At 52.0% G+C, this 131956-nt stretch overlaps 12 protein-coding genes across 20 annotated transcripts; 8 read left to right on the top strand and 4 right to left on the bottom strand.

Moving 5' to 3' along the window:
* The first annotated feature begins 2670 nt into the window (after positions 1-2670).
* TXLNA (taxilin alpha) lies at positions 2671-17514 on the top strand. Its single transcript, XM_036081829.2, has 11 exons — positions 2671-2807; positions 3370-3579; positions 4438-4776; positions 6241-6332; positions 8942-9112; positions 10433-10627; positions 11256-11375; positions 11605-11679; positions 12396-12488; positions 12887-12982; positions 14150-17514. The coding sequence occupies exons 2-11, from the start codon at positions 3402-3404 to the stop codon at positions 14474-14476; spliced, it is 1686 nt and encodes a 561-aa protein (XP_035937722.1). The 5' UTR covers positions 2671-2807; positions 3370-3401; the 3' UTR covers positions 14477-17514.
* A 2901-nt stretch (positions 17515-20415) lies between these two features.
* Positions 20416-25230, top strand: CCDC28B (coiled-coil domain containing 28B). Of its 5 annotated transcripts, XM_036081816.2 has the most exons (7): positions 20416-20681; positions 21540-21609; positions 21851-22041; positions 23219-23385; positions 23508-23698; positions 23900-23950; positions 24955-25230. In XM_036081816.2, exons 3-7 carry the CDS (start codon positions 21878-21880, stop codon positions 25138-25140), a joined length of 759 nt encoding a protein of 252 aa, XP_035937709.1. In that variant the 5' UTR covers positions 20416-20681; positions 21540-21609; positions 21851-21877; the 3' UTR covers positions 25141-25230. The 5 variants fall into 5 exon arrangements, with proteins under 5 accessions (XP_035937709.1, XP_035937707.1, XP_077929604.1 ...); XM_036081814.2 differs by lacking the exon at positions 21540-21609 and having other exon boundaries at positions 20419-20681; XM_078073479.1 differs by lacking the exon at positions 21540-21609 and having other exon boundaries at positions 20433-20681; positions 23900-23922; positions 25037-25230.
* Positions 25231-25473: 243 nt separating this feature from the next.
* IQCC (IQ motif containing C) lies at positions 25474-28235 on the top strand. 2 transcript variants are annotated; one of them, XM_036081800.2, is made up of 5 exons: positions 25474-25572; positions 25992-26135; positions 26359-26599; positions 26856-26974; positions 27099-28235. In XM_036081800.2, the coding sequence occupies exons 1-5, from the start codon at positions 25531-25533 to the stop codon at positions 27933-27935; spliced, it is 1383 nt and encodes a 460-aa protein (XP_035937693.1). In that variant the 5' UTR covers positions 25474-25530; the 3' UTR covers positions 27936-28235. The 2 variants fall into 2 exon arrangements, with proteins under 2 accessions (XP_035937693.1, XP_035937692.1); XM_036081799.2 differs by having other exon boundaries at positions 26359-26623.
* A 436-nt stretch (positions 28236-28671) lies between these two features.
* Positions 28672-33283, top strand: DCDC2B (doublecortin domain containing 2B). The gene is made up of 9 exons (XM_036081807.2): positions 28672-28985; positions 29903-29954; positions 30392-30468; positions 30695-30826; positions 31100-31246; positions 31352-31391; positions 32005-32140; positions 32513-32616; positions 32872-33283. Exons 1-9 carry the CDS (start codon positions 28717-28719, stop codon positions 32965-32967), a joined length of 1053 nt encoding a protein of 350 aa, XP_035937700.1. The 5' UTR covers positions 28672-28716; the 3' UTR covers positions 32968-33283.
* TMEM234 (transmembrane protein 234) lies at positions 30527-37907 on the bottom strand. 4 transcript variants are annotated; one of them, XM_036081821.2, is made up of 6 exons: positions 37833-37907; positions 37392-37543; positions 36494-36560; positions 34275-34367; positions 32743-32904; positions 30527-31941 (listed from the first exon to the last, which is right to left on the bottom strand). In XM_036081821.2, the coding sequence occupies exons 1-5, from the start codon at positions 37846-37848 to the stop codon at positions 32747-32749; spliced, it is 486 nt and encodes a 161-aa protein (XP_035937714.1). In that variant the 5' UTR covers positions 37849-37907; the 3' UTR covers positions 30527-31941; positions 32743-32746. The 4 variants fall into 4 exon arrangements, with proteins under 4 accessions (XP_035937714.1, XP_035937716.1, XP_035937711.1 ...); XM_036081823.2 differs by lacking the exon at positions 32743-32904; XM_036081818.2 differs by lacking the exons at positions 30527-31941; positions 32743-32904 and adding an exon at positions 33289-33670.
* Positions 37849-45069, top strand: EIF3I (eukaryotic translation initiation factor 3 subunit I). Its single transcript, XM_036081817.2, has 11 exons — positions 37849-37969; positions 38062-38154; positions 39271-39358; positions 39670-39735; positions 40659-40808; positions 40899-41026; positions 43222-43332; positions 43443-43532; positions 43895-43968; positions 44667-44759; positions 44895-45069. Exons 1-11 carry the CDS (start codon positions 37967-37969, stop codon positions 44974-44976), a joined length of 978 nt encoding a protein of 325 aa, XP_035937710.1. The 5' UTR covers positions 37849-37966; the 3' UTR covers positions 44977-45069.
* A 73-nt stretch (positions 45070-45142) lies between these two features.
* On the bottom strand, positions 45143-51291 carry LOC118529101 (myotubularin-related protein 9-like). Its single transcript, XM_036081825.2, is given in 11 exon segments — positions 45143-45452; positions 45534-45685; positions 47193-47413; positions 47496-47637; positions 47812-47973; positions 49453-49679; positions 49835-49987; positions 49990-50169; positions 50409-50517; positions 50695-50759; positions 50761-51291. Coding segments are annotated over 11 exon segments (1662 nt in total). The 5' UTR covers positions 50881-51291; the 3' UTR covers positions 45143-45321.
* Positions 51292-52986: 1695 nt separating this feature from the next.
* Positions 52987-54559, top strand: FAM167B (family with sequence similarity 167 member B). The gene is made up of 2 exons (XM_036081824.2): positions 52987-53455; positions 54092-54559. Exons 1-2 carry the CDS (start codon positions 53195-53197, stop codon positions 54326-54328), a joined length of 498 nt encoding a protein of 165 aa, XP_035937717.1. The 5' UTR covers positions 52987-53194; the 3' UTR covers positions 54329-54559.
* Positions 54560-71185: 16626 nt separating this feature from the next.
* Positions 71186-79843, top strand: LCK (LCK proto-oncogene, Src family tyrosine kinase). The gene is made up of 12 exons (XM_036065179.2): positions 71186-71295; positions 71576-71657; positions 71848-71938; positions 72171-72269; positions 72401-72504; positions 72653-72802; positions 73094-73246; positions 73375-73554; positions 75921-75997; positions 76090-76243; positions 76327-76458; positions 79195-79843. The coding sequence occupies exons 1-12, from the start codon at positions 71191-71193 to the stop codon at positions 79395-79397; spliced, it is 1530 nt and encodes a 509-aa protein (XP_035921072.1). The 5' UTR covers positions 71186-71190; the 3' UTR covers positions 79398-79843.
* A 3935-nt stretch (positions 79844-83778) lies between these two features.
* Positions 83779-115157, top strand: HDAC1 (histone deacetylase 1). The gene is made up of 14 exons (XM_036065180.2): positions 83779-83936; positions 90157-90269; positions 102134-102251; positions 107628-107702; positions 109079-109217; positions 109677-109818; positions 110846-110938; positions 112115-112223; positions 112306-112446; positions 112952-113060; positions 113155-113285; positions 113562-113714; positions 114212-114260; positions 114536-115157. The coding sequence occupies exons 1-14, from the start codon at positions 83888-83890 to the stop codon at positions 114561-114563; spliced, it is 1449 nt and encodes a 482-aa protein (XP_035921073.1). The 5' UTR covers positions 83779-83887; the 3' UTR covers positions 114564-115157.
* Positions 115158-115314: 157 nt separating this feature from the next.
* Positions 115315-117713, bottom strand: MARCKSL1 (MARCKS like 1). The gene is made up of 2 exons (XM_036065181.2): positions 117427-117713; positions 115315-116590 (listed from the first exon to the last, which is right to left on the bottom strand). Exons 1-2 carry the CDS (start codon positions 117511-117513, stop codon positions 116078-116080), a joined length of 600 nt encoding a protein of 199 aa, XP_035921074.1. The 5' UTR covers positions 117514-117713; the 3' UTR covers positions 115315-116077.
* Positions 117714-127145: 9432 nt separating this feature from the next.
* Positions 127146-130592, bottom strand: LOC144381949 (uncharacterized). Its single transcript, XM_078073476.1, has 5 exons — positions 130553-130592; positions 130071-130159; positions 129612-129866; positions 129251-129335; positions 127146-127349 (listed from the first exon to the last, which is right to left on the bottom strand). Exons 2-4 carry the CDS (start codon positions 130118-130120, stop codon positions 129257-129259), a joined length of 384 nt encoding a protein of 127 aa, XP_077929602.1. The 5' UTR covers positions 130121-130159; positions 130553-130592; the 3' UTR covers positions 127146-127349; positions 129251-129256.
* Between the last annotated feature and the right edge of the window lie 1364 nt (positions 130593-131956).

Below are 131956 nucleotides of genomic sequence, written 5' to 3'. Positions count from 1 at the left end.
TCAAAACCCTAAGATCAAGACCTGAGCTGAGATCAGGACACTTAGCTGACTGAGCCACTCAGGTACCCCAAGAATTTTTTTTACTCAGCTTTATTGAAATATAATTGAGATACAGTAACTGGCACATATTTAAAATGTACAATTTGATAAGTTTTGACATACGCACCCATGAAACCATCACCACAATCAAGATAGTGAACATATCCATCACTTCTAGAAGTTTCCACATGCCCCTGTGGAGTCCCCCCTTCCCGCCCAACCCCTAGCAACCACTGATCTGTGTTCTGTCACAATAGTTTAGTTTGCATTTTCTAGAGTTTCTCTACAGGATTTTGACATTTCATCAGTTCCAGTTAACAGCCCTTTGAGCCACTGGGGTCATACAAACTACTCCCATTTAGGTCAATTCCTAGGACAGAGATTACAAACAACCAGCCAAAAAGCTGAGTTAATCTAAAAGGAAGGTTTTGGTTGGCTGATAGAGTATGTTTAATTCATTGGCATCATTTTTTTTTTTTTTTTTTTAAAGATTTTATTTATTTTATTGAGAGAGAGAGAGCACAAGAGGGGGGAAGCGGGAGAGGGAGAAGCAGACTCCCTGCCGAGCAGGGAGCCCGATGCGGGACTCGATCCCGGGACTCCAGGATCATGACCTGAGCCGAAGGCAGTTGCTTAACCAACTGAGCCACCCAGGCGCCCATCATTGGCATCATTTTTTAAAAGATCTATCTTGAAAAATTTCTGGCACTACTGGATCTAAGTTTCTGCTTGAAAACAATCTGCAAGAGCTCTATTTTACCACAATCCCCACCATTCCCAGTGGTCTCCCCGACAATCTGGAAAATGTTAATAATTGTTGCTATTTTCTTTTACAGCAAAGGAGAACCTTTAACCCATGTTTCTCAATTTTTCTTATTCCTCGCCTACCTACTCATTACCCAGCTGGCCCGTGTAGGCCACTGTTGATCTTTCTAGCTACACCATTCCACCCCCTTACCCCACACATGCCTTGTTCTTATCTTCTTTATCTCTGCCTAGAACACCCTCTTCCCATGGGAAGCCATCAAGGCCTGATTTATATGTTACCTCAAGAGATTTCCAACATGTTTTTCTGGAAATAATCAGGGCCTTAGTTGGGAGACACCTGGATCCCCAACATTTCTGGCTTGAGTTCCACCTTTATACTATTATACCATATTCTCAAAGTTACCTGGTAAACAGACTAAGGGATGAGGAAGAGCACTGCCCTTAAGTCTAACTGGGGAAGATACTGAACATCCTTAAGAGCCCCAAAACAATGCTCGATTTGCACAATTTCATTCTCTGCCTTCGCTGCCCTGGACTGATGCTGGGCTTTAGGAATACAATTTAGCCAACAGTTCTTATAATGTTCATTGAATTGTAAGCAAATAATTTCAACATCTCATTACTAATGCTGTTACAGAGCTCTATCCAGACCTAGGGAGCAGGGACAGACTGCAGAGCACTGGGAAGGCTCTAAAGTGACCTCTGTGTTGGACCTCAAAATGCTGTTTTTGTCAGAAGGGCATTTTGGAAGCTGGAATAGCACCTGCAAAAAACTGGGAAATCCTGGAAATAGTAAAAGTATAGCGGGAGCAAAAAAGAGGGCATGGGCAGGATTGGCTGGAAAGAAGCCAAACCATTTACACATTAAATTCCAGGCACATGGGTTGTTGGCTTTTTATTCCATTATCTATAGGCAGCTGAATAAAGAACTGTGATCTCACATTTGGAAGAAGGTTTCGGTTTTCCCCCTTTAGCCCCAGGGCAACTCGGATTTTGTCTGTAGAGGGTGGGCCAGTCATAGAAAAAGTTCAGGAATCTGCTGAGGCCAAACTTCTTGCAGAGCCCCCTCAGCTCCTTCCAAAGAGGGACTCAGGCTGGTAATGGGAGAGTTGGGGGCGGGGGGTAAATAATTTCACCAAATTACCTTCACTCATCCTCAGGGAAAGGGTGCCATGGTTATTTCTTCTGGGTAGGAGTCAGAGTAGTCCAGGAGTTAAAATGGGTACTGTCCCAGACTGGTTTTGAATCCCTGCTCACACCACTCAACAGCGATGGAACAAGTAACTTTTGACTTACTGTCCTCAAATGCAAATAGAAATAACTAATAGTACTAATCTTAATAAGTAGTTACGAGGATTAAGCTAGTAGATGGAAAAATGCACACTCTAAACGCTCAAAGAATTACTATTGTTATGGAAAGTTTTCATTTGAATACGGAAAATGAGGCCCTGGGAGAGAAAAGAATGCCCGGTCACACAGATTAGCGATGAGGTTAGGACTGGAATATAGGTCTAATTACCAGCCCAATATTCTATCCCTTGTCCTCAGAGTTCCTAGTCATAGATGTTCACAGCAGACGGTAAGGACCGGTGGGGGTGTGCAGGAAAGAACAGCCAGTCGCAGGGCTTTGGGCCTGAATTATAACTTCACGATAGGAACGAGATGGACTCGAGTATTTGTGCAGAATGACTAGCTCCTTTCAGACCTCCTGGGCATCCGGCTCCCAGAACTAAAGTCCTTTCTATTGCACCTTGGAAGTTGCGGGGCGGGGGGAGGGGTCAGCCCCGGTGCATGGCGGGAGGTGTAGTCCTTTCCCTCCCCCGCTTTCCCAACTCACCCGCCTCAGAGGCCGCCTTCGCTTCATCTTTCCCAGCAAGCCCCGCGAGAGCTCCGGCTATTGATTGGCTGCGGCAGGAGCAGGCGGCTCGGCCGGCAGCGGTTACCCAGGGTTTCCGGTGCGAGGCCAGAGCGGGCGAAGCTGTCGGGAGGTCGGCAGTGAGGTGCGTGTCGCGGAGGCTGGGCGGGCTAGGCGACCAGAAGGTCTGTGGGCCTGAACGCTCTCGGCCAGTGGGGGGAATCATGCAGATTCCGCGCAAGGGCGCGGGCCGGGGGGGACCGGGCTGGGGCCTGTGCGCATGCGCGGGCGGGCGGGGCGCGCGGCTGGAGGGCGCGCGGGGCGTGGGTGGCTGCGCGCGCGGCGGGGGGGGGGCCCACGTGGGTCCTGGGCGCCGGGGGAGGGATGGGAATCGAGCGTCCCGCCACGTCAGTCTCCGGCCCTGAGCCTATCCCGCGCTCCGCCTGTGGTGAGGGGGCCGTGTAGTGCCGGGAAGCGGCTTCGAGAAAAAGGAGGCCTCGCCTGCCCTACTTCTGGAGCGGCGCCCCGAAAACCTGCCTGGGCGCGCCGTGCTTCCCTGACCGGCCTGAGACGGAACCGTTGGCTCCCTCCGGTGAAAGCCGGCCAGTGTGTTCTAAGAAGCTTTGTGCACCCGGTATTGGGATTTCGCCTCCGAGCTGTGAAGAATTTTGAAGTCCGGAAAATAGCGAGTGTGCTTGTTTCTATAGGATCTGTTCCCAGCCTAGCATTGCAAACCACAATGAAGAACCAAGACAAAAAGAATGGGGCTGCTAAGCAGTCGGGCAACACTTCCAACCCAAAAACCAACCCGGGGCAAGCGGAAGCAGGACCAGAGGGAACCCAGGGGCGGCCCAGCCAGCCGGCGCCTGCGACAGAAGCCGAAGGTTCCTCCAGCCAGGCTCCGGGGAAGACTGAGGGTGTGTGCCAGCTCTGCTTTCCAGCGGGCAGGGGGAGGAGTTTGTGGTGCGCCAGGGTAGCTTCTGGAGTTGGAGGCCTGTGCCGCTGGGTACCCAGGAAGGAGGAAATGTAGAATGAGAGGGCGACCGCGCTGAGTCTGTGCCACCCCCAGATCCCCGTTTCCCGGGGGGGGGGGGGGGGGGGGGGACGTTGATAGAGCCTCCCACTCTAAGCACGGGAACAGAAGTCTTGAGAGAAGGCTTTGACAGGGTTAAATCAGGTGGCAATCAAATGAGACACTCAGCCAGCCCAGGTTATAAATACTATAAATATATATATATATATATATATTCACCAGTGGGTAACTGCTCTTCTCATTGGAGGCCTTTCTGGAACTTTTTTTTTTATTAAGATTTTATTTGTTTGACAGAGAGATAGCACAAGTTGGCAGAGAGGCAGGCAGAGGGAGAGGGAGAAGCAGGCTCCCCGCTGAGCAGGACTCGATCCCAGGACCCTGGGATCATGACCTGAGCCAAAGGCAGCCGCTTAACCAACTGAGCCACCCAGGTGCCCCTGGAACTTTAATAGCCAGAAATGATTTTTGCAGGGAGGAGAAGGGGGATGGACCAGATGTTGAGCTCCAGGTACATGCCATCCCTATGTGCTGGATGCTTTATTTCCTTGATTTCTTTCACACTCAAAACAGACATGGTGGGCAGTAGTGGGAAATAATTATATCATTTTATAGGTGAATAAACTGAGGCTTAAAGAAGGTAGGCAACGTTTAACCCAAACCAGTAAGTTTGGGCCTGAAAAATCCCAGCCAGTGGAATAACCATCTTGTTTCTCATTCTGTCCCTCATCCTGCCCTGCTGTAGGAGCACAAGCCAAAACTGCTCAGTCTGGGGCCCTCCGTGATGTCTCTGAGGAGCTGAGCCGCCAGTTGGAAGACATCCTGAGTACATACTGTGTGGACAACAATCAGGGGGGCCCAGGTGAGGATGGGGCACAGGGTGAGCCTGCTGAACCCGAAGATGCAGACAAGTCCCGGACCTATGCTTCGCGGAATGGGGAGCCTGAGCCAGAGACCCCGGTAGTCAATGGTGAGAAGGAGACCTCCAAGGGGGAGCCGGGCACAGATGAGATCCGGGCAAGTGACGAGGTCGGAGACCGAGATCACCGAAGGCCGCAGGAGAAGAAGAAAGCCAAGGGTCTGGGTGAGCAGAGGGCAGCTGCTGGCGAGGCTGGTGAGGCGGGGGAGTTTGGACCTGACATTCCTTGGGCTAACCTGCTCTGCCAGGATTCAGAGGAAACTACTTTCCAGAGCAGCAAGTCACATTAGTTTGATCCAAGCCAGGGTTGTGGGCCGTAGAACAGAGGCATGTAGGTTGTTCACTGCACAGGGGCTTCTGGCCTTGGGAGTAGATAGGAACCAAAATCTACCCTGCTCCATCTTTGAGAAAATGGAGAGCAGGAGGCCTGGGCGGGCTCTTGTGTCAGCCAGCACTGTTTCTAACCTGCTCTGTGAACTTGGGCAAGACCTTTTCCTTTCTGGTCCTTAGTTTTCGCCTGTCTGCAGTAAGATTTGGACTAGACCAGGGTTGAAAACTCAAATAAGCCAAGTTAGACAGGGGATCCTATGAGGACAAGATGTTGCCTACTTCATCCAAAGGGGTGATTGCCCTCTGGTCCCAGCATGCTGATAGCATGTAACACTACAGGCTAAGTGTGGCCAGCCTTTTTTTTTTTTTTTTTGCCCCTTTTATGCAGAGTTACATGAAATCTCTCTGGATTTTTAACAATTGGCAACTAATATGCTAGGAGCCAAACAAAACCCACGTGTGGGTTGGATGTGGCCTGTGTGCCAATGCTTGCAGCCTCCACACTGATCTTTTGGGCCTCTTGGGGTTGACACTTAAGGAGCTGGGTGCTGTGCTCTGTACAGCAGCCCTCCCGGGAGACAGAAGGAAGAGCCCTTGACTCAGGCACAGACAGTGAGAGGAAGTTATGGGGGGGGAGGTAGTGTGAGTGTTAAAGAATCAAAGTTAAGTGATATATCCGTGTCTTAGTCCTTACTTCCGCATCTCTGCCTGTCATCCTAATTGAAAGAGGGTTTTTTGTTTGTTTTTGTTGTTTCTTAATCTTGGGATCAAATATTGGAAGATGTATTTGATTTAAAGTTCAGTGTTTGGGAGGGAACAAATAAAGTTCACTGTGTGGCTGCCTTTGTTGACAAGAGTTTAGTCGTTCCCAAGGAGACCTATTCCTTTTTTGCATCCATCCTCTTTCAGAAGGGCCTTCCTTGCGTCAACAAGTAGCACTTGGCCAGTGGGATGTCTTTTTTTCTCCTGCTGGTAGAGCAGGCAAGTTTTTTTCTCCCACTCGCAGTGTTCACCACGGAGTCTCCACATAGCCTCAGTCATTTGTCAAGCAGTTGTTGAGCACGTCCTCTGAGATGGGCACTAGGGACAGTACCGGGCAGCACTGGGGTCACAGGAATAGGCAGAAGTGACTTGGCGGCCACCCTCATGAAGCACACGGTCTGACAGGACAGCAGCCTGTTCAACAAACAATATAAAGTATAATGGTGGAGGGCTGCCTCGAGGCCTAAGAGTGTAAGCGGGGGCCTGGGGAGAGCCCCAGAGAAAGGGGTCCATGCTTTCGCTCCCTGTGCTTTGTAGGGAAGGAGATCACGTTGCTGATGCAGACACTGAACACGCTGAGCACCCCGGAGGAGAAGCTTGCAGCTCTGTGCAAGAAGTATGCCGAACTGGTCAGTTCTCCCCCTTCTCCTTGCACCCGCCCTGCCTCGGAAAGTCAGCAGGCCACCTGGCATGGGGTTGAGGGTGCAGTGGCAGGTGGATGGCTTAATTCCTGTTCAGCCTCTCTCTCAGCCTTTTCCGCATCTGTTATGTGGGGAGTCAAGTCCCAGCTGGCCTCTTCCAGGCCGACTGTAAGAGGAGACCCTTCACATTCCAGTGGTAGAACCCTGGCTTCTGGCCCCAGTCCCAGATACCACGTCATCTCACACCTGTGTGCTTCAGTGTGCATCTCCCCAAAATGTGGAAATGCACAGCGCCATCCTCACACAATTAGCGCTGGTCACGTGATATTCTCTAATCCGAATCTTTCCCCGGTTGTTTAAAATGTCTGTTTGATCAAATCAGGGTCTAGGGAGGTCCATTTAATGCATTGGGTCCTTACAACTGTTTTTCCTTTTACTCCAAAACAGTCTTCATCTTACTGCCGACCTTTTTCTCATGACATTGACATATTACAGATCAGTTGTCCTGTAGGGTGCCTCACTTTCTCGCTTTGTGGTGGCAATTAATTTGTTCCTTAGTTCCTGTAGATAAAGTGGAAATTAGCTCTAGAAGCTTGATCCAATCCAAGTTCAACACTTTTGATAAGAGCTCTTCATAAGTGGTACTCTGTAGAGAAACAGTGTGCTCCTCCCGCTTTTAGTGATGGAAGATTGTCCACTGGGTTCAGGTGGGGCCACCCAGGTTTCTCCCTTGTCAGGTTGCCATCAGAATTTGAATGAATGGGTTCATCCAGGGTCATTTCCTGACTACTTATTTTTAACTTCTTTCACTCCATTCACATTTATTAGCTGGAATTCTCCTATAGGGAATTTTTCTCATTTGTAAAATTGTGAAAATCACACCTGCCTGGTGGGGTTATTATAATGATTAAATAAAGGACAGGATATGAAAAAGATACCACCCCTTTAGAATGAGCCAGCCGGGGAAAGATTGATGAAGAGAGGAGTAGCTGAGTCGCTAGAGTGATGTTCTCAAGTAGACGAGGAGGTAAGGGCCAGAGCGGGAGGGCAGGCTGTGGTAGGAAGCATGGCTGGGTCCTGGTGACTAAAGGAGAAGGCAGCTGGAGGTGGGTGGGCAGAGGTGGAGCTTCTGCCCCTGTGCCTTTGGTTGCTTCCATTCTCAGCAAAATGAGAAAGATAGTTGTTGCTGGGGCGGAGGAGAATTGAAAAGGAGGACGATGAAATACTTCTGTGGAAGAGGAGTGTGAATAACATAAGGAATATAGTTGGGCTGCGTGGCAGACAAGGGTCTGCCCCAAAGGGGTGGCCACGAACTTAAAGTGAGATTCTTCAGGCAAGGCTGCCTCAGTGTGGTATAGAGGAATCAGAAGGCTGGTATATCAGGGTTGGAGTTTTGCTAGGAAAAAGGGGCAAGAGAGTTGAGGGTATAAGAAATCTAAGACAGGTAAGAAGGTCAATGATTATTTATTTATTTATTTATTTATTTTAAAGATTTTATTTATTTATTTGAGAGAATGAGAGAGAGAGAGCACAAGAGGGGGGAGTGGGAGAGGGAGAAGCAGACTCCCCGCTGAGCAGGGAGCCCGACGCGGGACTCGATCCCGGAACTCCAGGATCATGACCTGAGCCGAAGGCAGTCGCTTAACCAACTGAGCCACCCAGGCACCCGGTCAATGATTATTTAAAGGAGAGTTCAAGGAAAGTGGAAGGATGATTAGGTCATTAGGTTGGAGGTCCACTGTGGTAGACTTTCTGGGACCACATATATTGGAGGGAAGGAACTAGAATGATAGGTGATAGTGGTCCTGCCCTGGGATGAGATAATGGAGATGTGTGTGCTTCTGGGTAATGACAAAACCTGGATCTCACTGTCCAGGACAGTAACCATTAGCCAATTGAAATGTGGCTAGTCTGGATTTGGATGTGCTCTGAGCGTAAGATACACATTGGATTTCAAACACCTAAGGAAAGGGGAAGAATAAAATACGCAAATTTTTTACATTGGTTTCAGGTTGAGTATTATAATAATAGATATTAGATTAAGTAAATATTTTACTAGTGTTAATTTCATCTACTTACCTTTTTAACATGGCCACTGGAAGAGTTGTCATTACATAATTGAGTCACACTGTATCCGCGTTGAATGGGCTCACAGGAGGGTAGCTGATCTGGGGGGGGAGGACGGGGTCTGAGGAGGAGGTTAAGATCTGTCCATAATGAAAAGGCCAAAATGGTAACAGCAATCACACTGAGGAGAGAAATGGTGCAGAGTCTCGGAGCCGCGAGAGGGAGTGACGGGGTTCTGTTGAGTACAAGAAGGTGTGGTGGGGGTCTCATCTGAGGGCATGAGTGTCCCAAGAGGTGAGAGTCTTGAGAACTTTGTCTCTGGTCAGAGCAGGGAGAAGCTGGGGTCTGCAGCCCTGCTTGTCCCGAGGGCCCGTTTCTGTATCCCTGCCACGGGGCCCTCGGGGTTTTCAGAGAGGTATGAGTCACCCGCACGGTGTCCAGCTGGAGCCCTTAACAACCGGCGTCGGGAGAGGGCCGGGGTCCCTGGGGAAGGGCCCCACACGGCACTTCCTTGCCTTGCCTGTCCTCAGCTGGAGGAGCACCGGAACTCCCAGAAGCAGATGAAGCTGCTGCAGAAGAAGCAGAGCCAGCTGGTGCAGGAGAAGGACCACCTGCGCGGGGAGCACAGCAAGGCCGTGCTGGCCCGCAGCAAGCTGGAGAGCCTGTGCCGTGAGCTCCAGCGCCACAACCGCTCGCTCAAGGTGGGCCGGCCCGCGACTGCTTCCCTTGCCTTCCACTCTTCGGTGGGCTTTGCCCTTAAAAAGTAGCACGGGCTTTCAGCAGAGACATCAGTGTCCCCGGTAACGCCCCTACCTTAGCGGCAGCTTCTTAGAACCCCTTGACCCATACTCGTGTCCGGTAACGTGAGGGCTGAGGTGCTGAGGGAGCCCGGGAGGCAGGGCTTCCGTATTGTTCAGTTTGCTGGCAGGCAGCTCCTCTCCCAGCCTTGGTCGGTCTGGAATGCTGGGGCTTTTCTCTTCGTTCTGCTTCTCCGGGGGCGGGGTCAGTCTGGTTAAAGCCCAGTCACTTCTGTGACCTCTGGATCTTTTATCTATTTCTTACAAATTTGGATCAGCAAATATATGGTATTTTGCAATGTGTTTTGCTCATTTTTAGTTTGACAGCATTTCAACTTTAATATAAACTTGGTATGAGAGATTCAAAGGTGACAAAAGTATAGCAGCTTAAAAGTGACAGTTGCCCACCCTCCTCAACCCCAGTGTCCATCAGAAACCACTGGGAAGTACACGTACTTACGCCACGTTTAAGTACAGCCCGCAGACTAGCTGCATCTGTACGCGCTCCCACATAGGGTTCTGTATAGACCGAGCCGTCACCGGGTATCGTTTCACATCCCGTTCCCAGAATGCGTAGCTGCCTTTCCCTCTCAGTTTATTGAGGGCTGTCTCATTCTGTTTGACAGCATTATTGTGTGCATATACGGTATTCTATCAGTGCCCCAGGTAAGGAATTGCTGCGTTGTTTCTAAGTTTACACTACTATATACATAGAGCTACAGTGGAAGTTCTAGTTATATATATCCCCCCGGCTCGTTGTATACAATTTATCCATAGGATAAACCTCAGAAGTGCAACGTCTGGGTCAAAGAATGTGCACATTGTAAATTTTAATAGCTTTTGCCAGATTGCCTTCCCACCAACAGTGTCTGCATGCCTAATTCTGCACAATCTTGCCAACCCTGGGTACTACCGAACTAGGGGTCAGGGGTGGGCAGTGGGGGTGAGAGGTGAGAAATGAAAGTGCAGAAACAAGACCACTTAACCTGAGGTCTGGAAGAATGGGCTTCGGGAGATCCAGGTTCCTCTAGAATGCCTGCATCGTTCTAGGGCAAGAATCTCTCCCTTGCTGTCACCTGATAGAGGGGTCCATTGGGAGCCCCATCGCAGGACATCTTGCAACCTGGCCGCTCCTTACTCTGAGAGCAGAGAGGGTTGTCAGTACAGACCATGGCTGGCTGGGGAGCTGCGGCTGATGGAGCTGGGGCTGACTTCTCTGCCCAGGAAGAAGGCGTGCAGCGGGCCCGGGAGGAAGAGGAGAAGCGCAAGGAGGTGACCTCACACTTCCAGGTGACGCTGAACGACATTCAGCTGCAGATGGAACAGCACAATGAGCGTAACTCCAAGCTGCGCCAGGAGAACATGGAGCTGGCAGAGAGGCTCAAGAAGCTGATCGAGCAGTACGAGCTCCGGGAGGAGGTAAGGAATCCTGCGCAGCCAACACCCACCTCCAGGCCATCTTTCCTTTCCTATTAGGAATGTAGGTGACGTCCCCACGTGCCTTTTCTCAGCTGCTTTGATCTTTGAAGCCACACTGAGTCCACCGCCTCTTGCTGTCTCACCCACTCCTGGCCCCCAGGGCCCCTCCGGCAGTTAGGACTGCCTTGAAATTTGCACATCTAGTCTTGGTCTATAGATGGGGCAGATCTTTGCCAAGGGAGCTAAGCTGTTGTGTTGGTGGAGGTGTCGTTTTTGTCCTTTCTTCCCATTTACAAGGGAGTCGGACTACAAAAGTGAGGGTTGTTAGCCCAGCCGAGTGATCTGGGGCCGGAGGTTTGAGTGTATTTATTACTTGGCTTCTTGGGAGCGAGTTTCATCCCTGTGCCCACCCAGGACTGACTGGAGAGAAACAAGGTGAGATTCGGAAGTAGACCTTCCAGGGACAAGGGGCCCAAGTGCTGTGGAACATGAGTCCAGCATGTCAGAGTGAGATGGGAGGCTGGGCAGGGGACCCTGGTCTCTGCAGATGGGACGTCTCTGTAGCCACCAGGCCTCCCTGAGAAAGGGAGCTGCTGACAGGTAGCCCTCCCACCATGCTTTCCTGCAGCATATCGACAAAGTCTTCAAACACAAGGACCTGCAGCAGCAGCTGGTGGATGCCAAGCTCCAGCAGGCCCAAGAGATGCTGAAGGAGGCAGAGGAGAGGCACCAGCGGGAGAAGGATTTTGTGAGGCTCGGGCCCTGAGGGTGGGGAGTCTGGGAGGAGGCAGGTTGGGTTCTGGCTCAGCTCATAAGTCAGGTGTCAGGGAGAGGTTGCCGCCTGGCCAGACCAGGACGTTGCTTCCTCAGATAGCAGAGAGCAGGAAGCTTCAGTGGGTCCTGGGGCATATGGCTAAAAAAGACCAAACAGCCCCTAGGGGCTTCTGATAGGATCTGGGGTCCTGTCTTGGAAATAGCTCCTCAAAGAGGCAGTGGAGTCCCAGAGGATGTGCGAGCTGATGAAGCAGCAGGAGACCCACCTGAAGCAGCAGGTGAGACAGAGTGGGTCCTGATCCTGTGCCTCTTGAGGTCCCCTCACTGGGCCCCATCCTGGGGGAGGGAAATGAGACCCTCGTTCTAGGACCACCTTGACTGCTGTGTGACCTTGCTGAGCCTTTGTTCTCTCTGGACCCGCCCAGCACCTATGGTGGTGACCAGGTGGCTAGGTGAGCTTGAAGGACTTCGTTCCTAGTTGGAAGTGTTGTGCTGCTTTTGAGGAGGCAGGGATGGAACGGTTGTTTTTAATTACATTAATTGTACTTAATTTTAGAAGAAAAGTTTGAAAACATACATAGAAGCAAAATATAAGTCACCCCAAATCCTGCTTTCTAGGCTTAACATTTTGGATTCCGTCCTTCCAAATACATAGTTTTTGTTTTGTTTTAAAGAAAAATGGTATCTCAAGTGCCTGAGTGGCTCAGTCGGTTAAGCATCTGCCTTCAGCTCAGGTTGTGATCCCAGGGTGCTGGAATCGAGCCCAAGTCTGACTCCCTGCTCAGTGGGGAGCGTGCTTCTCCCTCTCCCTCTACCGCTCCCCCTGCCTATGCTCTCTTGCTCCGTCAAATAAATAAAATCGTTTAAAAAAAGAAAAGAAAAATGGTATCTCAATAGAATTGTTGGGTCCGAGGTCCAAGGTTGGGTCTGACTGTGTTAACCAGAAGTGTCCTCCAGAGAAGCCTGATCTTATCTCGGCTTCTTTCTCACCCAGCTGGCCCTATACACAGAGAAGTTTGAGGAATTCCAGAACACTCTTTCCAAAAGCAGTGAGGTGTTCACCACATTCAAACAGGAGATGGAGAAGGTAACAGTGTCCAGGCTGGGTGTGGCTGCAGCGGCACACTGGGCCTGTCTTCCAGAAGCCCCAGCCCCTGGGGTGCCTCCTGGGGAGCTGTTTACAGTAACAGTGTGATTGATACCAAGGGTGGGCTGTAAGGAGGGATCCGAGCCTTTCCCCACCTCTCAAGGAAGCATCACTGATAAGTGCGTCCTCCAGGTTGTCCTGGACAAGGGGCAGCCTTGTCAGTCCTTGGTGGTGGTGGTGGCATTGACCTTGAGATGTCCCAAGGTGGCACCAAAGGCACTGACTGCGCCCGTAATACCTTGCCCTGTTGGGACTGTTCCCCCCCCCCTCCCTGGAGACACAGATGCACAGATGGTCTGGCCCCCTGACCATTTCCTTCTTTCTATCCCATAATCCAGATGACTAAGAAGATCAAGAAGCTGGAGAAAGAAACCACCATGTACCGGTCCCGGTGGGAAAGCAGCAACAAGGCCCTGCTGGAGATGGCTGAGGAGGTGGGTTGCGTGTGCTCTGCAGCTGGGGCGGGGGGGGGCGGGGGGCAGCGGGGAGGCAGTTTTTGAGTGTTGGGCCCTTTCCTCTGCATCCTACCAGTAAGTCATGCAGCTGGCGTGAGATGGCGCTGGGACTTACGTGTCCATCTGTCCAAAGGCACTGCCCACTGTTGCCCCATGGGAGATGGTGAGCCCAGTGGTAGGTCTGCAGTAGAAGCAAAGAGAACAGATGAAAGAAATACAGGAACCGAAAAACCAGGGAGTACCAATGGTGCACACGGTTTATATGCAGAGTAGCTCAGCTAATTTGATTTCATGGTTTGAGATGCAGAAGAAAGGAACTAATTGCTAGAGTAGCTACTATATACTAGATCCTCCTGAATGTTTTAGGTAATGGCAGTTCATTGAATCTTCTCAAGATCTGTGAGGTTGATGTTAGCCTTTTTTTTTTTTTAAGATTTATTTATCTAGGGGCACCTGGGTGGCTCAGTTGGTAAAGCATCTGACATCTGACTTCGGCTTAAGTCGTGATCTCAGGGTCCTGGGATCGCCCCAAGTTGAGCTCCCCATTCATTGGGGAGTCGGCTTGTCTGTCTGCCCCTCAGCCCCTCCCCGCCCTTGTGCACATGTGCATGCACTCTCAAATAAATAAAACCTTAAAAAAAAAGATGTATTTATTTGAGAGAAAGCATGTGTGCAGGTGCATGTGTGAGCAGAGGGGAGGGGTACAGGGTTGGGGAGAGGAGAGGATCTCAGGCAGGCTCCTTGCTGAGCACAGAACCTGACGTGGGACTCTATCTTGTGACTCTGAGATCATGACCTGAGCCGAAATCAAGAGTCGGATGCTGAACCGTTGGAGCCATCCAGGCACCCCAGTAGGCCATTTTAACAGATAAGGAAATAGGCTTTAAAAGCCAGGTCTTAACTTTGTGTCATCTGGCGGATAAATGGAGAAATAAGTTGTCTTCAAGCCATGCTCCTTCTCGGCGCCACACTGCCCCCTACCAGCAGCCACGTCTTGGCACACACCAGGGCTGTTTCACTAGGAAGGGACCAGCTTTTGGCTCTGGTCTGCTCCGAGTATCATTCAAGTGTGAATGTTTTCTACCACGTGACTCTGTGGCGTGGGGGGTTGATGGTGTGGCACTGAGGCCCCATTTCCCTCCCTAGAAAACACTCCGGGACAAAGAGCTGGAGGGCCTACAGGTGAAAATCCAGCGGCTGGAGAAGCTGTGCCGGGCGCTGCAGACAGAGCGCAATGACCTGAACAAAAGGGTACAGGACCTGAGTGCTGGTGGCCAGGGCTCCCTCCCTGACGGCGGCCCTGAGCGAAGACCGGAGGCTGCAACCGCCTCCAGGGATCAGGGTTGTGAGGGTCCTGGAGCCCAATCACCGAGCTCCCCGAGGGTCACAGAAGCTCCTTGCTGCCCTGGAGCAGCGAGCACAGAAACGCCTGGCCAAGCGGGGCCCCAGGAGTCCACCTCCACCACCGCCTAGGGAACCTGGCATGGGGGGCGTGCTGGGAAGGGAGCAAGCAGCCCAGCCAGGCCTGGCCCAGGCAAGGCTCCCACCGCTAAGCAGTCCAGTGCTGAGGCCCAGGGTGCTCCGACCTGGCTGGCATCTGACACTTGGCAGTTTTGGATTTTGTGGGTCAGTTTTACATACATACGGCATATGTGCAAGGCCTCCTACCTTTCTGTCTCTAAGTGGAACATGGGCTTGCACTGGAGGTGGGCGTGTGTACGGGTGAAGTCACTGGCTCTTCTGGGAGCTGAAGAGTCTGAAAGGAGCTGCCATCTGTAGCTGCTGTCACAGTGAGCTGGCAGGACAAGTGACTTGCGCATTCCCCTGCCTGACTTGAGGCTCAGATCCCCCCTTTTCTGCCCTTCAGGGCTTGTGACAAGTGATACACTCAGGCCTTGACTGCGTTTCCCTCGTTAACAGGGCTTGGGCAGCTCTGGCTCACCTAGCTCCCCTGGAAGCTCCTTTGCTTCTCTTAACCTGGAGAAAGGGGTCCCCGGGCAGGGCCCGCAGAGCTGGGGATCCAACTGCTGTCCTGCTTTGGACAGGGGACCTGGAGAAAGTTGCTGTGGGCTGGTACACGGTTAGGGAGCCCTCAGGTGGTGCCAGGACCAGGCCAGCGATGCTTCTCAGTAGCCTTATCATTCACAGGTGCCTCTCTAGCCTGCACAAATGATTGACAAGAGATCACCCAAAGGATGCTTTCTGAAGGTTTCTGTTTTTTGTTTTTGTTTTGCATATGACAGTGTGTGTATTGATCTGAGGAAGGAGGAGGGGCACTGGCGCAGCTGGCCTCCAGTGCCCCCCAACCCTCAACACCCCACCTGGTATCTTTGCCACGTTGGTGCTGAGCTTTCCTGTTCGGTGAAATCAGATTGCGGTTAGGAGGAAGAGAAGGGCATCTGATGGTTTTGCCACAAGCTTGCCTATGTGTTTCGGTCCTGGGAGGCCACTGCTGATGCCCATCACCACTGTCTCCATGTGGCAGTTGCTGGGCCCCGTGCCCAGCTGTCCCCTTGGCTTTTAGGAGTCTGTTTCTGCTTCTAACCCCACCGTTAATGTGCAATCCTTGAGATTTGCCCTGGTCCCATTGCCTAAAGAATAAGCTGAAGTATGTCCTTGATGTCTCAGTTCCTGTGTGGAAGCCCCCAGCTCTTATCTGGCAGCTGAGGGACAGAATGAGACTTGACAGTTGATGAGCCTCAGAAACCCGCAGGACGGCTGCAGATCCTCGGGTCTGGTGCCCCCACACCCCCCAGTACTTGCTGCTCTGGACTGAAAATTTTGCCGGTTGCATATTCGTCAGTCTGTACAGAGCAATTTCCTGGAACAACAGGATGAGGCACGGGTGGGGAGCTGGGCTCTGGTGGGCGGGAGGTCCTACACCCCGCCTCTAGCCGGGCCTCGGCTTCAGTGTAGCTGAGGGAGCCGTGGACCAAGAGGCACAGGATGGTGGAGCTTTTGTTTCTTGCTGGATTTCCTTGAAGCTAGTTCATTATCCTGCAGGTCCCTTCATCTTCAACAGCCAGCCCGCTCTCCATGCCTTTTACTTCAGTCCCTCACATAAACAGGTTCATGAAGAGTGCTGAGTGCACGTGAAACACGTTAACGACGTAGACCAGAGATGGCACGGGACTGGCACACCGTTTTTCCTCTGCCCCCGCGGCAGGAGCCCCTGCTGGGTGGCGGAGTGTTTCCCGCTGACCCCTGCTGCAGCCAGCTCTCGGGACCCCCTGGCGGCCGGGACAAGTGTGGACACCTACTTGCCCTCCCTGGCTGAGCTCCTCTCCTGTGGACAAGTGTTTCCTAAGATCTTGCCCTCTGAAATGGCTATATCTGGAGTGGTCCCTGGATCTGCCGTGTCCTTCCCCAGTAAGGCCTTCTTTCCCCCTCTCCTCCCCCCCCGGCCCTGTGTCAGGCTGGGACACACAAACTGCCAACCGCGTACAGGGTGTGCTGGGCTCTGGAAGCACAGGGAGGAGGCAGGCTGCTGCCTGGCCGGTTTCAAGAGCAGGAGGCGTGCGGTAGCCCACACGATCGCCTTGCTTGCTTCGGCCACCTCGTGGAGCCCACGGGGTGGAGGGGGACGGCTGTGGGGGACCACGGCTGTGCGGCACAGCCGCCCCCAGAGAGCCAGTCTAGCTGCTGTGGGGCTGCGGCGAGCAGGGCGGCCCCAGCTGTGCCTAGGTGTCCAGGCCAGGCTGCAGATGAGGCCCCCGCTGTCCCTCTCCCTCTCCTCCCCGTCGGCCAGACCACGCTGAGCACTACAGCGGCTCTGCTTGTTCTGCTTTCCGGCCCCGAGCCCGGGCCGGATGCGGGGAAGGTGGCCTGTCCGGATGAAGGCCGGTGCCGTCCTCCCCAGGGCAGGGCCCGAGCACATGACCTCAGTTTTAGGACCAAGAGCTGTGTTGGATTCTTAGGTTGCTAGCGTTTCAGGGGACCACTGCCGGTGAGGCTCTCCGCCCCGAGCCCTTGGCCTTGCTGACGTAACGTGTGCTCCAGACCTTGCCGGCCTGAGAGCCTCGCGTGCGCCAGGTTCCCGGGACGTATCGGCAGCACTCGTTTTCTTTTGTTTTCCATGAGGTTTTTGGACCATGGGCTGAGCTCAGGCACTTTCTGTGAGAGGATGTTCTGTCTGTAAAGATGGTTATCTCCGCTCCCATCACAGTGGCCCTGCTGAGGGCCGACCGAGAGGCCAGTGGAACTGCCCTGGTGGCGGGGGGGGGGGGGGGGGCCAAGCCTACTGAGCTGATTCTCCAGCTGATGCCCGGGCCTCCCACCTGAACAGCACAGAGGTGGCCGCCCCAGGGACAGCCAGGCACCTGCCTGGGGGAGGGGTGCTGCCTTCTGTCCCTGTAACTGCTTCCCATATGGCCCGACCTGGCCACCCAGATTTGTTTTAAAGCTGTGCTGACAGCCTTTTTTTTTTTTTGTCTCCTTTTGGTATTCACAACAGCCAGGGACTTGATTTTGATGTATTTTAAACCACGTTAAATAAAGAGTCTGTTGCCTTACTTGTTTCTCTCCTGACTTTGTGGTCAGTTGGTGCTTCTGGATCCACCTGGCCGTCACTGACTTGTCTGGATCTGCTGCAGAGCCCTTGGCTGGGCCATATCGTGCATCTTCCGGAGTGCGCCCTGCCTGCCAAGTCACCACAGGCAAATTCATTTGAGCTGCCTGAGCAGAGCCCGTGGCAAAGTTGGCATGATGCTCAGATACATAGAAGCATCAGCTTTCTTTCATTCAATGACAAGTTGCCCCTGCCCCATGAAGGGTCAGGCTAGTGATGAAGAAAAGATACTTTTTTTTTTTTTTAAGTACTCTCTATGGGGCGCCTGGGTGGCTCAGTCGGTTACGCTTTGTCTCTTTCTCTCAGAAATATTTTTTTTTAAAGATTTTATTTATTTATTTGACAGAGAGAGACAGCGAGAGAGGGAACACAAGCAGGGGGAGTGGGAGGGAGAAGCAGGCTTCCCGCGGAGCAGGGAGCCTGATGCGGGGCTCGATCCCAGGACCCTGGGATCATGACCTGAGCCGAAGGCAGACGCTTAACGACTAAGCCACCCAGGTGCCCCTTTCAAAAATCTTAAAAAAATAAAATAATCTCTACACCCAGTGTGGGGCTGGAACTCACACCTAGATCATGCACTCACATGCTCTACTGATTGAGTCAGCAGGCGCCCTGGAGAAAGGTACTTTTATTTTTTATTTTATTTTTCTAAGATTTTATTTATTTGTCAGAGAGTGCGCACAAGCAGGGGGAGCGGCAGGCAGAGGGAGAAGCAGACTCTCTCCTGAGCAGGGAGCCCAATGCAGGACTCGATCCCAGGACCCTGGGACCATGACCTGAGCCAAAGGCAGATGCTTAACCGAATGAGCCACCCAGGCGTCCCGAAAGATACTTTTATTTTTTTTTTAAGATTTTATTTATTTATTTGAGAGACCACGAGCAGGGGGGGAGAGGGAGAAGCAGACTCCCCGCTGAGCTGGGAGGCCAACATGGGACTCGATCCCAGGACTGGGAGATCACGACCTGAGCCATACATAGGCAGACGCTTAACCATCTGAGCCCCCTCAGGCGCCCCCCGAAAGATACTTTTAGATGAAGAAACGATGGTGGTGCTGTGGAACCATAAAGGAAGCCCCTGTCCGCTTCAGCAAAGAGCTAGGGGTGGACACCTGGAAGGGCCTTATGACCCAAAGGACAGGTAGAAGTTTGACAACTTGATTTAGTAGTGAAGTAGTTCACCTAGAAATGCAGGTGCACAGGAGGGTCATGGGAGGAGGTCACCAGGAGTCTGTGTGACAGGTTAAGGAATCGGCTAGATCCAGAGGACAGGAACCACTGAAGGTGTTTAAATAGGACATTGGGAAGATCCATGAGGAAGGCATAAGGTAAGGAGACCAGAGACGTAGGCACAGGCCCAAAATCAGATGGCTGGTCACTATGAGCACTGCTGTTCAGGGCTGTCTGCCACGGGCAGCATCCTTTGGCATTGGCCTACCTGTGAATTCCTTTGATTTTGAACCTTCCTTGAGAAGACCACATTCTGCCTGCAGTTCTGAAGAATGGGCTGGTTTTTTACACATTCCTGCTCACCCTGCCAAGCCTGGGTGCAAAAGCTGGGGCTCCTGTACCAGCACCCTATTCTCTCTGGAGCCTGGCTTGGCCTGGCACAAAGGATGGTATGTGAATGCCCAACAAACGGCAGAGACAAGCAAAGGGCCCTTCCCTCCAGGCCTCCACAAGCAGATGTGTTCACGCTGGCTGTGACTGTCCCCTCGGAGCCTCTGCCCCTTCTGATCAGAGTCCAAACAGGTTGATACTTTTCTGGGCTGGCCACAGCCAAAGATCTTTAGAAGGAGTCCAGGGAGGCCGCCCCAACTCTTGAAGCTCCCAAGCCATGCATCTCTGAGGATAGCTTCACCCTAGGCGGTGCTCCTGCACCTGCCCCCACTTTCCTGGAGGAGCCCTGGTGCCCCTCTAGCAGCTGGAGGAGAGCAGCTTACCCGTTGTCCTCTCCACCTTTGCAGAACCCTCCCTCCAGCCTCTGGTTATTGAAAAAGTCCTGAATTAATGTCTCCCCTTCTGAAACAGTCTAGATGTTGGAAGCACCTGGGAAAGGTCCCTGCATGGGTGCCTGTGGAAACAGAACCCATCCCTCCCTTACTTACCCGGAGGCCCAGGGGCCAGGAAGCTGCTCCTGCCCATGGGAGGGGAAGGGGGACCGGGGTGCTGTTCACGTTGCCCTGGGGCAGTTAATTTGGGACCGCAGGGCAACCGGGCCAAGGATAAGCCTGTCTCCTGTTGCATCAGATGGTTCTCTGGGGACCTGAGCTGGGAGCCTCTGCCAGGTCTTTAAATAGCTGCCCCATTGATCTGGCCTCCCAGGCAGCATGGGCAGCGCTGGGTCAGCCTCCTGGGGGTTGGGGTCAAGTGCCAGGTAATCGCACCGATTTCCCTCTGACCTGATGCTCCCCACACGTGTCTCTTAGACCTGGGGGTGGGGAGGGAGGAGGCTTGGTCCCATCACTTCATCAGGCGCTGAATATAGCCCCCACTGCTTACCAGCGAGAAGTGTCTGGGTATCGTGGGGTGAGTGGTATTACCCTCAAAAGACTATAGTTTACTTTCGGCAAATGGGATGATGACAGTATCCTCCTGCGGGATTGTTATGAGGATTAAATGTACATAAAGTACTTAACAGGGGACCCAGACTCAATAGGTGGTTGTCTTCTCTTGCAGTTTCTTCCTGCTGTTGCTTCTTACAGGCTTATGTATATGTATCTTGTATGCTTATATATTACATGCTTATGTACATTTTCTGCCCCCCCATCCCTATCGCCCCACCCCCTTCTGACAAAGCCCCCACCATTTTGTAAGGGACTATAGCTTCTCCCCGAACTGATGGGAAAGTGAGTTTTTTAGATGGCCAGCACACAACCAACGTTAGTCACCTTAGCTCAGCTGGGGAGGTAAAGTCAAGTGAGAGCGACAGCCTAGTAACTGTTGTAGTCTCCTCCCATCTTAGGCATCCCAACCGCTAAAGAAGGTCACTTTCTCTTTAAATGCAAATTACCTCCTGCCAGCTCTACTTCCACCCGCTCGGCTCCCTAGGAGGAGAGCGCCGATCGCGGAGGGAACGGCCCCGAAGCCTCACTCCCGACGCCACACCTCCAGGTCAGTTGCCCCCTTCCAGGGTGTGGGGGGGCGTGCGGAACGTCTCGGGTCTGACGCTCCATTTTGGATCCTGGCTCCCCAGCCGAGCGATCCTTTTGGCACATGGCTTTAAAGACTGAGCATGGGAAATAGATCCCAGGTGGCCCCCAGCCATTCCCGGGGAGCAGGGGCTCCTGCTCCAATTCTTCTATCAAGTCCTTAATTGGGCCAAGCTGCTGCAACGCCAGACGGAGGACGTGCTCCGGTCTCCCCTCCACCACACCCCCTGGTGCCGGCCAGCCAGGTGCCAATTTCAATGCTGATGCCCCCAGTGGCGCCACCATCCCAGAATCGGCAGCCTGGAGCGAGCAGCTTGGGAGAGCCCCTGGAAAGAGCCCCCGGGACCTCCTCCGGGAGGACCTCAGCTGACCCGAGGCTTAGGGGGTGGAGCTGGACCGGAGGCTGAGCAGTGCCAGCCATAGGCCAGCCATTGTTGGAGGCCGAGACGGCCAGCTGCCCGACCACCCACCCCACTCTGGCCGCAGCGGCAGGGAGCCCGTCCCAGAGAACATCTGGGAGTTGCCTGATGTTTCGGGTTGGGGGTGGGCGGAAGAGGAGGGATGCCAGTGTCCGAGTGGGTGGGGGATCCCACAGTGAGCGCCGTCACCCGTCTTCTGGGGGTGACTGCCTGACACTGAGGTCTTCCCAGGCGCCCCCACCCACACCTTGGTCACCTCCCTTGCCGACAAAGTTTGTCAGCATCTGCCCGGACAGCTGATTAAATAAATACAAGAGGACCTGGTTAAGACAGCCCTAACCCTCCGCGGGCCTCCTGCCGGCTCACAGCCTCGCTGCCTCCCCCTCCTTTTCCTCTGCCAGCTTCCTGACGGGAAAGCCCAGCAGCAGCGGGACAACAGTGTCTGGTCCAGCCCTTCCAGGCAGCGGCCAGGTTTTCAGGCCAGGGGCTGGAGGGCAGGGGGGGGCCTGGGGTAGGCCCTGGAAGGTCCTTCAAACACACATCCAAGACCCCAGCGGGAGGGCGCCGGCATCTGGGCCTGCCCGTCCTGGACAGAGGAGGGGACCGAGGCCCTGGCAGTCATGAGGGGGCAGTGGGAAGGTCCCGGGGCCCTTCCTGTGCAGCTCTCAGGGGTGGCTGGGTGAAGTGATGCCTTTGCCTCTCACTATCTCAGTGGGACCTGAGGCCCAGCCGGCATCCAATGGAGGACAAGAAGAAGAAAAGGAGTCCCAAGCCCTGCCTGACCCAGCCAGCCCAGGCCCCGGGAACACTACGAAGGGTCCCTGTGCCCACCAGCCACAGCGGCTCCTTGGCCCTGGGACTCCCTCATCTGCCATCCCCCAAGCAGCGGGCCAAGTTCAAGAGGTGGGTACAGAAGGAAAGCAGGGCAAGGAGGGAGGGACCCCACCCCCACTCTGGGCTGAGCCCTGTGGGAAGGAAGGTAAAGACAGCCTTAGCCTAAGCCTTAGCCTTAGCAACTGTTGATGCCTTCCCTGGGGCTGAGAGAGCTCAGAGATGCCTCAGCCCCAGTCTGTGCCCTCAGGTGTAGGGGAAAGGCTAGAGGGGTGACTGGGATCTCACACCGTGCTGATGCACCTCAGAGCAGGGAGTGAGCGATGCTGCCAGAAGGAGAGGCTGTAGGGCACACTGGAGAGAGAGAGAGAGAGAGAGAGAGAGAGAGAGAGAGAATGTCTAAGCTGAGGGACTTGCCTGACATAAGTATGGAAGAAAAATATTGCCTAGGAGGTTCCCGGAACCTGGGTGGTTCCACAGCAACCACAGGTGGTTGGTGGCCCTCAAGTGTCATGGAGCAGGAGATGGTACGGGGAGACTCAGATGTACAATATGAATTTTTGCTTACTTTTTCTTAATAAGTGGGGATTTGTATCCTACCATACAATGTCTCCATGTTTGTTTCCCACGAAACACAAGGTGTGCTTTCTCCCGTGACTGTGTCCCCTGTGGCTTTGCACACTACCTGCCTGAGAGATCTGTCTGGGGACCGCCACAGTGGGGTGTCGCTGAAGCTCAGGGCTGGAGACAGAACAGTAGGAAATGCAACAGGAAAGAAGGGGGGGCAGGCTGAGAAGGGTCCTTCAGTGTTATCCTGGGGACAATGGAAAATTCAAAACAGTTTTGAAATAGAAGAGGAGCAGAAAGACATTTTTGGGAGAGGTAAGATGGCTGTCGTGACAATAAGGAGTAACTGTCCCCAGTGAGGACAAGCGATTCCCCCAGGGCCATGGGAGGAATGAGTGCAGGGCCCAGACAGGAACCCAAAAGCCCCCCCCTCCAGGCCCGGTTCTGGCTGGGAGTGTCATCTGAAGAAAAAGCCTTCCTTTGACCTCTTCTCCCTACCCCTCCTCACCCACTCCCTTCCCTTCCCAGTCCCGGTGCCCCGGGCAGGGCTGCAAGAGCAAACATCCGTTTCTGTTCAGGAGTAGAGAGGAAGATGAATTAGTGCATAGGCAGAGGGCAGAAAAAACCTTCGGGTACCTGGCCGCCCCCACCCTGTGACCATGGCCATGCCCACCCCACCCAGGGTAGGCAAGGAGAAATGCCGTCCGGTGCTGGCCGGAAGCGGGGGCGGCTCGGCAGGCACTCCCCTGCAGCACTCCTTTCTGACCGAGGTGACAGACGTCTATGAGATGGAGGGGGGACTGCTGAACCTGCTCAATGATTTTCACTCGGGCCGGCTGCAGGCCTTTGGTGAGTTCCCACCAGGGGCTGCCTGAGGGGGTATGTGGGTGGGGCTGGAGGGCCTGGTCTCTGGGCCGTGGCTGGGGCCAGGGTCCCACGGTGCTCCCAGGGCTCAGACAGGTCCTGTCCAGGGAAGGAATGCTCCTTTGAGCAGTTGGAGCACGTGCGGGAGATGCAGGAGAAGCTGGCCCGGCTGCACTTCAGCCTGGACGTGTGTGGGGAGGAGGAGGACGAGGAGGAAGAGGACGGGGTCACTGAGGGGCTGCCTGAGGAGCAGAAGAAGACGATGGCTGACCGAAACCTGGACCAGCTGCTTAGCAATGTGGGTCAGGGCTGGGTGCTTCTGTTCCTGGGGACACTGGGGGGTGGGGGAGGTACATGATCCTAAAACTATTCCTGGCCCCTGGGTGAAAAGCTGGGGGTGCATGGAGACCCAACCCCTACCAGAAGATCGCTTGCAGGGCATCTGGGGTTTGGCCTGGTGCCTCTCCTGACAGAAACCTCCTTTTCTCTCTGTTGACAGCTGGAAGATCTTAGTAATTCTATGTATCCTTTCCAGGGGACCCTGCTGTGTGTATGTATGTCCACACCTCCCACAGACAAAATCAGTTTCCTTCTCCCCACCACCCTCTAGGAGTATTTACACTATAACCAACGTCTCCCCTTTCTGTCCTACTGAAGCAGAATTAGTCACAAACTGCCCCCCAGGCAGAATTGTCCCAAATATCAGGAGAAAGATAGTTACAGGGAATGTGATTTATCTACTTAATGAAGATCCTTGCAAGTGAGGCCCCTGGCTGGCTCAGTTGGTAGAGCTTGGGACTCTTGATCTCTAGGGTTGTGAATTCGATTCCCATGTTGGGTATAGAGATTAATTAAAAATAAAACCTTTTTGGGTGCCTGGGTGGCTCAGTCATTAAGCATCTGCCTTCCGCTCAGGCCATGGTCCCAGGGTCCTGGGATCGAGCCCCGCATCGGGCTCCCTGCTCTGCGGGAAGCCTGCTTCTCCTTCTCCCACTCCCCCTGCTTGTGTTCCCTCTCTCACTGTGACTCTGTCTGTCAAATAAATAAATAAAATCTTTAAGAAAATAAAAATAAAATAAAACCTCTTAAGTTACACTAATGAAAAAAATAAAATCCTTTTTTTTTTTCTTTTAAGAGAGCGAGAGGGGGTGGGCAGAGGGAGAGGGAGAGAATCCCCCTGCAGGGCTCGATCTCACAACGCCGAGATCATGACCTGAGCCAAAATCAAGAGTCGCACACTTCACCGACTGAGCCACCCAGGCGACCCCCAAATAAAATCTTTAAAAGAAAGAAAATCTTTGCAAGTACTTTAGCTGACACCAATCCATGGCAAAGCTTGTCTGATGTCTTCCTACTCTTTCAACATTGAATAATTATTTTCACTGATTTAGATTATCTCCCCATCTAGTCTCAGCCAGAAATAGTGCGGGTGCGCGTACCTGCAAGATCTAGACCAAAAGAGAAAGGAGTAAGCTACCTAGCAAGAAGGGCGGGTGTGGACTGCAACTCGGACCACGGATCACCCGAGTCCTCCGACCCCGCCTCTTTGTGCAGTTGGGGAAACTAAGCCTGTGCAGGATGGACAGACAGGGCTGGAAAGACGGGTCCAAAGCATCGCAATCCTTGACTGGCACAGACAGAAGTTGCACCTGGCCGAGAACGCCGAGCCTGAGGAGCAGTCAGCCGTGTAGATGTCGGACTCGGGCCCAGACTGCCCCTCTCATGCCCTTCAAACTGTGACCTTTTATGGACTCGATCGGGTATTCCGCGGCTCCCCAGGTGCTATGGGGGAGGGGGGCACTGGATGGAATTAAACCAGAAAAAAAGAAAGACACCGGCTCCGCCTGCTTCCTTCCCTCCTTGCGCCTTCACTCGGGAAGGCCCCCAGCACCCGGCCTCCGCAGAGACACCCCTCCGCGACACACTGTGCTTTGGGCGGTCCCGCTCGGTGGGGCGGAGGCGGGGGGGCGGGTCTGGAAGCGGGTATTGGGAACCGGCCGCCCGAGGCTGGCCGCGGCCGCGGGAGGAGTGGGGTTGCCTTGGAGACGGCAGGGCGGGGCCTTGCGCGCGGCGCAGACTAGTGACGCAACTGGCAGGCGCCCGGCCAGCCGCGGGTCTGTTGGCGCCCGGATGGAGCGGGAGCGGTTGGGTCGGACGGTGTCGGTGCTGCAGGTGCGGAGCGGGCCGGGGGCGCACGATTCCCACCACGGCATCTCGGGTTGGGACCTTCGAACGAGATGAGGCTACCACGTTCAGTCACCTACCCTCGTGCCCGCCTCTGGAATTACCGTCCCACCCCCACCGCCCTGAAGAATGCTGGGGACCCGCGGACCCTCACCGGCCTTCCACTCCCACCGTACGCTCCCGCGGGATCCGGGAAGTGGTGGGAAGGGCCTTGAATTCAAGAGAGGGATCCAGTCCGGCATCCTCCCTTGAACCCCCGGAGACCGTCCTGACGTACAGCGTCACCTGTCCTTTCCCGCGGCCAGAGCCCCTCTTAGTCCCTGGGACGACCTCTCCAGGAAAACCCCCCAAATGCCCCCACTTGTGCAGTGATAAGCATTTTCTTTCCCCCTTATTCTCCACGCCAGGCCTGCGTCCGGGGCTTCTTGGTCCGACGCCACTTCCAGAGTCTGCGAGATGAGTATGAAGCTATTGTACGAGAACTCGAGGGTGACCTGGGCACGCTTCAGTGGACAGAGGGCTGGATTCCCAGGCCCCGGTTTCTCCCGGCGGTAGTATACACCCCAGGGGAAGGAGGGAGGGTTAGGAGGGACCTGGAGAGGGGATTCAAGGAAATGGTAGAATCCACCCTTCCCGTTGACAGGCTTTTCTCAGTGGAAGAGACTGCACTCCTCACATGCCAATCCTTAATCCTTACCACCTTGTATGCTAAATCTTGGCACCCAGATATTTGGAGAGTTTAGCTGTGAGGTTCTCATACTTCTGATTTCTCAGAAGGCAAAATCCCATCGGACCCGGAAACCCCAAGGGAGGGCACCAAATCCAGAGCAGGAACTGCGGAGCAGCTTCTCATGTAAAGAACCTGAGAGGGAAGCTGTCTTGGGGGAGGTGATGCTGAAGAAGTCAGGAGAGAGCTCCGCAAACTCAGGAAGTCTTCTCTGCAGAGGTGACAGCCCCTGGCTTCAGGATGAACACAGCAGGAAAGCCAGGAATCCCAGCCAAGGGGAGACCAGAGGTACGTCAAGGATGGAAAACCCAGGTACCTCTGTGCCTCAATTCAGGGCAAGCCCCTGACGCGCTCTGGGCCTCAGCTTTCCCATCTGAAAAGTAGAAAGGCTTGTGCTCCATAAGCTGCATCCCTCTCTTTTTTCCCAGTGCCTCGTTAAGGGCAACTCGGGGGTGGGCAGGGGGAGGGTGCCAGGGCTTAAGGGTAGCCAGCAGCCAGTGTGTACCCCTAAAGCCTTCTCCCTTTTTTCTTCCCTCCTTCGCAGAAGCTGCGAGTCTGGGACTGCCCCGCAGCCAGACTGAGCTCCAGGAGCTCCAGTACCACCACAACCACTTGGCCATGGAACTGCTGTGGCTACAACAGGCCATCAATAGCCGTAAGGAGGTAGGCGCACTCCCTTGGAGCCCTGCCTGCACATTTAGGGCCAAGGGCGGGGGTTAGGGAAAAGCCTCCTGCTCTGTGCTCAAGCAGTCCTGCCTGGTACAGTGTCTGTTCTCTTTCCCAACAGTACCTAATTCTCAAACAAACACTGACATCCCCAGAGGCCAACCAGCCTAGAGACAAGCCCAGCGTGTGCCCAGACCGCAGGGCACAGACCTATGAGAGGGCTGGGTCACAAACAAGCCCACCACTGAAAAACCAGTCCTACCAAGACAGGACTGCTAGGGAGCCAGACCATGTGGATGACTGCTGGAGGCTCAAATCACCACCCCGCAAGTCCCCAGAAAGACTGGCCACTACAGACCAAACCACGGCTGGGGTCAAGTACAGGGACCAACGCTACAGGACGGCTAGGCCACAGCTGCCCACACCATCAGATGACCAGGCCTTAGAGAACAGGCTCACCGAAGAGCCAGACCATGGGGAACAGACATTTGGACAGACCTGCCCGCAGCTAATGACTGTCCTGCACGACCACACCCCCAAAGGCCTCAAACCTAGGGGCTACCGTTCTGAAAAGGCCAGGACCCGGGTGCCCACACTCTGTGAAGACCCAGATATTGAGGACAAGTCTCCCAGGAGGCCAGAACACAGAGACCCTGATTGCCAAAGAGCTAGTCCACGGAAGTTAGACCTCTCAGAGGACTGTGGCCTCTGGGATGAGACCTCGGCAGAGCATGGTGGCCAGGGTCTCTGGAAGACTAAACCACCTAAGGGCCAGCTCCCTAGTGAGAAAAGCTCCAGGGATAGAACCTCCAATGAACCTAGCCATGAGGAAGGGAAAAACCAGAGGACCGTACCATGGCGATCAAGGCCGCCTGAGAAACTGTCTTTGACAGGGTCAGCCCACATGGGGGAGGACCACTGGAGGGACAGGCCATGGAAAACAGGACCACCAGGCTAGGCCCTGGGGAGCCAGGGGAAGACCAGGCTCCAAAGCGGGGTGCTATGAAAGGGTGATGAGGGAGGCAGGCCTCATCCTTGCTCCCTGGTACCAGCTCTTCCTTCTGCCCTTGGCTGTTGGTGGCTAATGGGGCCAAGAGAAGCTGAAGCAAAGAGCTGGCACCAGTATGGGGAGGGGAGGGAGAAGGACATACTTTCATCCTCTGCCTGTGGTTTAATCCAAATTTTGGGATAGGGCGTTTCCTGGGATAAGTATAGTGGGGAGCCTAATGGAGAATAAAAATTTTTCATGGATTCTGCACCTGGTTGCATTCATCTTCTGCCTCTGTCCAGGATAGACACTGGGCCCTCCTGTTGCTTTCCTGCTGGCATGGGGCACCTTCCCCAGGGCTGGCTGGGAGCCACAGTCCAGGAGCAGATGGGCCATCCTTGGGAGCAGTCCCCAAAGCTGATCGTCTTTTGAGCTCAGCCCTTGGGCTGCAGAGTGGCAGGGAGCCTCTGCAGATTCTTCCCTCTATCCAGTATTAGAACATCTGTGCTTCGGTGTGTTCCCCACCACTGCCTCTCTCACTGAGGCCCAGGGTCTTCCTTCCAGTATAGTGATCAGACCCGCCCAACTCTCACGAGGCCCCACCAAGGGTCGGCTGGATGAGACCCTGAAGGCCCTGCAGTCTCTCCCACCTTCCTTGGTGAGGGGGCAGGACTCCACTTCTGACTGGCCCTGCTCCCAGCCCGCCTTAGTTGCCTGGCAACGGCTCTGCGTCTCTCGCTGAGGACACACGATGGCCAGTGGTGGCAATCCAGCAGCCAAGAGGGTGGTGGTATACCGGAACGGGGACCCCTTCTCCCCAGGCCGCCAGCTGGTGGTGAGCCGACGCCGCTTCCCCACCCTGGAGACCTTCCTCCGTGAGGTGACCTCAACTGTGCAGGCCCCAGTGGCTGTGCGGGCCCTCTATACGCCTCGTGGTGGCCACCGTGTCACGGACCTGGCCGACCTGCAGAATGGAGGGCAGTATGTGGCTGCTGGCTTCGAAAGATTCCGCAAGCTGCAGTGAGTGGGCCGGGGCTGGTTAGAGGCGCGGGGGGGAGGGAGCTGCAAGAGCGATAGTATTCGTGTTCAGTGCTTGCTGTGCGTGTGAGTTCTCTTCTGGGGTACAGCAGCCCGACGCAGGGGCGGTCTTCTCCCCGCTCTTCAGATGCCTCAGAGTACACAGGTTACAAACAGCGAAGCCACAGCCCTAGGCCAAGTATGACACCGATGTTCATGCCCATCACAGTCAGGACCAGGCTTCGAGGAGAACGTTCTCCTGCAGCTGGAGCCCCTTTTTCCAAAGGCTCTTCTTGATTGGATCCGCTACCACCACCATCACCAAATGCTAAATCCATCCATCGCTTCCTCCCTGCTGTGATTAGGCATCCTGTGCTCTCCACGGGCTGGGGTCATCCCCATTTGCAGGGTGGGGCCATGCCTTCCAAGATGGGAGAAGAATTTTGAGTATCTGAGCTCCCAACTCAGATCTGACTTCTAGGTGCTACTCAGCTGTCCCCTGGGGTTGCTTATGGTAGCGTAAGGAGCAAGGGGTGGGAAGCCAGACAGACTTAGAATCTGGGCTGTCACTTACTTCCGTGTTACTGTAGGTCACGTAACTTTCTCTTTCACAGAAAATGAGATGAAAGCTCGTGAATGAGAAAATTTCTGAGATAGACTATGATGCTTAATGAACTAGTTTCTCTTGACCTTTAACCTTAACGGTTTGTGTCTGAGCCCCCAGTCCAGATGGTCAGCCTGACGCTGGGCCCTAGGGCAGGTTCAAGGGCCAGCATCTGTTTCTGGACAGATGTCTTGAGACTATCCCAGTGGGGATGGATCCCTGGTAAGCTGTAGCTCTAGACCCTCACTCTGGCAGCTACCAGGGTGTTGAGGTCTCAGGCTTCGCAAGATGACTTGTGACCCATCTGTCCTTTCAGCTATTTATCCCCCAGACGGAAGGATCCAGGTGGGAAGGGCAGCAGACTACCAGTGAGTCCTGGGGGAGGCTGGCCTCCAGCCCTGTCTTCTCACCCCTATTGGGATTGCCCCTAGTTTCATCTGGGAAATCAGGGGCTCTGGAAATAACAGGATCTGTCAGGTCCCTGGGGGCTACTCTCCACATGCACTCTGGAGCCAGCTGCTACCCTTCCTGGGGTACAGGGTTTCAAGACTATCCCTTGCTCCTCGCCCAGCCTTTATCACCAGGTTGTGGTCCCCAATGGGAGGAGGAAGCTGTAAAACATACGGGGGCAAGGTAGTGGTTGGAATGTGACTACGGGGAGGTAGAATGTTCCTTTGGTGAAAGGTGTGACCCATCCCGTCCCTCCTTGCCCCCTCCTTCACTCACCCTACCCGCCTTGGACTGACCCACCCCTAGCCAAAGGCCTCAACTCTCTCCTGATCTGAGGGCCTGCCTTGGGTTTCAGGGTCCTCCTGTGACTCACCACCCAGGTGACAGGACCCTTGGACCACGACCACCTGCAGGTTCCCCCTGCTACATCCAGTGAGTGCCGGTGTCGGGGAGCAGGAGCATAGATTTTGTTTCAGTGAGACCAAGAAAATGTGGGTGGGTTTGTTTCCAGAGCCCCTGGTCCCAACATGCCTGATGGGTGAAAACGGACACATGCCCCGGGTTGTAGACCATCTTCCGGCCCCGTGCTGCCCTTCTTCCTCTCACGTGTGGGGCATTCTGGGGACCCCTCTCCTTACCAGACTGCTCTTTGTCCCAGTGTGTTCAGGAATGGGGACCTGGTAAGTCCCCCATTTAGCCTGAAGCTGTCCCAGGCTGCTGGCGAGGACTGGGAAACCGTGTTGAAGCTCCTGACTGAGAAGGCCAAACTGCAGGCCGGGGCTGTGCGCAAGTGAGTGTGGGCCCCGGGGAGGGAGCCTCCCTGCTGGTCCCGGCTGTCCTAGCGGACAACAAGGTGAAAGGAAAGCACATCTCCCCAAATGGGACTTCCTTCTACGCCACAGGGAGAGGCCCCCGCAGCTGAGCCCCTGGAGCCAGGGCAGAGCCGAGGTGACTGGCCCGGGTGCTCGGAGGGTCAGCGGCCAGCACGTACCCCGTCATAGTCTGCGGAGTACGAAGAGGCATCTTGTCCACTGGCCTTTACCCACCTACCTCTCTCTCCCAGACTCTGCAGCCTGGAGGGGCTCCCACTGTCAGCAAGAGAGGCTCTGGTGAACGGCCATTATTATGTGGCGGTTGGAGAGGAGGAGTTCCAGGCCCTCCCTTATGTGGAGCTGCTGGTGCCCAGCCCCTCACGGCCCAGGGGCTGCTGGTACGGACGGGTCAGGCGGCGGGGCGGCAGGGTAGAGCAGAGGAAACCACCCTGATCCCATACCTGCTCTGCCTACTTGCTATAAACCCTTTGTTTTCATTGCAGGCACCCCCCAGGCCCAAAGTCTAAGCCCCACAAGCCGCGGGTAGGTGACGGGGGAGGCCATGGGAGGCAGGCAAGGAAGGGGGTGACTGGCTGGCCTCTTTTCCAGCTCAGGCTCTCTCCACATCGCACTGCATCCTCTTGTGGAACACAGGTTACCATTTCCCATTTCCCAGAGGAGGCACTCAGGTTCCCCGGAGTGAAGTCAGCTGCTCAGGGGGACACAGGTCTTGAGTGGCAAGGGCCAGACCAGAAGCTGGAGACAGCTCAGCCTGGCTCAACGAACACCTGCGGACTCTGCTGGCTGGGCAGGCCGCTGGGGGAGAGAACTGGCCTCTCTGGCGTAGCGGGGTCCAGCTCCCCAGCTGATCCCAGGCCTGACCCTTCCCAAGAGATGAGCCAGTGAGCACTGGGTGGGGGTCGGAGGACACGGCCTGGCTTCACTGGGCCTCTTGAGTGCCGGGCACCAGCGGCTCTGTCCCTGGATAAGGCAGCCTGATGGGAAGAGGGAGCCGGGAGGGAGGATGCAGGCTATGAAGACGGATGGCATCTCTCCCCAGCTCCCACAGGCACCAGGGGCATTCAAGCTTGGCCTGGCAGGAGAGAAGGCAAGAACAACCATCACCCCCAGTCCAAGCCCAGTACGTCCTCTACAGGCCCAGGGCCCCAGGGCACAGGCACCCCAGCCCTCTCCAAAGGAACCAAGCCCCACTGAGCCATCTGCTTTCTATGCCAGACCCCAGCAGGCCATTCAGCCAAGCAACAGGCTCCCCATGCTCTCATTTCCCTCAGGTGAGGGGACCCTGGGCCCTTCTCACCCACCCTCTGACAGTGACACAGAATGGTCCCTTTTGTGGGAGAGGTCCATGGGGGCAGAATGACCGGGGACAGAGCTGGCCCTGACCTCAACACAGATCTTTCCCGCTGCCCCACATGCACACGCAGTCCCTGGCTTCTTTGTGGGGAGCTGGCAATATGAAACGCACAGGGAAACTTCAGGGGTGGGATCTGGAAGGGTTGGGGGCCAATGGCCTGCCTCAGAGCTACCCTGCCAGCCTCCAAGGTAGTGGGGACTGTGGAGGGGAAGGGGCTGGGAGAGAAGGGCAAGGAAAAGGCTCAGGGCTCCTCAGCCCGGGCATCCGCCGACACTGCCTCCTTCATCAGGAGTCAAGGGAGTGTATGAGGCTCTCCACCCGAGGAAGGAGACAGCAGGGGCCCAGGAAGTGGCAGATGATGAAGACACCTGCACGGAGGAACCTTTGGATCAGGTGGGTGGGGGCTGGGTGCAGTATGTTGGTTCAGGAGCTCTGAGCTGGAATGGCAGCCTGGGGTCCCAGGAGAGCCCCCACCTTGGGACTGTGAGCAGATCTAACTCTCCAAGCCCGACCTCCTACCTTGTTAAATGAGAGGGCAGAGCCAAATTTGTAAAGTCTCTTCCTTTCCTGTGGTCAGAAACTTCAGCTGAGGGCTGGAGGCGACAAGGGACACTAATGCTGTTCTGTACGGCCTTCCGCCTCCTCCAGAGGGCAGCGCAGATGGTGGACGAGGCCCTGTGCCTGGAAAAGCAGCCTGGGGCTGGGGCAGTGGTCTCAGCCTCAACCCCGTCTCTGCCACCTTGAGAGCCGCTGTCCAGCCAGGACCTGGGGCGGCCACTCTGCAGCCACCTTTTATCCCCGTCTCCAGCAGCCTGTTCCAGGGGACCCAGCGCTGCCCCTGGGCTCACAGGATACCCTGTAGCCCCCTCAGCCCCGCCCCACTCTTCTGCTCCTAAACCCACAGCCCAGTCTTCCTTTTCTTCTGAGCCGGGCAGCCCTAGCCATGGAGACCATGTTCCTATGGGGTTCTCTGGTCAGAGACAGGAGGAGCCAACCGAGCTTAGGGGGAGGCTACAAACTTGGGAGCAGGTCTGCTGCAATAAAAGAATACTTAACTGTCCTCCGTCTGTTCGGTGCAGATTTATTTGAGGCTACCCTTCGCCGGGCACCACACCACGTGGCAGAAGTGACGCGGTGCCGGGGCCCCAGGCTGTCTAAGAAGGGCAGGTGGTTGAAGATTTCCACCCACCTTCTAGGTGGGCCAGGCAAGGCTCCTAGGCTGCTCATCTCCTCTACACCTGCCATTCCGACGTCCCTTCTTCCCCGCAGGTCCCTGCCTCAGCCAGCCAAGGCCTCTGGCAGCCCTGAGGCCTCCTGTTGGCATCTCGGGCACAGACCGCGGCTGGCCGTCTCCAGGCGGTCTGTGGACCCAGCTGCTGTGACAATCTGGATCGGGCCATAGTGACGGTGGCTGGGCTAGGGGCCTGACATGACGGCACGAGGAGCGCTGCGGGGCAGAAAGGTTGCTGGGGAGGTATGAAGTCTCTCGTGCTAAATCCAAGCAGCTGAACAGATGGCTCCCTGCGGTTCTCCCGTGAGAGCCACCACGAGGTAGCTATTCGCCCCCTAAGAGGTGAGGGCGCTGAGGCTCAGGGGGAAGTGCTAGGTCTGTCTGCTCACTGGCTGTGCCTCACGGCTCAGGGGCTTCCTGGACACAGAAGGGCTGGAGGGTGGTGTCGGCCCACTCAAAGGGCAGACAGCTGCCCCTGGGTCTTGCTCACGGAGCTCGTGACGCAGAGTGCAATCCCCACCACGGTGAGCACCATGCCTGTGAATGCTCCTGGGAGAATGGGCAGAAATTGAGGGGCTGAGCCCAGCCAAGCTAGGAGCTGGTGCAGGGCTGAGGGACCAGTGCAGATGGGGTCTGTCCCCAGAATGCCCAGGGGAAGGAAACTCTGATGGCCATAAGGAAGCAGGAGAGCTGCTGAGGAAAGGGGAGGGATGGGGAAAGATCCTCTCCTCCCCACCCGTGGAGCCAGCTCTGGGAAAGGACTAACCGGGGTGGCAAGGCCCAAGGAGTGGCTTCCCACACCTGCAGTGGCCTGACTTACCTTTTCCACCAATATCTTCTCCGAGGACCTTCCCGACAATCAGTGTGAAGACAATGGCCAGAGAGTTACTGATGGGCACAGCTAGGGTCAGATCTGAGTGATCAGAATGAAAAAAAAATCTCTGAGATGCCAAAAAATGCCTTTCTAGGCACAAAACACATTTTATCAAGACAGCCTGTTAAAAAAAGGGGGGTGCACCTGGGTGGCTCAGTCGGTTAGGTTTCTGTCTTCGGCCCAGGTCATGATCCCAGCATCCTGGGATCGAGTCCCACATCGGGCTCCGTGCTCAGCAGGGAGCCTGCTTCTCCCTCTCCTTCCACCTGCCTGCCTGCCTGCCTATCTGCCTACTTGTGCTCTCTCTCTATCAAATAAATAAATAAAATCTTTAAAAAAAAAAAAAGTATCTCATTTTCCCGATGAAATCACAGCAAAGCTAAGGATTCAAACCAGGTTTCCTGACTCTAAATTCAGTGCTCCCTCCACTCCAGCACGAAGACCCGAACTATAAGGTGGTCTGGGACCACCCTGGTTTGCGGATAAGGATGAGGTCTTTGCACTCGAAGAGCTCCTGCGATCGCAAGGATATCAGGACAGATAAGCCCCAAAGCCGAAAGGAGGCAGTAGGATGAATGTAACAGCACAGCCACCATTTATTAAGTGCCAACTGTGTACTCATCTCCTTTGATCTTCACAACAGCACTGAGAGAAGAGCATCATCACTTTGTGTAAAGGAAACAAAAGCTCAAAGAAGACACATACATTGAGGCAAACCGACGACTTAAACCAAGGCCTGCCGGACTCCAAATCCTGTGCCCCGATTGAACTAAACGAAGATGGATAAACAAAAGAGCCAGTGAAGCCCATCTGATTCTGTTTCAGCTCAGGCTTGGGCCTTATGGAGGTAAGAGAAGAAAATGTCAAATGTCAGAAGCAGGGGCGCCTGGGTGGCTCAGTTGGATAAGCGACTGCCTTCCGCTCAGGTTCTGATCCCAGGGTACTGGGATCGAGCCCCACATTGGGCTCCTTGCCCAATGCCTGCTGCCCCCCTGCTTATGCGTGCACACACTCTCTCCCTGACAAATAAATAAATAAAATCTTCAAAAAAAACTAAGACAGTTTTTTAAAAGATTTTTATTTATTTATTTGACAGAGAGCCAAAGAGCACAAGTTGGGGGGGGCGGGAATGGCAGAGGGAGAGGGAGAAGCAGGCTCCCCGCTGAGCCCGATGTGGGACTCGATCCCAGGCCCCTCGGATCATGACCTGAGCTGAAGGCAGATGCTTAACTGACTGAGCCACCCAGGCGCCCCTCAATTTTATTTTTAAGTAAACGCTACGCTCGAACTTATGTTCCTGAGATCAATAGTGCATGCTCCACCGAATGAGCCAGCTAGGTGCCCCTAAACATAACTTTTATATGCACTAGGAAACCAAAAAATTCATCTGATCTGCTCTGCGACATTTGTTGTATTGCGGTAGTCCGGAACCAAACCTGCAATATCTCTGTAGTACAGCTGTAAAGTATCTTTTTTTAAAAAACTTCATTTATTTATTTGACAGAGAGAGACACAGCGAGAGAGGGAACACAGGCAGGGGGAGTGGGAGAGGAAGAAGCAGGCTTCCCGCTGAGCAGGGAGCCCGATGCGGGGCTCGATCCCAGGATCCTGGGATCATGACCTGAGCCAAAGGCAGACACTTAACGACTGAGCCACCCAGGCGCCCCTGCTAGTACAGTACCTGATGCAGCAGAGGACAGTCAACAATCAGGGGGAGGAAGGAAATATATACTTACTGAGCTCCTACAGTGTGCACCAGCTACTCTGCTAGATGCTTCCCATACACTGAATTTAATCCTCTCAATGCTACAAAAACCATCGTATCAAACCAACACTCAAATAAGAGACTTGCTCAAGGTCAGGCAGGTAGCACACCGTGGAAGCAGGAGAGTCAAGGCCAGCCGCTGGCACAGCAAAATGAACCTCCCCTCTGACTCCACTGCTGCACAAGACCACCAGGCTTCAAACCAACCCAAGTGCCTGGCAGCATACTCATAATCAGCCCACTGTGCCCCAGCTGCTTAGAGAAGAGGGTGCAAAGAGGGAACCAGAGAGAGTGGGCTCTCCCTCACTCATGGCAACAGGGTGTTTCAGGCCCCCTCCCCAAGTGACTCTTCCAGGTGGCCTCCAGCACTGAGCATAGCAGTTCTAAGTCAGAGACCCACCTGTTGATGCCAGGGTGAGGTAGTAGAGAAGGGAGCCACACTGGTTGAGGAAAAAGGGCATCAAGTACTGGAAACAGAAGAAATCTGCAGTCAACGTGATGCTTGACTGAGAAGCACTGCCTTCTTTGAGCTTCTAGATAATGCCCTTCCTTGAAGGAAGCTACAAGGAAGCTTCCTTACAGCTATAAGGGTCCAAAGAGTGATTAGCCCACTGAAAAGGACCCTTCCAGAGCAGGCAGCAAGTTACTGACTGAACTCCATGCCTCTGCCTTTAATGCTTCTCCCTCAGCCCTGCTAGTTCCCATCCTCCCCATCTTCCCCATCCCGCAAGTCCCTGAATGCCAATGTCACTCCCTCCAAGAAGCATTCCTAGAGGCTCCTAGCTCCAGCCTCCCTCCTGTGAACTCAGGAAGCACTTAATCAGTACCTCTCTCGTGGCCCTTAGTCCTGAGAGGTGGTTGTGTCTATGTCTTGTCTTTCCCACTAGCCTAGACTGGCAGCACTGGGGTCAGAGGTAGTTCTCCATATCCTTCCTTATCCTCCCGCCCCAGGGTCAATCTGAGCCCCAAGTCCTCCCATGGAAGGTCTGTTGGAGGGATCACCAATAAAATATTAGTAATAGCACCCATAGATTGAACACTAATTCCATACTGGACCCAGTGTTAAGTGCTCTATGTGCCTCACCTCACTGAATCCTCACAACTGCCCAATAAGATGGTTACCATTAACATTCCCATTTTACAGACGGTGAAACTGAGGCTCAAGGAGGACAAGTGACTCGTCCAAGAGCTTCTAGCGAGTAAGCTGGTGGGGAGCAGATTCTGACCCAGCCTTGTTTGATTCCAGACACCAAATTTTTAGCAGCTATGCGCGAGAAAGGGGCCATTCACAGACACACCTCAGTATCCAAGAAGAGGGTCTTCATCTCCTGCAGCAACTGCCGGGCCCAGGTCCGCTCATGAACCTGCTGCAGGCGGGAGGAGGCCCGCTTCAGCAGCGGCTGTGTGCCACCCCACAAGGCGGCCACCAGCACCAGAGCCAGCACCTGTCCTGGATGGAGATGCGAGTGACCCTCACCCCCCAAAAACCGCTGCCCGCCGGCCCGGCCCTCCTCGTACCTCCCTTCCCCAGCCAGCCACCCCCACATCCCTCCCTTGCTCTCCGACGCGCCGGGTGCGATTGGCGGGTAGGACAGGCCCCGGGAGGCCGGGGAGATGGGTCCGAGAGCCCGGAGTTTGGGGTTCGGGCAGGGGTGAAGGTCAGGTAGTGGAGGTGGGGCGGGAAATGAACTCCGGGCAAGGTTTGGGAAGCCCCTAGAGGGGCGGGGCCGCCTACCCACCCAGAGACGCCGCCATGGCAACGCCGCTCCCTCCACTTCCGGGAACGAAGGGGCGGAGACCCACAATCCGGAAGTGGCGCCAAAGCCTCTTCCGGTCCTACTCACGTTGCTTCTTTCCTCGCGTCAGTGCCGGGATGGTGAGTTCTCCTGAGTTGGGGTGTTAGCGTGGGGGTCTGGGACTGGGGCGGGGCCGATCCTGGGCGCTGACACACCTGTCCTGTCCCCACAGAAGCCGATCCTGCTGCAGGGCCATGAGCGATCCATTACGCAGATTAAGTACAACCGTGAGGGAGACCTCCTCTTCACGGTGGCCAAGGACCCTGTGAGCGTCGGCAGAGGGCGGGCCGGCGGGATCTTGGGGCGGGGGGAGGCGTTGGGAGGGGGCGAGTTCATTCTGCCAGGGCGAGGGGTGGACAAGACGTTTTTGCCGTGAGAAGGGAACCAAAGAGCTCCCCATTAGGAGAGCAGGGAGAGACCACCCCTGGAGTAGGTGGGCGAGAGCATTATACTGGGAAAGAACACTGTTGTTGGTGGGAGGAGTGGCCGGGAGCAAAAGAGCAAGAGACCGTTATGGAAGGGAGATGGGGACAAGAGTGACTATTCTTCCAGGGTAGGGGAACGGACCACCTCTAGAAGCGGAAAGCTGATCCTTGGACAGTGAGGGACAACAGAGGACTACTTTACAGGGGGAGGTGTCCCTGGTCTCATTTCAGTAGGTCCTTCTGGGCCCCATCCTGCTTTTCACTGAGTGCAAACAGTCCCTCATGTACTGCCTTTTGAGACACCTCCGTATGGAAGATGTTAACTCTCGTGGCTAAAAGTGGGAGTTCGAAAGCCAGCCGACCCGATTTGAATCCTGAGCCCTGCATCCGAGTAACAGTGTGACTTTGAGCGTGTCATTTAACCTTTCTAAACTTGGTTTCCCTTATTATAAATTATGGGTACTAATAGTACCTCCCTCATGGGGTTGTCTTCAGGGTTAAATGAGATCATTCAAGTAAGGAGCTTACACAGTAAGTACCTTGTGCATATTAGTAGAGAATTGTTAGTCACTTATATTTTAAATTCCTTAGACATCATTTTATTGAAGCCTCATAGATACCCTTTGAAGAAGGCATTATTGTTGTGTCCATTTTACAGACAGGAAAATAAGCTCAGAGAAGAGAAACACTGTAGTGGAGGGTTTCAGGAAGGACTGGGACAATGGCATGTAGATGTTTTTGCAAGCCCCCTGACTCCCCTGCCACTTACCTGCAGGAAGGAGGAAAATCCAGGAGTTGGTCTTTTTACCAGCAACCTGCTGTTTCCCAAGAGATGAGCAAGAGAGGGCAAAATCCGGCCTGGCTAGAGGCTGCTGAGGGTTCCTGGGGAACCTCTTAAGTAGGAGGCCATTGCCTGGGATGCTTACCATCTGTCACACTGTCATTGACTCCTCCAGATTGTCAATGTGTGGTACTCTGTGAACGGTGAGAGGCTGGGCACTTACATGGGCCATACTGGAGCTGTGTGGTGTGTAGACGCTGACTGTATCCTTGTCTTTGCTCTGAGTCTGTGCTCCCAGGGTCTGCGAGCAACGGAGAGGCTGCCGACTTGGAGTTGGGAGTTTGGGATGCTATTGTGGGTCTAGGGAATGATACCTACTTCCTAATACCCGGTCCCTTCACTGGTTGAGGGAACATTCAAGACAAGTTCTGGTTCTAGATGAGGAGGTCAGAATGCTCTGAGGTAAGAGAGGAAGAAAGGCTGTCTGGGGCTGAACGGGGAGGTAATTCAGTTGGTTTTCCAGGAGGACGAGGGCTCAGATGAACTCAGTCATGTTTCTTAACACCCTCTTCAGGGGACACCAAACATGTCCTCACTGGCTCAGCTGATAATAGCTGTCGTCTCTGGGACTGTGAAACAGGTAAGCCTGGATCGTTTACTTTTTCACCAGACAGTGAGGACCTACAGTGTACCTGTTTAGGTGAACAGGTTTGGGGGAAACAGAGATAAATCCAGAGATGGCTCCTGTTCTAAGGAACGAGAAAGAGCCAAGGAGAAGAAAACAGACAAGAAAAGAGGCAGTGCAGTAGGCTATAAGGCACCTTAGAGAAAGCACAGAGCACTGTGGAAGGCCAGAGTGGGGGCAGCTGACTGCCTGGAGTGGGGATGGGAGCAACCCGGCAAGGTTTCCCAAGGTAAATGTCACACGAGCTGAGGCTTAAAGGATGAGGAAGAGGTCATCACTTTAGCACATTCTGGAATGAAAGCATGGCAAGTATCCTCTCCAAGTTATCTGATCTGATGGGAGCTCCTGTTTCTTGGGGGATGAAATAGTCAGGAGAGAAGAGGCGGCAGGCTAGGGTCAGAATAGACCTCGAATGCCAGACTCAGGAGCTTGTCTTCGTTCTGTAGGAGTTGGCATGCCGTGGAGGTCCTTGAGCAGGGAAGAGTATGTTTCATTTTGGCGAGCTCAGGTAGCAGCGGGGAGTATTAGAAGAACAGGCCGAAGACACGGGAGCCTATTAAGCTGCTCCATCTAGTAAATATTTACTGGGCACCCAATTCTGTGCCAGGTCGATGCTGGGTTCTGGGGACATGCAGAGAAGTTCGAGCAGATCCTTGTTTTGGAGGAAGGCATTCTGAGGAGAAGACGGACGTATTGCTACGCACTGTGAGCAGTGCGTAGCAGCAGGATGTCTGAGGACAGATGGTGGGGAGGCAGCGGTGGCGGGGGCTGTGGTCACTAGAGCAGGGGACACAGCGGACAGGAGGATAGGCAGATGTGGCGTGTCCTCCCCTTGATGGCATAGGGCAAAGGGTAGCCCAGACTCTGCCTGTCCCCAGGGAAGCAGCTGGCCCTCCTCAAGACCAATTCAGCTGTCCGGACGTGTGGCTTTGACTTTGGGGGCAACATCATCATGTTCTCCACCGACAAGCAGATGGGCTACCAGTGCTTTGTGAGCTTCTTTGACCTGCGGGATCCAAGCCAGATCGGTGAGCCAGCGCTGGGGGGTTGGGACTGGGGCTGGGGTGAAGGGCGTGGCTCCAGAGCCCACGGCCTGACATCTCCCCCCCCCCCAACAGACAACAATGAGCCCTACATGAAGATCCCTTGCAACGACTCCAAGATCACCAGTGCTGTTTGGGGACCCCTGGGGGAGTGCATCATCGCAGGCCACGAAGGCGGAGAGCTCAACCAGTATAGCGCCAAGGTGAGGGGGAGGGTGGGGCCCACGCCCAGCAGAATGATTCCCTTCAAGAGGCAGGATAGCGCAGCAGTGAAGAGCAAGGGCTGGGTTCGAACACAGATTTCACCACTTTTTAGTTATATGAACCCAGGCAAGTTACTTCACTGAGTCTGTTTATCTGTAAAATGTTGCAAGGATCAAATGACATCAGGCGTTTGAAAAACTTGTCACAGAGTACTCTGGATACGTTCATAGTGATCACAAGGAAGCCCTTTCCTGCCGCCACTGAGTGCCAGGCCTCGTGCTGGGCTCTGAGGACAAAGACCTGCATCAGACGTGGGCCCTGCCCCCAGGGAGCCAGACTGGCAGACGGCTAACCCAGGAGTTGGTTTGTGAGTTGTGCCGCCGTAGAGGTCTCAGCCAAGTAGAGAAAGTGCCCTCTGTCACAGAGAAGGTGGCCCGTACATTAACCCGTGAAGAATAAGTGGAGCTTCAAGCAAGAAGAGAAGGCCATTCCACAGGCGGAAAAAACAGTGCACACAAAAGCACGGAGTTAAGGGAATGGGGGGATTGTTCGGAAGAGTCTAGGGTTGTTGGGACACAGTGTTGGGGGAAGTGAGTAGCGACTAGGTTTTTTTTTGAGTGTCAGGAGGTAAGTAACTCTGTTTTTCTTTTGGGCAGTAGGGACTCTTTAAATGGTGATTGGTGATCAGATTTTTCTCTTTAGAAAGCTTTTGCAGGCTTAGTTCAGAGAACGGACCTGAATGAGGAAATAGCTCTGGGGGTGTGGAGCCCCTGACAGAGTCAAGAGATATTTAGGGGTGACTGATGAGATGGGGGGTAAGGAAAGGGTCAAGCCGGCCTGTCTTGGATTCTCATTTGGGTGCCCGGGTCCCTGGGCACTGCTGGCGTGTACTACCATAAGGGCTAGTCAGTCACTCAGCAAACACTGACTGTAGTCCACTAGGCCCCAGACCCACCTGCAGGAAAGGAACGGGAACCAAGGTCAAAGGTACACATGATGCTTGGTGCGAGCACCTAGTGGAGCTGTTCTGTGCCTTCAGATAGGCCTGACTGCAAAGCTGGGGCTTACTCCCCGAAATGCAGGAGCCAGATAGGTCCCTACCATGTGTCCACATTGATGGAGGAGACAAAAATACATCCTTCTCAGAGTAGGTAAAAATCATTCAGGAAAGGGGCGCCTGGCTAGCTCAGTCAATAGAGCAGGAGACTCTTGATCTCAGGGTCGTGAGTACAAGCCCCGCAATGGGCATAGAGCTTACTTAAAAACAACAACAAAAATAATTCAGGAAAGGAAAAGAAAGTTCTCTGAGGGTCTACTGTGTGTGAGGCACAGCGCTCACAAGGCCTTTTAATCATCTAATCAGTGTCTGCAGAACATAGGCCAGGTTCCTGTCACAATAAAGTCAAATGAGACACAGTCCCAGTGTCCTTACCGTGACCCTGGGTGGTGGGCTTTTAGTCATCTTGTTTTCTAGAGAGAGAAATTGAGGCAGCAAGAGGTACTTCTGAGGGCAGACCCTCAAACTCTGCTCTTTGTAGCACACTGGCTATTGCAGGTTGCTGCGTGGGAGGGGAAGTCAGGAGGTGCAATGGCTCTTTGAGAAGTTCTAGAAAAAGCTGGACATGCAGCAGTCCCAGCGGACTGTCACCCCAACCCTGGCTGGGCAGGGGGTGAGCGCAGGCTCTCTGCATCTTACAGGTTGCAGGACCTCCAGCGAGTCACATCACCGCTCTGAACCTTACTTTCTGCCTTTGAAAATGTCCTTTAAAAGACCCACTTCATGGGGTTGTTGTGAGGGTGAACGAAGTCAGGTGTTGAGTGCGTGGCACAGTGCTCGGCAAATTGTGACTATTCACAGTCCGGGGACAAGAAGGAGGAAGTGGAAACGGCTCTACCCTTGTGATGTGCTGATTAGTTACTAGGTCCGTAGATTTGTCACCAGAAGCCTGTGCTTTCCTATCCCGACTAGCAGTGTTGAAGTGTGTACATGTGGGCCAGGTTGGGATGGGGGCCTGGGCTCGGGAGTGGGGGTGAATGTTGGTTCAGGGGATACTTCGGCCCACCCGCCCCAGACCCCGCCCCCTCCCCCCCCCCCCCCCCCCAGTCCGGACAGGGAGCAGTATAGAACCCCAGCAGAGCAGTGGGGCTGGTGGAGTTCGGGCTGCCCGGACCCTCACTCTTTTGCCTTCCCCAGTCTGGAGAGGTCCTAGTGAATGTTAAGGAGCACTCCCGGCAGATCAATGACATCCAGTTATCCAGGGACATGACCATGTTTGTCACCGCCTCCAAGGACAACACAGCCAAGGTGAGCCTGGGTGAGGAGTCCTCCCACCCCCTGCAAAGCTTTCCCCTTGCCCAGCTTTCCCTCAGGAAGACTCCTGGTACAGATTTTCTTCCCCTGTCTTCTCTCTCTAGCTCTTTGACTCCACAACTCTTGAACACCAGAAGACTTTCCGGACAGAACGTCCAGTCAACTCAGCTGCCCTCTCTCCCAACTACGACCATGTAAGGGAACCCCACCTGGGCTTCCTGCTGACGCCTTAGAATGCTTCCAGGACCTAGGTGTTCATCTAGCAGTTGAGATATGAATTCTGTAGGAAATAGTGTCAGGTAGAGAGGAGATTACCAGAGCAATGAGAAGGCTGAATGATTGGGAAGCCCCAGAGGGCAGGGCAGGAGGTGACTGAAAAGATCTGTTTGGGCCTGCCCTTAGCATCTTCTCAGTCTGATGTACTGAGTACTCATGTACTGGGTACTGATATACTCAGTCTGATGTACTAATATAAAAGCTTATGGGCTGGGGGTAAAAAACGGAAAATGGACTTGCCTGCCCTTCGGGCCTGTCTAGAATTTCTTCTTCCCTTCAGGTGGTGCTGGGCGGTGGTCAGGAAGCCATGGATGTAACCACCACCTCCACCAGGATTGGCAAGTTTGAAGCCAGGTAAAGAGAGAGGGGGCAGGGGCACCTGGGTGGCTCAGTTGGTTAAGCGTCTGCCTTCGGCTCAGGTCATGATCCCGGGGTCCTGGGATCCAGCCCCATGTGGGGCTCCCTGCTCAGCGGGGAGCCTGCTTCTCCCTCTCCCTCTGCCCGCCACTCCCCCTGCTTGTGCTCTCTCTCTCTCTGTTAAATAAATAGATAAAATCTTAAAAAGGGGGGGGGGCTCTTCCAAATTGAAATCCCACAGAGTGTCTTTTGTGATAGACACAAACCACATACCTGAGGAGACTTCCTTATCTCGTTGCCTGCTAGGAGGTACAGCCAGATTTGTGGCCTTCCTGTGACAAGTGTGTGGCGTAGCAGTTAACGGGCGTGACCATGGGCTCCCTCTGAGGCCCTGGACCCATCCTTGTATTTCTCTGTGCCTGGTTTCTTCCACTGTATATTGGGGACAGCGATAATACACTTCCCTTATAAAATCGTGCAGATTAAATGCATGAGTTACTATGTAGTAACGAAGTGTTAGCCAGGATTGCAGGCAGACACTTGGGTCCAATCTCACCCTTCTCTTATTTTGTTCACATTCATTCTCCCTCATCCCCGTTTCCCCACTTTCTGCTTTGCATTTGGGGAGCGGTACGTCCAGCATGTCTTGGAAGGAGATGGAGAGTGACCTGTCTCATCCCACCACTCTCCTCCAGGTTCTTTCACTTGGCCTTTGAAGAAGAGTTTGGAAGAGTCAAGGGTCACTTCGGACCCATCAACAGTGTTGCCTTCCATCCCGACGGCAAGAGGTAGGGCTCCGTGCAGGGAACTGAGCTCAGCCCCGCTCTGGCCTCTGGCCCTTTCCTGTGCCCTGCCCCCCGCCCCTGGGCCTGCCTTGCCCCAGAGGGGACACCTGACTGGCCCCTGGCTCTCTCTCTCTGCAGCTACAGCAGTGGCGGTGAAGATGGTTATGTCCGCATCCACTACTTTGACCCACAGTACTTTGAATTTGAGTTTGAGGCTTAAGAAGCTTGGATCTCCATCAGGACCAGGGGAAGTTTCTGGGCCAGGGCTCACAGAAAGTTTTGGACTCTGAGTAATAAATTCATTTGGAAATAAGTGGTTTCTGGTCAGAAATTTTGTGGGGACTGTGTCATCCTTTTCCCTTCTCAGTGACACCCCAGTGAGCTGCTACCAGTCATGGAGATCTTTATTAGTTAGACCTCCCTACACCACAGACACTTCAAACCTGGAGCTTCAGTATGTTTTGGACTAGGCTGGGTTGCAGGCGCCCTCATCCAAGGTCCAAAGGTGCTGAGGGACCTGGAGGGGTCTCCGGAACATCTCAACCACTATCCAAGGAGCCAGCACTTAAAGTTGGGGCTCAGAGGCTGAAACTGTTGGCTCACAGCCCTCTGTCTTCTTATCTGTCACTATTTGCCACACCTTCTCCCAGGCTACCTCTGAAGGTTCAGGCAGGCTGATCCAGCGCAGAAACAGGCCTGAGGAGGAAGAGGAGGACAGATAAGGACGCTGAGCAGAGGGGCTAGCTCCCCAGGGAAGGAGGTGGGGTAGGGCGTCACCTTGCCATAGTCGCAGGGTCTGGAGCTCCACAGAAGGCCAGATGGCCAAGGGATTGGGGACGTAGAGCGAGTTCCGGAGTTTCCGTTGCTCTTTTGGCTGGTTGAGCCCAGACCACAAGGAGTGGGTTCGAGTCCTCACTTCACACAGGCATCTGTAGGGAGTGAGTTTCCAGACTCAAGCTATGCCTTCTGGGATTCTGGACTGGAGACCCTGGTTAGGTGGGTGACAGCCACCCTGGGGGCAGTGATAATCTCTCCTTTTTCCTGCAAATGTTCTTGCCAGTCAGATCCTGTACTGAGCACTGGAATAAAGTAGAACAAGACAAAGTCCTAGTTGTTCAGGAGTTCCATTTAGCTCTGCCTGGAAGCGTCAGGGAAGGTTACTGAGAATGTGCCACTTGGGCTGGTTCTGTCCGCAGAAGTTCACCAGGTGTGCAAAAGCATGGAAATACTTAGGAGGGGAGACTACAGGGCCAAGAGCAAGAAAATGGGAGAGGGCCCAAGTGAGTGTTGGTGGGTTTTTGTCTTTTTCTCTTAAAAAAAGCACGAGCAGGGGGTGGGGGGCAGAGGAAGAGAGAGAATCAAGCAGGCTCCACATCCAGTGCGGAGCCCGTTGTGGAGGCCGACACGGGGCTCGATCTCATGACCCCGAGATCATGACCTGAACGGAAATCGAGTCGGACGCTTAACCAACTGAGCCACCCAGGCGCCCCTGTTGGGTGAGTTTTTTAAACTGGTGACACCTAGAACAGTGAGGCGGTTGTTCCCACAGCCCACATGGAAAGAAGAGTCTGGACTGGGGTCGGTAGGAGGGGCCTTTGCCAGGAAAGGACAAGGTAAGAAAGTTTTAGGAGAAAGACTGTATATGAAGGACCGGGGAGAGGGAGATACATCGAGATAAGAGTTTCTAACCGGGATGACCCAGTAGTGGAGTCAGTGAAAACAACGTTGGGGTGGGGGGGTGGTTGAGCAACAAAAGCCAGAAGAGGAGTGAACCCTCCCCTCGTGTCAGACTGATGAGAGAAAGATGGCTTTGGGGGGCTTGGGAGCATAGGCAGCAGGTGAACCAGATCGTGAGAACAGCCACTGCTGGGGTGCCCACGTGCCAGGCTCTGCGCCAAGCACTTCGCATGCTTTAACCCAGCTCACCCACACGCAGCCCCGGCCCCCAGACATGCCGGCTGCTACTAGAAGCCTCCTTGCTACTAACAGGAAACAGGTTTCCTACGATCACCAGCAAAGTGAGTGATGGAGCCGGAAGTTAAGCCCAAACAATTTGACTCCGTTTTCAACCTCTACTCCTTTGCTTCACTAGAATCAGCCCTGCAAAGTGGCAGAGAGCCCCAGAAATGACTTATTTGGCAGCAACTTCCCCCTTCAGTCCTTGTTTTTAAGCTAGGGCTGTGTTTGCTCTTGGCTCTGAACAGAGTGGGTAGGTCTGAAGGACTGGCCGTGGACCCATTCAAATCTGGGTTTGCAGAAGTTAGGGGGAAGGGTGAGATTTGGAGGCAGGGGAGGAGAAAACACTGGAGTTTTCCCCAAAGAGAAACTCATCCAAAAGGGACAGATGTCTTCTAGGGACCTCGGTGCTGACGCAGCAGGTACCTGACCCTGGCCTGTGCCTGGCCCCTGACCCGCCTTGACACCCGCTTCGCTCACCTCTCCTTTTCGTTGCTGCAGAGGAAGGTGCCAAAAGGGGAGGCATAGGTGTGCTCAAACAGGGCCAGCAGCAGCCCCTCCCCAGACTCCAGCGACAGCGGGAACTGGCGGCCCAGCTGCCACACGCAGTCCAGGAAGAGGAGAAAGGTAGGTGCCTCGTGCTTGGGGCGGGCATGGGAGAAGGCCGAGTGGGCACAGCGCAGCTGGAAGGGGTGGCCGGCCTGGGGAGGGGGCAGAGCGATGGGCACAAGGAAGCAGGGTCTCTGGATGGAGGGGCAGGGCTGGCGCTGAGCAGCCACTTACCTGGATCCACTCCCGCTCCACCAGTTCCTGGAATCCAGCTCTGGTCCGGCTCGAGGGGTCCAGGATGAGCTGGGCCAGCGAAGTCACCAGCAGGGTGCTGTCCGTGCCTTCAGCCCCATGCACCAGGACGCAGGCCCCTTCCCTGTGGGCCAGGGCTGTTAACAGTGGCCAGGCCTTCCCAGCCTGGGGTGGGCGGGCCAGGAACCAAATGGGCCCATTTCTAGGCTGTCTGTGCTTACTGAGATATGGCTGTGTGCCCAGGGGTTGAGGGCCCTGCCCATCCGTCCTGTTCTTGGCCTCGTGGCAGGAGGCTTACCTCCCCACGCCCTGGGCTGCTAGGCAGGCGGTGCTGAGTGCCTCCTTCACATGCGCCAGCCAGTGGCAGGCCTCCAGCTGACTGAGCCAGTGGTCTGTGCTCTGCTCCAGGTCTCCACAGGCCTCCACCAGGCGCACGAAACTCTCCTGTAGGGGCCATCCCCTGCACGAGCGGGAATCCGGTCACCCCATCTCCACCCAAGCTCTGGTGAGCACAGCCTGGGAACAAGCGCTCCAGACCAATGAGGCAAAGAACCCTCAGAGGAACGCATCTGACAAGAGGGACACAGGACCATTTGGGGAGCCCACCTAATCTGATGGAAATGGTTCAGTATCTTGGAGGATTCCCCAATCTGATGGAGGAGACCCCAGGCCCCTTGGGGGAGAACTAGTCTGTTGGGGGGTACCTGGGGAGGGGTCACACAACCCTCCTGGGAAACAATGCCCTGGGAAACCCCCAATTTGATGGAAGCATCCCAGTGCCCTTGAAGTAACCCAGTCTGATGGGAGCAACACGGTACTCCCTGGGGCGCCCCAGTCTGACAAGAGAAACACAACACTCTTAGGATTCTGGTACCTGCTCCTGCCTCCCAGGAACTGCCCTGCTCAAGATCACCAAGGTGACCTCCTGCCAGAAAATCTCATGGAGACTTTTCCAGCCCTGTGTAAAAGCCTTCAGTGGCTGCCCCCTGCCTTTAGGATGAAGTCTAAACTCATAATCATGACATTCAAGACCTTTGCTCTGGTCCCTGTCACCCCTTTAGCCCCATCTCTCTCTGTGTCTAGCCCACAGTCTACACGTCCACCATTCTGAAGTGCTTGCAGCTCCCCAAACAGGACAAATGACCAGGAGCTCTGCCCCTGTGCACCTGCCATTCCTTCCACCTGGAATGTTCTGCTCTCTGGCCAACTCCTCTTCCAGGTGCCAGCTAACACCTCCAATTCTCAGGGAAACTTTCTTTGCACTCCCTACACACAGGAGAGGGGCACCTGCTCTGTGCTGCCGCTCATCACACTGAACCCTAACTGCCCACGTACTGCTGATCTCCCAACCCCGTCTGGGCTGGCCACCATCCCAGCCTCTGTGCTCAATCAACACTGGTTGAATAAAGGAATAAACAGTTTTGTATTCTGGACAGGGGAGCAGTCCACTCTCCTCAAAGCACAAACACTCCCTGAGGACCTGCTCTTGGTACTACCACCACCTGGATAGATACAGCTGCGCAGGTAGAGCCCTCAGGGGAGGGCTGGGACCGATGGGGAGAGAGGTGAGTGTGTGTGTGAGTGTGTGTGCATGTATGTGCGTCTGTGCGTGCATGTATGTGCGTGTGTGTGTGTGTGTGTGTGTGGTGAGGTTGTTCGTGGAAGACAAATTCCAGTTTAATGTAAAGAGAGGCTTTTTCTTTCCAGGCAGGGTTGGGGGTACCTAGAGAGAAATGAGCTCTGTGGGGGGGGGTGCAAGTGGGGATGCTCACCGGATAGGATGGCTACTCAGAAGTGCCTAACGGTCAGTCCCCAAGGTTCCTGGAAGACACCCCCTACTCCTACTACCCCCCCGCCCCCCCCCCCCGCCACACACACTCGTGTATCCCCGAAGAGTCCGGTGGGAGAGCGCCCAGAAGAGGACAGAAAGACCTCTCACCTCTCCAGGGGCCGGTGCCGCCGTTTCCAGCCCGGGTAGGCGGCTTTGGCCTCGGTGCCGCCGCCAGTCACGCGGGCCTGTTTGGCGGCCTGAGCCGAGCGCGTGTCCAAGACGAAGCCCCGGGCCCCAGGGCGAAACCCCGCCCGCACAGCTCGCAGCAGCTCCTCGTTCTCAGCGCAGCGCCTTTTCTGGGGACCAGTCAGGGGCTGGCTGGAACGGAGCAGCACCTGCGGACGGGGACTCCACTCCGGAAGCCATAGCCACCCAGCCCCGGCCCGGGGACGTCGCTCGGGGAGCCCCTAGGGAGCGTCTACACACTAGGGCGGGTCTAGAGCCTGGCAGGGGCGGGCTGGAGCGCAGGGAACCTAGCCCCGGAATTTACAAGGCGCAGGGCCCGGGCTTGGGTGGGGTGTAGCCGGAGGGGAAAGGGACCCGAAGAGTAGACCTTGGGCGGGTCCAGGGTTGACGAAGATCGGACTAGGCTCCAGGGACCCGAACGGCCGGGGACCCGGCCCAGATTGGCAAGACTCCGTATTGGGACAGAGGGGCGGGGTCAGAGTCCGGGGGGGGCGGAGCCTGGGCTGCCCGCGCGCCGCGAATTGGCCGGGCCAGTGCAGAAAAGGGCCAAGAAGGGCCGCAGTTGTTCCTAGTGGCGGAGCCCTTGGGACAGTAGAAGAACGGAAAGGAAGTGATGACCGATTCCAAGGACGACAGCGCCTGGGGAAGGAAGTCGGGGGATCTGGGCAAAGTCGAAATCTTCTCACCCGCGCGCTCCCGGCCCCTGCGCTCCGCAGCTCCCTCCTCTGCAAGTGCTCTAGACCACCCTGCATCCCTTGCCATTAGCTGTGTCCCAGGATAACACTGGATGCTGAGTCTCCCTGCGCAGTAGCCCCTGTTTACTCCCGTCGTTACGAAATAGGGGTAGCTTAAGGGCCTCGGGAGCACGGCTGGCGTACCTCGATGGAACGGGCGATGTCCAGCGTGGCTGCCACGCCCTCTATGTCCAGCTGCAACACTCGCAGGTCCTTACAGCGCAACGTGATGGTGCCGGAGTCACCCGAGACCCTGGGGATGGACGGGCTTAGGCTTAGTATCCCCCGCCCCCCACCAGGGGAGGAGAAACGAGTTTATTAGGATTGGACGCAGTGCAAGGGGGCACCAGTTCCAACCGCGCTTGCCCTTCCCCCTCCTCCGCGGAGCCGCAAGCTCCGCAACTACGGGGACGCCCCCGCCACGTCTCACCGCTTCTCGATGGAGTCTACCCTACGCAACAGCAGCAGCCACAGGTCTGAAGTCGCCTGGGGCCCCCGGCGACAGCAGCAGGTGGTGGCCGGTGACGCATAGCGTGCCACGCAGTGGGGGCGCCTCCGGACCCCGCAGGAGCTTGGCTTGGGCCCGGCCGGTACGGATCAGCTCCGAGAACTCCATTCCGTCTGTGGTGGGCCTGGGGCCCAGCAGAAGGACAGACTCCCGGAGCGTCAGGCGGGGCTAGCGCGGGCTCCGAAAGGGACAGGAATTGGCTGGGCAGCTGGCGACGCCGGCAGGACAGCTGTTAAGGAGGCCCCTTGGAGGAAGGGATCGAACAGTTTCACAGGAATTTCCCCCTCCTGCTGCCAGCACCTCTGAGCGAGGACGCCGGCCAGAACCTGTGAAGGAAACCTCAATTTCATCTATCTGTGACATGGGGAGAATAATCTTGCTTAGAGCCCTTCACCTCGTGCCTTGTTCTCAGGTGGCACTCAACATTTTTGGGTTTTTTTGTTTTTTTTTAACCTAGGAGCTGGCACTCTCATTGACTTAAAAAAGAAAAATTACCGTCTCTTCTTTTGTACCCTGGTGGAAGGGGTAGAAAGGGTGGGTGTGAAACTGGGAACTGTCTGCTTCCTTCCCCTACATCTGAGGCTGGGTGGGGGAAATCCCTTAGTCCACGTTAAATGGAAGCAGCTGTGTAGCTGGTGCCCCTCCCCCACCACAGCTGGAAGTCCCTGCCTGAGGGCGCCCTCTACGGGGGCCACTCCTGGCTTAGTCCTGCCCTCTCCTCTCACTATCACTCCATCCTTCAACCAAATATGAATTGCCCATACACCGAGCTGGCCCCTGTATGGGGACACAAAGATGACTGAGGAAGGTTCTGTTCATTGGGATTTTCCGACTGGCAAGAGACACACCCAAGCTGGTAAACTACAAGAGGTGAAAGGATTTACTGGAGGACCCATCCATCCATCTATCCATCCATCCAATTATTCTTTCATTTCTTTTTTTTTTTAATTCTTTCATTTCTTAAACACTGATGCCTACACTGTGTTAAGTGCTGATTACTAAGAAGAATAAGACAGACACCTGCCTTCAAAGGGCCTTTTGGTCCACCAGGTTTCAGCTTTGTGTGGGTGTGCGTGTGTGTGCACACGCATGTATGCAAAACCCTTCTTTTAAAAAACACACGCACAAAAAGAAAAGAAATCATAGGTGGACACCCATAATATAAACATAAAATCGGAATGATCTGTGAAAGGAACCAGACATAAAAGAGTATGAATTGTAAAATTCCAGACCAGCTGGGATGGGAATTCATTAGAAATGCAAATTATCAGCCCCACCCCCACCGCCACGTGTCTCTTTAAACACGTTTTCCAGGAGATTTCCATGCACACTAAAGTTTGAGAACCAGGGCGCCTGGGTGGCTCAGTTGGTTAAGCGTCTGTCTTCTGTCTTCGGCTCAGATCATGATCCTGGGGTTGAGCCCTGCTCAGCAGGGAGACTGCTTCTCCCTCCCTCTGCCTCTTCCCAGCTTGTGCGCGTGCTCTCTGTCTCTCTCTCTCAAATAAATAAAATCTTAAAATCCCAAAACACATTTAAAAAAAAATAAAGTTTGAGAACCATTAGGAAGTACACAAAAAGGCAAACTAATGGTAGCTGTCAGAGATTGGGAGAGTAGTGACAGGCCAGGGGCATTCCTGGATGCCGGTAATGCTCAGTTGTTCCATCTGGGTGCTGGGTACACAAGTGGGTTTAGTTCGGGAGAATTCAGCAAGGCTTGTCATTACTTACGATGTGTGAAATTTTCTGTGTGTCTGGTATTTTTCAATACAAAGTCTAAAAAAGGGAACAGCTCTGGTTGAAGCCCTGGGACGGGCAGGGAGAGGGAGGGTCTAGGAGCCCATCTACGGCTCTGCCCTTATCCCATACATAGTCCTTGAGGGATTTCCAAGGGAACCTAAAGGTCCTTAGAGTACAGCTTGAAATCATTGATCTGTCCCAACAGAGAGTCCGTGACATGTCCAAATGTCATGAGGACAGAGGGCAGCTCATCAGCCTTCTATCCATTCCCCACCCCCCTTAACTTGGGTCTTGGGAAGAAGGCCAAGACTCTAGTGTGGATGATGCTTTTCTCATCCTGGAGCAACTTCCTTTCTGGGAACAGGGTGTCTCCTTTTGGGCAAAGACAATAAAATTCATCCAAGGGGCCGGAGGAGCAGGGCTCCTCCTGCCCTCATCCGGATGGCATCACGTGGCTCCCGGGTTAGCAGGCCAGGAAAATCCCAGCCCTTGCACACTCGGCCTCCCATACCTCTCTATTCACCCACCCTGACGCACTCGGCCTCCCTGATCCGCCTTGAACATTCACCATCACACACTCCCTGGCACAGTTCTGTCACCCTCGGCTCCTGCCGTCACCCCCCAGCCATACTGCCAACCTTTCCCCGAGCTGCAGCCTTGCCCCGTCACTCACCCCAAACCCACCATGTCCCTGGGGCCACTGGAATTCCAGGCGGTGGGTGAAGAAAATGAAGAGGATGAGGAGGAAGAGAGCCTGGACTCTGTGAAGGCCCTGACGGCCAAGCTGCAGCTGCAGACGCGGCGGCCCTCATATCTGGAGTGGACAGCCCGCGTCCAGAGCCAGGCGTGGCGCAGGGCCCAAACCAGACCTGGGCTGGGGGGCCCCGGGGCCCTCTGCGGCTTCGACTCAATGGACTCTGCCCTTGAGTGGCTCCGCCGGGAGCTGGTGAGTCGGGTGGGGTGGGCAGTCATCCTTAGGACCCGAGAACCAACCGTGGGTGTGGGGAGGGGATGAGGATGGACCTCACCTCCAGCAACTGCCCTACTCCTGTGGCTTTGTCCTGGGGCTAAGGAGCCGTGAATGGACTTGTCCAGTGATTTATTCAGGGAGACTTGCTGAAGCAGGATTCCAGCCAACCTACCTACTACCGACTACTCCTGTGGCTCTGGGGACAGAGCCCTGCCCTTCGGGGCCACCAGTCATAGATGGGGAAGGCATGGCCTCCCCTACTCTGGGAATTGCTATAGCGCAAAGGTGCAGTGCAGGACAAAATGAGGCACGGACCACACTGTAGGCAGAATCTGCGGAGGCCAGCGCTACGCAGGTGGCTCTTAACCCAGTATGTGCAAACAAAAGGATGTCTAGCCTCTAAATTGGAGACTGCAGTTTAGTTGACCTGTATTTGTGTAACAGTCGCTCCTTAGTTTTAAAGCAAGATCTGAGCGATGCGGAGGGATCAAGCTGGGGCGAGAGGGGTGGGGGGACACAGCCGGTGCAAAGACCCAGGTGTTGACAGGAAGGGAGGGCTGGCGCGAGCGGCTGAGGACCAGTGCGCAGTCTCACGCCCCCTCTCGGCCGCAGCGGGAGATGCAGGCTCAGGACCGGCAGCTGGCGGGGCAGTTGCTTCGGCTGCGGGCCCAGCTGCACCGGCTGAAGGTGGACCAAGCCTGTCACCTGCACCAAGAGCTGCTGGACGAGGCGGAGCTGGAGCTGGAGCTGGAGCTGGAGCCGGGGGCCGGCCTCGCCTTGGCCCCGCCGCTGCGGCACCTCGGCCTCACACGCATGAACATCAGTGCCCGGCGCTTCACCCTCTGCTGAGGGGCACCTGCGTGCCTCCTGAGACCCCCTGGGAAGGAGGAAGGGAGGGGTGCCTCAAAGGCGCCAGCAGCTGGCAAGGGGTGGTGGGAGGGTTGGGGGGTCACTCAGTTCTCTGGGAGTATAAAGCCCCAGCATCCTGCCAGCCCTGCTGCCCTAGCTTGAGGAGGGGACGTTGGAGGAAGGGGAGAAGCTCACAGACCCCCCCCAACTCTTCAATAAAGGCCCTCTCTGCTTCCATCAAGGTCTCTGCAGTCATTTATTCAGGCCCAAGGTCGCTGTGTGTTTATCTGTAGCTGGGGCCAGGGATTCCACTGCAGGAGAGAAGGCCCGGGTTGGGGTGGAGATGAACAGATGGATCCCCATCTCTCCCTCAGCTCCAGCACTGTCTCCCTCTCTTATCAAGTTCAGAACTGGGCAAGAGCCTGAAATCCTAAATCACCCCTATGACAGGTGACAGGTCAAGGGGCAGCTGAAGAATGCAAGACTTGGTAGACCTGAGTTCCAAGCCAGCTCCACTGTGCATTTCTTTTCTTTTTTCAAAATATTTTATTTATTTATTTGAGAGTCAGAGAGAGAGAGAAAAAAAGAGAAAGCCCAAGTAGGGAGAGGGACAGAGGGAGAAGCAGACTCCCTCTGAGCAGCAAGCTGGATGTGGGGCTCGATCCCAGGACCCTGAGATCAGGACCTGAGCTGAAGGCAGACAGGTTCACTGAGCCACCCAGGCGCCCCTCCACCACGCATTTCCATCAGACCTTGAGGAGGTCCCTGCAGCTGTTTGTTTACCTCTCAACTGGAAACGCTACTATGCTACTTCTACTGCACAAGTAGTTGGGGATGTCTTCAGTGAGACAATGCTTAATAACACTCAAAACCGGGGCGCCTGCGTGGCTCAGTCGGTTAAGCGTCTGCCTTCAACTCAGGTCATGATCCCAGGGGCCTGGGATCGAGCCCCGCATCGGGCTCCCTGCTCACTGGGGAGTCTGCTTCTCCCTCTGCCCCTGCTGCTCCCCCTGCTTGTGCTCTCTCTCTCTCTAACAAATAAATAAATAAAATATTAAGGGGCACCTGGGTGGCTCAAATGGTTGAGAGTCTGCCTTCAACTCAGGTCATGATCTCCAGGTCCTGGGATCGAGCCCCGCATCGGGCTCCCTGCTCAGAGGGAGTCTGCTTCTCCCTCTGCCTCTCCCCCTGCTTGTGCTCTCTCTGTCTCTCTCTAATGAATGAATGGAATCGTTAAAAAAAAAAGAATAAATAAAAATAAAAAATAAAATCTTAAAAACAAACCAACACTCAAAACCCACGAACTCTCTCTTGCTCATCCTTGCTCTCACCCCTGGTAGTAGTAGTACTGCTGTTCGGAGGCCCGGAGATGGGCCGGGCAGGGCTCTGGGTCACTCTGTGGGTTTTTTAACATTGCGTCTCCTCAGCCTTTGTTTCTGTAGTGCCCGCTTTGTCTGACTTTCCAGCTCGGGCTTCCTCTCCCCCCCCCCATTTCCTGTCTCCCCCTTCCCTCTGTAGCTGAGGTGCACAGAACATCAGCTTCCACCTCACAAACCCCAACAATGCTCTGTGGGCTCCCCTCCCCCAGCCTGCTCACTGAGTGTAGGCTCCCGTGGTGGGGACTGTGACACATCTATACTTTCCTGGGGCCGGGGGGGGGGGCGGGGGGGGCTGGCAGGGCCCAGCTCTGGTGCTTCATAGAAGCCACCCAGCATTCCTCATAACACTGGTGACCTGGCCCTTAGCCTGTGATGGGTGCCACCCTCAGCCTGGCCCCAAGGGAAAGGGAGATTCTGGGCCTGCTTGCTGCCTGTGACTAGGTTCCTGTCTCCTGCCTCCAACAGAAAGGCCTACCAGTCAGCGGCCTGCACCTGGGAGCCGGGCAGGAGTGTTTGTCTTGTCTCTCACCTGTTGCAGAAGATGGTGGCAGGCCCTACATTTCTCGCAGGGGCTGTGGCTTGCCTCTCCCTGAATTAGAAGTCTCGCCCTAATTAGTGGGTGTGATCCTGTCCTCTGCCCACAGCACGGGCTGTAACCTGGTCTCTTGAACAGGGTTCAAAGGGGTTGTCCTGCCTGCTTCCTTAAACAGCTTGCTGTCCAGCATTCTGTCTCTAAGGAGGGTGTTAGCTCCCCTCTGACTCTAATAAAGTTACCGTCCCTTGCCCTGAGATGACATGACTGTCGTTAGGCCGCCATGTTAGCCTGACATCTGACGGTAACATACGGTGTTCGGCTCCCCAACTATTTAGCGGGGAGAGTGTTCTCTCCTCTGACTCTGAAGTGGGGTTATCTTTGCATTCTCTAGACTGTAACGAAAGGGTCACTCAGCTTTCAGCCCGTGACAGCGGTGCCACTTGTCCTTCATCAAAAGCTGAGTGTATGTCTGCTTGCCCCTTGCTCACTGGGGTATAAAGGCTGCCCTTGAATCTCTCATCCAGGTGCACCCTGGGGGGCAAGAGGGGAGGTTCCATTAAAGATTCTCTCTTCAGCTCCAAGTCCCCCCTCAGGAGAGATCTAGGACCCCCAGGGGCTGAGGAGTGGGGGGCTATGGCAGCAGGAAGCTTGGGGTGCTGGAGGCTTGTGGTTGGGCTGCTGGGGCCCTGTTGGCTGCGGAGCCCTCAGGAGGAGGCAGGAAGTCAGGGTGGGACGTGGGCGCGCTGAGACAGGAGGTGGCTACCTCAGCGAAGGGAGCCGAAACTGTGTGTGAGCAGCCAGGCTAGGCCAGGAGGACCATGTGAATGGGACCAGGGGGCTCCTGGGCTGGGCAGGTAAGGAGCACTGGGAACAGGGGTCTAGGGACTGCGGTGGGAGGCCCGACAGTGGGGGCTACATCTGGGCCCGGGGCTGGGCCCCTGGGTATTCAGCAGCCCTACAGGCTGGGGGAGAGAAAAATCTTGCTGGAGGTCAGGTGGGTGGCAGCTGGTAAGGAGTAGCCTTACCTGAGTAGCCGTTGGTTCTTGCCCCTGCCACACCGTCTGCCGCCGGTCCCTACCTCGCTGGGAGCCTTTTCTTGGAAATCTGGCACATGGACTGTCAGGTATTAAAAAGGCCTTCAGAAATCCCCAAGTCCAGGGGCGCCTGGGTGGCTCAGTCAGTTAAGCGTCTGCCTTCAGCTCAGGTCATGATCTCAGGGTCCTGGGATCGAGTCCCGCATCGGGTTCCCTGATCAGCAGGGAGTCTGCTTCTCCCTCTCCCTCTGCTTCTGCCCTCCCTCCTAACCCCACTCGTGCTCTCACTCTCTCTCAAATAAATAAATAAATAAAATCTTAAAAAAAAAAATCACCAAGTCCAGTCCCCGATCCCATGATGGATGAACTTCCTGAGGCCCAGAGAGGCCAAGCCCTCCCTCCCCACAGTCGCTCAGCAAGGCAGAGGTAGAGCCAGTCCCTGGGAGAAGATGATGGCCTAGGCTAGGACTGCCCCCCATCCATGGGGCAGGGTGATGGTCAGGCTTGAGTCCTGGGACCCAGGAATCCTACTGATTGCTGGGGCAGACGCCAGTGACAAGAATCTTCTGAGTGAGAGACAGATTGAGAGAGAGAGGAATCACCCAGAACATCCGGATGGACACCTGAGAAGTGATTTTAGCCTCAGTGACCAGCAGTGCTGGAGAGGTAGAAGTGTCTTCTGTTGGAAGCGGATGGATATGTGAGGGCATGTTTATCATCTGGGTTGGGGCCTCCAGGGCGGAAGTATCTGACCGGAGGCTGGGTAGTTGAAGGACAGAGACTGGAAAAGGAAGGGCAGAGGAAGGGCTATTTTTAACCGAGACAGGGGTCCAGTTGGCCCTGGGCTAGGAACGTCTGCACTTCCATCTGGAAAGTTGCCATTCCTGCCCCTGCCAAGTGTCACAGGTTGCCCCCTCCACTTGGTTCTTCTGGCTTCCATACCCACCCCCTCCAATGCGTGTGTAGGACTAACTGGTCTTCCTGATTGCTGCTTCAAACCCCAGGAAGGTAGAGGCCCAGGAAGGCATAGTCAGCTATCTGCCCACCCCCTCACTTTCTTCTGAGCCTTCAGTTTATGGGGGGCATCCCCATGTGAACCAGACTTTCCAGGTTTCCCTTGCCCTACCCTCTGCCATTGGAGTTTTTCTTGACACACAATTTCCACCTAGTCAGCATGTCCCAGCCTTTCTCTTGTCTCCAAGTCCAAGGACTGCAGCCTTTTGTGGGGGCCAGAGAACACACTGGCTCTCCCTGTGCTTCAGGGGGGCTCATCTGCACCCTGAACCTGCACCCCTCTCATCCAGCATGTGCTGGTAGATGACTCAGGGTCCATTGCCCTCATGGCTCAGGGATGGAGGTTCTCCTCAAGGGGTAAAGGGCCAAGTGATAGGGCAAGAGAATGAGGTGAGGTTCTCAGAGAACAGAAGACTTCCCTCAGGTGATCTGGAAGGCTCCCTGGAAGAGTCAGCACAGTTCTGGGAAGGACAAAGGCCCATTTTGGAAAGCACTTACGACATGAGCCCAGGTCACTGTCCCTGGTTTCTGTTTCTTGGGTACCATGAGGGCATAACAAGACCAAACGCCAGAGAGTTAATGGGTATGATGTAGTGCAAAGAACACGGCTTTCAGGGTCAGGCTGACCCAAGTACAATGCCACTTCTGCCATTTCCTTGAACAGTATCGACTTCACCTCTCCAGACTCCAAACTATGTAGAGGCAATAATAAATCTCTCCCTTGCAGAATGCGTGTGGGGACTCTGTAATATGCCAAGGGTTATACCCGACACATGGTAGGTGCTTATCAGAGGTTAGGCAGCCTTTCCTCCTGTAAATGGGGCACCAAAGGGAAGGCTTTTCACACCCAGAATTACACCTACTCAGCACCTTGGCCGGCCGGCGGACCACCCTCAGCACCTTGGCCGGCTGGCGGACCGCTCATTCTGTCACACTTGTGGTGTGGCTTTGCAAATGAGCTTGTTTCCTGTATATAGTAGGTGTGAGAATTCTAGACTGAGCCACAGGGTCTGCCTTAGAGGAGAGTCACACACACACAACTTCACACACACACATCTTATCCCAAACACCAGACATATCATCAGAAAATGTCCGCGTGCAGATATGGGTAGAAGCAGAGGCAGGTTCTACACACACAACACACACTGGATCTTACAAATCTGTACACACCCCCATAGGCTGATGACCTCAAGGTCAAGCTCAGTTCAGTGAAAGCAATGCCGAGGAGAGCTGGGTGTGGGGGTGGGATGGGGGTAGGCAGGACCAAGATACCATCCAGGGACGTGGCCTCCAACAACAAACTTTGGCGTTGGCTTTAAAATAGCTGGTGCTGCATTTCCAATGCCTGTTCTAAAGAACGCCAGTTCCATGAGGCACCCGGCGAGAGAATGGTTCTGGGGCCAAACCAACATGGCCTCAGCTCCAGACTGGCCCATATTAACTTCCTGGTCAATGTCAGCTTGTTAGCACTCTGAAAACTCCCCGAGAGACGGGGCCTGGTCAATTCTGTCTCACTCAGCATTTCCCAAACTTCTCTGGTCACAGAAGCCTTTTTTCCTGGATGCCCCATTCATTCCATGCCTACCTTTCCTGAGACAAGGAGAGGAATGGAAGGGTAGGTTCTGCAGTGAATCCTCCTCAAATGATCGTGTCTCTTGGCAGAGTTTCTGCGTTGGTGGTGGTTTGTTGTTTTTTGTTTTTCAACTACAAAATTAGCACATGGCCTGTCGTTAAAAATCCAAACAATACAGAGGCATCAAAAGAAATATAAGAAACACAACCCCCTCTGGTCTCACTGCTGGGATGTGTTCACTGCGAACAATTTGGTATGCATCTTTCCAGATTTTCTTTTTTTTTTTTTTTTTAAAGATTTTATTTATTTATTTGAGAGAGAGAGAATGAGAGACAGAGAGCATGAGAGGGAGGAGGGTCAGAGGGAGAAGCAGACTCCCTGCCGAGCAGGGAGCCCGATGCGGGACTCGATCCCGGGACTCCAGGATCATGACCTGAGCCGAAGGCAGTTGCTTAACCAACTGAGCCACCCAGGCGCCCTTTTCCAGATTTTCCTACGGACGGCTGCAGCCAAGTGTAGTGGTTAAGAGCCCCATCTCTGGAGGCAGATAGACCAAGTGTCAACTCGCCACTCCGCCCCTTATTTGTTTGTTATGAGGCCTTAGACAAATCGCTTCACCCTGTTTGTGCCTCAGTTTTTGCATGTGTAAAATGGGGATAATAATAGCCTTTACGTCATAGGATTATTGTGAGAATTACATGAAAACATGCAAATAAAGGCTTAGCACAGAACCTGGCTGAAAAGAATCCCTAAATATACACATTTAAATGCAAAACAGGTTTCTATGCTACATTCTGTTCTGTAACTTCCTTGCCATGTTTTGTTTTGTTTTGTTTTGTTGCTTGCCCTGTTATATCTGGGATGTCTTCCCATGTCAGTACGTGGAGATCGACCTCATTTTTAGTGATTTTAGCTAAACGTCAACTTGGTAAATGGGTGGCAGCAGTGATTTTGCAAAGCTCCTTCCTGACCAGTACGGCTGTTTTGTGTTGCCGGCGTTGGTGTTGAGTCACAGACATTACCAGTCACTGAGCTGAAGACAGGCCTATGGCCTCCTGTGACATGGAGTGTCCTGCCAGAGAGGGCAGGACCCAACGGACAGGAACCTCTCTATCTGCTCACCTCTGTGTCCCCAGCACTAGATCAGAGCCTGGCACATAGAGGTGCCCGTTAAATTTTTGTCAGTAGGCTGGCCAGTTAGGAAAATGGCGTCTCCTCTAACTTACCAACAGAGGTCTAAGCCCAAAGCTCTGTCTCACATTGCAGCATGTCCCAAAGTAAGGCTTGTGCCTCTCTGGCGTGGAGTGATTTTAGGGGGTAATGAATGTGAATTTACATATGATACTATGTGTTTGTTTTAATGGATACTGATTTCTATCTATGGCTGGTGATACTGGTTTTCCATTTATGTATGGTAGCAAAGTTTCCATTTTAGGTAAATATATTAAAGGTGAAAAGGTGGTCTGTGGAAGTGCCCAAAATCACAAAGGAGAGTGAAAATGATTGATAACGGCTAATGTTAGCGTTTAGACTGGAAAATGTTTAAGGCTGATGCAGTGAAATGCACCTGCTAGCCTCAGATAGCAATTAGAGTTGACCTTTAAACAACAGTGGGTTTGTGCTCTGACCGCACGTAGTCGAAAACCCACGTATAACTCTGATTCCCCAAAAAACTTTACTAATAGCGTACTGTTGACCAGAGCCTTACTGATAACATAAATAGTTGGTTAACACATATTTTGTATGTTACATGTCTTATGTACTGTATTCTTAAAATAAGCTAGAGAAAAGAAAATGTTATCAAGAAAATAATAAGGAAGGGGCGCCTGGGTGGCTCAGTCGTTAAGCGTCTTCCTTTGGCTCAGGTCATGATCCCAGGGTCCTGGGATCGAGCCCCACATCGGGCTCCCTGCTTCTCCCTCTCCCACTCCCCCTGCTTGTGTTCCCTCTCTCGCTGTCTCTTTCTCTGTCAAATAAATAAAATCTTAAAAAAAAATCTTTAAAAATAAGCTAGAGAAAAGAAAATGTTATTAGGAAAATCATAAGGAAGGGGTGCCTAGGTGGCTCAGACGGTTAAGCGTCTGCCTTCAGCTCAGGTTATGGTCTCAGGATCTCGGGGTCCTGGGATCTAGCCCCGCATTGGGCTCCCTGCTCGGTGGGGAGTCTTCTTCTCCTTCTCCCTCTGCTCCTCCTCCTGGTTTATTCTCTCTCTCTCTTGCTCTCTTAAAATGAATAAATAAAATCTTTAAAATTTTTTTTTAAATTAAAAAAAAGAAAATCATAAGGAAGACAGAGCCCCTGGCTCAGTCGGTAGAGCACGTGCCTCTTGATCTCGGGGTTGTAGGTTTGAGCCCCATGTTGGTTGTAGAGATGACTTAAAAAGAAAATCTTTAAACAAAAAAAGAAAGAGGGGCGCCTGGGTGGCTCAGTTGGTTAAGCGACTGTCTTCGGCTCGGGTCACAATCCCAGAGTCCTGGGATTGAGTCCCACATTGGGCTCCCAGCTCAGCGGGGAGCCTGCTTCTCCCTCTGACCCTCTCCTTTCTCATGCTGTTTCTCTCTCTCTCTCTCTCAAATAAATAAAATCTTAAAAAAAAAGAGAGAAAGAAAAAGAAAATAAAAAAAACAAAAAAAAGAAAAAGAAAATCATGAGGAAGAGAAAATACATTTATAGTATTCTACTGTAAAATATCCATGAATAAGCAGAGCCAGGCGGCACAAACCCATGTTGTTCAAGGGTCAACGGTGTTCTCGTTTATTTAGTTCTTAGCATGTATCGAGCACATGATAAGCACTTTATGGGACCATCTGTATCTCACAGGTAATGCCTACAGCAGCTCTACCTGCAGGTCCCACTTTAGTTTTTTTCCTAAGATTTTATTTACTTATTTGTCAGAGAGACAGAGAGAGCAAGAGAGAGCGCACAAGCAGGGAGAGCGACAGACAGAGGGAGAAGCAGACTCCCGCTGAGCAGAGAGCCTGATGCGGGGCTCGGTCCCAGGACGCTGGGATCATGACCCGAGCCAAAGGCAGATGCTTAACCGACTGAGTCACCCAGGTACCCCTGCAGGTCCCACTTTAATTCCCATTTTGCAGATGAAGGAATGGAGAGAGGCTCAGAGAGGTTTATTTTTATTTTTTCTTATAATTTTTTAAAAGATTTTATTTATTTATTTGATGGGAGGGAGCACAACAAGGGGAGCAGTAGAGGGAGAGGGAGAAGCAGGCTCCCCACTGAGCAGGGAGCCCGATGTGGGACTCAATCCCAGGACCCTGGGATCATGACCTGAGCCGAAGGCAGACGCCCAACCGACTGAGCCACCCAGGCGTCCCCCAGAGAGGTTTAGTAAACTGCTCTGAGGCCCTCTGCCAGTGAGTGCCTGGGAGGCCTTGGGATTGACCTTGTGTCACTCAGACATGGATATGGTGAGCTGAGACTCCATGACCTGCAGACTCCCAGAAACTTAAATAAAGCATCATGGCTTGCCAAGTTGTAAGTAAGGCTCCATCCATCATGATAAAACCCCCATGTCACAAAATGCGCACAGAAGTCCACAGGGAGCAGACTCACTAAAAGGGATCAGCAGTACATACAAGTTACTAGTTGGAGGGCCTCTACCAAAAATACCAGCTTTAGCATCACTGCTCTGTAGCCCATTTTTCTGGCAATAATTAACTAACAATCAGTTTTATGGTCAAGCCACTCAGATTTGTGAGAATAAATCCATCTTGTTTGCATTGAAGAGAAAGCTTACCTTTTTGTTCTCTATGGTTAAAAAAAGAAAGGAATTGTTATATCACAAAGGAACACATGAAAAAGGAGGGAACTCAGGACACATCCCTCTTTTACCCATTAGAAATCATTTACCATGCCTACCAACCCTGATTCTTGAGCACCACGATGAGGGATCTGTGTGGGTCACCTCCAAGCCCAAGGCTCTTCATTGAACATACACAACTTTGCTAACAAGCAAATCTCGGCCAAAGTAAAAGGCCAAGAAAATGTTTTATTTGATTCCCGACTGATTTTGCCACGAAGTCGCCCAGGGCACCATGATGGTCTGCCGCGCGATAGCCTACCTGCTCTTGGCTAAGAAACCCGGGCAAGAAGCTGGCACACATTATGGACAGAATGTTCGATAAATGAATAGCCTTACAGTTTAAGGGAGGAAAAGGGTTGCCTTTTTTTTTTTTTTTTTTTAAGGAGACACAACACGTCCTAGGCCCAGCCAGCTGAGATAACGTCTATGGAGTTGATAAAGGTGAACGAATTGGCAAGAATTGGAACTCATGGTGATATGAACCCTAAACAGGTCCGGGTTCAGATGATCGAGGCCAAGAGCTGCACGTAGCCTGGGATTTTTTATCAGTTCTACCAAATGAGCAGGGCCGCTGCGTGTATTGGGCACTATGCTGAGAGGCACGAAGGGGTGGGGACTGAGGTCTAGCCCTCACTCTACTCTCCAAGTTTAAAACCCCAGGGAGGGGTGGCTCTTTATAATCGACACAGGGTGCTCTGTGGACCACGGGCAGCTTTGAATTTCACTGAGAACATTACAGACCCTGGTCAGAGGAAGTCTAGATCTATAAAATCTCTGCTATTGACCTTGAATTCCTGAGTTGGGAGAAGAGAATGTCCTTTGTCATTCACTTCAGAATCTGCCCTCATTGCTGGTTCTGAGAACCCTGGGGATTCTCTGGATCTGTTTTTTCTTCTTCTTTTTCTTTCTTTCAAACAATGAGACATTTGTTTATTATTTTTAAAGATTTGATTTATCTATTTGAAAGAGAGAAAGAGAGAATGAGCAGGGAAGAGGAGCAGAGGAAAAGGGAAAAGCAGACTCCCTGCTGAGCAGGGAGCTTGATCCTAGGACCCCGAGATCATGACCTAAGTCAAATGAGTCAGTCGCTAAACCGACTGAGCCACCCAGGTACCCCTGACAATGAGACATTTATATTAAGATTTAATTTTGATTTTCTTTTTACTGACCTCATTTATTAACCTGGTTAGATCGTTTTGGCTACCCAGTAATTTTCGTCAAACTAAGACGAGAAGGATGAGACCCACATTTTGTATAAATAGATGTATCCGTATATGACCTCACAATTACATAGGGACAAGCGCAAACTATACATCCCCCCATTCTGTGATACATCCATTTGCACACACAGCCTCAGACAAGCCCACGGGCCTGCACACAAAAGCACGATGCTCACTGAATCATGTGCCTTCATATACACAGACCTGCATTCACCTGTCAGGTAAATGTACGTTCAGAAGCATGCATTCTGGGTGGGAAGAGAATTGCCTTGGAGAAAAAGGCCTATGTTAACAGCACAATGATCAAATTTTTTTTTTAAAGATTTTATTTATTTATTTGAGAGAGAGCGAGAGAGATCACAGAGGGAGAGGAAGAAGCAGACCTGCCGCTGAGCAGAGAGCCCAATACAGCGCTCAATCCCGGAACCCTGAGATCATGACCTGAGCCAAAGGCAGACACTTAACCGACTGAGCCACCCAGGCGCCCCATGATGAAATTTTTGATGAAGAGTAGCTCCCCACCCTGTCAGACCTGCCTCCCTGCCCTGTTTCCTCCATGACCTCTCAGGATCCTCCACCCCCTTTGGTCTTTCCAGGGAGTGAAGAGTAGAGGGGGATACCTTGATTAAGGAGTAGGGACCTGATTTGAGTTTTGCCTCTGCCTAGAGTCCTCACATGCTCTTGGGGAAATTACGTAACCTCTCTGATCCCCCAGCTTCTCCATCTTTAAAACAAGGCTGGTAAAGTACACTAGTGCTTCTAAACTCTTCCCTCCCAGACTCCTTGGCCCCTTCCCCTGTTGTACTCTCCACCCTCCTGGGTCAGGGATCTTGTGATTTTGAAGTTTTTGCCTACTAAACTACTTTAAGTACTCACTTTCATGTTCTCTAATTCAAATTTTAACCAGAGACAATCAGTATGCACTGAAGAAAGAGTAAAATAATTCGTCAAGCTAAGAAACAAATTATAGTACAATTTCCCTTTAGGTTTTTTAAAGATTTTTTATTTTTTTATTAGAGAGAGAGAGAGAGAGTACAAGCGGGGGGAGCGGCAGGTAGAGGGAGAGGGAGAAGCAGGCTCCCTGCTCAGCAGGGAGCCCGACGTGGGGCTCAATCCCAGGACCCTGAGATTATGACCTGGGCTGAAGGCAGCCCGCTTGACCGACTGAGCCAGCCAGGCGCCCCTCCCTTTAGGTTTTTTAAAATACTGAAATAACCTGCAGGCCTCCCACATTATCCTGGGGCCTCCCAAGAGCATGGAGCTCCCAGTAGCTGGGAGCCACTCACCAAAATCATCTCTGGCATTGCCAGATCCTATGGTCTCACGCTTGCTGCCGGGCCCTACACTCCATAGTTCACACTTTTATAGAGGGCAGGATCTGCTCCCTGCAGCCCGAGAGCTCCAGGACCACACAGCAAGCCATGGAGGAAACACTAGGGGTCAGATTCCCAGAGGAGTTAGAGTTCCTTTTGGCTTAATCAAGACACAGCTTGACTTTTTCCTCATTCCTGGCCCCAGTCTTTAGGAACGTCAGGTCCTCTCTGGGAGGCCCAGATTTAGTCCAGGACATAGGTCTTGTCTGCATGCTGTCCTGGACCCTGGTCCGAGGCCTTGGGGCTCTTTTCCCCTTCTCCCCTCCCCACATGTCTAGGTACCAGCTTCCAGCCCTGTGGTTTGCAGTCTAGACTCCTGGCCCTTCACTGGCCTCTCCTCACTGCTGAATCCAAACTCCTTCACTTACCTCAACCTCAAGCTTTTCTCATCTCTCTCTTACTCTTTTCTGAAGCCTCGAGAATGTCAGCCTGGAAGGGACCTTACAGATCTAAGTCCAACTCCATCTAATGTTGGCGTTTTCTCTACAGTACAATCAACCTGTGATCTTCCAAGGTCCGTTTGAGTGTCACAAAAACAGGATGCTCACAGCCTCACTCGATAGCTCAGCTCATTTTAGGCTGCTTCCAGATGGTTATCAGTGCCTCTCTGGAGGCTTTTGCTGCTCATTAGTTCCTAGCCATAATAGAATTAGGTGTCAAAAAAGCCATTTGCAGGGGCGCCTGGATGGCTCAGGCAGTTAAGTGTCTGACTCTTGATTTTGGCTCAGGTCCTGATCTCAGGGTCCTGGGATCAAGCCCCACGTCGGGCTCCACCCTGAGCGTGGAGTCCACTTGTCCCCCTCCCTCTGCTCCTCCCCCGCTCATTCTCTCTCTCTCCCCCTCTCAAATAAGTAAGTAAATAAGATATTGTTTTTAAAAAGGATCTTATTTTATTTATTTTTTAATTTATTTGTCAGAGGGGTGCCTAGGTGGCTCAGTCGTTACGCGTCTGCCTTCGGCTCAGGTCATGGTCCCAGGGTCCTGGGATCGAGCCCCACATCAGGCTCCAGCCCCACGTTGGGCTCCCTGCTGAGCGGGAAGCCTGCTTCTCCCTCTCCCCCTCCCCCTGCTTGTGTTCCCTCTCTGTGTGTGTCTCTCTCTGTCAAATAAATAAATAATAAAATTTTATTATTTAAGGCAGACGCTTAATGACTGAGCCACCCAGGCGCCCCAATAATAAAATCTTTAAAAAATAATTTATTTGTCAGAGAGAGAGAGGGAGAGAGAGCACAAGCCGGGGGGGGGGGGGGAGTGGCAGGGAGAGAGAGAAGCAGGCTCCCTGCTGAGCAAGGAGCCTGATGTGGGGCTTGATCCCAGGACCCTGGGATCATGACCTGAACCAAAATCAAGAGTCAGACGCTTAACCGACTGAGCCACCCAGGCGCCCCATAAATAAAATCTTAAAAAAAAAAAAAGCCATTTGCTGTCACAGATGAATGGTTGAGCAGGACTTCTCAAATGTCTCTCCCCCACATTCCAGGACTCCTAACAGTAGAGGGGAGAGTGAATGTGTACCCTTTTCCTTGAAAGTCTCTTGATTTGGCTTAAAATTCCATGTACGTTTTGCATGTTCCTCCATAATAGATCTATGTTTGTTTAACTATATGAATAAGGTCAGATAACACTCATGTTCTAGGAAGATGTACACCCATGACTTCTGGTACCCATGACGGGTTCTGAGTATTTCAGTTTAAGAAACATGAGTTTCTAGTAAGGAGGATTATTTACCAATCCCATTCTCCCATCCTCCGGAGTAGGTGTTGGGAGGGCAGAATGAGCAGTGATAGAAGTCTTTCTAAGCCCTAAACTAAGCTAACATTTGTGTAAGCTTATGAGAAAGGGATGATGATCCCCACTGGACAGGAAAGGAAAAGTGAAGCTTGGGAAGAACGATTTCAGCAAAGTCATATAGTAAATGTCAGAACTGGGGTTTGAATTTAGGTCTCTGACTCTGAGGCTTGTCCTTGAGTTTTTTTTTTTTTTTTTCTTTTTTAGTTGAGATGTAATTGACATGTGTCCTTCAGTCTTGCAAACCCCAAAATCTCCACTATTCCCCACTTCTACTTGGTCCCAGCATGGATTAGCACCTCTAGCTTTGTTCTGTCCCAAATAGGTTGTGTGAGTTTAATTTTTAAAAAAGATTTATTTATTTATTTATTTTTAGAGAGAGAGCGTGCCCAAGCCAGGGGAGGGACAGAGGGAGAGAGAATTCCAAGCAGACTCCCCGCTGAGTGCAGAGCTTGAGGGGTGGGGTGGGGGGGCTTGATCTCACAACCCTAAGACCATGACCTAAGCTGAAATCAAGAGTCGGAAACTCAACCGACTGAGCCACCCAGGTGCCCCGTGTGAGCTTAATTTTTTTTTTTTAAGATTTATTTATTTGAGGGAGTGGAAGGGGCCGAGGGAGAGGGAGAGAGAAACTTAAGCAGACTCTGCACTGAGTGGGGAGCCCGAGGTGGGGCTCAATCTCACAACCCCAAGATCAGACCTGAGCCGAAACCAAAAGTTGGACGCTCAACCAATTGCACCACCCAGGTGCCCCCGCGTGAGTTTAATTTTAAGCAGGTCTCTCTGGGCCTCCGTTTGTTCGTCTAAAATCAGAAGTTAGACTTGGTGATTTCTAAGACCCTTGTAGATGGAAGAGTCTGTGCATGAACCCTCCACATACCAACATTTATTAATGACAAGTAGTTCTGGGTGCTGGGACATTCAGGCAAATAAAGCACAGCTTCTGTTCTGAATGAACCCCCCATCTCATCAAGGGGGTGGGAAAGGCAGCAGGACTGACACATAAATCCATCTAGTCATGGCACTCAGTGCTAACTGACGACTGTGTCTGAGTAGAGTGTTGTAGGAACAGGGTATTGGGAGGGTTTCACGGGGGAGGTGATATTTGAGCTGAGCCTTAAAGGTTGAGTTAGCTCAGTAGGCAGACAAGAAAGCACTCACGGTAGGGGAACCACATGTGCAAAGGCATGGAGTAAGAAAATAGTAGGGGGTGTTTGGGAAAGGCAGGGGTAGCTCAGAATGAAGGTTGTGTGAGTGTGTGTGTGTGTGTGTGTGTGTGTGTACCAGAATAGAGTGTGGAGGTGGATTTGATCTTGATATTAAAGGGTCATGGGGGAGGACCTGGGTGGCTCCGTCGGTTGAGCATCCAGCTCTCGGTTTTGGCTCTGGTGGTGATCTCAGAGTCATGGCGTTGAGCCCTATCGGGCTCTGAGCTTGGCAGAGGGGTCTACTTGGGATTCTCTCTCTGCCACCTACATGTGCTCTCTCTCTCTAGAATGAATAAATAAATCATTATTTTTTATTTTTTTATTTTTTTTTTATTTGACAGAGAGAGAGAGCACAAGCAGGGAGAGCGGCAGGCAGAGGGAGAGGGAGAAGCAGGCTCACTGCTGAGCAGGGAGCCTGATGCAGGGCTCGATCCCAGGACCCCGGGACCATGACCTGAGCCGAAGGCAGACACTTAACCGTCTGAGCCACCCAGGCACCCCTATTATTTTTTATTTTTAAAGATTTTATTTATTTATTTATTTGAGAGGGAGCATGAGTGGGGGGCAGGGAGAGGGAGAAGCAGACTCCCTGATGAGCAGGGAGCCCAACCCGGGCCTTGATCCTAGGACCCTGAGATCATGACCTGAGCCGAAGGAAGACGCTTAACCGACTGAGCCACCCAGGTGCCCCAATAAATTTTTTTAAAGGGTCATGGGATGCTTGGGTGGCTCAGTCAGTTAAGCTTCGGACTCTTGATCTTGGCGCAGGGCTTGATCGCAACACTGAGTTTGAGCCCCGCTTGGAGCCTACTTAAAAAAAAAAGGGTCTTGAATGGTAAATTGAATTTTATCTGAGGACTAGTGCTTTCTAAGCCATTCTGAGGAGCAGCCCCAGGGAAGGAGGTGTCTCAGGACTCCTAGGGGCTTCACAATGACATCTCTGCTCTGTTTCAGGCAGAACAGCCCCATTTTTACCTGCTTTATCTATGAGGTTCTGCTTGATTTCCATCTGACAAAAAGTTTGTCAGATTTACATATGACAAAAAGTTTCCACTGCTTAAGCAAACAAACAAATAAAAAAGTTATGGCCAATAGCAACACTGAAGGGTTTTCTGCTGGTGAGAATCAGAACCCTTTGAAGGAGGGGTGCCTGGGTGGCTCAGCCGTTAAGCGTCTGCCTTCGGCTCAGGTCATGGTCCCAGGGTCCTGGGATCGATCAAGCCTTGCGTCCGGCTCCCTGCTCAGCGGGAAGCCTGCTTCTCCCTCTCCCCACTCCCCCTGCTTGTGTTCCCTCTCTCGCTGTGTCTCTCTCTGTCAAATAAATGAAATCTTTAAAAAAAAAAAAAACACCCTCTGAAGGAGACTTGTTCTGGGGAAGGCTGGGGGGCTGGGGGCCTGATCTCTGACATTAGGGAGCAGGAATCTCTTATTCAGCTTCCTGGGCCAGAGAGGGGAGTTGTAATTAGGAGGTGGGGCATACACACCTCTCTGGTAGGGGAGGATCAAAATTTAGGGCTCCCCCAGGGCCTGGGGAAGTGTGTGTGATCTCTAGTAGGCAGTCCTCTAACATGGGGGATGGGAGGAAAGAGAGGGTTGGGGGAGAGGCAGGAAGTGGGCAACTAGGCTAACAAAGGTATCTGTGGCGGTTTGCCCATCCCAGGTGGGAGGGCGGGGCCTAGGGCTCAGTGGGGGCCCATGTGTGACTTTACTTGGGGGCTCAGAGACAGCACCAGTAGGGAGCTCCTTACCGGACCAACTCGACCCATTTCAGCTTTTCTGTGGCTGGTGAATGGGGATGGGGGCCTGACAATCTCAGGTACTTCTGGAAATTCCCAGGGCAAGGCCCTAGGATGTCTAATGTTGGGGAAGTAGATCTTGGGGGAGCCCCTTCAGCCCCCTCTCCATTGCCCCAGGGACCATGGGCTGTAGCTGCAGCTCAAACCCTGAAGATGACTGGATGGAAAACATCGATGTATGTGAGAACTGCCATTACCCCATAGTCCCACTGGACGGCAAGGCCACGGTAAGAGGCAAGACGGGGGACTTGGTGAGGGAGTTGGGTGGAGTATACAAGCCAGGAGAAGGAAATGGACCACCACTGAAATAACAGAGTAGCCCTTTCCCCTTGGAAAACAGAAAGGAAAGGAGGTCCAGAGAGGGGAAGGGACTCTCCTAAGTAGTTGGCAAATGCAGGGATAAGACCCAGCCAAGCTGGAGAAGTGAAAACAGGGCAGTGGGGAAGGGAGCCAGGATCTGACTCAGGTTCTTGCTCTCTGACCCCACTTTCACCCCCCACTCCACAGCTGCCCATCTGGAATGGCTCTGACGTGCGGGATCCACTGGTTACCTACGAAGGCTGCAACCCCCCAGCCTCACCATTGCAAGGTGACCTCACAACCAGCAGGGCCTGAAAGTTAAGGGCCATGGATCCTTGGCTGTGGGCCTCCATCTTCCTATCCACTCTCTACCCTGTCTTGCCTCTCTCGCCCCTGGTCTCTGCTACCCTGTAATTCCTGAACTCTGTGCTCCCAGCCTAGTCCAGCCTGGTTCTCCCTGACGCCCTCTGTCTTTCCAGATAACCTGGTTATCGCTCTGCACAGCTATGAGCCCTCTCACGATGGAGACTTGGGCTTCGAGAAGGGTGAACAGCTCCGTATCCTGGAGCAGTGAGTGCCCCCTCCTCGCCACCCATCCTTGCCCTACCGGAGCATGGGAGGGAGCAGGGATGCCCTGTAGCGCGGTCCCTGACTGGCTTGCAGCGGGGGGCCCTTGGGACAAAATAGAAGGCTCCAGAGTGCTGGGCTGGAGGGTGGGGTGGCACGGTGTAACGGGGGGCTCTGAAGGTTTCCAGCCCAATCCAAGTCCAAGGAGACCCCACCGACTGCCTCTGTCGCGCAGGAACGGCGAGTGGTGGAAGGCGCAGTCCCTGACCACCGGCCAGGAAGGTTTCATCCCCTTCAACTTCGTGGCCAAAGCGAACAGCCTGGAGCCTGAACCGTAAGTGGGGACTCCCGGTGACGAAGGGTGGGAGCAGAGGTGGGGTGCTAGGGCTGGTGGTGAATGCTTGAGGGCGATGGAGGAGGAACTGACCAACGGCAGACGACGGCCTTCCCTTCTGCCTTGCGCAGCTGGTTCTTCAAGAACCTGAGCCGCAAGGACGCTGAGCGGCAGCTCCTGGCGCCCGGGAACACGCACGGCTCCTTCCTGATCCGGGAGAGCGAGAGCACCGCCGGTGAGCGGCCGGGCGGGGCCGGGGGCGGGGCCGCAGCGCGGAGGGGTGGGCCCGGTGATCCCCGGGAAGGCGCGCGGGGCGGGGGGCGCCCCTCGCAGGAGGCCACCCAACCCCTCTTTTGCATTCGTCCACCCATTCTTTCATCCAGGATCGTTCTCGCTGTCCGTGAGGGACTTCGACCAGAACCAGGGAGAGGTGGTGAAACATTACAAAATCCGTAACCTGGACAAAGGCGGCTTCTACATCTCCCCCCGCATCACTTTTCCTGGCCTGCATGAGCTGGTCCGCCATTACACCAGTGAGCCCTAGCAGGGGCCCCTCAGACGTGCTCCCGAGGCTCCTTCACCTGTGCCCTACCAGCCTGCCTCCCCTAAGTCCCTCCCGGGGGTGCCCTCCCCCCATCTCATATGCTCCTTTATTCCCCGCAGGGGGTGAGGTGCGGTACCCGATAGCCCAGGGTCGGGTGACAACCCCACGCATCCCCTGCCAGTCCATTTCCCCTGGACGGGGACTTGGCCCGGTGGGGACTCAGCGGGGACACCCGAGTCCGCCGTATTGACGGCCCTAACCCCCTCCCTTGTGCTCGCAGATGCTTCGGACGGGCTGTGCACGCGGTTGAGTCGCCCCTGCCAGACCCAGAAGCCCCAGAAGCCTTGGTGGGAGGACGAGTGGGAGATTCCCAGGGAGACGCTGAAGCTGGTGGAGCGGCTGGGGGCTGGCCAGTTCGGGGAGGTGTGGATGGGTGAGTGAGGGCCCCCCGGGACTGCGGGGAAGAGGGAAAGGGGAGGCATCCGCTGAGGTCGTGAGAGTCCCGAGACAGGCTCCGGGTGCTCGGGCTCCCAGTGATTCCCCAATCCCTCCCGGCCCCAGGGTACTACAACGAGCACACAAAGGTGGCAGTGAAGAGCCTGAAGCAGGGCAGCATGTCCCCCGACGCCTTCCTGGCCGAGGCCAACCTCATGAAGAAGCTGCAACACCAGAGACTGGTCCGGCTCTACGCGGTGGTCACCCAGGAGCCCATCTACATCATCACGGAATACATGGAGAACGGTGGGTGCCGCCACTGTGATCCACTGCTGGGGGGTGCTGCCATCTCCTCTGCCCCTGATAGAAGGTGGAGGAGATCTGCCTTTTCGCCTGGCTCAGCACCGAGGGCTTCTTGTTTTCCTAGGTCCCTAAAGACTCATCACTAGGGACGGGAAGAGGGTGTGATGTCCGAGCCTGTCTGGGAGCTCAGTCTAAGGTGGCAGGCTCTGGAAGAGCTTTCACTTCTCATCTTCCCTGACCTGCAGTCCTACCTTGATCTCGGGATCCTTGTATTTTTCAAGTTTTTATTTACTTGTTTGAGAGAGAGAGAGAGAGAACAGGCAGGGGGGAGAGGCAGAAGCAAGTTCCCCAATCATCAGGGAGCCCAGCTCTATCCCAGGACCCTGGGATCGTGACCTGAGCCGAAGGCAGACGCTTAACGCATGAGCCACTCAGGAGGGCCAAGATGCTTGATTTCAAATGAGTGGGTCTCTAGCCCTATTTCTCTCTTCCTTTTGACCCTGACCCTTGGGAGGGCAGATCTGCCCCAAATCTCTCTTTTTCAGTTCTAGGTGAGCCCCTTGCCCTCCCTTGGACTGATTGAGAGCACCCAGGAAGGTGGATAGAAGTTTCTAGCCCCCCCCCCCAAAAAAGTTTCCAGGTCCAGCTTTGTCACCAGTTTGCCGTGACACAGGCCAAGTCCCTGTCCCATCTCCGGTGCTCATTTCCCCGGAGTATAACATCAGAAATCTGAATGGGCTCACCCAGAAATAATTTAGAGTAGTCATTAAGGGCTCTAGAATCTGACTGCCTGTGTTAGAATCTTGCTTTCACGATTGTGTGGCCTTGGGCCAATCACTTCACTGCTCTGTGCTATGGTTTCCTCATCTGTAAAACGGTGATAATAATGGTATAGTAACTTTCTCATAGGGCCTTTGTGAGGATGAAAGAGTCAGTGTATATAGAGCAGTTAGAATAGTGTCTGCAATATATTAACTGCTCAGTAAGTTTGTGTTGTCATCTGGCTCTGATTCTTTGGGCGTATAAGATCTGTCCACCTTCCAGGAAGAGAAAAAAGCTCTCTCTCTCTCTTTTTTTTAAAGATTTTATTTATTTGACACAGAGAGAGAGATAGTGAGAGAGACAGCACAAGCAGCAGGAGCAGCAGGCAGAGGGAGAGGGAGAAGCAGGCTCTCTGCTGAGCAAGGAGCCCCATGCAGGGCTCGATCCCAGGACCCTGGGATCATGACCTGCACCAAAGGCAGCCACTTAACCGACTGAGCCACCCAGGCACCCCGGGAAAAAAAGCTCTTAATTGGCTAATGGATTCTGGAAGTAGCAAATAGGTTTTGCCATGTGGGCCAACTTCAATTGGTAGCTGCTTGGAGTTCTGTGCTGAGGAGGATTCTGAGGCTCATTGGAAATGAGTGCTGGGATTGATCGGCAGCATCTGCCATGGACCTGATGTAGGAATGGCAGTAGATACCTCCATATTTGCTGTGTCTAGGGGAGCCTTTTATCTTTGGTGACTAATTCAGCGCTCGTAGTGGGGATACTTAGATTGTTGCAGTCTTTACACAGGGTTTTAATCTCTTGAGAAGGGCTAGCAGTCACTAGCTCCGTTCCAGCAACTCTCAACCCTGGTCTTCTCCTAGTCACCCTCTGCTCCCAGACGTGGTCCCTCAGCCCCGCAGGCACCTCTTTCTATACTCCATTCAATACCTTCAGCACACATTTATCACTGCTTACTTTGGACTGGGCACTGGGAACACGGACGGACAAAACAAGGCTCCTGCTTTCAGGGGAAGTTCATTTTCATTATGTGGCACAAACTCTAGGAAAACCAGAGTTTTGCCACAGGAGAGTTCCAGCATGTCACAGGGAATGTAGATAATGATGCAATTTATTAGCCTGGTAGGGTCTAGAGAGGCTTCCTAGAGGAATAGTCTAGCTGAGCCATGAAAGAAAAGTAGAATTTTTAGCAGACAGAGATGGGACAAAGAGACTTTGGGGTGAGAGCCCAGTGGTCTATGTGAAAAATCTCAAAATTGTCTAGGGTGGGTGAAATGAAAGAGGCAGGAGTGGGGGAAAGAGAAGAAACTACAGTATGGACCGTGTAGGGTTTTGGACACCTGGCTAAGGAGTCTGGACTCTACCCCACTGGTGACAAGAAGCTTACAGACTTCTCCAAGCATGCTCCATCCTAGGCCCCAGGAAAAGATTTCATAGATCCTGGGTACCTTCACCTTGAACGCACACTTCTCCATTCTCACCCCTTATTCTTCTTTCCACATATCAGGTACTGCTTCTAGACAGCCAGTTAGGGGAGAAGGGTCTGGGAGCTTTCTGCTGGGGCAACTTGAGTGAGCAACTTTTGCTTCTGCTCACAGGGAGCCTGGTGGATTTCCTCAAGACCCCCCCAGGCATCAAGCTGACCATCAACAAACTCTTGGACATGGCAGCCCAAGTAAGGAGACTGGGGAGGGGCTGGGCAGGCGCACAGCCGAGTGGGATAAGGATGTCTGGCCCAGGGCTGCTGACCTCCTACCTGGTCTGCAGATTGCAGAGGGCATGGCATTCATTGAAGAGCGGAATTATATCCATCGTGACCTGAGGGCTGCCAACATCCTGGTATCTGACACTCTGAGCTGCAAGATTGCAGACTTTGGCCTAGCACGCCTCATCGAGGACAACGAGTACACAGCCAGGGAGGGTAGGTGTGCGATATAAGGGAAGTCTGGGGCCTGCAGGGTCTGGCCAAGCAGACCCAGGTGACCTCACTCTGCCTCCCTCTAGGAGCCAAGTTTCCCATTAAGTGGACAGCACCAGAAGCCATTAACTACGGGACATTCACCATCAAGTCGGATGTGTGGTCTTTTGGGATCCTGCTGACGGAGATTGTCACCCACGGCCGCATCCCTTACCCAGGTCAGGGCCAAGGGCAGGAACTGAAAGAGTGATGGGGAAGAGCAGCAAATCCATGTCTGTCCACTCACTTCATCTATCCCTGGTTCAGATTCTGAATCTTTCTAGCTGCTTTTTCTGTATTCACTCAGGACTCCAGCATGCCCAGTCAGGTGCCATGTCTCCCAGGGCTGGCTCCCATGTCTGTCTCGATTTCTCTCCTCCTTCAATAATCGCAGCTCTTTTCTTAAGTTCTGACACGGGCAGCCTAGGATGGTAGAAGTGGATCTGGCTCAGGAGGGAAAAGGCCTGCCTTTATTACCAGATCTGCCACTGATGCTAACTTTCTGTTTGGGTTTGATCAGATCATTCTTTCTTTCTCCATCTGTAAATTATGAGGTTAGAACAGTACCTGGCCCATACTAAGCACTCAGGAGTGTTAGGTTTTATTATTATTATTTTTTAAAGATTTATTTATTTATTTTAGAGAGAGAGCGAGCTGGGGGAGGGGTGAGGGAGAGGGAGAGAGAGAATCTCAAGCAGACTCCCCACTGAACATGGAGCCAACTCGGGGTTTGATCTCATGACCCTGAGATCAAGACCTGAGCCAAAATCAAGAGTCGGATGTTTAACCGACTGAGCCACCCAGGAGCCCCTAGGTTTTATTAATAATCATCATTTTGGGCAAGTGACTTCACCTCTCTGAGCTTCAGTTTCCTGATATGAACAACGGAGACTATTTGTGAAAGAGCTTGACTCCCAGGAGGTGCTCACTAAACACTGACTTCCCTTCCCTCTGAAACTTTCCATCTAAAGAATGAGAGAGACATATAAATGACTAATTCCTACCCTCTCCCATCCCTTCCTCTAGCCTCTGGACAAAGTCCTTTACCCCTGAATTCAGCCAAGACAGATGGAATTTTTTGAAAGGAACTTGCTAGGAAATTCTGGGGAAAGGAAATGGAACACAAAGACAGGGGAGAGAGGTCACGGAGCACAGTGGCTGGATATGCAGAAGCTTCCCACATCCCCAGAGCACTATGTACAGAATTTTGCTCCTAGAAAGGTAAAGGCACCTTAGAATCAGGTGAGAGCCTGAAGGCTATTCTGCCCAGGATTAGCCCCATCAGAGTCCAAGGGCAGCACGGGGACTAGAACCACATTCCAGTCATCCTGCCAAGCGTCCTTACTGCTCCTCCACTGTGCCCATAGAGGTGGACCCATGGAGAATTTCTCTGTTAGAAGAAAAAAAAGTATGGGGCACCTGGCTGGCTCAGGTAGGATAGCATGCAACTCTTGATCTCAGGCTCATGAGTTCAAGCCCCACACTGGGCATGGAACTCACTTAAAAATCAATAAATCAATAAATCAAGTAACTAATTAATTTTTAAAAAGATGAAAAAAAGCATTGAAAGCATGATGATAATTGGCAACTGACACATGGCTTCAGGGTCAGGGAGACAATGGGGAGTAATGGTGACCTGGATGAACTTGCATCTGCTTCAGAAGATGGTTGCTACTAAGACATAGGGACCCCCAAAACAGATCTTTTCTTTTTTTTTTTTTTTTAAGATTTTTAAAATGTGTTCATTTGAGACAGACAGAGAGACAGAGAGTGAGCATGAATGGGGAGAGAAGCAAAGGGAGAGGGAGAAGCAGACTCCCTGCTGAGCCTGGAGCCCAATGCAGGGCTCGATCCCAGGACCTGAAGAGCATGACTTGAGCCAAAGGCAGACACTTAACCATCTGAGCCGACCAGGTGCCCCCAGATCTTTTCTTTTTCAAGGGAAGCCAAAACTTGGAATTTTAGGAAAATTTGCCTATATCCAAATATTGATGATTGATTCAAATTATTTAAAAACACAGCAGGGCGCCTGGGTGGCTCAGTCGATTAAGCATCCAACCCTTGATCTCAGCTGAGGTCCTGATCTCAAAGTCTTGAGTTCAAGCCCCACATTGGGCTCCACACTGGGTGTGGAGCCTACTTAAAAATAAATAAATAAATAAAAATAAAAACATGACAAGGGTCAAAACAAAGTAGGTCTATGGGCTATATTTAGACTGGGTGCAGAGTTTGCATCCTTGACTCTAGCCATGGGTATTTAGTTCCCTGGTCTATGTCCTCTAATTTCCTGGTTTTAAGGGATGTGGCCCCCAAATTATTTAATCTGGGTCATTGAGGGGCCTGCTGAACCTACCTTCTGCAGGGTCTGCTTTGCTGGGGTCCAGGGCCCATCTGGCTTCCCGATGCAGCATCTCATGTGCCTGGTCCCACAGCCAGAGAAGCCTCACCCTTGTGCTGTCTGTGGACTCCCATGCCCCTGGGCCCTGACCACCCCATCTTTCCCCACCAAATCATAATAATCACAGATATGCTTCATGCAGCATCTCCTCTCCAGGCCCTATATTTAGTGCTTCATATGCACTCATTCAATTTTCATTAACAGCTGTATGAGGTAGGAGCTACTCTTAGGTCCATTTCCCAGATGAGGAAACTGAGGCTCACAGAGGGGAGATGGCTCACCCAAGGTCTCACAGTCAACATGTACGTGTTATTGGGTGCTTAAGCCACAGCCGACACTCCAAGTGGCGTGACTGACATTCGGCGGGTACCTGAAGCGTATGGTCTTATTACTGATGCGGACCAAGATCATTTTGGATTGGTGCTCACACTGTGCCAGTTAAATATTCTGAACATCACCCCTGCCGTGGGTGTCCAAAGCCTGGAGCCTTTATATTGTTTCTCCCATCAACTTCTAGGGATGACCAATCCTGAGGTGATTCAGAACCTGGAGCGAGGCTACCGCATGGTGCGACCTGACAACTGTCCCGAGGAGCTGTACCACCTCATGATGCTGTGCTGGAAGGAGCGCCCAGAGGAACGGCCCACCTTTGACTACCTGCGCAGTGTGCTGGAGGACTTCTTCACGGCCACGGAGGGCCAGTACCAGCCCCAGCCCTGACAGACCTAGCTGGCCGTGGCCGGGAGCCCTCCCTCCATCTAGCCAACCTGGCTGGGGAAGATGCAGTTCTGTGTCATACCCATGTGGCCTATGCACATATGGACTCTGCGTGTGAATCCCACCCACGTGTGGCACATACACTTCTTGTGTGTTATACGGGGGTTCTATAGTGTGTGGGCCCCACACAGGTGTCTTGTGCATGTGTGGTATGTGTATACATGTCTTGGGCACCTGTTCAAGTTGTCCCTTTGCCGGCCCTTCTACTTCCCAAGACCACCAGAGAGAAGAGTGATGCCTGTGATTGACACCAGCTTCTGCCCACCCCCTTTTCCTTTCCCCTAGCCATCAAGAAGCTCCTTGAAGGCTGGGACCTTATCTAATACCTCTGTGTGCTCCTCCTTGGTGCCTGGCACACATTGGGAGCTCAATAAATGACTGTTGACGAAGATTGTACATCTCTCAGCTCCCCACTCCCATCTCCTCTTCCTTGGGAGGGGGGAATGGGGGTTCAGAAGATGGAAAATAAGTCACCCTGAATTGGGGTGAAAGATGGGATGAGGGGATGTCTGAACTTTTTCCAGCTCTGCTGATTTGGGGGGCCAAGAGGAAGTTCCTACACTTTGCTGTATGGGTTCTTTGAACTCCTTCAAACCCCCACCCCAAAGGATTAAGGGTGACCCCTACCCAGAACCTCCTAGGGAGTGGGTGTGTCTCAGGACCCTCCCCTCCTGTTATGTAAGGGCAATAGCACTTTTTTACAGCTTCTGATTCTGGGGCTATATTTGTACTCAGATATGTTTTGTTTTGTTTTAAATATATTTTTTAGAGATTTTATTTGTTTATTTGACAGAGAGCACAAGTAGGGGGAGCAGGAGAGGGAGAAGCAGGCTCCCTGCTGAGTAGAGAGCCTGATGTGGGGCTCAATCCCAGGACCCTGGGATCATGACCTGAGCCGAAAGCAGACGCTTAACCGACTGAGCCATCCAGGTGCCCCTCAGATATGTTTTGATTCACCTTCAAGATGTTTTTAAAGATTTTATTTTTAATTAATCGCTATACCCAGCGTGGGGCTGGAATTCACAGCCCTGAGATCAAGAGTCACATGGTCTACTGACTGAGCCAGCCAGGTGCCCCCAAGATGTTTTTAAGCATTGAATTAATTCATTCATCTGGCAAATATTTATTTACTTATTTATGATTTATTTATTTATTTGAGAGAGAGAGAGCACAAGTGGGGGGCAGGGAGAGGGAGAGAGATTCTCAAGCCGACTGGGCGCTGAGTGCCAAGCCCCACATGGGGCTCAATCTGAGAACCCTGAGATCATGACCTGAGCGGAAACCAAGAGTTGGACTCTTAACCAACTGTGCCACCCAGGCACACCTTGGCAAATATTTATTGAACATCTGTGTGTTTGACATGGTTCTGGGTTCATAGAATATACAGTAGATAAAGCAAACAAAATCTCTGTCCTTATGGAGCTTACATCCTAGTAAGGGAAGACAGACAATAAACAGTCACAAAGAAGTAAATGATGTGGTATGCTACAAGGTGCGGAGTGCTAAGGGGAAAATAAAGCAGGGTAAGGGGAATTAGGAATGTCATGTTTGGGGGAAGTGTGCAATTTTAAACAGGGTGGTCTGGGAAGGCCTCATTGAGAAGGTGACATTGAGCAAATATTTGAAGGAGATGAGGGAGCAAGCCATGTGGCATGGGGGAGGAGAGGCCAGGATGAGGGAACAGCCTGAGGCTCCTTTGGCCAGCACAGAGACACAAGGTCCAGACAGGGGGCCTGAGGGGTAGAGAGCCTATGGGGCCTTGTGGCCTTTGCAGGAACCATTTCAAGGAGACTTTGCGGGGATTTTTGCAGAGCCATGACATGACCTGACTTACATTTTATTATTTTTTAAGCTTTATTTTTTTTTGAGAGATAGAGTGTGTGTGCGCATGAGCACACACACGCACACATGCACGCGCGCGCGCGCACACACACACACACACACACACACACACACACATGAGTGGGGGGAGGGGCAGAGGGCAAGGGAGAGAGAATCCTATGGTTCCATACCGAGCGTGGAGCCTACCAAGGGGTTCCATCTCACGACCCTGAGATCATGAGCTGAACCCAAATCAAGTCAGACGCTTAACTGACTGAGTCACCCCAGCGCCCCATGATCTGACTTACATGTTAAAAGAATGGCTCTTCCCACTGTCTTGAATGTTAACAGAATGAGTTAGCAGTCAATTTATAAAACTGGGGAGATTTTGCATAAAACTACAGATTTCCGCCTTCTCTTGAAAAAAACAGCTTGAAGATTTGGCTTCACTGGGCTTACCTGTCCTCGTAGAGCTGAGTAGTGGCCACCCCCTTCAGGTAGGGCTTGAGCTCTTCCTTTGCCAGAGTCTTCCTTTGCCAGACAGTGAAACTGAGTTTTAGTGGTTATTTATCATCATGCTCGCACTGTTGTTCTTATAATGAAGAGGAAAATGAAATGTTTTTCACCTCTATTTCCATTAAAAAGTGAGAAAATGAAAGATACCTGCAGATGGCAGTGTGTTTGAGGAAAGATGGGGAAAAGGCATATTGCTTTATGAAAGTGAAAAAGAATCCAATTTTAGAAATATGCAAAGCACCTGAATCAAACTAATATAAATCCACTTATTTTTATACCACCTGCCTCACCTCTGGAAGGATCTGAGTTTCTGATTCCTGTTCTGCATTTTATAAAATGCTGCCACACCTATGACCTCATCTGATCCCCACCTTCCTCTTTGTCTGGCTACTGTGTGCAATCATAGAGTTGGTGAACTTTGTATTCTTATCCTCTCCATTTTACAAAGAGGGAAGTGGGGGTCAGAAAGGTTATTAGCCAGGAAGCAGCAACACAGAGCTGGAAACAGGGTTTATTCCCTGGCCCTTTAGCTGTTTCTATAATAGAATTGCCCAGTCTTAGATCTTCTGTTACTTTTATAATTAGTGGCCTAAATGCAGTTTTCAAGTGAGGAACACAAATGCCCAAGCACTCTTTAAATTGTAGAGGCATAGGGGTACCTGGGTGGCTCAGTAGGTTAAGCATCTAACTCTTGATCTCAGCTCAGGTCTTAATCTCAGGGTTGTGAGTTCAAGCCTCCCATTGGACTCCACGCTGGGTGTGGAGCCTACTTAAAAATAAATAAATAAATTGTAGAGGCATAAAAATGTATCTTATCAACTATAGGACCTGAGTTTGTAACTTACTTGGCACACAAATAGTAAGTACTCACTAAATATTAATGCTGTTGTATTTAGTTATTTTAATAGCTCATCACAGTGCTTTTCAGTCTTTCAGCTTTCAATAATGAACAGTTGATGATTGATCAATTTAGTGCAGTGATTCTCAAGGGTAGGGTGGGAGCAATTTTACACACACACACACACACACACACACACACGCCTTGCCCTGGGGACAGTTTTACAAAGTCTGGAGACAATTTTGGTTATCGCAACTGGGGGTGGGAGTGGAGGGTGCTATTGGTATCTAATGAGTAAAGGCCAAGGATGCTGCTAAACATCCTAGAATGCACAAGACAGCCCCCTACAGTAAGGAATTATCCAGCTCCAAATGCTAATAGCTTCAATCGCTTGAGAAACCCTGCTCTAGTATAAGAGAACGATCAGTTCTGTCCTCCTGGGTGACGGCATCGGGGAGGCAGGCTTTGGAATAAGAAAGGCTGCGTTCTGCAACTTCGTTACAGTGTCTCTGTTGCACAGTAAGCATTCAAAAAATCTATACTATTGAAAGTTGAATTTAATTACTAATTGTGTGACTCTGAGCAGGTCACAAAGATCTGAAGTTCATTATCCTTATCCGTAAAATGGGAATAAAAAGCCTCTTCCAAAGCTGTTGTGAGCAATCATTGAGATAAACGTCGGTAAAGCTGTTGCAAAGTACTTGGCCCACAGCGGTTTTCTTTCCTTTGTAGTTTATTTCTCCTTCTTCCACACCCACGTTCTAATCCACGTTCAGCCCTGTCACGAGCTGAGTGACCTTGTGCAAGTCACTTCCCACCCCCCCACCCCCCCGCCCCCCCGCCCCGTAGACCTCGGTTGAGTCTCTACAAAATTACGAAGTTGGCTTCTGATCTCCAAGCACGCTTCCAACACGGAAATGGGACCGTGAAGTGTACGGATCTGCTTTCTTCCCCCGGGACTAATGGTACGGTCCCCGGGCAGCTCCCCCACCCCCCTGTCGCAGACCTTGGTACAGGCCCAGGGGGCCCTCGGCTGCCTCTCGGGGCTGCCCTTGCCCCCTGCCGAGTTCCGGGCCGTCCCTGCGCAAGCTGATTGGCTGGAGCCGTGCCCGGGCTGCGCGGCTATAGGTGAGCGCGGGAGGGGACGGGCGGAGCGGGCTGGAGGCCCGCCCCCTCCCCCCCTGGGTCGGACGCTGCGCGGAGCCGCGGGCGGGAGGCCGGACGGACCGACTGACGGGAGGGACGGGAGGCGAGCAAGATGGCGCAGACTCAGGGCACCCGGAGGAAAGTCTGTTACTACTACGACGGTGAGCACCGTGCGCGCGGCGGGGGCGGGGCCGGGCCGGATCCGGAGAGGGAGGCTGAGGAGATGCGAGCGGGGAGGCTGGGAGAGGCTGAGGCGTTGGGGAAAGGCTGAGAGAGGAGGCTGCGAGGAGGACGAGGCTGAGAGAGGAGGCTCAGAGGAAAGGAAAGCGAGGCAGAGGGAAGAGCCTGAGAGGAAGGAGGTCGAGGCTGAGGGAGGAGGCTCAGAGGAAAGAGGTCAGGCTGAGGGAGGAGGCTGAGAGCAGGAGGTCGAGGCTGAGGGAGGAGGCTGAGGCTGAGCGGGGGTCTTGTGGGGAAGCCTGGGGTAACTTGATGGGGGGGGATTCTCAGGAAGCCTGATGGGGAGAGTTTGAGTCGGACTCCTGGAGGGGAGGCTGAGTCTGAGGGGGGAGGCAGGATCTGGCGGAGAAGGGTGCAAGGATATGTTTTCCTGCCGAGAATACAAAGGTCTTCCTCTGCCTCTTTGCTTCCTCATCCTTTTTGGTGAGAGTCCTGCAGGAGTCACCACCTCCTGTCACCAGCCTCCCCTCCCCCAGTCTCTGAGCTGGGCCTGCAGTTGCTGCTGGGAAATGGGGCCCCTGGGCTTGGAAGGAGAAAGATGCAACCTGTTAAAACAGACTTTTTCATTTAACAGAAGCCTGTGGAGCAGCTTACTCTGTACTAGGGACGTTTAGGTGCTGGGGCCATGGGGCTGATCAGGTCACTTCTCATCTTCCTCTCAGTCTGGAGGGGGAGATGGGCAGTGACAGATTGCTCTCCATTGTCAGGCTGGGATAAAGGAAAGCTCAGAGTGTTTTGGGAGCACAGAGGAGAGGCACCCAGCCTAGCCTGCGGAGTTGGGGAGGGACGTGCCATCTCACTCAGGACCTGAAGAACAGGAGTTATTAGCCAGGCCCAGGGAAGGCAAAGATGACATTAAGTTTAGAGGTAAGAGAGAGGACAGCATTTTTGAAAGACAGCAGGTGTGTGTACAGTATGGCTGAGGCATAGGTTTGAGAGCAAGAGTGTAGAAGGTCAGGGAATAGGGTGGAGGGAAAGGTTGCAAGTGATGAGACTGGAAAAGTAAATGGGAACCAGATCATGAAGGGCTGGAGACACTATCTTAAGGAAGTTCAACTTTATTCTGAGTGTACTTGTGAATCATTGAAGTTTTATGCAGGCTGGTGACATCATCACATTTATACCTTAGAACTATTACTCTGAGACAGAAGTTAAGTACACAAATGTAGGGGTAAGGAAGAAGGCAAGGATCCCAAACTCCTGGGTTGGGCAGTTTGATGTGTTTGGACAAGGCTATATCAGTTGATACTTTGGGTTTTGTCTTTTTAAGAAATATTTGTTGAGGGGCGCCTGGGTGGCTCAGTTGGTTAAGCGTCTGCCTTCGGCTGGGGTCATGATCCCAGAGTCTTGGAGTCCCGGGATCTGAGCTCCCTGCTCAGTGGGAGGTCTGCTTCTCCCTGTCCTCCCTCTGCCCCTCCCCCCGCTCATGTTCTCTCTCACTCTCTCTCAAATAAATAAATAAAATCTTTTTTTTTTTTTTTAAGAAATATTCGTTGAGGGATATCCCTACTGGGGGATATCCAAGTAGAGGCATCCAGTAGATAGTTGGCCATTCAGGTCTGCAGTTGAGAAGATAGAAATGAGAAGATAGAGATTTTTGGTAGTTGTCAGCATACAGATGATAATGTTAGTTACAGAAGAGGATGTGATCCCAAGAAGTTGTATAGGGTGGAAAGAGAAGAGAATCCCAGGTGGAATTCTAAGGAAGTGGACTGAGAAAAGTCTAGTGCCCTTCATGCTCTGTACTCCCCTGTCATAGCGCTTGTCACTGTGTATTGGAATTGCCTGTTTACTTGTTCGTTCTTCTTAGACAGTAATCTCCTTAGGGAATGGGATCGGGTCTTATCTAGCTCTGTATGCTCAGCCCCCAGAACAGTGCCTCAGTCATAGTGGGCTCTCAATAAATACTTGCCGATTAAATTGTACAGAGGGAATGTAAGTGAACCAGAAAGTCTTTTCTTTGTTGTTCTTTTTTAAGTAGGCTCCACACTCAGCATGGAGCCCACCACGGGGCTCGAACTCACGACCGACTGTGAGATCAAGACTTAAGCTGAGATCAAGAGTCGGACAGATGCTTAACCGACTGAGCCACCCAGGCCCCCCATGAACCAGAAAGTCTTGAGTTAGAGTAGCCAAAAGAAGGAGGGAGTGGCCAGGTGTCTGCAAGAACTGTTTCTTGTGCACAGTTTGAAGTGAAGTGAAGCTAGATTGCAGTCTATTGAAGAATGAATGGATGGGTGAAGAGAAGGTATCAGATTGAACCCTTTTCAAAGGAAGCTTGGTTGGGGCAGAGAGAAAGGGTTGTTTATAAAAGGGGACGTAGTGGCTGAGGGTTGAGCATATTCAAAATCCGAATGGAAAATAGCCAGAGGGAGTGGTTGAAGATACAGGGAGAGGGGCTGGTAATGATGGAGGTTCCTGAGGAGGCCAGGTGAGATGGAAACCAGGGCACAGGGAGGGACACTAGCCTTCAAGGGGAAGTTTCTTCATGTTTAGAGGCAAGGAAAAGTTCAAATGTAGGTAAGTTGGATGGGGAGAAAGTTGAGGGAGTCTTCCACATGAAGTAAGCGAATATTCCTTTTCCTGTGAGTGGGGGAGGGCAGTTGGAAGAGTAGGCATCTCAAAGAGAGATAGCTGTTAAGTAGCTGTTGTGAAAGAGGGAGCTAGGAAAATAAATTTGGAAGGACTGCTGAGCAGTGGTGAGGGCCCATTTGAGGCTAGAGCCTATGACTTTGTAGCCATATCAGTTTGCACAGTTTTGTGATCTCTACACCGTAGTTTAAAATGAGAAAAAGTGGAAAGACCTTTAGACAAAGGAGACTTCTTACTTTTTGAGAAACCGCTTGGGAGTTTTGCAATGAGGTCACCAGCTTGGGACCCAGACTTAGTTCTGCCCCTCAGAAGCTTTGCAGTTTTGGGCAAGTCACTTTACCTTTGTAGGCCTCAGGTCACTCTCCTATAAAACTGAAAAACTATGAGAAGAGTGGGAAAAGCTCTCTAAACTATAAAGGTAGTATCTGAATAGAAAAGATTATTTCTTGTAAAAAGTCTCTCTGCAACCGGATTAGAAGCTGTTGAGAAAAGGATGGTGCCTCTGGGCCCCACCCTCAGGTACTCCCCTAGCCTTCTAGATAAGTTATCTTAGTTCCCCAAGTCTAAGCCTTGGCTGAATTCAGGTTTGATAGGCAGGGGAGTTGCTAGGGATTAAGGCCCAGGCCAGAGACATGGGTAAGCCAGGAATCCAATTATGTAATGGTAATGGTCATGTTACTGTCTGCCTTCAAACTGGGTCTGCATCTGGATGTCTCAGCCAATGCCTTGAGAACCTATTCTGATAATCCCCATGTAAGGTGGTCTGAGGGTCTCTGGAAACAAAATTTCCTCCTGCCTTCTCTGCTACTGCATCTCAGTCTGTGTCTGTATGAGACAAGGGCCCCAATGGAATGCCACCAAATACTGTATTCTGGCTTGTGGTTCTGGCTGAGAGCACAGTTCTTGCCCTCAGAGGCCTCACTAAGATGAAGAGAAGAGAAGAGGGTAAAAGGACGTTAAGTAAAAACTAAGGAAATTTGAATAAAGCATGGGGTTTTAGTCAATGATACTGTGTCAGTATTGCTTCATTAATTGTAACAAATACTTATTTTATCATGTAGAATGCTGATAATAGCGGAAACTGCCTGTGGGGTGTCTGAGAACTCTCCCCTACTATCTTTGCAATTTTTCTATAAATCTAAAATTGTTCTAAAAAGTAAAGTCTATTAAAAAGACAGAGAAGAGGGTGAGATCCTAAACATCCAGCTGTTTAGAAGTTTCCTGTTGTCCCTGGCCATGTCTATGACAAAGAGCATTGGAGCGTGGTTTGGTTGCTATTGGTAGCATTCCCCACAGTGCTTTGCTCCCTGGAATGAAGATTGTTGCTGACACCACCAAACCATGATGCATAAGGGGTTGGGACCTTCTTTTCACTGGTGCTCAAAGATCTGCCTCATCCTGATGGACTTCTAAGGAGAGAGCCTTGGGTGTGCAGTTCTCTTGATTTTTGTTTTGTTTTGTTTTGTTTTGTTTTGTTTTGTTTTTTTTAAGTAAGCTCTCTGCCCAAAGTGGGGCTCCAACTCATGGCCCTGAGATCAAGAGTCACATGCTCTAGTGACTGACCAGCCAGGCACCCCCACTTGATTTTTGGAATATTTGTGCCAGGAACTTTGTGCCAAGGAGATTCACAGAGCCCTCTAGATTAAGTGCAAACTGAAGTAGATACCGGGGAAACCCAGTGCAGCTTTTAGGATACTGGATTTGGAGTCAGAAGAGTTGACCCCTGCATCACTTGTTAGCTGTGTGATCTTAAATAGGCACTTAACATCTCTAAGTCTCACTTAGTTCAATTCCTTGAATCTTTATTTAGCCTTTATGTTGTACAGGGTGCATTTGTCCTTGCCTTCAAGGAGCATCCAGTCTTATGGATATAAATAGATAAATAAGTAATTCAGATACAAAACAAAGTTTATTTATTTATTTATTTATTTATAAAGATTTTATTTATTCATTTGAGAGAGAGAGAGCATGGGGTGGGGAGGGAGAGGGAGAAACAGACTTCCTGCTGAGCAGGGAACCTGATGCGGGACTTATGTGGGGCTCGATCCCAGGACCTGGAGATCATGACCTGAGCCAAAGGCAGATGCTTAACCATCTGAGCCACCCAGGCGCCCCTCAAAACAAAATTTATTAAGTGATACATACAAATGGAGAGGAAATGACCATTTATTTTGATCAGGAATATATTTGGCGCTAAAGCTGGGCTTTGTAGTATGAGGATCATCAGAAAAGGAAGGACATTCCGGGTCAAAGGAACAGTCTTAACAAAAGCTACTTGGGTGTGAAGGTGAATGCCATGTTCAGGATGCTCATAATCATCTAGTGTGTTTAGAACAGAGATTGGCAAATTTTCTGTAAAGGTCCAGATAGTAAATATGTTTGGCCTTGTGTGCCATGTGGGTGGGTCTCTGTGGTGACTGTTTACTCAACTCTGCTATTATAATGTGAAAGCAGCCATAGACAGTATTTAAATTAATGGGCATGGCTGTGTTCCAATACAATTTTATTTCTAAAAAACAGGCAGCCAGTAGTATTTGGCCCAAGGGCCATATTTTGCCTACTCCAGTTTAGAGCAGAGAGCTGGGAGAGGGAGAGAACTGGGAGAGGGAGAGTGTTGTGGGTTGAATGTCAGGCTAGTGAAGTTTTTCTTTATCCTGTAGAAGATGGGGAGCCATTAAGGATTTTTGAGCAGGGGAGTGATGTTATCAAAGCTGTATATTAGAAAAATAACTGGTCAGTGTGGCAGATAGTTTGAGTTGAAGGCAGAGGAACCAATTAGAAGTCTATTGCTATAGCTGGGCGCCTGAGTGGCTCAGTTGGTTAAGCAACTGCCTTCGGCTCAGGTCATGATCCTGGAGTCCTGGGATCGAGTCCCGCATTGGGCTCCCTGCTCAGCGGGGAGTCTGCTTCTCCCTCTGACCCTCCCCCCTCTCATGCTCTCTCTATCTCATTCTCTCTCTCAAATAAATAAATAAAATCTTTAAAAAAAAAAAAAGAAGTCTATTGCTATAGCTGAAGCAAGAGATGATAAGAGTTTAGTTTTCTTATCTATAAAATGAGAGTAATACTCCTGTCCTAACTGTTTTACCAGGTTATTGTGAGGATCCAGTAAGAAAATGAATGTAAATGTGCTTTAACTCCATAAAGTGTTATAATGTGAAAGAGGTGAACTGTGACTTACAATAATTCTGAATAGTAGTGGTTATTTTCCTGTTGTGGGAGTGAATCCTTTGGAGATACAGTGAGGTGAGTCACCTCACTGCCTGCTATTCTCCAGTAAGCTTTGGAATGAACCTTTTACACTGTCTAGTGCCTGTGGGCTAGACTTACATCCTTAAGTGCTGACCTCCCCAGGGCCCCCTGCTTTTTTTGTTTGTTTGTTTCTGTTTTGTGTTTTTTATTTTGGAGTTACCCTTCCTCGATGTGGGTAAGGATCTTGGAGACTAGAAAGAAAGAGAAAGAATTTGACTAGGAGATGGTTATAAAAACTCCTGGATTCTCCTGGGAGTGGGTCTAACTGTGTCACTGAAATTGTCACTCTTCCTTCTTCAGGGGATGTTGGAAATTACTATTATGGACAAGGCCACCCAATGAAGCCTCACCGAATCCGCATGACTCACAATTTGCTACTGAACTATGGTCTCTACCGAAAAATGGAAATCTATGTGAGTTACTGGGAGCCCCACCGCTCCCTAACCCCATCAGCTCTGGTCATATGTTATTCATCTCATTTTCTCAACTACTCATTCATCAAATGTGTCGAGTGGCTGTTATGTAGCAGACACTGTAAATGATAGAGATTTCTGTTTTTATTTTTTATTTTTTATTTTTTTAATTTTTTTTTTTTTTTTTTTTTTTTAAAGATTTTATTTATTTATTTGAGAGAGAGAATGAGACAGAGAGAGAGGGCATGAGATGGGGGAGGATCAGAGGGAGAAGCAGACTCCCTGCCGAGCAGGGAGCCCGATGCGGGACTCGATCCCGGGACTCCAGGATCATGACCTGAGCCGAAGGCAGTCGCCTAACCAACTGAGCCACCCAGGCGCCCTATTTTTTTTAATTTTTAAAAGATTTTATTTATTTGACAGAGACAGCGAGAGAGGGAACACAAGCAGGGGAAGTGGGGGAGGGAGAAGCAGGCCCCCCGTTGAGCAGGGAGCCCGATGATGCAGAGCTCGATCCCAGGACCCTGGGTTCATGACCTCAGCTGAAGGCAGATGCTTAACGACTGAGCCACCCAGGCGCCCCAAGAGGTTTCTGTTTTTAAAGGGTTCAGTCCAGTGCTAGAGACTGACAGTTACACAGGTAAATTGTAGTACAGTCTATAAGTGCAACAGTTAAAGAATGTACAAGATGCAGAGATAATGGGAAGTGAAGGAGGAAGGGAGCCTTGGAAAGTTTCCTGGAGGTTCTATCTGAGCAGAAATTTAACTATTGAATAGAATTTAGCTTGGAGTTCAGGAGGGGACTGACATTCTAGACCAAGGGAAGAGTGTAGACGAAAAGGCAAAGAGGTGAGAACAATATGGTGTGTTTGGGGAAACTATAAGTAGTTTGGTGTTCAGGTAGTGCTATAGTGTAAAGGTCACAGGTGTGAGTGGGGGAACCTAGAGCTGGAGAGGTCAGCAAGGATTAGATGTGCTGTACAATGTCATAAGCAATTCTGATGGTCCAGGATCAAAAAAATCCACTGCCTAAAAGAAAGAGGGATCGGGACTGTGTTGAATTAGACAAGTCTCCAATTACTAGAGAGCATAGACTGTAACTGCTTAACTCTGTTCCAGCTGATTTTTGCCCACCTACCAGTTTTTAATTAATTAATTAATTAATTGAGATTTCATTTATTTATTTGAGAGAGAAAGAGAGCACAAGCAGGGGGAGAGGGAGAAGCAGACTCCACACTGAGCAGGGAGCCCGATGTGGGGCTCCATCCCAGGACCCTAGGATCATGACCTAAGCCAAAGGCATACACTTAACTGACTGAGCCACCCAGGCGCCCCCCACCTACTGGTTTTTAAAGAGAAGCTAGAAATCCACATTATTATGTGATGTGGGGCCTGATCTCAAGACCCTGAGATCACGTCCTTAGCTGAAACCAAGAGTTGGATGTTTAACCGACTGTGCCACCCAGGTGCCCCAAAGATTTTTTTTTTTTTTTTAAGTAATCTCTACACCCACTATGGGGCTGGAACTTACAACCCCAAGATCAAGAGTCGCCTGCTCTACTGACTGAGCCAGCCAGGCATCTCCAGGTAATGGATTTTAAATCAAAGAGAGATAAAAACAGGCATGCATTTTATTTTTATTTATTTGTTTACTTTTAAAAGATTTTATTTATTTATTAGGGAGAGAGAGAGAGAGTGAGTGGGAGGGAGAGGGAGAAGTAATCTGTACACCCCATGTGGGGCTAAAACTCACAACCCCGAGATCAAGAGTTGCATGCTCCACCAACTGAGCCAGTCAGGGGCCCCCAGGCATGCATTTTAGAAGCAGGGAAGCCAGTTAGGAGGCTGTTGCAAAGGCCCAAATGAGAAAATAAAGAAGGGCTGGGGGCCCATGTTGCCTTATGGTTAGCGCCTAAGAGTCTGTGGTTAAAGTCTGTGCCGGCAGCTTAAGTAACCTAGCAACAGCAGGATCCTTCCTTACCGTTCCAGAGACTGCAAGGAGATGAGTCTTCTGTCTCAGATGGCCCTGTTATGTCCCTAGAGCTACTGGAGGCAGCTGGGGAAGCAAGGAGGGAAGGTAGAGGAGCAGACAGACGTTGGGACCAGAGAGCTTTTTCAGGTGTGAAAGGCATCTGGGAATGAAAAACATAAAAGGTAGCAGACAGAGGTTTTGAGGGACTTTAGGGAGCAGACTAGCATTTAGATAAAGAGAGGATACCTGAATGTGGAATAGCGAGCACCAAGACCTTCTAGAGCTGCCTCATACACATCTTTACCGTGCTAATCTGGCCCCAGCCTGCCTCCTTTCCTGCCACTCCCCTCTCAGAATCCTCTAAGTCAGCCAGATCAGATTCTGCCTCTATCCACCCTATCCTGACTGAGAGGATTTACTCTGCCCAGTCGTATTTTACTCATCTTTAAAAGTTACCTCAAGGGGCGCCTGGGTGGCTCAATCATTAAGTGTCTGCCTTTGGCTCAGGTCGTAATCCCAGGGTCCTGGGATCAAGCCCCGCATCAGGCTCCCTGCTTGGCGGGAAGCCTGCTTCTCCCTCTCCCACTCCCCACTGCTTGTGTTCCCTCTTTCATTGTCTCTCTGTCAAATAAATAAATAAAATCTTTAAAAATTAAAAAAAAAAGTTACCTCAAGCCCTCTTTCTTTCTTTCATTCAGTAGATTTTTGTTGAATACTTGTCATACCCCAGGGACTATATTAGCCTCCATGAGTGATATTAAGATGGATGCTATCTTCAAGTGAGAGGAAAAATAAACTAACGTTTATTGAAGATTGCTTAGGTGGTAGGCCAGGGCTACCTGTTATTTCATGTAATCCTTATTGCAACCCTAATTTATAGATGAGAAAACAAGGTCAGAGAGGATAATTAATGTGTTCAACATCACATAGCTATTAACAGATGAGGTAAGACTCCAACCCAGATCTCTCTGGTTCCAGGGTCTTTATGTGTCCATTTGTCCTCTTCCCTATTCCTAAGCAATATATGTATAGGCTTCATGCCCAATGTGGAGCCCAGTGCGGGGCTTGAATTCATAACCCTGAAATCAAGACCTGGGCTGAGATCACGAGTTGGACGCTTAACCAACTGAGCCACCCAGGTGCCCGCCTAAGCAATATTTTAACAAGAAGCCTAGAAGTAGATGGTCCCAGGATTTTTTGATGATGTCATAAGGGACCCAGGCTTATTCTACCCTGCTCAGCCATCCTTACCTTATTGATTTTTTTTTTTTAAGATTTATTTTAGAGAGAGAGCAAGCGATAGAGGGAAGAGGCAAAGGGAGAGGGAGAGAGAGAATCTCAAGCAGACGCCCCACATAGCGTGGAACCTGACAGAGGGCTGATCTCGTGACCCATAAGATCATGACCTGAGCCGAAATCAAGAGCTGGACGCTTAACTGACTGAGCCACCCAGGCACCCCAGCTTATTTGATTTTATCCTTTTGTTTTTTGCCTTGAAATCCCATGATAGCTGTCTCAGCTCCAAGTATCATGTGTTTGTACAATAGAATACAAAGAGGAAGGGAACTGGAGGCAAATGGATCATTCTCCACTATTTCTACCCCACACTCCCTTTTTTTTTTTTTAAGATTTCATTTTTTATTTTTTGACAGCGATAGAGGCAGCGAGAGAGGGAACACAAGCAGGGGGAGTGGGAGAGGGAGAAGCAGGCTTCCCGTGGAGCAGGGAACCCGATGCGGGGCTCGATCCCAGGACCCCGGGATCATGACCTGAGCCGAAGGCAGATGCTTAACGACTGAGCCACCCAGGCACCCCCTCTCCCTTTTTAATTTAATTAATTAATTAATTAATTAATTTTTTAAGATTTTATTTATTTATTTGACAGAGACACAGCGAGAGAGGGGACACAAGCAGGGGGAGTGGGAGAGAGAGAAGCAGGCTTCCCGTGGAGCAGGAAGCCCGATGCGGGGCTCGATCCCAGGACCCTGGGATCATAACCTGAGCCAAAGGCAGACGCCCAACGACTGAGCCACCCAGGCGCCCCCCCTCCCTTTTTTATTAAAGAGAAAAACCATTCCCAGAAGTTTCCCAGCAGATTTCCCCTTAAATCTCATTGAGTCATTTGCCATCCTTAGACCATTCAGCAGCAGTTGGCTTAGACTAATCACATTTGATTCCTTTGGCTGAGTACATTAATACCCAACCAAATTGAGATCTGTTAACAAGAAGGGAGAGAATGGCTCTTTGGGAAGCATCTAACAGTGGCTGTCATAGAGATAATAATACCTTATTGGAAATTTCTTCATCTGTAGGTATTATTGTAAACTTCTAAAGCAAAATTCCAGTATAATCTCTTTCTTAAATCTCTAGACTTGTTCTGTTTAATGTGATCCATTTTCTTCTCTGGCCCTACCTCTTAACATTGAGTATGAATCTTCGATCCTCTCCCCCCAACAGTGTTTCTGTGCATTCCTCCCTTCTATCTTCTCCTTTCTCTGGGCTGTGATCCTAGTATTCCTTTCCCAAAGCACAGATAGCCATTTACTATCTCTCCTTAAATTGATGGCTTTTGAGAGTCAGTCCTGGAAGAAGCTCCTTGACTTCTTATAGAAGTTGCTGTATTCTGGGGTATCTGGCTGGCTCAGTTGGTAGAGTATGTGACTCTTGATCTCGGGGTTGTAAGTTTGAGCCCTATGTTGGATGCAGAGATTACTTAAAAATAAAATCTTAAAAAAAAAAAAAGTTGCTGTATTCTATCTCTATACCTGAAGGAGACAAGTTTGAAGTCTTTCACACAGTTGGTCCCTCCCCCAATTCTGCCTCCACACATCTAATTAATCTCTCCCAGAATCTATATCCTCATTTTTCATCCAGGAACCTTCCTATTTACATAATCAACAATTCTGCTCTCTTCCTTGCCTTGGATGCTAATTTTGTATATTCCCAGGCTTCTTATTCATCGCCTTCTGTTCTTTTGTGCTTTTTTTAAAAAATGTTTTTATAAAATATTGAGTAGATATGAAAGAATTTTTATAAAATATGAAGGTATAAAGAATCACAATACAATTAATACCACCTAGTTTAAGAAAACAAACATTGCCATGACTGCTAAAGCCCCAATATGCCCTTCCCTGATCCTGTCTGCTCTCTTCCCCAGAGTTAACCTCTGCCCTGTGTTTGGGGCTTATTATTTCCTTGCTTTTTAAAGATAATTTTACCAGTATGAATTCTTAAACAATACATGTTCTAGTTTTACATGTTTGAATGTTATGTAAATGGAGTCCTACATGTGACTTGCCTTTTTTGCTCAACATGTTCCTGAAGAGTCCTACATGTTGATGCGCAGAGCTGAATTTATTTTCACTGTTTCATTGAAAGAATATAGTACAGGACATATGCACATATTTACCCTTATTAATGTCAAAATGGTTTCCAGTTCCCAGCAACATAGAAGAATTGCAGTTGCTCTAAGTCCTTGCCAACACTTGATTTTGTCATATTTAATTTTTTGCCAGTTTAGCTTGGCATGAAATGATATTTTACTGTTGTTTTGATTTGTATTTCCTTGAATCCTAGGGAGATCGAGGATCTTTTTTATGTTTATTGGCCATTCAGGTTTCCTTTTTTTTTTTTTTTAAAGGTTTTATTTATTTATTTGACAGAGACAGTGAGAGAGGGAACACAAGCAGGGAGAGTGGGAGAGGGAGAAGCAGGCTTCCCGCTGAGCAGGGAGCCCGATGCGGGGCTCAATCCGCTGGGATCATGGGACGCTGGGATCATGACCCGAGCTGAAGGCAGATGCTTAACTGACTGAACCACCCAGGCGCCCCCAGGTTTCCTTATTAAAGTCCCTTTTTTTTTCTTTTTTTTAAGATTTTATTTATTTATTTGACATAGAGAGAGAGACAGCTAGAGAGGGAACACAAGCAGGGGGAGTGGGAGAGGGAGAAGCAGGCTCCTGGCTGAGCGGGGAGCCCGATGCAGGGCTCGATCCCAGGACCCTGGGATCATGACCTGAGCCAAAGGCAGACGCTTAACCAACTGAGCCACCCAGGCGCCCCTAAAGTCCCTTTTCAAGCCTTTTACCCATCTTCCTATTTGATTGCCTGTTTTTGTTTTAATTGGACCTTAGCTATACAGAATTGGAATAAACATTATCCTTGGCTCATAAGCATCAAAAGAAGTTCCATTTTTGGTCTTCTTTTTAAAGTATGTATTTTACTGTTTGTTTATTCATTATTAAATATTTTAATGGTGCTATGGACATCCGTATTCCTACACCCCACTCTCCAAATTTTGTGTTTATTATTCTCTTGCTTTTTAAAAAATGTTTATCCTGTGTGTATATGCCTAAACAATATATAGTAATTATTTACATGTTTTTGAACTTTTTGAAAAAGCTACGCAGGCAAACCCCCTCCCCTTTTAAAGTTTATTTATTTATTTTTGATAATCTCCACACTCAGTGTAGGGCTCAAACTCATGACTCTGTGATCAAAAGTTGCATGCTCTTCCGGGGCACCTGAGTCAGTTAAGTGTCTGACTTCAGCTTGGGTCATGAATTCAGGGTCCTGGGATTTAGCCCCGCATCAGGCTCTGTGCTCAGTGGGGAGTCTGCTTCCCCTGTCCCTCTCCCTTTGCCCCTTCCCCCTCGCCTCCCCGCTTATCCCCCCCTCTCTTAAATAAATAAATAAATAAAATCTTTTTTTTTTTTTTTAAGTTGTATCCTCTTCGAGCGGAGCCAGCCAGGTGCCCCTGTGACTTGCTTTTATCACACAATATTATGTTAGTAAAATCCATCTACCTTGCTGCATATAGCTATCGTTCTTCCATTTTCCTCTGTTGAATAATTTTTTGTCATTATACTTCAATTTATCCCTTCTCCCATGATCTTAATTTGTATCTCATTTTTTAATGTTGGGAACAGTGCTTTGAATATTCTTGTACATGTTTCTTAGTATATATATGCAAAAGTTTCTTTTGGCTGTTTCTCTAGTACTAGAACTGCTGGACTGTAGGGTATATGAATATTAAATGCCATGTTGCTTTTCATTGTGGTCAAATGAATTTATACTCCCACTGACAATGTGTAAGTGATACTTTGAGGGGCACCTGGCTGGCTCAGTTGGTAGAGTTGTGAGGCTCTTGATCTTGGGGTTATGAGTTCAAACCCCACACTGAGTGTGGAGATTGCTTAAAATAAAATCTTTAAAAAAAAAAAAGATACCTTGATTGATATCCTTTCCTATACTTGGAATTAGACTTTCAATTTTGCCAACCAAAGGAGTATAAATAGTATGTGATTGTGGGCTTGATTTGCATTTCGCTAATGACCAATGAAAATGAGTATCTCGTCATATGTTTATTAACTATTTGTATGACCTCTACTGTGAAATGTCTTTTCTTTTGCCCATTTTCCTTTTTTGGGTTGTTTGGCTTTCTTTTTCTTACCAATTTGTAGCAGCTCTTTATTCTAGTATAGATAGTCCAGTATCAGTATATTGCTCTAAATATCTTTTTTTTTTAAGATCATTTATTAAAAAAAAATGATTATTTTAGAGAGAGAGTACATGGCAGGGAGGAGCAGAGAGAGAGAATCTTTAACCAGAATCTGCGCTGAGTGTGGAGCCTGATACGGGTCTGGATCCCATGACCTTGAGATCACTACCTGAGCCAAAACCAAGAGTCAGACGCTAACCAGCTGCGCCACCGAGGCGCCCTGCTCTGAATATCTTCTCTTCTGGTTTTGTCTTTTCACTCTAATGTATCTTTAATGAAGAGAAATTCTTGATTTTATTATAGTCATGTTTATTAATTGTTTCCTTTATAAGTGCTTTTGTGTCCCAAGAGATCTTCCCTTGGGGCACCTGGCTAGCTTAGTCGAGAGAGCATGCAACTCTTGATTTCCAGATTGTGTTTGAGCCCCATGTTGGATGTGGAGATTACTTAAAAAAAGAAAGAAAGAAAGAAAGTCCTTCCCAACTCTTAAGGTGTTCTCCTAAGTTCATCTTTTAAAAGCTTTATAGGGGGCACCTGGCTGGCTCTGTCAGTAGAGCATGTGGCTCTTGGTCTTGGGGTTGTGAGTTCAAGCCCCATGTTGGGCAAAGAGCTTAACTTAAAAAATAAAAACAATTAAAAAAATAAAAGCTTTATAGGTTTGCCTTCACATGTATGTATTTACTATATCTATAATTGATTTTTAAATATGGTTTGAGGTAGGAATCCACTGAAATTTTTCCCCCATACTGCAGCTGATTTACTGAAGTCAGTTGTTTCCCCACTGACCTAAGTGCCAGCTCTTTTATATATGAGATGTCCATATTTGTTCATTCATTCCACAAATACTTAAAGCACCTGCTTTGTGCCAGGCACTGTGTATGGGTCTGTTTCTGGGCTCTGTATTCTGTTGACTTGATCTGCTTATTGACCCATATGCCAATACCCAGTGGCTTAATTATAATAGCTCTTCAGTAGGTCTTGATATCTAGTAGCACAAGTCCTCCCACTTAGTTCTTAAAAAAAAAAAAAAAGTGACTTGCTATTTGCCCTTTGTACTTCTATATAAATTTTAGAACTCACTCATCAAGTACTACAAACAAATCTGCTGGGATTTTGGTTGTAATTTTATTGAATCTTTATAGCATCTTAGGGAGAATTGATATTTTGAGAATATTTAGTCTTTGAGTCTATGAACATGGCATATCTCCATTTATTTAGGACTTTTTATTTTACTTTTTATTTATTTTTGTAATTAAGTCTTTTTATTTTATATTTTTTTAAAGATTTCATTTATTCATTTGAGAGAGAGAGAGAGAGTGAGCATGAGTGGGGGGAGAGACAGAGGCAGAGGGAGAAGCAGACTCTCCACTGAGCAGGGAGCCTGATGTGGGGCTCGACTCCAGGACCCTGGGATCAACCAACGGAGACACCCAGGCACCCCTAATTAACTCTTTTTAAATGTCTTCTATAAAGGCTTCTTTTAGCTTCTTTATTGTAAAATATAATACATGTACAAAAAAGTGTATAAAACACACGCAGTTTAACAAATTGAGATACAGTAAACACGCATGTAAACACCAGCTAGTGCAAGAAGTAGAACCCTGCCTATGCCCCTTCCTGATCACAGCTGCTTCTCTCGCTGCAGAGGTAACCAGAATCCTGACTTTTCTATTAATTGCTCCTCACTCTTCATCATAATTTAATTACCTAAATATGCATCCCTAATACAATATAGTTCAATTTTGCCAAACTTGATATAAGTGGAATTATACACTATCTGTTTTTTGTAGTTTGTTCATATTAATTGCTATGTAGTATTTTACTGTAGAATATACCATAGTTTATTCATTTAGCTGTTGATGGGTTGTTGAGATTTTGGCTGTCAGTCTAAAGTTTTATAAATTTCTCCATAAAGGTCATGCACATCATTTATTAGATTTTTTTCCCCCAAGTATTTCTTTTTAATGCTCTTATGAACTGTATCTTTTAAAAATTTTATATTTGGATTGTTTACTGGTATATAGAAATGTAATGCAGTTTTTTTTTTTCCATTTAAACATATATCCAAGGTCTCTGTAAATCTTTCTGCTATTCGTTGTTTCTATGAGCCCTCACTCTTAGTGATTTGTTTCCTTGCATGTTTTGTGATTTTTTTTTTTTTTTAAGATTTTATTTATTTATCTGACAGATAGACAGCGAGAGAGGGAACACAAGCAGGGGGAGTGGGAGAGGGAGAAGCAGGCTTCCTGCTGAGCAGGGAGCCTGATGCGGGGCTCGATCCCAGGACTCTGGGATCATGACCTGAGCCGAAGGCAGACGCTTAACGACTGAGCCACCTAGGCACCCCTGTGATTTTTTTTTAAAGGATTTTATTTATTTATTTGAGAGAAAGAGAGAACACAAGCAGGGAGGAGGGGCAGCTGGAGAGGAACAAGCAGACTCCCCGCTGAGGGGGGAGCTCAATGCGGGGCTCCATCCCAGGACCCTGAGATCATGAAGGCAGACGCTTAACCAACTGAGCCACCCAGGCGCCCCTGCATGTTTTGTGATTTTTGACTGTGAGGTCATATTTCTTAGAACTTTGTGGCCTGGGATGAAAATAGGTTCTTAGAGCAAGATTTGCTTTTACTTCGTAAAAGAGGCAGCTTTTGAGATGGGCTTGTCTTTTTTGAATGTAGTAGATCAGGAGTGCAGAATTAAGGGTGGCTTCTGTCTTGAGCAACTGGGTGGATGGTGGTGAGGATGGGAACCCTGGGAAAGAAGAGCATAGGAGAAATAAGGCGGTGGATGCAGTCAAGATTATGGAGGAGGTATAATGCAGGGGATAGGCAGTGGATTGAAATGGAAGTCAAGAAAGGGTGGAGTTAAGGATTATACTTAGTTTCTCAGCCTGAGTGGATGTTGGAGTCATTAACTAAAATAGTAAAAGAGAAGTCTGGAAGTGAAGCGAAGTTTGAATGCCTCTGAGCTCTCTATAAGTTGTTAGATTCAGTTGAATTTGAAGTGCCTCTAGGATTCACAGGTGGAGCTGGCTGAGAAGCTGTTGGAATTGTGGATCTGGAGCTCAGAGCAGAAATCAAGATGGAGTGAGTGTGGGCAGGTATCTATGTAGAAGAGATAGTCAAAGCTCCGTCCGCAACATTGCCATGAGGGTAACGGGCTTAATATCGTAAAAACAACTTAGTATTTGGAGCCAAGTCTTGCTTCTTTCACTCTGGGTGTTTTATATAAAACAGTCTCCATCTTTTAGTCTTACATCCCTCCTTATATTAAGTGAGGATGAAACAAGAGTCAGCTAGTGCCCGCATCCAGACCTCTGGGTTCCTAGTCCGATTTACCAGCTGTGTGACCTTGGGCAGATTACTTAACCTCCCTGTGGGCAAAGTGAGGGTACTAACAGTACGGAATTCAAGAGGTTGTTGTAAGGATCACAAAATAGCATACAGTGCCTGGCTCAGGGTAAACAATGTTAGGTGTGTATTGAAAATACTTTATAAACTAGAAAGGTATTGGTAGTTAGAAAAGCAGAGGGTCATCTTAGATGAAGACCTACCTTTAAGGGATGAGAGGAAGAGGTTTTTTTTTTTTTTAAGATTTTATTATTTATTTATTTATTTATTTGAGACAGAGAAAGAAAGAGTGAGCATGAGAAGGGGGAGGGGCAGAGGGAGACGGAGCAACAGACTCCCGGTTGAGTGCAGAGCCTGACACCGGACTCGATCCCAGGACCCTAAGACCGTGACCTGAACTGAAGGCAGACGCTTAACCGAATAAGCCACCCAGGCGTCCCGAGGAGAGAATTTTTAAAAAGAGGGAAAGATGAATCAGAATGTTAGGATAATCCAGAAATTACCATGTCAAGGAGGCTTCAGTGGGGAGGGTATGATCAGAATTGTTGGTGTGATGATGATTTATGAAAGATTTCCTATTTCAGTTATTGTTAGTCACCCTTTTTTCTCGAACTCTTGGAGCCATTTGGCCCATAACTATATATTGTTATACTTAATATTAAAAAGAAATAAGAGTTTGTAAAGCACTTCACAATTTACAAAGAGATTTAACATCTCATCCAATTCTCACGATCCCTGTGAGGTAGAAGTTGCCCCTATTTAGTAAATGAGAAAATTGAGGTTCACTAGATAGACTGGCCTAAGCAACAGAGCCAGAGCTGCTGTCAGGGCCTTCTGATGCTGCCTCTCCTTTGATAATCTTATGTGCCTGATTAGATTAGTTTCCGGAGGCCTTAATCTAATTAGTAATTGCTTTTTTTTTTTTTTTAAAAACCTTTATAGCACCTAGCTCAATGCTGGGCAGATACGGGTGTTCAGAGCAGACTGACTGAAGACTGGCAATGGTCGGGAATAACGCGTCCTTTCTCCCCTCTGCCCTCTAGCGCCCTCACAAAGCCAATGCTGAGGAGATGACCAAGTACCACAGTGATGACTACATTAAATTCTTGCGCTCCATCCGCCCAGATAACATGTCGGAGTACAGCAAGCAGATGCAGAGATGTAAGTCCATTCTGTTCCCTCCTTACTCTCGAGGCCCCAGTTGGATCTGCCTTTGAATTGCAGAGGTCTGCTCTGCCTTCCCTAGTATCTCCCATTCAGCAGATGCCTGCTTTCCCCTGCCTCTCAAGGATGCCGAAGTGCTGCTTTTTTCTCAAGTCTAGTTTTCCTTGCATCTTGATTATAAGGAATAGAGTTTGATCTTTGTCTAGTTCTGTTCACAACACTATGCCGAGGAAACTGTGAACGTTGTAATGGAAAAAGCACTGACCTGGGAGAGGGACACAGGAGGTACAAGCCCCAGCCCTGACTCCTGACTGACGGGCAGGTCACTTGCCCTTAGATTTTTCTTTTGTAAAATGGACTGGGTGTCATCCCTTACAAGTATAACTGCTCTCACTTTGTGAGTATTAATTGAGAATCGAGTGGCCACTTAGAACAGACTCTAGATGATGTGATCTTTGAGTTGAGGTGATTCTGCCTCTGCTTCCTGAGACCTGAACCCCAGAGCAGGTGGCATCTCAGAAGCTACACTCGGTTTGTAGGAATCATGGGGATTGTTTCAGCTGTGGGAGAAAAACTATCGTATCTGACTTCTCCCGTGTGTTTTTTTAGAAATTATCTCTCAGCACCTAATATCTCATATAATAAAACAATGAAACAACATTGTCCAGAAGAAGTTTTGATTAGCTCATAACAGCTTATTTGAAATATCAGCAAATCTGTGGCACTTGTTGCTACTGGCCACAAGGTAGTCTGATTCCCAAGGCAGAAAGTTTATTTGTTACAATAATTGTGTGGTTGTAATGATTACAGAACCACGGAGACCTTTTTTAAAGCGTCAGACTTCTTTACCACTTACAACTCCAGGAGCTGCTGCCCCCTTGAAGTGCAGTATTTGCTCTTTGAGTTGACAAGATCTTATTTGCTTCCAAGATGAGACGAATTCTTTCCTTTGCTCTAGATGGCTTTAGGGCTTCTCATAACCTATTTAGGCCAGTGATCAGGCCCCACTGTCCGCAGAGAGGATTCTCATTAGGGAAGCAGCTTGGTGTTGAAGCAAGAAAATGAGCTTTGATGTCTTGGTTTGAATCCCTTCGCTCTGCCACTTAGCTGCTGTGTGTTCTTAAGCAAGTCCCTAGCCTCTCTGAGCCTCGTTTTCTCTTCTTTCTTTCTTTCTTTAGTTCTAAAGATTTATTTATTTGTGGGGCACCTGGGTGGCTCAGTCGTTAAGCGTCTGCCTTCGGCTCAGGTCATGATCCCGGGGTCCTGGGATCGAGCCCCGCATCGGGCTCCCTGCTCAGCGGGGAGCCTGCTTCTCCCTCTCCCACTCCCCCTGCTTGTGTTCCTGCTCTCGCTCGCTCTCTCTCTCAAATAAATAAATAAAATCTTTAAAAAAAAAAAGATTATTTATTTTAGATTGAGAGTGCTTATGCAGGGGGGAGGGGAAGAGGAAGAGGAAGAGAGAATTTCAAGCAGACTCTGCTACTGAATATGGAGCCCAGAGCCCAGAGTCGGATGCAGGGCTTGATCTCACGACCCTGAGATCATGACCTGAGCCGAAACCAAGAGTCGGGTGCTTACCTGACTGCACCACCCAGGCACCCCTGTTTTTTCTTCTTTAAAAGGAAAACAGGGGCGCCTGCATGGCTCAGTCAGTTAAGCGTCTGCTTTCGGCTCAGGTCCTGATCCCGGGGTCCTGGGATCGAGCTCCACATTGGGCTCCCTGCTCAGTGGGGAGTTTGCTTGTCTTTCTTCCTCTCCCTCTGCCCCCTTCCTCGTGCATGCTGTCTCTCTCTCTCTCTCAAATAAATAAATAAAACCTTTAAAAAAAAAAGGAAGATAATAGTGCCTATTTCATAGTGGAAGTTGGGGGGATAAGTGAGATAGCACTGACTGTCAATGAATAGTAACTTTTGCTATGATGATATAGTATTTTCATTTTTTTTCTTTTTTAAGATTTTATTTATTTGTCAGAGAATGAGAGAGAGAGAGAGCATAAGCAGGGGGAGTGGCAGGCAGAGGGAGAAGCAAGCTCCCTGCTGAGCAAGGAGCCTGATGTGGGACTTGATCCTGAGCCGAAGGCAGTATTATGACCTGAGCCGAAGGCAGACGCTTAACCAGCTGAGCCACCCAGGCGTCCCAACTTTCATTTTCAAATCTATCAAGGCAGACATAAAATATTAGGCTCTGAGGAATGCCCAGCTTTGGGTCTGGCTCCCAGTTTGCTCCAGTCTTCCTGAAACTAGCATTCTAAGGTTGTGCATTAAAAAATTAGGTCTGGGATTTTCTCTCATTGAAGATGCGTTAGGAAGGGTGAGGCTCTCTGAGGACTTTCAGGCACCTTCCTGACTTGATTCATGGGGTTATAGAAAGATGTCACTTAGTGAAGTGCTGTATAACCAGGGATATCACAGAGACAATAACAGGGATGTGGGAGCTGAGCTCTTTTTTTGTATTTACCAACACCTAACCTAGGAAGTTATACGTGTAATAAGACTAAGTAAGTTAGGCTTCCTTGCTCTTGGCTAGAATGTAATAAATGTTTTGTGGTCATTTTGAGACTTTGAGAACCTTGATCAGAAGTTCTGACCTAATACTTTAATTAGTTAAAATGGGACCGTGATGTACACGGTAGGCTCCCTGACAGTCTGGCGTGATCTGCCCATTTACAGTCGGTCCTCTGTCAGCCAGCCTTTGCCTGCCAGGGAGTTCGTGGCCTGCTGGGCTCAGGCCTTCTTAAAAATAATAATGAATAAATGAAATGGGTTCGAACATCAATAAATGCAATTAAAAAAATTTTTTTTTGCCAGATAGTTTATCAGAATGTGAAACATGGTGGAAAAATGATAAAGGAGAACTATGGTGGCAAAATTTAGAGATATTGTTGTCCATTTTATGGACTGAGGTGAAATGACTTTCCCAGGGTCACCCGGCAAAGTAGTGGTAGAATGGAGAATAGAACTCATTTCCTAATTCTGGAGTACTTTTAAATACGTTGCATGTAACATATTTCAGACACGGACACAAAAGTATAAAAAGTAATAGAATGAACATCCAAGTACCCACTACCAGCCTTTCTTTCTAAGAAAAAAAACATTACCAATATAGTTGAAGCCCCCCTGGGTGCCTCCCCTTGATCACACACCCTTTCTCTCCTACCCTCCACTCCACCCCATTACAGCACCACAGTGGTGGAAGGCCTCTCCTGAGTCCCTGTTTATCCCATGCATCTCTTTCTGCAGTGTGTTATTTACCGCCTTCTCCATCTCCCTCCGCTCTCCCATCTCTCACCCAGTATTGCACCCTTCAGTCTAACACCAGCCTAAGAATAAGAAAGGTATTTGTAGTGGGAAGAGGGAAACCCATCGAAAAGTCCTCCCTTGTTTCAGACATTAGCCCAAGTGAGGGTCTGCACTCCCATTTCCCCCCTTTCCATCTCCCAGTCACACAGCTCATTGAACTGAGAATAATGGGCTAGCCATTTGAACCACATGTTGGTTTGGGGCCTGAAGGAAAATACTTTTTTCTCCTGTCTAAAACAACCATCTCTTGGGGCACCCAGCTGGCTCAGTCAGTAGAGCACGAGACTCTGTCTTGGGGTTGTGAGTTCCAGCCTCACGCTGGGTATAGAGCTTACTTAAAAATAATAACAATAAAAATAAAAAATAAATAAAACAACCATTTCTTCCCATGGTGGCTCCACATCCCAAATGGGAATATAAGCAAAACTCTGGAAATCTAGGCAGGCCAAACCCAATGAAGGAGGAAGCAGCAGGAGGGGGCAATTGGTTGCCAGTGGATAAAGAGCCTGGCCCCAGGGACCAAAGTTCTTATTGACACAACCTCCCAGTGTTTACCTGGGCAGTGGGGGTGAGAGCCACGTACTACTGCTCACCCCCATGGGCCACACTTCCTCAGAGCACTTGTCTTGGCAGGGCACCCTCAAGTTTAGGGCAGTGCCAGAGTTGGTAACACTTGTGGTTATTGCAGACTTTGAGCTTCAGCTGTCTCTCAGAAGGTTACCACAGTCTGAGCTGGGCTCTGCTAGCCTCCTCCTCGGGCTCCTCCCTGCTCTACTTGAGGAACCCCAGCTGATAGCAACAGGTGCAGTAGGAAGGCTGGGGCAGGGAAGAACCTACCCTGCCTCTAATTTCCTGTGTATCATTCATGTCTCAGTAGTTTCCCTTTTTTTTTTTTTTTAAGATTTTATTTATTTGAGAGAGAGAAAGAGCCCGGGAGTCTGAGGGAAGGGGAAGGAGGGAGGGAGAGGGAGAGAATCTCAAGCAGCCTCTGTGCTGCGCACGGAGCCCGATCTCAGAACCAGGAGTAGGACACTCAACCGACTGAGCCATCCGGGCGCCCCTAGTAGTTGCCTTTTCTGGGAGAGGAGACTTGGAGCCCTAAGGTTCCTCTCTAGCTCTGTGACTCCACAGCCCTCAGGTGTGCTTCCATTCCGGCCTCTCAGTTAATTTGCATCACTGTTTGCATGTGTTTCCTCATTACGTGGTAGTTTGTACTTGTGCCCCTTTAGGCCTGAAATAACTTGACTCCAGTTGTCACTTGTAGGTGTAGTAGAAAGAGCACTGGACTGTGGGAGTCGGGACACCTGGGCTCTGATCCTGGCTCTGCCGCTGCCTGCTTACTAATCCTCCGGATCCGTTGGTTCCTGTGGACGGTGGCGTTGAGGTGTCTTGTCCAACTCATGGGGTTGTGATGAGAACCAACTGAGATTGTATAAGAAATTATTGGGAAGAAGGCCAGAGTATATTTTCATGGGCTTTTAGGGCAGGCAGACCGATACTTAAATACCGCCTCTGCTATTGACTAGAAGTTCACCTCTCTGAGCAGGTTTCCCCGATTATAAAATAAGACCAAATCCTGTCTCAGAAGGTTAGAAGGTTATATGAGGATAAAGGACATAAGGAATTTAAAACGTTTAGCACAGTGTCTGGCACATTGTTAAGCGTTCGGTGGATGATAGTTATGCAGGTCTCAGTTCTTCCCTGCCTTTTGGTCAGCTGGAGTGAGATCCAGAACAAACCCAGGAGTAAGCAGCTCAGTTTTTCTCCCTCAAGGAAAGAGCCAACATTTTCTAAGTGTACTTACTTGCTATATTCTTCCCCATATAAGATTTCTATTAATCCTCTCAATGTTTAGGTGAGGCGGATGTCATGATTGCTAGTTAAAGGTAATGAGCCAAAGCTGTGAGAAGTTAAATGATTTGACCCAATCACAAAACCAGTAAGTAGTAGAGCCTGGACTAGAACCCAAGTCTTCTGAAGATTCTCTATTCCCCCCGCCCCCATAGGCTCATAGATAATGTAAACAAAAACTAAAGGAATTGTGGAAACTAACCTTTCTCTTGTGTCTTTTAAGTCAACGTCGGTGAGGACTGTCCAGTATTTGATGGCCTGTTTGAATTCTGTCAGTTATCTACTGGTGGCTCTGTGGGTAAGGAATATACTTCCCTCCTCACGGGCTGTGCTGGGTTGTACTGGTGAGGTCTGCCTTTTAGGCCGCTATCCCAGTAGGACTGATCTGTGACCCCATAAAGTGGTCCTGTGGGTTTTTACCTTAGGTCTTTAAAATATCCTCTTGTTCAGTCCTAGCCCAGGTTCAGTCTCTGACATGGTACTGACGGGTGTCCTTGACTGTCCTCTCCTACAAGAGATCTTACATACTGGAATTCCCTGCAGACCTCGGGTTGTGAAGATGCTGTACATAGAAGCAATTTGCAAACTGCAAAGTGCTATAAAAATGGGAAGTGTCATCATCTGTGTCTTACAAAAGACCATAGTAATTACCTTTAGAGGTCAGAAACACTCCCCACATATCTCCCCCTTCCATTATTAACTTCTAGGTTACCTCTACGATTACTCTAAGCCCTTTCTTAACAAATATATATTTTCCTATGATCATTGTTTTCTGTCCTCTCCCCTTTCCCCCAGCTCCCAATATAATCTCAGAAAACAAAGATGTGGACAGGAAAAAATTGCCCACAATCACACTGTCACAAATAATTGTTATTACCATTTTGTTGTTTGTACATCCATTTTTTTTTCTGTGTGTATATATCTGGATATAACATATACATCTGTATTTTACAAAAACGTGTCACATGTGTATAGTTTTGTGTCTGCATCTTTTACTTAGTAAATCTTTAAAATTCCTGTAGCTCTAGTAGTCTATAGCATGATTTCTAGTGGCTACATGATTATTCCATTTTATGGACCAACTTCGGTCGATATAATCAGTCCCCTCTTGTTGGATCACTTGGCTTGTTCCATGTTTTTATTGCTGTTAAAAGTTACACTGCTGCGAATGCACCTGAACACACAAGTGTGTATTTCTCTCACTTCTGGGGCCTGTTTGTACTTTGAGCTCCTAATACGTCTAGTATCTTCACCATTTTTTGACCATGAACCCCAGTAAGAAATACATTTACACTTGCAGTCGAGGTTGTGCACACACGTTCTCACTCTGAAGCCAGTTTCACAGAAGAACAGTTATTTTTACTGTCATTTTATCCTAGTTTGTTTTGTTTAATACACACACACACACACACACACACACTAATCGTGACCCACTAAACCAGTTTTAAGGCTTACTGATGGGTTGCCAGCCTCAGTTTGGAAAAAAGTTGTTTAGAGTAGCCAGTGTCCTATTTACTCCCTGTTGGAGTGGGGAGGGAGGGGGGAGAGGACTGGCCTGTGGATCGTACAGTCCCGTTGTCAGATAGGTCCCACGTCTCACCGGGTTTCCTGGGCTTCTTGGGGAAAGGGGAGAACGGCTTGCTAACCATCTTATGTTCACTCTCCCACACGCAGCAAGTGCTGTGAAACTGAATAAGCAGCAGACGGACATCGCTGTGAATTGGGCCGGGGGCCTGCACCATGCAAAGAAGTCTGAGGCATCTGGCTTCTGTTACGTCAATGATATCGTCTTGGCCATCCTGGAACTGCTAAAGTATGCCTGCCTGGCCTTGTCTCTTGGAGGAGCACCTTAGGCCAGGTTCCCACTTCCCTCTCCCCCTGGGCTTGCCTCCCTAGTTTGCTTTTCCTAGCGGTGTGCTGGCTAGGATGTGTTCAGTGAGTGTGTCTGGCCATCCTCTCCTTGACGGAGTCCTGGTTTGATCTGAGCCCACGGCAAGATCAGGGGCAGGCGCTGCTCAGATCCTGCCTCCAGAGTGTCCCTGTGTGGCTGGAGTTGACCCTGGCTGTAGAGTAGGAAGATCGGACTTGGTCGGCTTGGTCAGGCCTCTGGAGACACCCTGCCGCTCTTCCACCTTCCTTCAGCCAGTTTCCACGTCTCTGGTGCTTAGAGATACCTGAGGGAGGCAGCCAGCCCGGTAAGCTGGGACCTGGCGCCCTTGGCGCGTCCCATTCCCAGAGAGCCCCCAGACCCCTGACCCCCTTCTGATCCTAGGTATCACCAGAGGGTGCTGTATATTGACATTGATATTCACCACGGCGATGGCGTGGAAGAGGCCTTCTATACCACAGACCGGGTCATGACTGTGTCCTTTCATAAATACGGAGAGTACTTCCCAGGAACTGGGGACCTACGGGTGAGAACTCCCTTCAGGGGCCTACCAACTCACCCTCAGCTGCCAGCTCTAACTCTCTTGTCTGGTGCCACCAGAACCCCCGTCCTGCCGCTTCTGCTATTCAGAACGCCGTACCCCAGCCTAGGGTACCTGCCCTGGTCTCCTTCCCTCCCTCGTTCTGGAGGAAGGGAGTGATGGGGCCCAAAGAGGTGGGAGGGATAGGGGTCGCATGACTCAAGACAGGTCCCTCCTGGCCATAGCTAAGTTACATGACACTACTCAGATGTCCCATACGACTTGAATTTTTGGCTAGAAACATCAGGTTCTCTCCCATGGGCTAGGAATTGGGACCCTTACGGACCATCTCAAGAGTTCTTAACCTTCCCCTTTGATCATCTGACTGAAAGCTACGGACTCTGTCCCCAGGAAAGTATAGGAAATCTTTTGTATCTGATACTGAATAGTTAATTAAAGACACTTCCCTTTACTGAAGCCCATCAGTAGACCTCAGGATAAGAGTCCTTGGAAGCTAACTCATCGAACTGTTGTATCTGCTTCTATTAGCATGAATATGAAACCAGCCCTTTGCCATGCGGTAACCCTCTGGTGAAAAAGTGGCACGAATTCATTTGTTTGCTGTGGCATTAGAATAAGTGGGCATTTCCAATTTTAAAGAACTCTTCTACCTTCTCTGGGGAGGAAAAGTTGTCCCAGGGTGGGTGTTATTTCTGTGACCCAGCCACCAGCAGCTCCAACCCAGTCCAAAGGTAGAGGTCTTGTGCTGTGGGGTAGGATCTTCCATCCCTGGCTCCGTAAACCATTCTCAGCCTGGGCGCAGGCTCAGTGGTGTGTCCAGAGATATGAGCTAGACTTGCCCGTGAGGGGGCTGGTATTAACCAAGATGCCCCTGTTCTGTCCCTGCCTCCGCTCCTGCGCCCCACTTGTCTCTCTTAGAACCACTGCCTCTGTCCTTAGCCTTGCAGCCCCCATCCTTGAACTTCTTCCTAGCTTCATCTTTCAGTTTTACTTTACTGTCCCTCTTGATTAGGATATTGGGGCTGGCAAAGGCAAGTATTACGCTGTTAACTACCCGCTCCGAGATGGGATCGATGACGAGTCCTATGAGGCCATTTTCAAGCCGGTAAGTGGCTTATCCACCACCTGGGCTGCAATCGGGCTTAGTCCAAGGGAGGGGTAAGCTAAGTACTCCCAGCATACCCCAGGGACCTCTCCCGCCCCTGAGAAGCTGGTTGGGAAATGAGATGTGTTTTAACCCTGGGTTGTATGCTGTGTGGTCAGCTAGAGGAAGGAAGTTCATCCAAATATTTATTGATGCCTCCTGTGGGTCAGACCCTCTGTTGGATACAAGAATATCCAAGACATGAATCATGCCCCTGAAGACCTCCCAGTCTGCATTGTGGGAGGCAGGCACATACACGGGACAGCATGTGGTCATTACTGTTTTTGCAGGATGAACAGAAGAGAGAGACAAACCACTGCCTGGGCTGGGGAGAGGGCAGTCAGAGATGATTTCATAGAGGTGGTGATATTTGAGCTGGACTCTGAAAAAGTTGCCCATGCCCAAGAAGGAGGTGGAGGCTGGAGGGTGGGGGTGGCATTCAGCAGGGGGAACAGCACCAGCAGAAGCACAGAGGTGCCAATACGGAACTGTATGTAGGCCAGTATGATGGGTGGGAGGACTGTTGAAGGATGTGGTAGGAAATGTACGTTGGGGTCAGTATTTCAAAGGGAGCCTTGAATGCCAAGCTGAGGAGTTAAATCTTTGCCTGCAAGCCACAAGGAACAGTTAACTGGAGTACTAACCTAGTAAGTTCAGGTAGTCAAGTGCCTATGTATGCCTTGTAGTAAGGGTGACAGCGAAGCCCAAAGTCTGGTCTTTGTCCTGGGTAACATCAAAATCTTGTCAGAAAGGGAAAGACAAAAGTGAGTGCTCCCTCAGAATATGAGGCTCAAGGTCTGCAGGACCGAAGGTGTAGGGCAAATGCAGCTAAGGGTCAGAAGAAATGGTACTGGAGTTTGGGCAGTGAAAGAAAAGAAGGGAAAGATGAGGAGGCTTTTCTAGGTTCAGCATTATTAGAGCTAGAAGGATCTTGGAGAGCCTTTCAAATTGGAAAAGTGAAATCCCAAGTAGGGAAACAAGAAGCCCAGACTGATGTTTCCTCTTTACCAGCCAGCATGAGGGAGGGTGGGAAGGTGGGAGTAAGTGATAGCGAGCAGGACTGCACCCACCCTTTGCAGCCCCAAACGCCACATAACTTTTCTTAAAGCCAGTGGTGACCAGGACGTGTCCTTCTAGGTCATATCTAAAGTGATGGAGATGTTCCAGCCCAGTGCAGTTGTCTTACAGTGTGGCTCCGACTCCCTGTCCGGGGACCGGTTAGGCTGCTTCAATCTGACCATCAAAGGTGAGACCGTGTAGCATAGGGACAGGTGGGCAGGGTCCTGCCGGGTGCTCCTGTAACCCAGCACCCCTTTCTCCCACCGAAGGGCACGCCAAGTGTGTGGAGTTTGTGAAGAGCTTCAACCTGCCCATGCTGATGCTGGGAGGGGGGGGCTACACCATCCGCAACGTGGCCCGCTGCTGGACATATGAAACAGCCGTGGCCCTGGACACAGAGATCCCGAATGGTAATAGCTCCAGGGCCAGGTTGGGCTGGGCAGAGCTGGAGCGCATGTGTCCTCAAGCTCACGAGCCCTTTCCCATTGGCCATGTGGCCTCTCCTCTTCTGATACTAGTTGTTGATTCTCCCGCCTATCCTCTTGTGATTGTCAGACCATCCGTTTCTCCTGAGTCCCTTTTTGACCCTGTCCTCTCTCCTTCCCGCTTCTGGTCTAGACAGAATTATCTGTGGTTATTTATAGCTTTGGAATTTCTACTCCGTAGGGAAACTGGGGTAGTCAGTGAGGAAGTGTTCCCAATGAGCACCGCCTAAATTTTTCTAAACCTGGGGCTGTGCCTTCTCATTGTGTGTGTGTGGACACTGGAGAATGGCTTTAAAAAGACTGAAACCCTGTAAGTACCCAAGTACTCTGTTAGATCGTTGGGTTGACAGTTCCAGATAAACGTACAAATGCTTTTCTCAGTGTCCCATGGTAGCCAGGTCTCTTGACTCTTCTCTCCTGCCCCAATTAGAGCTTCCGTACAATGACTACTTTGAATACTTTGGACCAGATTTCAAACTTCACATCAGTCCTTCCAATATGACCAACCAGAATACCAATGAATACCTGGAGAAGATCAAGTGAGTATGTCCCCAGACACCCCCTGACTGAAAATTCCAGGCTCTGGTTTGTCCCTAACCAGAGCCCAGCCACCCTCTCTACCATTGGCCATAGACAGCGACTGTTTGAGAACCTGAGAATGCTGCCCCACGCACCTGGGGTCCAAATGCAGGTGATTCCTGAGGATGCCATTCCAGAGGAGAGTGGCGACGAGGATGAAGAAGACCCTGACAAGCGCATCTCGAGTAAGACCCAGACCCAGGGGCTGGTACCTGCTCAATCAGTAGTCAGCTCTGACTTCCCACCACTGTTCCTGGTTCCACATTCCTCCCAAGCTACCCATCTGTTGAGAAACCCAAGTTCTAGTACTTCGGACAATTTAGGGAGTCTGATTTTCCTTCCCCTCTTCTTGGTCACCCCTTCCCTTGGTGTCTCTTGGAGGACACACAGGGGAGCACTGGGCACAGACCCTGAGGTAAAGCTAATCTGCTGTCTCACCCACATTTCCCATTGCCTCCCAGTCTGTTCTTCTGACAAACGAATTGCCTGTGAGGAAGAGTTCTCGGACTCTGATGAGGAGGGAGAAGGTGGGCGCAAGAATTCTTCCAACTTCAAAAAAGCCAAGAGAGTCAAAACTGAGGATGAAAAAGAGAAAGACCCAGAAGAGAAGAAAGGTGGGTTTGGGTCACACCCGACTTGGGTCTTGAGCCCCAGACCAGAGAGGAGGATGAATCTGTGCAGGGCACGGGGAGGAGGGAGCAGACTCAGGCCCTGCCTTCTGTGGGGTTCTGCCTCAGCTCCCAGAGGTGGCAGGGCGCACAAAAGAATGAAACTCAATTTGTCATCTCCACTGGCTGATTGAGCCCTACCAGGCCTGGGCTCCCTATGGTCAGGAGTGTGGCTGTCACATTCGATCCCAAGCCCTTTTCCCAGCACTTCACCCCAGTTTCCCAGGGGGCTGCCTCCGCCCACCGGGTTCAGGCACTAGCAGGCTGGGAAACCGGTCCGACCTGTTTGTTCTCAACAGGGCTCAATGGGAGGGCCTGGGATGGGCTTTTCTCTGTTTTGTAGGTCCAGCGAGCTGTAGTGTTGGGGAAGGGGTTTCAGGCTAAGATTCCAAGGGTCCTTCTGGAGAGGAGCCCTTGGTCATCCCTGCACTCTTATGTTCTAGAAGTCACAGAAGAGGAGAAAACCAAGGAGGAGAAGCAAGAAGCCAAAGGGTGAGGAAGGAGCTGTCGGCCATCTCCCTGGCCTTGGAGCACCAGCCCCTTTGTCCGCTACGCTGAGGAAAGGCGCAGGGACAGCTGGTGCAGCTTACAAAGACCTCTTTCAGGGACGAGTCTGTCCGTCTCTGCAGTTCTAGGCAGAGCTAGGAAGCCCCAGCCCTCGGCAGTCACCTGGGCAGCTGGGGTCCTATAGAAGTCATTGTCCCCGTGTTTTTGCCTCAAGGCCTCTGGGGTATATTATCTCATGCCAGTCTCTGCTCTCTCCACAGGGTCAAGGAGGAGGTCAAGTTGGCCTGAGCAGACCTCTCCAGTTCTGGCTTCCTGCCAAGTTCCCCACCTTTCTCCCACAACCCCTCAGATTTTATATTTTCTATTTCTCTGTGTATTTATATAAAAATATATTAAATATAAATATCCCCAGGGACTAGACAGGAACCAGGGCCCTGAGCCCAGGGCACATGTTACGAGTGAGCTTTTCTAGTGGTTGCCTTGCCACCATCCTTCCCCAGTTCTTAATTTTGAACCATAAAGGGTGCCGGGTCTGGAAGGCATACTCTTAAGCAGCCATGGGACAGAAATCCTGAAATGCCAAGTGTCTGCTTAGTAGCTTTGGAAAGGTGCCCTTACTGAGCATTCTAGAAGGAGTGGCTGGGTCTTCAGGGACCCCCCCCCCAATCAGGCTCCTTAAGGTAACAGCCATTTTTAGATTGGTTCTGTTATCATGCCTTCCCACTGGCCCCGTGTGAGCCAAGGAACTCCCACTGCCTGCCCTCTATCCTCGCCCAATTCTGCAGGTGGAGACTGGTAGTCTAGTACCTTTTTTGAGATACTATTTTCATTTTCGTGAGAATCTTTGTAATAATAAAATGGTACATTTCTACATCCTCCTGAGCTTGTCTCCTAGCAGTGTCCCTGAGAGCCTGGGCAACCCCCTGAACAACAAAACAACCCCACAAACTTACCCCTCACCTTAATCCCTCCCTCAAGGGTTGAAGTTAACCGATCTTCTCACCCTATCCCCAGAAGACCACTCATTAAAAACCACTACTAAAGGGATGACATTTATTCCTTTTCCAAATGTTACAGTAAAACCAGGTGGAAGAGAATGGTTTTAGCAGTTAGAAAAAAAAAAAAAGTACAAATCTGGGGTTTGGCCATTAAAAGTTATTTACAACAATGGGAGGGGGAAAAAAGACAACAAAAAGTTGTTTCACATTACAGACCTCCCCCCCCACCCCAAAGCCTAATACTTGCTTACCAAGTCAGAAAAGAGACACAGTCGATTCACAAGCTGGAGGTTTGAACTTGAGTAAGACATTTATAAAAACCTAGACAGGGGCAGTGTCCTCCCCAGCCCAGGTGCCACTAGGCACAGCACAAGAGACTAAAAACTCAACGGTGGGGGGAAGGCTGGACACTCAGGGTTTGGGAGTGTAGGCACCCCACATCTGGCTCAGGGATTTGGGGAGTAAACAAAACCTACTTGGAAAAGAATTGGGGAAGAAAACCAGCAATTGCCTTCTGCAGGGGCGGGGACAGGAGGGGTAGGGCCAGGGGCAGGAGCATTTCACATCACTAACCTAACTCGGGAAACTGCAAGGGACCATCTTCAACCGGCCTTAAGAGGAAGGCCAGATGGATGATGGGAGAATCCACAGGAGGGAAAAGGAGAGGGAACGTGGCTGGGAGGGGGCAACAGCCCCTTCCTTTCTGGGCACAGGAAGGCAGCCAGGGCACCAGGTCCAGGCAGTGACCTCACAAGGACAGCACAGTTTTTGCAGCTTAGAGATCACCCACCTGCCCCCACCCAGCTACTCATTCTGCTCGCTGGCAGGTGTAGGGCCACTCTCCGGCCCCGAGGGAGTGGACGGCTCTGCGGCCTGGGGCCCTGCCTCTTCTTCTGTGTCTCCTCCCTTGGAGGCAGCACTAGCCTCTGACCCCTTGGCCTGGGGCTCCTGGCTCTCAGGGGTGGCGACAGCCTTCCCTTCCTGGGCTGTGCCTTCCTCGCCGCAGGCACCGATCTCCCCCTGCTCCTGCTCTTCCTCTGTGGGTGAGGAGGCAGACGAATCTCCCCCACCCTCCTTCCGATTTCTCTTGAAGGACAGACCACTCAATTTGAAAGGCTTCTTGAAAGAGAATTTCTTCTTCTTCTTGGGGGTCTCCTTGGCGGGGGCATCCCCCTTGACCTCAGCGCCCTGGCTAGGGGGTGCTGGCTCGATGGCATCGCCAGTGGCCCCGGCTGCCTCCTCTGTTCCGTTCACGGGGGGCGACTCCCCTTCACCCTTGGGGGATAAGTCTCCATTGCTTTTCACGTGGCCATTCTCCTGCAGGGCAGAGGAGACAGCAATGAGGGCCGGGGCTCTACCCCTCCTCCCCCAGCCCGCCCCTGACCTCTTCCAGGCAATGGGATCCCGACTCTTCTGCAACCGCGGAGGCTGGTTGTAGCCTCACCCACACCGGGATCCCGTCAAACATCTCCCTCCCGTCCTCACGAGCGCGCGGGGGCCGAGCGCGCAGAGGCCGCGGCCGGCAGGAGGCGCTGGGGTCCCGTGGCCCCCCACCCACCTCCCCCGGGGCGCGCTCTCCATTCGGCGGGGACCCGCTCGCGGCCGCCGATCCCCGGCGGGCGGGCGAGCCCAGCAAGCCGACATCGGGCGGGAAGCCGCCCCGGGGCGCTCTTCTCCGCACCTGGACGGCCCATTTTCCCAGCCTCCCGCTTTGTGTAAACGGCCCCCCACCCACCTCTCCCCCACATCTCCGCTCCCCACTAAAAAAAGGTTGTGAGCCACCGAGGTCGGGTCTGCGGGTGGAGTGCCCTCCCCCACCCCCCACCGGGCACCCGCCCCGCGGCCCCTGGGCGCCCCCTTGGCGCGGCCCGGCAGCGCCTTTGTTCCCCGCGCGGCACTCGGGGCGGCCGGGGGGCAGCGCCGGGGGCCGGGGCCGCAAACAAAGAAGGCGGCGGGGCCGGGCCGGCGCCCCCTCCCCGCCCCTCCCCTCGCTTCGCCCGCGGGGGCTGCGGCGCCGAGAACAAAGGGACCGGGCGGGGGAGGGGGCGCCGCGTGTCCCGGGCCGGACAAAGCGCGCGGCCCCGGCCCAGGGCCCCAGAAGGGGCGAGGTGCGGGAGGAGGGGGCTAGGTCGGGCCGTGCCGAGCGCACCCACCTGTCCGTTGGCCTTAGCAGGGGAAGCGCCTGCTGCCTCCTCGGCGGTCACGTCGCCCCGGGGAGCCTTGGAGCTCTGGCTGCCCATGATGGGGGGGTCTGCTGGGGGGGGGCGCCCGGGGCCGCCCCGGGCTCGCGCCGCAGGGGATAGTTCGGCCGGGTCGGCCTGGCCGGCGGAGGGGTGGGGCTCGCGCCTGAGGGGGAGGGGTATGGGGGGGTAACCGAGCTGCACCCCCTCTCGGCGCCCGACCCGCTAGCTGCGCCCGCCACCGCTCCGCTCCGCGCCAGAATGCCGCCCGCCGCCCGCCGAGCCGCCTTATATATGCGCCCCGAGTCGGGGCGGGGCCGGACATTTAAATGAGCGCCCAATCGAGGAGCAGAGGCGGGCTCAGGTCCCGGGCCCCGCTGGCGCAGTGGGCGACGCTGGCGGTCTGGTACCCCCAGCCCACTCACCTGCCCCGGACGGGTGGGGTCCAACGTGGGAAGGGGAGAGGAGGGTCGTTCAGCGAGCTGGGCAGAGGGGGGCTCCTAGAGGAAAGGGAGAGCAATCATTCCCTCCTCTCACCGCCCACCTCCCAGGGTGGACGCCCCAGCTCCTGGAGTGGCCCCCAACGCCTTGGTTCTGCACTGACAGCCCCTGTCAGTCTCCCCCTAGAACTCTTCGAAGGGCTCACATGCCCAGACTCGTCAGAGGGCTGGTCCTGAGTTATGCTCCGGAGAATGTGGTCATAGAAGCCGCAGGGCCCCGCGCCGGCATCTGCGCCCCCTCAGGCCTGGAGACCCGTCACAGGTCCCACCCACGTCCCTGCCTGCCTGCCCGGGTCAGCCTGGAGGGTCTGGCCCGCCGCGGAGTCACTCTGGTCAGCCTGGTGAGGCCCGTCCCTCCTCTCTCCTCCCAGTCCCTTGGCAGCCAGTCACACCGAGCCCCCACAGACCAGCTCACCCTCGGTCCCTCCTGCCCTCAGCCTGGACCCATTACAAAGCCCCGGCTAGGGCGGTCCTGTGACCTTGAAGGGCTTCTCCATCCCCATGTGAAAGCTGAAGAGTCTGAGGCTCAGAGACGTTGACATAACCCGTCTGACTTGTCAAATGCTCTCCCCCCACATCTGCTTCCCCACATCAGGGCTCCCCAAGCAGGCAGAGGAACTCCAGGAGGGGATTCAACAAAACTTCAAACACTCCAGTGGAGGGGTGGGACATCACCAAGGCTCCTGGGACAGCCCCTTGAGGACAGCCCCCAGGGCTGCCCAGCCGTAGCCGCCTGTCCTGCCTGAGAGTCAGTGAGCCCGGAGGCAGGGGCAGAGAGCCGGTGGCTGGAGACCCTCCAGCTCCAGTCCCCTGCCACTTCCCCTTCCCCTGGTATGGACAGGTCTGTGGGAACCCCAGAGTCCTGACTGGCCCCGGATGTGTGTGTGTCCGGTTGCCTGCCCTCAGCCCCCAAGAGGAAGGGGATGGGGGCTGGAGGAAGGAAAGTGTTGCAAAAGCAAGGCTGTGTCCTGGACAGCTCAGCGCGTCCCTCCCTCCCTCCTTCCCTCCTACGGGTAAGGCCTCCTGGGAGGCCTGAGGCTGTGAGGTGTGGAGACACCCCAGGGCCTGAGAAATCAGGAACTCCCCACAGACCTGACCACAGAGGGGCCGAGGAGGGCTGAGGTGGCATCTACATTCAGCACTCACCCCCGTAGCCTCCAGCCTCACCCCTACTCTGAAGCCACAGGAGATTCTCAGCTTCATTAATACCCACCTCCCCATTTTCCAGACTGGGACACTGAAGTTCAGAAAGGGAAAGGGACATGTCCAAGGGCACACAGCAGATGCCAGTAACTGAGGGTGAGGAGGGGTTTGGAAAGACCTACTAAAATGAGGTGGGGACAGTGAAGAAGCCCCTGGAAAAATTCTCCATTGAGATCTGGGACTGCCTGGTCAGAGTGGGAGGTGAGAAGAGCCAGCTTTGGGATAGGAGGGGCACCACGCCCCACTGCCGCTCACTGAGAACGGTGCCTTCACCCACTGCCGCTAAGGGATGGGCTTCGTGCCCTGCATCTCTGTCTCGACCACAATAGGGAGCCCACAATGCTGCCAGGCACTGGCTGGCAGGGCTCGGATGGAGGCTGTGCGGGTCCCCGAGGCTTTGCGGTCAGAGGTTGAGAGCAGATGCCAAGCGTCCGGACTTCCAGGCTCTGCACCGAGGGGCTGACAGGCAAATCCCAGGAGGAGAGACGAACCTCAGAACTACAGGACCCTGAGTTTCCAGAGCCCCAGAGGGAACCTGGACCCCAAGGGGAGCTGTGCATCTCCCACCGGACATCGCTGGAGGCCGGGGAAGGGTCGTCTGGGAGCCCAATCCCTCAGTAAATCCAGGTCCCAGCAGAATCTGGCTTCTGGAAGAGGGAAGAGGCTTAGGATGCTGTGGGCGTGAGGGGGGTGGTACAGCGGCCCCCACGGCCTCCTCCGTCCACACTGTGGCTCCTTCCTCCCCAGCTGCTGCTAGCCCAGACAATGCGCCCATTGTTCTGGGTCTCCAGGGGCCTGTGTGCAACTGTGTGTGTCTGTCTCTCTCTGTGTGTGACTGTGTATTGCTCTGTATCTGTCTGTGTGGGAGAGACTTTGTGACTCTGTGTGTGTGTGTGTGTGTGACCAGGTGTGCACGTGTGTGGTTGTGTGAGTCTGCATCTTTGTTTAGCTGTGTGTGTTCAGGGTGAGAGAGGCTTGGTGACTCCTGGCGCCTCTGACATTTTCTGGGTGTGTGCCTGCCTGTCCTCGAGATTGTGTGTTGGTGACTGTGTCTGCCTGTGACTGGGTGTGCGACTGTGGGTGTGTGTGGCTGTGTAAGTGTGTGGATGAAGAAGTAGCCATTTGGTGTTTGTGTGTCGGCTGTGTGTGAGGCCGTGGGGGTCAGAACCTCTCAGGTCTGGGCTGTTGCCAGGACCGAGGGGCAGGGAAAGGAGGACGGGAAGGACAGGGTAACTCTGGGATGCACGGGGGAAAGGCAGCCGTAGAGACTAGAACCCCCATGTTTTCACATGGCCCCCCGACTGTCCCACTTCTCCGGTGAGGCCTCAGCCCCTGGCCCTGGCCTGAGATGCTCCTAGCCTCCCTGGATGGAAGGGAATGAGTTTCCTTGGCAGGAAGCCCAGGACCTCAGGAGAGCCACGGGGTGGGGCTGAAGGTGGGAGGAAGGCAGAAGAGAACATGGCCCCATAAACGTGCACTTTGAGGTCTCTGAGGGGGCCCTGCGGTGGGGGTCAGATTAGACGCCAGGTGAACTGTGAGTCAGAGGTGGGGGCTGGGCCTTCCTAGCAGAGGGACCAGCACTTGCCCAGGCCTGGCGAGGGGAAGAGACATCAGAGATGTGCTAGGTCCCAACGGAGGCCTCAGGAATGGTGACTTGGCAAGGGCTTCCCAGCCCCAGCCACCCCATCCCCTTCTGGGGACCATCAGCTGGACCAGGAGACCTGTTTTGGCTCCGGGTTGGCCTCCTCCTGGGCTGTAACGGTGAGCTACTCCTCTCTGCTCGGGCCTCAGTTTGCTGGTCTGTCCAGTGACACATTGGACTCCGTGATTCATACTCACGAAGACGAGAGTTCCTCCTTCGGCTCACAAGTGGCAGGGCACCAGCTGTGAGTCACGCGGGGCCCCTGCCCTCAGGGGTTTCCCATCCTGGGGGAGAGACTGGCAGTGCCTTAAGGGGAGAAAAAGAGCCAGACCGGGCTCAGCTAAGGGCCCTGGAGGCTGCACGAAGGAGGGGCACATGCATGGGCCAGGGATGGAGGAAAAGTCTAGAGCAGGACAAAGTGGGAACAGCAAACCATCTGGGTGAGGGTGGAGGTGGAGGGACAGGCCTAATCCGGAGCAAGGTTTGGAGACAGGATCCCTAGGACTCCATGACTGGCTGGCTGCAGGGTTGGGAGGGAGTTGGGAGAAGGGGGTGACCATGTTGTCGCCTGCCTTTCTGTTGTGGGTGACAGCTGGCCAAGTGGATCCGTGGACTGAGACAGGAGAACGGAGGGAAAGAGAACTTGGTGGGGGTGGGGGTGGGGGGCTTGCTGAATTGAGCCTTGTTGAGTCTGAGGTGCCCGGGGAACATTCGCGAGCACATCCAGGAGGCAGCGCAGAGATACGCCATCAGATCGTGTTTCCTGAGCCAAAGGCCAGGGCCCAAAGTCTGGCTAGTGACCTCACAGGGAAAACAGACAGTAGGTTTTAAGTCAGAAGTGGCCCCAGGAAATCTGGGCCTCTGGATGCTGCTAGATGAAGGTAAGGGGAGCCAAGCTGTGCGTGAGGTCACCCAGGAAGGCCCCGGGCCGTGAGGACTGCTACCACTGGAGGGGCAGCAGGACAGGGCCCCGGAAGGAGTCTGGGAGGGGGCCAGCAGAGAAGGGGAGGAAAGACCCCAGAGCACAGAACCATGGGGATGCTTGACCAGTGGGGAGAGTTCTGAGAAGGGGGGAATGACCACACACAATAATCACAGCTGCTAGCGTTGCTTTCATGCCAACTGCATGCCAAGCCCTGTGCCAGCTGCTTTCCATACCTTATCTCCTGACCTGCTGAGATGTGTCCCCTCATTGTTCCTGTTTACGAGGAGGAACCGAGCCGGGGGGCCAGGGGGTGTTCCTGCAAGCAGCAGAGGTGGAGGTCAGAACTCGCAGAGGGTGGTTTTCAGGATCTCGGAGGAGCAGAGCAGTGCTGGGTTCGGCCAGAGGCGTTCACACCGGGCCCGTGAGGAGTACGTAGGGTGTCAGCAGCGAGAGGCCAGGCGGCCACAGGCTCGGGAACCCAGGGACTCGACTCCCCAGCATCCTGGGTACGTCGGGTTCTGGGTTGGTCCGCAGCCTCCCTGCCAGTCATGGGCCTTGAACCTGGGGCTGGGTCCTGGGGCATCTTAGGGGCTCTTCACTAGAACCCCCCCATTCCACCAGTCACCAAATCACAGGGACAGGGATTCTGTAGGTTCTCTTTCCAAATTTTAGGCCGATCAGCCCTCTTATTTCTTCCTTCCCCCCGCTTTTCCCTTGGTCTCTGTGAACGAGCATGTGCGTGTGTGTGCACGCGTGCGTGCGTGGGGTGGTTGTGTAACCTGGCCAGGGCCTAGTCACTAACCGAGCTGGCTCTCTGGGGCTCAATTTCCCCAATAGCCAAGAGGTGTGTCACCGGCTCACCTGCCTATCTCCCCCAGGCTCGATGAGGTCACCAGAAATTCAACCCGGGTGCCCTGGGCTGCCCGAGCCTCTCCCTTCCCCCTTCCCTCCCCTCTTCCCAACTTTCAGTTTCTGTTCAGATCCTGGGTGCCACTGGGGAAGAGGCGGCCAAACGGGTGGAATGTGGATTGCTTACAACTTTCCAACCAAAAATCCCCCACCCCGGGGGAGTCCCTTTAAAAGGGAAACTGAAACCCTGTCAGCGCCCAGTCCCCCGTCCCACCCCTTCCTCTCCACACTGCTCAGACCCCTCACGTCTCCCATTCAGCCTCTTCCTCCAAATGATCTAGACCCACCTTGCAGCTTTTTGACCTCTCCCCTCACCTGGCCTCCCAATGCACACCCCGTAAAATGAGGACACTGGGTGCCACTTGAGGCTGTGGCCAGGGTTCAGTGGGGTGTTTTGGTGTTGAGACAACCAGTGTGACAAAGCATCATGTCCTAGCTGTGTGGCCGGAGGCCCTCTCAGAGCCTCAGGGTCCTCAGCCCTAAAGTGGTAACGAAAATAGCCAGGTCTCGGGGTAACTGTGAGGCAAGGAGCTAGTGCCAGCAAGTGAAGGCCTTCGACCCCTCACCCGAGGCGCAGAGCACGTGGGAAGCAGCCAGCAGCATTCTCAGGCGCCACCGAGGGAAACGCTGGGCAAGAATGCCGCACCAGCTTGGCCCTCAACGATGTGCCCATCCCCTTCCCAGCTGGGGGGAGAAGGCGGGAGGCCAGGAGCTCCCTGAGATGACATTGCATCCCCTCCCTCAACGTTCTGGGGTCAGGGGTGGAGGGACTCACCGGGCTGTTCCAAGGATGCTGAATTTTTCAGAGGGAAATTTATTTGGCTCAATCAATTCCTTATGTGGTAAAGGAGTCTGTCTCTCCCCAGAACCCTGAGGATTCTCGCCCTCTCCTCTTGCAACCCCAGAAGTGTCTCACTGGGACCTCCTCTTAGTGACTTTTCCTAGAAAGACATGCTAGCAAGCCCCCTCTAATACATCTGTCTGTCCCCTCCTAGCCTCTCCTCAAACTCTCCTTCCCTCCTGTCTGCACGGGGGGCCTGATATCCCGGTGACACTCCCTGAGCGCTCCAGGTCCTGCCTCAGGGAGATCAAGCTTGCGGCCTCATCCCCCCCTCTTTTTCTCTGGCTCACTGAACTTTGACTACTGGCTTTTCAGCTCCTTAGAGTGTTGAGCTTCTCCCGCCTCAGGGCCTTTGAACATGCTGTTTCCGCTGCCTAGAATGCCTCTCTCCACTTCTCTACTTGTTGAATTTCTACTCTTCTATCTCTCTCTTTTTTTAAGATTTTATTTATTTATTTGAGACTGAGAGTGAGGGAGAGAGAGAGAGCACGAGCATGGGGGGGTAGTGGGAGGAGCAGAGGGAGAGGGAGAAGCAGACTCCCCTCTGAGCAGGGAGCCGGATGCGGGGCTTGATGCACGGCTTGATGCGGGGCTCCATTTGGGGCTTGATCCCTGGGACTCCGGGATCATGACCTGAGCCCAAGGCAGATGCTTAACTGACTGAGCCACCCAGGCGCCCCTCTACTCTTCTCTTAAAACCCAGATCAAACCACTCCTGAGGACTTCCAGATTCTGCAGGAGGAAGAAAGGCTCTCCCCACCACATAATCCATACCTCTGGGCTTAGGGTTCCCACTACTCTGTAGCCCAAGCCAGGCACCTGACAACCGCCCCCTCCAGCTCATCATCCCCCCTCCTCCACCTCCAGGATGGCGGCCCTTCTCCCCTGTGCCCGGGGCCTACACCACAGCCGCCTTCTCACTTGTCTTCTGCCCCACGTCCAGCCCCTCCACCTGCTCTCCTCTGCCTCGGGGCCACTTTCCAATAGAGGGTGATCAATAAATATTTATTGGCTGTTGGAATAAATGTGCCAAGGAAGGCACGAAGGAGTGAAAGAAATGTCAAATCGAACATGTCCCCTTGGCTTTAAACTTTGCTGTGGCTTCCTCCTGCCCTCGGGGTGTCTGCACCTTCTATTGAAGGTCTTCACCATCTGGTGCCCATGGCACACTCTGGACTGTCCACCAAGCATAACCTTGCCCTCCTTCCTGCTGTTATCAGGCAGTCCCTCTGCCTGGATTGTCCGTGCCAGGCAGCACGGAGACATTGGGTCGTTGCAGTCACCCAGGCAAGACACGATGGGGACCTGAACTAAAGGTACAGTGTAAGTGTAGCCCACACCAGCATTTCCAGAGCTGGGCCTGTCCCCGGTGCAGGGGCTTCCAAGTGTAGCTTTGGAGTTAACGTTCGAGATGCCCGTTAGATGCCCCATGGAGATATCAGGCTCGCAGTTAATGGGTCCATGAGCCTGAACTGAAGAGTTTGGGGTGTCCCGAATTTGAACGGGACTCGATGGAATTCACCAGAGAAGGGGTGGCTCAAGAACATAGCTCCAGGGCGCCTGGGTGGCTCAGTCGTTAAGCGTCTGCCTTCGACTCAGGTCATGAGCCCCGGGTCCTGGGATCGAGCTCCGCATCAGGCTCCGTGCTCGGCAGGAAGTCTGCTTCTCCCTCTCCCACTCCCCCTGCTTGTGTTCCATGTCTTGCTGTCTCTCTCTCTGTTGAAAAAAAAAAAAAAAAAGATTCTGGTAGCTTGACTCCAGAGCTCATACTTTAAAAAAAAAAAAAAGAAGATAGCTCGAGGGGCTCACCAACATTTTGACTCTGGAAGGGGGGCTAGCAGGGGCATTCAGCTGCCGGCCAGTGAGAAAGGAGGAGGTCCAGGAGCAGGGGTGTCCTGGAGGCTGAGGGAAGCAATGGTTTCCAAAAGGAATGAGTGACCCACCATGTCAAATGCTGCTGAAGGGGGGAGAAAGATAGAAGGAGAGAGGTGTGGGCGGTGTTCAGGGGGCAGTAGGGGTGGAACTTAGGGAAGGACTAAGGACTGAGAGAGTGAGTGTGTGAGGAGGGAGGACTGAGCACGGTGCCCAGGGAGGGTCCAGCTCGGCCAAATGGGGGAAAGGAGGTGCCAAGCTGCACACGGAAGCCTAGAGGAGGAGCGGTGGGTAGGCATGGAAACGGAGAGGTCAGTTTGGGACAGGTTGAGGTGAGATGACTTTGGGATGTCATTAGGATCAATGGGTCTAGAGCAATCTGTGTTGGAGAGGAAGATTGTGTGTGTGTGTGTGTGTGGGAGAGAGAGAGAGAGAGAGAGAGAGAGAGAGAGAGAGAGAAAGTCTATATGCTGATGACTGAAACCTCTGTCTCTAGCCTAGATCTCTCCAGGACTCCAGAGACCCTTGGAGATAACACTGGATGACCCCCAAGGAACTACGAACACAGGAAAACAGGCCCTGGTGGATTAGAGGGGACAGAGTTGTTGGTGAGAAAATCAGGGAGAGACTGGTCCAGATGAAAGCGATAGTGGCCAGAACTAGGTGAGGCCAGAGGGCAGAGGAGGAGAAGACAACATCCAGAGACAATCAGGGAGCAGAGAGCACCAGAGACAGGGACTGGGTCCCATGTGGAGGGAGAGGGGCTGGAGGTGGAAGGGAGATGGTTCTAGGAGTCTGCTTCTGTGGGGAGCTGGAGTGGGGCTGCCCTGTCCTCACCTGTTATGTGACTGAAGCCCCCACAAAGGGCATGGGATGGTCATACATGGGCCTCATGGGATGGGGAAGGGGGCTGCTGTTGACTGAGTGGATGAGTTAGGGTAGCAGTCCAAAGGCTCCCTCATCCAGCCATCAGCAGCCTCTGCGAGACCTTTGCAGGGAGGCTTGGGCAGGATCCACTCCTGGCCTCAGCCCCAGGTAGAAGCTGGCAGAGTGTGTAAGGGGGGGCACAGGGACAGGTGCCCTGACGCCTTGGACATGGTTGAGGCCCAGAGACTACTCACTGCCCACCAGCATCGATTCTGACACTCCCAGAAGGGCTTTAGGCCTGGAGATGCCATGAAGGGACCATGTCCTACCCTTGCTTTAAACCTGTCCATGGTTCCCAACCTCCTCCTGGAGAATGTCCAACCCCTTGCTTTGGCGTTCAAGGTCTTTGAAGCTCCAGGCCCAGTTAGCCTCATTTTAGGCAGAGCCCCGCTGGCTGCCCGTCTCACAGTTCCCTCAGTGGGCTGAGCATTTCAGCCTGTAAATGACCAAACCTTTCTCTGTGCCCCCCATTCGGCCTGGAGTGCTATTCCCTGTGTGTGCCTACCCAGTGCCTGCCTGCCCGTTAAGATTTAGCCCAAGGAACCTCTCCTGAAGTCTTTCCTGACCTACCAGAGGACTCACTGTGCCCCAAACAAACTAACGTCACCCTCCTGTGGCACTTTACTGAGCTGGCCTATGTCTCTGTTTTTCTGTTGCTATGGCACTGTGAGGGCCTGGACAGCAGGAGCCAGGTCTGGTTCCTCCATTCTACCCCACTGAGGGGGCTCGGGGCGGGGGGTGGGGGTGGAGATGGCAGCGGAAGGGCCAGGAGTGACAGCAGATGCCCTCCCAGCCCTGTGGGTTCAGTCTAACCCAGGGTGTGTGAATGGGGAGAATTGAAATGATCACCTCCAAAGTAGAGAGAGCCAGAGAGAGGTGAAAACTGCTTTATTTGGGCAGTGAAGGGCAGAAACATGGAGATCCCAAGGGAGAGGGCAAAGGTGGAGGATCTTCACCCACAGAGAGGGACACAGGATTTTGAGGTGCTCCCAGGACATCTTCCTGCTCATCCTGGCTTGGCTCGAGTCAGCCTCGGGACCATCATGCGATGAACCTGAAGCCTGTCTCTCCAAATCCCTGGAAGACAGACATCTATGACACTCCTCTGGAACCCTGGGGCAGAGGGTGTGTAGCTGGGCACCCCACACTGCCTGGGGTCACACGCAGCTCTGCCACCAACTAGCTGGGTGTCCTTGGGCAAGTCACATAACGGTTCGGAGCCTCAGTCTCCTCCTCTGAGGACACTGGAAATAACAGTGGTACCCACCTCGTAGGTTTGTGATAAGTTTTAAAAAAGAAAATGCATGCAAAGTGTTAGCATACTACCTGGCAGAGAGTAAATGAGCAATACATATTAGCTGTCAGGAGATCTGGGTTCTGGTCCCAGTTCTGCCCCATTTTCCTCTCTGGGCCTGCCTGAGTTTCTGTCTATAAAATGGGGTGTTGAAGGACTAAAGGAGAAAATGGATGTGGCAGAGGCTTCTAAGATGAGCGATCACTCTGCCCTTCTCAGGCCTACCTCCCTGCGACCGCAGGGGGGTTATCACTCCCACTCTGTCAGGTCTTTACTGGGCTCTCTGTCCAGGCAGGTCTCCTCTGCCTGGAGGCAGAATGAGAGGAAGGACTGTGGTTAGATAGCATGAAGGACTTCCTGCCAGGCTACAGGATGCTACCCTGGGAAGGAGCCAGAGGTCATGGAACTGAGGCTGCTGGGGAGAGGGCCTGCTTCCAGGGGAATGGCCAGGCCAGGCTAGTGAGGCCAGAGTAGGCCAGGGGGTGAATCAGCTCAGCAGTGACCTCACTTCCAGAGACCCTGGAGGGGCCCTGTTTAAACCTGCCTTTCGATTCCCAAAATCACAGAGACAACAAACAGAACAGAGACACAGCAGCAGGGATACTCCAGGGCAGACAGCCAGAGGCAAGGGGCCATGCAGCAGCCATGGGCTGTTCCCTCCACTCAGAACACTCTTCCCAGGGTCTGGAGCGGCTGCCCCTTCATCCTTCAAGCCTTGATCCAGACTTACCTCCTCAGACAGGACCTACCAACCCATGCATTCATTCAACATTTACTGAACCTCGATTAGGAGTCAGGCACTGTTCTAGACAAGACAAAGTCCCCGCCCCCTCCATATAAAGTAGCACCTGGCCCACCTTGTTCTTCTCAAACCCAGCGCACTATTTATCTCTGACTTCTTTTTATTGTTTCTCTAACCAGAATATAAGCCCCATGAGGGTAGGGACTTCAATAGTTTGTTTTACCAGTGTGAACCCGATGACTCAGAGTATAAACCCGGCACAAACTAAAATAGGCCCTTGATAAGTATTTGTTGAATAAATAAACGCACATAGAGATCAGATCAGAGACAGATGGACACCCGGAGAAACAGCCCTGCTCAGAGGCAGATGCAGACATGCAGAGACACACATAGGATGACTGCCAGGACTGTGCCTGCAAGGCCACGCGAGCCTTCCTTTCTCAGGTCATTCAGCTTGGTTGCTAGGTAGGAGCCTTGTTTGGAACTCTTATTTTACATTATTATTGTTATTATTATTACTACTACTACTACTTTAAAGTAATCTCTGTGGCCAACGTGGGGCTCAAATTCAGGACCCTGAGATCAAGAGTTGCGTACTCTACCGACTGAGCCTGCCTGGCACTCCTCCATTTTACTTTGTTAGGTGCCTTCTGATGAACAGAAATTTTATTATAGTCAAATCTGTCAATCTTGTAAAAACTGTTTCTGGTGGTCAGAGAAAGGAGAGGATGAATAACCCCGCAGAGTCCCACGGCCGGTCCGAGGGGCCCTTCCCACTGTGGCTCAACCCCTCCAGGTCCTGGAGTCAGAGGGGCAGCGGCTGTCGGGGGCCCCACCTGGTGTTTACGCCTCGCCCTTCCCCCCACCATCTCCTCTAGGCCCCGCCCCTGGAACTTCGCCCCGCCCCCATCGGCCGCGCCCTCTTTGGGCCCCGCCCCTCACCGGCTCTCACGGGCGCAAGGGAACTAGATGTCTCTTCCTCTTGCCTAGGAATTGGTAGTTAATATTCTGCCATCGGTACTTCCATCTGGAGGGAGGGAAAATTGGGCAGACAGGATGGGGGCAAGGCGCCACCCCTCTCCGGGTCTACGCCCATTTCGCCTAGCCCCGCCCCTTCCTTCCGCGCTCAGCAGCCTCAGGCCCCGCCCTTCAAACCCAGTTCCGCCCCCTCCGCTCGCTCCCAGGCACCGTCAAGCGCAGCCTTATCCAACCCCTGACCGGCTCTGGGCTCTGGGGGTCCGCCCCTCCGCCACAGGCCCGGCCCCGCCCCCTCCAGGGCCTCCGCCCCGCCCCGCGCGCTCACGTGAGGCGCGGGCGCGCGCTGTAGCAGCTGGGCCAGCGCGCCGAGGGTACGTTGGCCAGGCCGGTGGCCCCCGGCAGCAGCAGCAGGTTGCGCGTCGGCCAGCGCCAGGCGGCGCCCGGCGGGCGGCTGCGCTGCGGGCTCAGCCAGTAGTCGCCCAGGCTGCGGCGGGAGGCGGGCGCCGGCAAGGCCGGGCCCCGGCAGCCCCAGAAACACAATTCCTGGTCCAGGCGGTGCGGGGGCGTGGCCCGGGGCCGCCTGCTGGGGAGACGGGGCAGCGGTCACCTCGGAGCACGACGGGCGGGGAGACGGGGGCCGCCTCGGATCCGACACGGCGGGGCCTGCGTCGGAGTCACTCTTGGTCGAGGGACTCTTCAGAGGGACAGGCCCGGACGCCTCCTCCCCCAGCTGCTGGACCAGGCCCCTTTATCCCGCCGGCGCCCTCCCCGGGGCCCCCCTCACCGGGACAGAAGAAAATTCACCACGAAGTGGGCAGTCTCGGTGAATAGCATGGCGTCCAGCTCGCGGCCCGGCTTCGGCCTCTTAAATACCTGCCGGGGAGGAGGGGGGGGGGCCTGAAAGCCCATAGTCCCCCCGGGACGGCTGTTTTTAGCAGGAGGCATCAGCTGGCAGAGCGGGGTGGGGGCAGCACCGGCCCCTCCGGCGGGTGGGGTCTAGTCCATGGTCTGACTTCACCAGCCGCTTTGGTGGGAGTGGGCCAGGCACCAGATTTCCTGAGACACTACTCCCCCCGCCCCCCAGCCCAGGATGGCAAAGGCAGCAAGAGGGGGGCCGAGGACAGTAAGGTCAGCTGCCGGTTAAACCTTCTCCATCCCACCCAGGGGCCTCCAGCCTCTGTTTACAGACAGACACCTGATGGCATGCTGAGGCAGAACCCACACCTCAAAAGGTGGCCCTGCTCTCCCAGGCATAAGACCCCCCACCTCTGCCTCCCAAGGCCCTCTTGTAAGAGCTTTTTCCCTTGCTCCAGGGCACTTTCAAATGCTAGAGGCAGAAGGCTCCTCGGCCACCTCTAGTTCAGGAGTTCTTATCTGGAGATATTCTATGAATGAACTTTTGGGGATCCAGGACCCCCTAAACTGTGTCAAAGTTCCAAATACACAATATTTCTGGGAAGAATCTAGAAAGGATCCCTGACAGCATGCCCCCCCCCCCAAAGAAAAAGTTAAAGGCTCTTGATCTGGTCCAACACCCTCGTTTGGGAGAAGGGGAAACTGAGGTTTAGAGAGTGGTTGAGAAAAGCCAAAAGTAAAATCCAGGTTTCGTACAACTCTGCCTACCCCAACAGGGGGTGAGACAACCCCTCCGTGCCCTTGTTCTGAGCAGAGCATGGGGGTCAGGGCTCAGAGCCCAGGCTGGGCCCTCCTCCCCGACCCCCTGGGGATCCAGAGGAACGTGCTGGCCCAGCTCCCTTTCCCACACGGCCAGTTTGGGCTATTTCCCCCCCAGTGACTCACACTGGCAGCTGGGGAGAGTGGGCAGCTGTTCCGAGACCCCAGGGCCCAAAGCAGGCCCTGACTTGCCCCCCAATTGTGCAGCCATATTTGGGGATTTAATCTCTTGTTTTCCCTCCTTAGGGAATCTCCCTCCCCTCCTCCCTTCCTCTTTTCCCTATCTCCAACCTCTCCCTCCCTGATGGCTCCTTCCCAGCAGCAAACAAACAGGCTCTAGTCTTTCCTATCTCTGAAAAAGAAGAAAGCCCTTCTTCAACGCCATGTCCTTCTCCAGCTCCCCTTCACAGCCAACATTCTTGAAAGAGTTTTGTACACACGCTGTTTGCACTTCCTCACTCAGCCCCTGCAATCTGGCTCCCTCCCCCACCATTGCACAGGAATAGCCCTGCTCCTCAAGGTCCCCACTGACCTCCTCGCTGCGAAATCCAAGGGATGGTGGTGAGTCTTTATCTGACTTGACCCCTCAAGCAGTGGCTGACTTCGATACAAATTCTCCTTCCTACTTGAAATACTTTTGTGTCCTTGTTTTTCTGGACACTGTGCACTCTTGATTTTCTCGCCAGGCCATCGTGCTGGCGGCTACCACACGGCAAATTCCTCATCCTTTGCTCACTGCCTAATCATGTCCTAAGGAAATCTTACTGGTTCCCATGCCTGGGGTGTCTGCCTCTGTCAGAGACTCACTTCTCTCTTTCGGCCGTCATCTGTCTTCTCGGCTCCACACCTGTCTCCTGGCACCCCTCCTAACTCCCTCCCCCAGATGTCCCACCTCACAGGAAACGTGCCCCACACCTGCCCTTCCTCCCATCCAGGTTCCCTAGCTTGGCCATTTTCTCAGTTGCCAGAACCAAAAATCTGGGTTTTGTCGTGGGA

The sequence above is a fragment of the Halichoerus grypus genome, chromosome 5, assembly GCF_964656455.1.
Source record: "Halichoerus grypus chromosome 5, mHalGry1.hap1.1, whole genome shotgun sequence".
Taxonomy (NCBI): domain Eukaryota; kingdom Metazoa; phylum Chordata; class Mammalia; order Carnivora; family Phocidae; genus Halichoerus; species Halichoerus grypus.
The sequence above is the reverse complement of the archived record's forward strand: the minus strand, read 5'-3'. Positions and strand labels throughout refer to the sequence as shown.

Excerpts from the sequence above, each read along its gene's own strand:
- DCDC2B (XM_036081807.2), top strand. The coding sequence starts at position 28,717 with ATGGCCAGTGGTGGCAATCCAGCAGCCAAGAGGGTGGTGGTATACCGG. Across the intron at positions 30,827-31,099 it reads CAGGCCGGGGCTGTGCGCAA|ACTCTGCAGCCTGGAGGGGC; the intron begins GTGAGTGTGGGC and ends TCTCTCTCCCAG. Across the intron at positions 32,617-32,871 it reads CGGAGGAACCTTTGGATCAG|AGGGCAGCGCAGATGGTGGA; the intron begins GTGGGTGGGGGC and ends CGCCTCCTCCAG.
- MARCKSL1 (XM_036065181.2), bottom strand. The coding sequence starts at position 117,513 with ATGGGCAGCCAGAGCTCCAAGGCTCCCCGGGGCGACGTGACCGCCGAG. Across the intron at positions 116,591-117,426 it reads CTGCTAAGGCCAACGGACAG|GAGAATGGCCACGTGAAAAG; the intron begins GTGGGTGCGCTC and ends TCTGCCCTGCAG.
- FAM167B (XM_036081824.2), top strand. The coding sequence starts at position 53,195 with ATGTCCCTGGGGCCACTGGAATTCCAGGCGGTGGGTGAAGAAAATGAA. Across the intron at positions 53,456-54,091 it reads AGTGGCTCCGCCGGGAGCTG|CGGGAGATGCAGGCTCAGGA; the intron begins GTGAGTCGGGTG and ends TCTCGGCCGCAG.
- LOC144381949 (XM_078073476.1), bottom strand. The coding sequence starts at position 130,120 with ATGCTATTCACCGAGACTGCCCACTTCGTGGTGAATTTTCTTCTGTCC. Across the intron at positions 129,867-130,070 it reads GTGAATTTTCTTCTGTCCCG|GCGGCCCCGGGCCACGCCCC; the intron begins GTGAGGGGGGCC and ends TCTCCCCAGCAG. Across the intron at positions 129,336-129,611 it reads AGCGCGCGCCCGCGCCTCAC|ATGGAAGTACCGATGGCAGA; the intron begins GTGAGCGCGCGG and ends CCCTCCCTCCAG.
- IQCC (XM_036081799.2), top strand. The coding sequence starts at position 25,531 with ATGGAGCGGGAGCGGTTGGGTCGGACGGTGTCGGTGCTGCAG. Across the intron at positions 25,573-25,991 it reads GGACGGTGTCGGTGCTGCAG|GCCTGCGTCCGGGGCTTCTT; the intron begins GTGCGGAGCGGG and ends TCTCCACGCCAG. Across the intron at positions 26,624-26,855 it reads GTCAAGGATGGAAAACCCAG|AAGCTGCGAGTCTGGGACTG; the intron begins GTACCTCTGTGC and ends CCTCCTTCGCAG.
- CCDC28B (XM_036081816.2), top strand. The coding sequence starts at position 21,878 with ATGGAGGACAAGAAGAAGAAAAGGAGTCCCAAGCCCTGCCTGACCCAG. Across the intron at positions 23,699-23,899 it reads TGGACCAGCTGCTTAGCAAT|CTGGAAGATCTTAGTAATTC; the intron begins GTGGGTCAGGGC and ends CTCTGTTGACAG. Across the intron at positions 23,951-24,954 it reads TCCAGGGGACCCTGCTGTGT|TTGGGGAAACTAAGCCTGTG; the intron begins GTATGTATGTCC and ends CTCTTTGTGCAG.
- TXLNA (XM_036081829.2), top strand. The coding sequence starts at position 3,402 with ATGAAGAACCAAGACAAAAAGAATGGGGCTGCTAAGCAGTCGGGCAAC. Across the intron at positions 9,113-10,432 it reads GCCACAACCGCTCGCTCAAG|GAAGAAGGCGTGCAGCGGGC; the intron begins GTGGGCCGGCCC and ends TTCTCTGCCCAG. Across the intron at positions 11,376-11,604 it reads ACCAGCGGGAGAAGGATTTT|CTCCTCAAAGAGGCAGTGGA; the intron begins GTGAGGCTCGGG and ends TCTTGGAAATAG.
- TMEM234 (XM_036081818.2), bottom strand. Across the intron at positions 34,368-36,493 it reads CCTCACCCTGGCATCAACAG|ATCTGACCCTAGCTGTGCCC; the intron begins GTGGGTCTCTGA and ends CTGATCACTCAG. Across the intron at positions 33,671-34,274 it reads AGAAGATATTGGTGGAAAAG|CGCTCCTCGTGCCGTCATGT; the intron begins GTAAGTCAGGCC and ends TCTGCCCCGCAG.
- EIF3I (XM_036081817.2), top strand. Across the intron at positions 38,155-39,270 it reads TCACGGTGGCCAAGGACCCT|ATTGTCAATGTGTGGTACTC; the intron begins GTGAGCGTCGGC and ends TGACTCCTCCAG. Across the intron at positions 40,809-40,898 it reads GCGGGATCCAAGCCAGATCG|ACAACAATGAGCCCTACATG; the intron begins GTGAGCCAGCGC and ends CCCCCCCAACAG.
- HDAC1 (XM_036065180.2), top strand. The coding sequence starts at position 83,888 with ATGGCGCAGACTCAGGGCACCCGGAGGAAAGTCTGTTACTACTACGAC. Across the intron at positions 112,224-112,305 it reads CTTCAATCTGACCATCAAAG|GGCACGCCAAGTGTGTGGAG; the intron begins GTGAGACCGTGT and ends CTCCCACCGAAG. Across the intron at positions 114,261-114,535 it reads GAGAAGCAAGAAGCCAAAGG|GGTCAAGGAGGAGGTCAAGT; the intron begins GTGAGGAAGGAG and ends CTCTCTCCACAG.
- LCK (XM_036065179.2), top strand. The coding sequence starts at position 71,191 with ATGGGCTGTAGCTGCAGCTCAAACCCTGAAGATGACTGGATGGAAAAC. Across the intron at positions 71,658-71,847 it reads CCCAGCCTCACCATTGCAAG|ATAACCTGGTTATCGCTCTG; the intron begins GTGACCTCACAA and ends CTGTCTTTCCAG. Across the intron at positions 75,998-76,089 it reads TCTTGGACATGGCAGCCCAA|ATTGCAGAGGGCATGGCATT; the intron begins GTAAGGAGACTG and ends CCTGGTCTGCAG.